General features: G+C 41.6%; 2 protein-coding genes across 2 annotated transcripts; both read right to left on the bottom strand.

Moving 5' to 3' along the window:
* Positions 1-3,523: 3,523 nt before the first annotated feature.
* jph3b (junctophilin 3b) lies at positions 3,524-63,772 on the bottom strand (the record flags this gene model as incomplete). The annotated part of the gene is made up of 6 exons (XM_083917127.1): positions 3,524-3,604; positions 17,971-18,947; positions 20,604-20,728; positions 38,956-39,321; positions 42,259-42,745; positions 63,391-63,772. 6 exons carry the CDS (start codon positions 63,770-63,772, stop codon positions 3,524-3,526), a joined length of 2,418 nt encoding a protein of 805 aa, XP_083773253.1.
* Positions 63,773-75,309: 11,537 nt separating this feature from the next.
* On the bottom strand, positions 75,310-101,365 carry klhdc4 (kelch domain containing 4). The gene is made up of 13 exons (XM_083917362.1): positions 101,174-101,365; positions 100,246-100,337; positions 88,480-88,558; positions 88,129-88,227; positions 85,943-86,079; positions 85,498-85,590; positions 82,084-82,246; positions 81,923-82,001; positions 81,597-81,805; positions 78,749-78,983; positions 78,421-78,603; positions 78,114-78,236; positions 75,310-77,122 (listed from the first exon to the last, which is right to left on the bottom strand). Exons 1-13 carry the CDS (start codon positions 101,270-101,272, stop codon positions 76,950-76,952), a joined length of 1,764 nt encoding a protein of 587 aa, XP_083773488.1. The 5' UTR covers positions 101,273-101,365; the 3' UTR covers positions 75,310-76,949.
* Between the last annotated feature and the right edge of the window lie 504 nt (positions 101,366-101,869).

Below are 101,869 nucleotides of genomic sequence, written 5' to 3'. Positions count from 1 at the left end.
ACTGATGCTGTATACTCTTTTAAATATGATCGTCTCACCGATAAGAAAGTTATGATCTTTATGTCCGACGACTTATTCAGTTATTAGCCTACTTTTACTAGTTTATTACTTTTTGAGTTTTAGAAGGAAGCTATCCTATTCAGATATGACAACAAATGTAGGCTGGGCTACTTTCAGTGAAATCAAAAAAGGGAATATTACAACTGACTATTATTACTATATATTCCACATAAACACACAACAGCAACACACAAACACACAGTAAGGACAGTTCAGAATGCCATGAATAGGAACAGTCAACCATAAAGACAGTGATTAGTATGAAATAGTAATATGTGCCTATATAGTTTTAGCAAAGTATTAATATCTAAGTATGTTTATAATGTAGCCTGTATGAATGAGATATTAAAAGCTTGAATTCATTCATACTTATTAATAGTATGAATCAATCAGTATATACTTGCTCCTAGAACATTTAGGCCTACGATTTCATTTGTGTTTTTTATGAGAAATATTATATTTGTAATTTCTCATGATATTCCTTGAGTTTGTGTATAGGTACAGCGTTATTTCTATGTTTTTATGCAGTGGACATGAACATCCCAACTCTATGTGAATTGGGTTGTAAAACAGAAAGAAGTGAATGAAAGAAAGAAAGCCACTACATTATAATACTTTATGTCTTACATGACAGCAACAATAGCCCATATTATATTAAATAGTAGGCTGTCTTAGTTCACTCCTTGGTGTGAAGCGAGGCCCCTGGTGCTGTTATTATGTAGTTCATATCTATGCCAGAAGATGGCGTCAGAGGTCCATGATGAGCCTGTTCACTTTCAAATGGAGGTGGTGTTGCATCCATCATGACACCTGGCTGTGCCTCGTCACAGATGATGAAAACGTCACACACCAGCATTATTTTTTAAATGTTAATTAAACACAGAAACAGTTACTTGATACAACTGTATTATCTGTTGTGTTCCTCCACACGCCCAGCCTCCACAGCCTCCATCCATCCTCACTCTCATTGAGAACATTGGTCTTGAGAGGTAAATCCCGCCCCTCCATTGACGGAAGAAAATTTGGTTAAGGTTGCTATAGTAACTACACCCCTCCCTCTTAACCAGTGCCACTCCCTCTCTGCATCAGGGATGATGCCTAACATACAATCACGAACACAGAAACTATAAAAACACAGAAGACATGTCATTTTCTTTCAAACACTTTCTTTATTTTCTCCACAAAACTCAAAAACAAAACAGAGTAATTCCCAGAAACAGAAAGAAAGAAAGAAAGAAAGAAAGAAAGAAAGAAAGAAAGAAAAAGAAAGTCAAACTATAGAAAGAGAGCTTGGCATGCTGTAGCATGCTGCGGACTAACAGGGTGACGCAGGGCATCGTCACCAGGCTGATGGCATACAGCAGAGCTTCTTGAACCTTTTTCAGTCTGGGAGCAAAATGAAATGAAAATACATTGTTCTGCCTCTCGGAGTGCAGGCACATTAGACCGTACTCTTGTAATAATGTGGGGGAACACCAGAAATGAGCCTACAGTTGAGTTTGAGTTCCAGTCCATAGTTTGAGAGATGCTGTCGGACAGAAAAACAACAGCGAACCTCCCTGCCCCCCTGGAAGTTGTTACCGATGGCAACCGACTCAGTCATCCCATCTCATCACGTGGAAGGAGAAGGATGCACACACATGTTCACACAGTCCAATGAGCATTCATGTGCACACATGCAAACAAACACAGGCTAGACTGCTGGATGGGTTCGAGACACATTCACACCCCAGTGACTATAAAAGATAGACAAATCATGACTGGTGTTTATGTCTGTTTGTCTGTCAGAGGTTTTGGATGGTTGGAAGCCAAGCTGAGGAATGGAGGCGGTGAAGCCTGACCGCAACCCTGGCCACTGCGTGCTACGACACTACAACAGACTCGCATGAGTTCACCTAAATCCTTCCACAAAGTTACTTTCTGTCAGGCTGTTTGGAGTATCACTTAGGTTACGTTTAACCCAGGAAAGATAAATGAAATATTTTTGACTCTGCTGTTACAAAATAAGCTTCTCTCCCCACACCGCTCCTGTCAAAACTTTGCATACCGCATGTGCTTCTGAAGTTGTTCTTTTTGCATTCAGATTCAATGCACAACTAAGATATTATAGTACGTATGCATGCATTGTTGTACTTTTATCAGTTTGCGCTACAAAAGCAAGGCAGGTGGCGACTAGTATTTATTTTCAGACATCTTGCAAGTATAGTATTATGGTTGTTTTCAGGTTATGTTTTGAGAGGAGCAGTGGGAGACACTGATTTATCAATATGATAGAGTCTTTAAAGCCATAATCCTGGTGTTACACATGCCTGCTTTGCTTCGGTGAATGCAGTATTTCTTCTAAAAAAAACCTCTGCTAGTGGTACAGTAGGTGCAGGGCTTGGCCAAGGGCAGTCTTGTCTTGAACTACCACCAACTCAGAGGAAGCTCCATTCTCTGACTGATGTGTGTGGAGGTGGGAGAGAGTAGGAGGGAGAGAGGGAGAGAGTGCAGCTGTCAGCTGATGCTAGTAGGCTAGATGTGGATGAGCAGTGATTGTGTGCTCATGAGATGTTCTTGTAAAGTTCATGAACAGCGTGAGAGGCCACTGGGCTACTTGGAGACCACACACACACACACATACACACACACACACACAGACACACACATACACACACACACACACACACACACACACACACACACACACACACACACACACACACGCACAGACACAGTAACATACACGCACATGCCTGCTTGATACAGTCGCGTACATACTCACATTCTGTACAAAAGCCTATTTAAACATATGTACACAGCAAACATACAGTATGCAGAGCCCGCACACACACACACACACACACACATTTTGAACCATCGGTAACAACAACCGGGCAGGCGGAGGAACCAAAAGGAAGGAGTTATATAAAGAGGGGTGAAGGGTTACAAAATAAAGAATATATCCATCAACATATTGTACATGAGAGAAAATGTAAGTAAATAAATTTAAAGTTACAAATCTGTTGAAAACTATGATTTGAAGATGTAAAAGTCCGTCTCGTCAGTCCTGTGTGCATGACAGTGGAGGCAGACATCTCGCTGTAATGCCAGCTACACCTCTGCATGGCCTGGGGATCAGACCAGTTTAGCCCATTTGAGTCTGTGTGAACTACTGACGCTCACTCAAGTCCAGTTTCTGGACTATGTTATCTCCCTGTAGTCCAGTAACCTGGAGTGGTTAAACCCTCTTTTGTCCGCTTCTTTGGACACTTCAGCATCTCTTTCAAGACAGCTGGAGCAAGCTTAGCCGAGGTTAGCCCGGGTTAGCAACCTTTAGCCCAAATATTGGTGGAGCCCTCCTTGGTCCTTGTCTTGCGAGTCCTCTCGCCAGGAGCGCGTAGGGGCAGCAGATTGGTCGTAATACTCGTGAATTTATAGTCGTTGTAGCATAGATAGGCTGACTCTGAAAGCAGTGCTGTCTTTAAATAAAAAAGTGGATAAATAAAATAGCCACTCCAATGTTGAGCAAAATCACCATGACAACCAGGATGGAGCTGTAGGTCTGTGTGGGAGAGAGAGAGAAGAAGAGTGTCAGTAATCAGGAAAACACACTCAACGCTCACACACAGGGTTGTTTTCATAACCTGCTTATAGATATTCGTTATTGTCACAATTGGTTATGAATATGTCAATTACATCGCAGTGCGGATTAAGGGGTTTACCTGATAAGAAAGTAAAGGGAACTATGTATTCTTATGAAATTGTTGGTGATTGATAGATTTTTTGTTGCGTTGAAATAATTTCACACTTTCAACATCACATTCATTGGACCGTGCATAACTGCATGCACATCAATCACCCCACTGCTGTGAGGGGAATGGTGGTAACTGTCACTTCCACTGGAGGAGGCTCTTTGACAGGTTCAGCCCTGAGGATTATAAAACTGTTAAAAAAAAGAATAAAGATTATCAGACATACATGGATGTCAAGTTAAATATAATGCTCTCACATTTTGAAGATGCAAAACAGCAGTATTGTCCTGTATTGAATGAATGTCCAATGCATTGCAACAGTCCAGACATGACAAGACAAAACAATGTAGTTTGCACTGTTTGAATGATAAAGGGGAAGAGCTTGATAATGTTTCCTGATGGGAAGTAACAGGACTGAATAACTAATTTAATATGTTTCTCAAAGTTTGACTGGGAATCAAAAATGACCTCTTAGAAAAGGTCTGATTCCAACACAAGAACTTTAATTTTGTGATTTAACAGCAGGAAACAATGAGACAATTCCCCTGGTTTCACAAATACATAAAAGGTTGAATATGTAGAATGTTTATTAAAAGCTTTATTTAAAAAAAAAACATCCACGGGGCATTTTGAGGGGTACAGAATGAAAGTATTGCTTTTCCATAAAAAAAATGTGGTCTGAATTCATTCATCCATTCATTCATCTTCAACCGCTTGTCCCTATCGGGGTCGTGGGGGGCTGGAGCCGATCCCAGCTGACATCGGGCGTGAGGCGGGGTCCACCCTGGACAGGACGCCAGTCTATCACAGGACACATAGAGACAAACAGAGACAGACAACCATTCACACCTACGGGCGATTTTTTAGAGTCATCAATTAACCTGAATTATTTTTGAAGGGTTTGACAATGACTTTCTGTCCCGTTCTGTTTGTTGCTGGTTGCCAGGGTTGTCTGTTGTTGGTTGCAGCTACTGTAGGCTGGCACTGGGTGAAATGGAGTTTGCCAATCCTGCAGCTGCTTATTTGTCCCAGCAGCTGAGTGAGCGGAGACAGGCAAAAACTAACTTTCATCTTTACTTAGCTGTAACGGCTAACGGTAACTGTCAATCAAACTCCTCTGCAATCCTTGTTTTTATGGTGTGATTTGCCAGAGGGGACGGGTTCAAACAGGCTCAAACAGACTCTGGTCTCCTGTAGGCTACTGGGCCGGGTCTGACAAACCTGGCAACCCGACTGCTGTAATAATTTTTTTGTTGTTGCGACTACGATCTTGACACACTAGATGGCGGTGTTCTGCTCATTCTCCATCCCTTAACTTTTAAGATGGATATCGTCTGCATAGCAATGAAAAGAGAAACACATTGACGGTTATATGCTATGAAGGAAGCATGTAAATGGAGAATAAGAGAAGTCCTAGGATTGAGCCTTGAGGAACTCCACAGATCGGAGGAACACAATTACACGTTGTCAGCGAAGGGTACAAAGAAGTGACAATTAAATAAACAGGAAGAAACCAGAGCTATACGAGATATGTCAACCCTCTTCCTGAGTATTATTACTAGATTAACTTTCCACTGTACCACTCTTCTTTAGTCCCTTCTAACACAAATGTCATAAAAAAAAGAACAAATCGTAATGCTGTTTAATATTTGCAGTGTCTTTCCGGTGCCTGGAGACAACTTAGCAGCAACGATGAGGCATATACGTTGTGTAATACGAAGGAGCATTTGCATCTTAGGACAAATAATACAATGCTGTGTTGATTCCACAGGGAGGCCCACCTTCTCTGACAGAGGGAGGCAAAAGGGCAAACTCAGCTGCAGAACAGCAGTCTGGAGCTGGCGGGGAGTCAGTGTCTTGCTCAATGACACTTAAGCAGATGCTTGCTGACAACCTGGGTCATGTGGGTGAAGGCCAGAGTCTGTGACCACCTGTCCACTCTGGATAAATATGTGAAAGTGAATCTAGTATATACACACTGACATTATCATTGATGCAGCAGTTTGTTCATTTGTTTGTTTTTTACTTCACGCACAATCCCTTACAAATAGTCTCCTTAAAAATGGAGCAGGGAACCAATGTGTCTAATAATTTCATCACTAGTTGCAGTGGGAGAGCAAAGTTTGTACTCTGAGAACACTGCAGTGATATCAAGCAGCATTAGTGCAACATTGTTGTAAACAAATTTGTCTGGGGCAGCTGCTAACAAGGTTTCTGCTGATCAATCCGGTGATAGGCTTATCACAGATCTGTGTCATAGATGATTACCAGACCGCGTAGATGAAATCCTATGATCATTAGCCTTTTCAACCCCCATATAGTGCTTTTCTTGTATCCATTTACTGTAGTACAATTCCTACATATTCATACCTAGCTATATTTAAAAGTGGTAAGTTGATTACTGAATAATGTGACTATTTGTCTAATTATTTCATTGGTGCTGAAGAAGCATAATCATTCACTATTACTATTTTCAATGAGTAAATCATGTGGAAACTCAGATCATAGTGACAGGATCTGCCTCTTGAAACAATGCAACGGACGATTAGCTTAGCTTGCAACTTGTCGAGGTCAGTCTCATTTTTTTGTATAAACAAAGAAGACATGTCGTGTTAATTACTGAGCCTTAAGATGCAGGTTGGTACTCCCCCAGGACTCAACTGAGAACATTTAGTTTGAGAGAAACATGCTCACTGAAGATCAGGGAAACGGGACACGGCTAGCTAGAAGATACCGGTGAAATTTACAGTTTCATCAACACACATTTCAAAAGTGGAAAATAAATCTGACTTTGGTTAAATCATCAGGATAAAACAATGAGAAGTAAGTGAGATGGCATGTCCCTTTTCACAGAAATGATTGCATGGCTCCTTCTTAATTAAATGTACGGAGGCGTAGCAGTTTACACTCAATTTTAAGGAAATCTTCACTGCCTTTTATACATATTATACATTATAATTGATCTCCAATGTGTTACTAGTTTACGGCTATGTATTTCTAAATCAATCTCTTTTACTCTCAGTGGCCCTCATTTATCAAACGAACGTACGGCAGAAAAACGTGTGTACGACCATTTCCTGGCAAACTTCGGTATTTATCAATTTGGACGTGAGCGGGAGCTACGATCAGATCTCATGTCAGGTCTGAGATCGTGTACGCAAATTTAAGCCTGTGTATTTGTGGTGCAGCTGAAAATAATGAACAAACCTCAGCTGTCATTAAGTATAAGCAGTCACATATTAAGAAAAGATCGAAACGGATTCTTAAAACAAATTAAAAAAAAAAAAAATTGTGGTTGGAGCAATTGATTGTACTCATGTGCGTCTGAAGGCACCATCCATGAATGATTACGCATTCATCAATCGCCAAAACTACCACTCGATAAATGTACAGGTGATTTGTGATGCCAAGCTATCGCTTTTAAACGTGGTGGCCAGGTGGTCAGGGGGGGGACACACGATTCTTTTATATTTCAAAAGCGGTTGAACATGAATGAATGAAAAGGAAAGCGCACTGCAAAGCCAAAGTCCTCTCCTCGGTTACTGGCTACCCTCGATAAATTGCATTAAATCAAACAAGGTATCAGATGATTAACATCTTGGTTTGGTTCTTCTAGGTGACAAAGGTTATCCTCTAACGGAATACCTAATAACCCCGCTGGCAAACCCCGCTACTGAGCAGGAGCCCAGGTTAAGCAATGCGCACACACGCACACGGGTCACAGTGGAGCGCTGCTTCGGGTTGACTGCCTCCGTTATTCTTTTCCATACAGCGTTTTTATGGGCCCCTTTTATTCCACTCTTAAGACTGACAAAAAGCACATCTTTATTTTGCTCCATCTCGGATGCCAGGATGCCGATTTCTGTGTCTTTTCTTCCCAGCGTTTCTCCTCTCCCTGTTTGACCCTAAGTGGGCGAGGCCTCGAATCAGGAATATTTAAGGGCGTAACATGTTATTGACGATCAAATTCAGCCGCTGCATTTATCAAGGCCCGCTCATTCGTACACTGAGATTGGTCAGATACGAATGTTTCATAAATCACACGTGTGTCCTGTCCTACGACCAATTCTGCACTCAGATCTGTGCCCATTTTCACGCAAGATTGATAAATGAGGGCCAGTGAGTGGTACAGCTCTCTGAAATCTGCATTTTCTACTGCAACTCAATTATTTCTTTAATCCCAAAGTATGACTTAATTTGCAGATTTGCCACCAACAGTACTGAACTCACAACCTAATTGTGTAATAACTACTATTTACTTTTCATAAACATATTAACAGAGCAGCTTTATTCTTAATCCTCCCAGTGTAAAATCATGAAAATGCACAGAGCACAAACCCTGTTCTCTTCAGGGATAACAAATATCAGTTTAAGTTTAATCACAGCACAAATAGTGTGAGGCCCCATTTGGCGTTCTTATCCCTTTGCTTGGAATTATTATGAACTACTTTGCTGTAGTTACTAGAGAAATGCAATTTATTCTCCCCACCAGCTCCCCTGACCCTACTAACCCCCTTTTATAACAGAATGCTGATTATCCTGAGGATGAAGTGCTGGCAAACAACTAATCACTTTTCAGCCTAATGGCATCCCCTGGCACTGGGCGCAGCCACTGTGAAGCACCTCTTAATGAAAAGTTTCCTGTGGGTCAATTTCAAACAATTATTCAGTAAAGACCTTTTTTTAAATGCTATATTTACCTTAATGCCTCACCAATCAATATTTTTATATTAATAACTGATTAAATAGCTGTGTAATGTGAAAATAGTTGCTTGCAGTGAGAACCCAAAACAAATCTTTCCAGGCTTTCTCTGCTCAACACTAACCTGACTCCGCCAGATGGATTGATTCTCATTTGGTCAGCATTTCCATTTGGGAACTCAGGTTTGGAGATCTTTTTGGAAGGGGTAAAAATACTGGTTGCTGATTGAATAAACCATCTATCACTGTCTATCACCAACAAACGGGCCAAATCAACCAATCAAATCAATGACGTATGACGTACTAACAGAGTCGAGGCAAAGCTCAGAAAGTAAACATGTGGGTAAAGGATATTTGCCGTTTGTGAAACGTGAATTTACAGATAAAAGACACAATTTCAGGAGCCCGCTCCATATTCTACAGAAGGATCACGGAGAAAAAAGCGTTAGTGAGCAGCTTTCTCCATAGCTGCGCTCAATTCCTCCATGGAAGCCTCCATGTTGTTCACACTGAACCATCACTTCTCGTTTCGTCACTTAAATCCCCCTCAAAACCAACGCTGATTGGTTGGGTCGCTTGGCAACCTCCAAATTTTTGTCCGGCACACGTTACCAGACTGATCTGTGAGGGAAAAAAATGCTACTTTTGATACATTTATAAATGCTATACTTGTTATTACAAAATTAAAAAAGTGTGAAACTCTATGGCTCAGTTTTTAATCGCCTTAAGTCAGCCTGCGTCTGCTCTCTTAGTGACCACTCTTCTGCTAATATTGAATCGGAGGATGCTTCGAGTCTCCGTTCTCGGACCACTGTTGTTCACACTTAAAATTCAACCATAGAACATACAGTATTATCAGTGAACAGAGAATTGATTTTAAGTGCCATACTATACCACTGCACTACCCCTGTCTCCTGGTGACACGCTACACCACCCCACTCTTTTTTGTGACAAACCTTCCTCCGATCACAGAAGGACGTTTAAATCACTTGCACAGGCTCAGAAACATAAGTTGTGCAGTGACTTGACACAAAACACCATGCTCCAAGCTAACTTGGTCTGCTTTTTCATCATCGTCTGAATTTTGAGGCTCACATGTAAAATATGCCTTTCATCATCTTAGGAATTACTGAAAAAGTAGCATCTCTCCCACACAGATACCAACAGAGCTATGCATGCCTTTATCTCCAGCAGTACTGTAGAGCCTTTTTTGTGGTCCACCTAAGAAAGCTTTACATAAACTGCACATATCCTTTTAAGGAAAGAACAACCTTAAATAAGTAAATAAAAATGTCATAAAAAGTTCTGGTATAGTACTTTTGTACATCATTAAAAATCCCAGCAGAACAGACTTACAGTGAGTGTTGAATTCACAGAGACGACCAGTGGAAGTGCTGTAGATGGTCATTCCTAATTGCATACAGCCTATAAAATGGTCAAAATGACATTAGTTGTGATGATACAGTGATGATCGTGTTAAAAGGAAGGTTTTCGTCCCCACTGTGCACAAGATTGCTGGATATATAAATATATAGATATTGCAACTTGCAGTTGCTCATGGAGGAATTGTTGGGTCTCTGTAAATCATAAATAAGTCTTATAGTGTGGTCTACAACTACTTTATATGTAAAGTGCCTTGAGATAGCCTTTGTTATGATTTGACACTATACATTTTGAATTGATGTAAATTGTGCATGCAACTTCCTACATCTTTTAATAGGCTATAAAATGAGACGAGGATTTTCTCTAAAATAAATTCAATTCTACTTGATTTGAACTGTTACTTATGGGCTGAGGCCAAATGAATGCTACTGAAGTAAATTCATCATTCAGGTCACTCGGGAGGACTTTCAAGATTATCCCAATAATGGAAATTCACCACGATTGACTTGAATAGTTCAATGTTAGGCTAGGTAGTGTTCAGGCATGAAAAAACAAACCCCTGAACAATAAAACTGCACTGAAACCCACTGAGCTGTGGGTGTGAGATTTTGGGTTTGGATTCAGCTCCTGGTTCCCTTAGCTTCTGTGCCACGGTCATGACATCACCAAGGAGTCCCAACCTCGCTGCACGAGCAACAGACTGTTTGTGTGTCCGCATACGAGGGTTGGCCTACTGTTAAATCCAACAGCTGCCCTGTCATTATCTGAGCTTGAAGAAACCCTGCTGAACGCACAAGACGGACTAAACACGGGTGAATCACTACCTGAAGCCATCTCAAGTGAAAGGCTTTTTTTTTGGGCAGAGATAGGATAATAATAGTGTCACTGCAAGCTTGTTGTGTAAATCTTACTGTAGGGCTATGATCAAGCCCGCCCCGAGCCTGAACGATGAAAAATCTGCATGAACCCGACCCGTTTCAAGCCAGAGGGAATTTTGAGAATTTACAGGCTAACCCGGCCCAAACCTGGGGTTCAGGCTGGGCCCAACCAGGGTCAAGCAGAGAATCAAAGCTCTACTGTACCGTGGTGCTTGCTCTTTGTTTCTGTGTGCTTAACAAGTCACATTGATTGTGTTGTCCCACGCCGTTGGGCCTCTGCTTGTATTAGTTTGTGACACCGCGGCCCGTGAAGCCAATAAGTTGTATTTTATTCGCTAAAAGCCCAGTGCCACAGCTGGGAACCCTGGGTTCACAGGCCAGTCCATGAGTGATAAAAGGGAGCTTCTGTTTCTTTGTCTTGAACACTTTTTACTCTCTCTCTCTCTCTCTCTCTCTCTCTCTCTCTCTCTCTCTCATGGCTTTACACACAGGTGGTAGCATACTCAAATTTGCTCCGCGTTATCTTGTTGAAAGACACACGTACTTCACATTCTCCATCTGTTAACTCTTGCGGTCCTACTACTGTTCTGTAATTCCATCTTGCCTTCTCTATTCTTCCTCTCCCCCTCAGTGAGTGTGAACAAGAGAATATTTAAATTAAGTTAAACATTCTTTTTGATGCTTTTAATGTTAAATTATTTCTGTACTTTAAGGGATTGTACTGTACATTTTGTTGTACTGGTACAATGACAATAAAAACAATTCAATTCAATTCAATTCAATTCAGAGGGCATTATTTTCTTTTGCAATGTGTACGTACAGTATGTAGATATTTTAAAGGAAATGTTTTAGGGTAATTTTAAATGCACCGTTTTTTGTGTACTTTTCAGATCTCTTTTTCATCATGTTATTTTGTTTTGTGGGCCATGAAGTCTGCAGACACATCTTACTGAGGTTCCTGTAAATATGAGCCTCTGGGATGCACAGAGGCTCGTTTGTGAGTGGACACATAGGGGCAGCACTAGTTTGGTACAGAGGTTTCACACTGGGTACAGTAAAAGTATGTGTAATGCTCTTTTATATTGCAATCTTGCATACAAAGTTTGTTTAAATGATGGACTGATTAATTCATTGATAAAAAAGAGGTCCTTTGTGTGTGTGTGTGTGTGTGTGTGTGTGTGTGTGTGTGTGTGTGTGTGTGTGTGTGTGTCTGAGCAGCCCCAGTGTTTCCATGGTGTTTGCAGCGTTCCCTGCCTGTATTTATCTGTGTATGCTGTGAACCTGTCTTACACAAATCTCACTTGCTTCTCTGCGGCTGCAAACACACAAACACACACACACACACACACACACACACACACAAACACACACACAAACACACCCTGTCACTGACACACGCCCACCGATTGGCCACCGTTGAAGCAAGGCATAAGCTGTTCCCTAGCAACAGAGCATTGGTTAACCAATAGGGAGCCTTCAGTGAGGAAGGGGCTAGTTCACCAGTCTGCTGTTACTAAGGTGCAGAGAGGACTGCTGGGGTTCTCTCTCCCCCTGTATATGTGTGTGTGTGTTTGTGTGTGTGTGTGTGTGTGTGCGTGCATGTGTGTGTGTGTGTGCGTGTGTGCGTGTGTGCGTGTGTGCGTGTGTGTGTGTGTGTGTGTGTGTGTGTGTGTGTGTGCGTGTGTGTGTGTGTGTTTTAGCAGGTAGCAGCAACCACTGAACTACTAAAGAACCAACTTTGTTCACTGTGCCAGACATAACACACTGCTGCAGACAAATTTGGATTAAAGTGAGCAAGTTGTGTGAGGAGTGTGGAACTGTATTTAACAGTTTACACACAAGTGGAGTGTGTGCGTGTGAGAGACACAGAGAGTGAGAGTGAGAAAGGGGAGCTTGTACAGTGTGAGGTTTTCGTTTGCAGCTGATATTCCTGTTGGTTTCATTAGCTAATGCTGCGGCCGTATTATCATTCAGGATTAGCGTGGATGGGACCGTCCCCCAGCCTGATTCAAGACGTAGCCAAAAAATTATATTAAAACGACGTAATCCCCCCTGCTTGCTCATGGTACAACAAAAAATCTTTCTTTATTTCACAAGGTTAAACCCTGTGCGTCTCCCCCAGGATTATGTTAATATGTGGGATAACATTGTGTTATGTCACTGGGGATGGAATGCATCCTCATGACAGTGGACAACAAATCCTTTTAGTGAAATCAATGTGTGGCAGTGACATGACAAATATGACAAATGTACCATACAGTTGCTGTCCAGGGTGATATTAAAGGGATAGTTGGCTATTCTGAGGTGTGGTTGTATGAGGTACTTCTCCACAGTTGGTGTGTTACCGACAGTGGATGACTGCCGCCACGCTGGCAGTTTAGAGAAGCGAACAAGAGTACTGATACAGAAGCAAAGAAAGGAACTGCAGTAAAACATATTTTAGAAACCTGAAAGGAACGCCCACCTTTAAAGAATCCATATCAGTTTAAGTGTACGCTTTACTTACAATATTTTCATCCCTTTACCTTGCTGTCAGACAGCCCTTTCTGACAGGGAAGTGTCAAACAATGTTGCTTTGTGTCTTTTCAAGTAAAGTTCAAGTGGCCCAACAATCAGTTCATGCCGGTTTAAGAAACTATAAGGACATGTATCCAAAGATGGGGACAGGGGAGTGAGTGTGTGTACCTTTGGTCTGGGGTTGTTATCATGTGTTCGGTCGTGTGTGCACGTGTACATGTGTGTGTTTGTGTTTCTGTCCGCAGCTAATCTCTCCCACTACTGGACCCATCAGACTATTGTTTCATGTGCACATGTATGACTGTCAGGGGTGCAGATCCTATGTCAGGATTGGGGGGGGGGCAAAAGTGTTTTCTGTTTTTTTCACTGCTTACTTAACTGTTATATTAGTAAATCATTATTTTAAGAGTCTCGGGTAGTGATGTCTTAATAAAGCTTCACGAACCCTTAGTTGTACTGAGCCCACTAGATGGATGCCTGACTCCACTCCTCCTAAGCGCACAATAGGACTGCAAGTGATCAGCAACAGCTGCAGTATCAAAATACATTTCTGTCAATCAGCTCGGCTAAAAACGAGCCTTAGTTCATCTGTTGCAGGACACTTTGGACCTTGTGTGGCTCGAAAACTGACATTCATAGAAAAGCTTGGTCTCATTTTAATTCCATACCTTATGATCCACTAAAGTTAGGCACCATACGAGGTGAACAAATCCCTGTTATTGTAAGCTTCCGCCATCTTGACTTTAGAGCTGCTACAGCAGGTGAGATGTACAAGCAGCAAGCAAGTGGGAGTGTTTTTTTCCAGGTCTGGCGAGGTCGGTAATAAGATAGTGGCCTGAAACGTTGCAGGATGGCGTGTTCCAAGTCCACGTTTGGCGGTGGTGTATTTTGGCCTTAACAGAGCCGGGATTGGACAATTGAGTGAGACACAACTCTTAATTGTTTGGTAGGGTGACCAGGTCAAGAACATCAGATTTTCACCCAGGAGACTAGAGTTCATGTGTGATATGAAACCAATAAAAGAGAGGGAAACAACCCTGGAGAAGATCTGCACTCTACTGAGCGCTGTTTTCTAATTTGTATGTATAAGTGTGTCGATTAGTTGACTAATCGCTCTAAATGACAACCACTGGTTGACCATGAAGATCCTCGGTCAGGGGCAGCCCTAGTATACATTACGACAGCAACAGTTTGCTGAAGGCTCTTGTTTCACCATGACAGTACCCCTGAGCAACAATATGGATTTCATATGTATTTGTTCGTATTCTTTTGGCCATATAGAATAGCCAGTTCTCTCGCTGCAGTTATTGAGGACATTTTCTGTTTATTAATCTTTCCTCTAGAACTATTTTTTACTGCTGTTTATGCCAGCCATTACGTAAGGTAATATAATAATTTACCCATCGGGTCAATTTGTGGAGTCATGTGGATGTGGAAGCTCTGCTAGACATCATTTTACAACAGTTCATTAGGCTTAGTGACACAAACAATCAGGCCAGTTTAACCGAATCATATTAACACTGAAAAATGAAGATAACCATTGACAATTTTTTCGCCCTAATGGACTGGACATAGAATGTACCAACCATGACGCAGGTTTGTAAAGTATTATCATAATCATCCTGAGTTTATTATTTTAGAACACAGAAACAGTAATTGTGTAGACACTGAGCCTTTAAATGTTGTGTTTTACTGAACCATGACAAATTAACAAACAGAGAAAATATGCTGTTGTTTGTCCCTATGTGTTACACACACTTTCAGCACAAGACTGAGTGCTACTTGATCTGGAAATCAAACGAACCGACGAATCTGCCATCATTTCAGTTTCATTTGTGCAGGCAGATAGATCCGACTCCCCTCGCAGGTTAAAGACGACAACTGATGATATCATATGACTAACACTGGTGACAAATATCTATATATCTATTTTTTAAAGGATATGTATGATATGGATATAAGGAAGACATGTGGCAAAGGGCCAGAGGTATCAGTCGAACCAGACTGCTGCGGAAAGGACTCTACAACGCACTACCTTTTTATTAAAGAGGGAAATTTGTATTTTTTGCAAGTTTTTTAAGTTTTTTAGTTTTCTGTAAACTTAATTTACACCGATTGAAAAGCTTTTAGTGAGGCATAGTTGTATCCTTAATGTTAAAACATTTTTACCTGTTCTGCTTTCAGAGAGTTTATGGCAGCAGCTTTAGCAGGGGACCCCAAACTTCCCTTTCCCGGGCCACATTAACCAGCTCTAACTGGGGGATCCTGAGGAGTTCCCAGGCCAGTGTGGAGACATAATCTCTCCACCTGGTCCTGGATCTTCCCCGAGGCCTCCTCCCAGCTGGACGTGCCTGGAACACCTCCCTAGGGAGGCGCCATGGGGGCATCCTTACTAGATGCCCGAACCACCTCAACTGGCTCCTTTCAACGCAAAGGAGCAGCGGCTCTACTCCGAGTTCCTCACGGATGTCTGAACTTCTTACCCTCTCTCTAAGGGAGACTCCAGCCACCCTCCTGAGAAAGGAGGGTGGCTGGAGGCCGCCTGTACCCGCGACCTCGTTCTTTCGGTCATGACCCAGCTTTCATGACCATAGGTGAGGGTAGGAACGAAGATTGACCGGTAGATCCAGAGCTTTGCCTTCCAGCTCAGCTCTCTTTTCGTCACAACGGTGCGGTAGAGCGACTGCAACACCGCCCCCGCTGCTCCGATTCTCCGGCCAAACTCTCGCTCCATTGTCCCCTCACTCGTGAACATGATTCCGAGGTACTTGAACTCCTCCACTTGGGGTAAGGACTCATTCCCTACCTGGAGTAACAATCCGCCGGTTTCCTGCTGAGAGACATGGCCTCAGATTTAGGTGCTGATCATCTTTTTTTTTTTACCTATATCTAATTTAGTTTCTATCTTTAACACGTCACTTCCTCTGTGTAACTAAGTGTGCCATTTTATTTGATAAACAATATTTTATGAACGAGCCTCATTGTTTTAAGTTAGTCCTCGTGTTTTTGACCCAAGCATATTTTTATTCCGGACAGAGAAATAAAGCTTCAGTCAACAGCACAAAATTACGATTACTAAGTTTATATCAAAGTCTGTATTTGCCGAGAGCTTTCAAAAAGAGCCCAACTGACTTATCCACCTAACTCTAAAAGCTGTCCCTGCTGAGGAATCCAGAAGGACTCTTTATGGCTAAAAGCTAAAGATTTGGTTACCCAGAATAAACATTAAAACTGTGGGAGCTGCACATCCTGTTGCCAAGGTTACTGCATCAGTGTCCCCACTCGAGAAACTTTTGAGGGCTTCTCTGTTGGACAGCCGGTCCACTGTTTGGTTCCTGACAAATCTGCGACGACCCAGTTCTGCTGCTAATTCATTTATTAACGCCTCTCCTCAGAGTATCAATCCCTCCTCTTGTCCTACGCAGTCTAAGTGGGGAGAGGGACCAAGAAACCGTTCGGTTTTTGTGAGCTAACGTGTCCACTTAAGTCTCCATCTCAGACTGATCAGAGGGTGCCTTGTGATGACAGTCCTCCTGAACATCATCCTCAGTCTCACACACTTTCTCCTCTGTGACAAAACCTCATGAGCAGAAAACCTTTTCATGGTTGTCATTTTCAACTGAGACTGTCAGGATCCAGGTCCTGCCAGTCTCTTCCCTCTTCCTTTTGTCTGTCTGTTTCTCCCTGCATGTGTCTTTCCCTTTGTGTTTTTTTGTCCGGAGCTGGTAGGCGTGGTTCCACCCCAGCTGTATCCAGTTCTGCTGATCACCTCCAGGAGTATAAGAAGCCGGATGTGACACATACGGCGTCGGACCATTGTTCTCATTTACGTGGTAACGTGTCGTCGGTTGGCTCCCGTTTCTTGTATGATTGTATTTTCGCTCCGTGTTGGTTTGTTTATTAATTATTGTTTCCTTGTTCTTTTTTCGTTTGTAGTTTCCAGAGATCCTGTTCCCTTGTCCACATCCCCGACTGTTTGTCTGTCACCCGTTCCTGTTACCCTCGTCCGTCTCGTCCGTGTTGTACTTTCCCCCTGTTATTGGTTCCCTTTTGTTTTTATTATCAAATTTGGGTCCGGTTCCATTGTGTTATTTCCCCGCACTGTTCATGACAGAGACATAGTGAGAGTATAGTGGGTAGGTAAGGAAAAAGGTTCAGAAGGCTGCAGAATAAACCTTTATGTTTGCCCCTCTCCCGTGTTCCACTATCAGTGGATCTCTTACTACTATCTATAGTTACGGCAGGTTAACTGTATGTGACACTGATCTCAATATCAGCCAAAACAACCTAAACAAATTTGTTTAAACTGTTCATATTTCTTGTATGTTTGTACAGCTAAAACAGCCCGGGGTCAAACTGACCCTGTGAAACTCAGGATATTGAAAATATATCATCATGTCAATATTTTGTTAGCTGGTAAATTATGTCAAGCTCTTTCTTTAGAGATGTCAAACACTGAACAGGGTCGAATTGACCCCCGAAGATAACAGCAGGGTTAGACGACAGAAACTACCTGATTATGGTTAGGAATATGTCATGGGTTGCCTTAAAAACAAGTTGGGATGGATATAAGCAGTTTAATGAAATGAAAAACTGAAAGGAAATGATAGAAATCTTGTTCAGCTTTAATCTCATCTTTCAAGTGTTGCTGCACCATGTACCAGAGTTGTGTCAGTGTGAGTCAGTATGAGTCTTACCGAGTTGCCTTTGCTCTGCGTGAGGCTGTGGTCCTGCTGATCTGGTGCGATGGGGGAGGACTTCAGAGGAGGGGAGAGGGTGAGGTCCCGACGTAGAGGCCCTGAATCCATCTTTTCCCCCGGCCTGTCCAGCTTGTGTACTGAGTCTTTACCCCCCTCCCTCACGTCTTTTCCCTCCCTCCCGTCACGGTTCTTATGCCTCTGTCGTTGCGCGGCGTGCGTGCGCCCCTCTCCCTGAGCCTGACTGTGCCCGGGCTTCTCTTCACCCTGGCTGTGGGGCTTGTGGGTAGTGGAGTCTCTGGGCTGTAAAGGCTTCATCTCCATCTCATAATTGCTCATTTTCTCCTCATCCTGCTCCAGCAGCCGGCCTCCCCTACCGTGCGCGCCCCTGTGCCCCGACGTCCAAGAGGCGGACGAGGACGACTCTGTCCACCTGTCCCCTCTGGTCTGTCTGTGGTTGGACGATCCATGCTCCCGGGACTTGTGATTGGAGGAGCTGTGTTTGTGTCCGTTGGTCCGGCTCGCTCCTCGTCCACTGAGCCCACCTCCTCCTTTTGACAACACCCCTCTCCTCTTGTCCTCGCTCCAGCTGTTGGCACGTGAGTACTCCCCCTTCCCTTCTCCTCCCCCACTCCCTCCCTCCGTCAAAACCTGGATTTCCGTCTGCCCTCCTCCCCCACCTTTCTCCCCCCTGTCTCCCCCGTCCTTCGCCTTGTCGCCGTGGTCCACTGCGGTCTGCCGGTGGAAACGGGCACTCTTGCTGCGCTGCTGTGTGGGCCGGGCGGGGGGAGGCGGGGTGTGTGGAGGTGAGGAAGAAGGGGGGCTGAGGTCAGGGGTGGCAGCGTCGTTGGAGGGGTCGTCAGAGCCCGCGCTCTTTATGTAGAGGTCCGGGCTGTCGGTGGTGCCGGCGCTACTCGACAACCCCTCACCCTCCACCTCGCTGGACACCTGACGTTTGGGACGCTGCACCTCCATGCCTGCAAAAGACAGATAGCATCAGGACGTTTTTTGAGGTGGTGTGAGGTGGATGATCGATAAAGCTATCTCCATGTTTGTTTAAATGACAGCACAATAAGTATTAGTACAGGCAACAATGAAGAGATGGTAACCCAAGATTTCCGAAAGTGGGGAAGAGATGCTTTAGGTTAGGCATTGACCTCAAATTGTTAGGTTTTTGCGTGAAACGGGGGGCAGGGGCAGGGGACTCGGCTGTCTTTTCTGTCCAATAGATGTTGTCAAATGGTAAGGGTAACTGTACGTGGGCGGAGAGAGTAGCGCTTGCCATTTTTCACAAATCTAGGGTTCAATAACCACACACTGTCTGCTTAAAGCTAGAAATCTTTAATAATAATACGACGTTCCAGTCTTTACGATCTTCATCAGCATAATGAGCAGCGTCAAAACATCTCTTTTTACGTACAATCGTGCTGACTTAAGGGAGGGCTATGGAGGTTGGTTTGACAAGTGATTCAATCATTTACATCACAAGTCATAAAATAAGCTAAAGAAACTAGAAAATACATTTGTACAATTTAATGATACTTAATGAATCTCAACATTTTATTTTCATCTATTGATCATTTAAATAACTTTACAACAAAAAAGGGGGACAAAAGTATAGAATCTAGGGTTACCATTTATACGCGACCTAAAACCTGCATATTATCTCAGACATGTTAGTGACTGTATGAAAACCATTAGGGTGGAGCGAGTGTTCTTTTTTATAGCCCACTCCAACATTATTAATATTTACTTTGAACCCCACCATGAACATAAAAACACAACATAATTCATGACAAACACAACAACATGATGAATATGTCCATCAATGAATACACAAAGCCTTAGTGGCACGGCCAGGCCTGTTGGAGAGATTTAATCAGACGCTGTTTGCAGCTTTAAACAATGTAAAGCCATCTGTGTCATGTAACTACATATTTAACATTTAAAAAGAGTTTTCACAGTAAATTCCCAAATGGAAGAAGGAATCTGGGATGAGAAAAAGTTGATGGTTTTTAAATGGCAATATAAATAGATGGTAGTTTTTGTACAGCCCCTAAGTTTTCATCTGCAAACAAATGTGGAGGAACCTGTAGGGCACACAATAATGTCCAGGATGAACGCATCAACACAAACATGTTGCAAAATGTCAGCACTGATGCCTGTTGACATAGATGTCCTCACAATAGAAACACACACTGCTGAGAGCACAATAGATGGCAAAATAACAATCACTGTCATCTCAGGTATCTGTGTGTGGCAGTGTACTGTACACGTCATAAAGTTAAAGTCTGTGTGCATGTGTGTGTGTGTGTGTGTGTGTGTGTGTGTGTGTGTGTGTGTGTAGGTGTGTGTGTGTGTGTGGGTTACTGCGCTGAGTAGCCTAGCGCATGTTCTTGTGGGTCGGCCACCTGCGGTGCTGTACAGGTGTGAGTGACAGAGGCGGAAACGCAAAGCTGGAGGGTGGTTTGCACTGACCTTTATCGCCATCCCACACACACATACAATCACATTGATATGTGTTTTGTTTGTTCACGCTTGTGTTATCGCATATATAGCTGCTTGGCTGGGTTTGTGGATTACGGATATGTGCAGCATATGAGTTTGTGTGTGTTTTGATTGTGTGTGCCCACCATTTCCCGGGTGCTGGAAGGAAGGAGAGAACTGCTTGGCGGTCACCCTCGCCATGCGACTCTCCTCCTGGGCTTTCTGAGCAGCTCCTATTGCTGCCTCCGCTTTACCCTGTGCATGAGACGTCCTGTAACAGGAGACAGGAAATAGAATGCATAGAGTACAAAAAAAACAACACATTTCAAGCATTCAGAATCATCAGCAGTGGTGTCCAAAATATATTACTTTAAAGTTGTACTCCATTTGATTTGAGATACCTTGTTTCTAGCGGCCTAAGTGGCGGTAATATGTAACTGCAGACGTAACCTGTTCTTTAAGACCATCCATCTTCATCTTCATGGTCACTATGTGTCTTGATAATTTTTAATTTTTTGCTATTTTGTAAAGCTTATTAAAACACATTCATCTCTATACTTCCAGTCTGTCCCCTATATGTTACCCTCTTAAATCCACACACACATGTTTCCATTATACTTCTGTCTTTACTACAAGCTTGACTCAGAGGTTGGAATATCCAATTTTTCGATTACAAGTGAACGCAGCATAGCCGTAGGTTATGATCTGGGCAGACAGACCAACCACTGTCAGCAGCGTCACTAACATGGTGTCTTATTTACATCCAGCCCGCAATTGTCTCCACAGACACGGATATTGTAAAACTCTGCAAAAAAGTGCGTTCATTAGTGGGTCATATGATCAATCACCATTGTTTTAACTCACTCTTTGATAGATGTTAACTTAAAAGACAATTAAATAGGTAGAAATCTTGCAGAGTACAACTTTAAGAAAAACTTTACTTAATAGTATACAGTAACTAACCTTTGGAATGGAAGTGCCAACAGTGCACCACAGTATTTAACTTTTGACTGATATAGGGCTATTTGTGGGTTTGGTCGTTAATTCAATACACACAAGACTCTCAGAGTGCAACCAGTTCACCTCCATTAACTTTGTATTGGATTATTCGGTTTGTAGCCCTATGGACTGATGGGATACCTCCCAATTCACACCCAATCCTCTAATTGTTGGAAGAAAAAGTTCAGGCACAAATTAAGTCATCTGTTTGTCCTCACAATTATTCCTAAAGTGATCTTTTTATCGTTGTTGGGACCAAAAACAAGTTGGTGACCTTAATTATCCGACCCACAACCAATTAACTGGACAGGGTGGACACAAGTAAGTACGGGCACACTAAGCAGGCTGAAGACAACTCCCCTTTTTCTCTACCTTTTGACCTTCGATCTGTCCACAAGAACCCATTACTTTTTTCAGCTGAGCGTTCTGAAATCACTATTTTAGTGGTCTGACAGAAGAGCAAAATATGCACATAAATAAGAGCAGCTACTGTACATCATCACAAAGAGCCGGAGGGGACCGAACAACTGGGTGAGTGAGCTGAGACTCAGAAGAGTAACCACGATGATGATGAGGTTTTGCATCATGTTTCAGGACATTTGGGTGTTTCAGTGCAGATGGATAATTAAATAAAATTAAAAAAAAAAAATTGAAAACAGTTTGTGTGCACATTATTTTCACGTGCACACTGTTAGCTGTTTTGGAGTGTATTTAGCCCCATAATCAAACTAAATTGCCATTGTTCTTCTTTAGAACTGATCACAAATCAGCAGCAAGCTAACCGGGCTGGTCAGAATGTTTGTTTCAAAGAACCATCTGAGAAGGCGCAATGAAAACTGATTGGGAAAGGGCAGGCGCTTAAAAAAACATACCTGGTAGGTGATTGGCTGAACCATCTGTCTGTCAAACTCTCACCAAAGTCAATATATTTACTTATATATAGTTATGGGAGGAATTATTACAGAGCTACAGTATGTTGAGGTATTGTTTTCATCTCTTTACAGCAGGGGTGCCCAATCCTGCTCCTGGAGGGCTACTGTCCTGCATGTATTAGGTTTCTCCCTGCTCTAACTTTTAACTTTTTTCTAAATTTTAATGATTATCAAACCTGTGACAAGTTTCAGCTGCTTGATAACGAGCACATCATTAAATTCAGATGTGTTGGAGCAGGGAGGAACCTAAAACAGGCAGGACGGTAGCCCTCCAGGAGCAGGATTGGGCACCCCTAGTTTACAGGCTCTGTAATCATTTGCTTGAAAATGCATTTACTATCACAAAACAATTCATCTCACTGCCTCTGCTTGTCAGGCTTTTCACATCTCCTTCATCTCTCTAATCACTTCTTTACAGCCTCCTTTTCATATCTCCCTCACTCTTCCTTTTATTTCATCTGTTGCTCCTTTCTGCCTCTTCTTAATTGCTCCTTCCTTCTTTATCATGATCCCCTATTCATCTCCCTCTTGTCCCAGTCCCTCTTTCTTCTCTCTGGTTATGTCAAATAGATCTTTTCTCTCAATTATAACCCTCCTTTCACCCTCGTCTCTCTCTTTCCATTCGCCTATCTTTCTCTGCCCTTCGAAGGGCTCTCGACTCATGTAAAATAACCTCTCCATCCCTGCCTCCCTCCCTCCCTTTTCTCTCTCTGGGCAGTAACAGTCTTGATGCAGTGTTGCATGTCGATGGCTATTGATTTTTTCCTCTCTGCCTCTCTGTTTCTCTTTGCCCCTCTCGGGACTCTCTGCCAGTGCTGCTTTGCCAGGCCCTACTCAACACCACCATGGGTGTGAATTGATGCCAGAGAGAGGAAGGTCTGTCTTACTGTGTCACATGACATGAAATTGTGACAAGTCTTATATTCACAAGGTTCAAATGTTGTGAATAAACTGCTTGCCATGCAGACACACTCTTGGCACAACCTGCTCGCATCTTGGTGCTCACACCACAACACAAAACACTCCCTCTGTCTCTCTCTCTCTCTCTCTCATCCTTTCCTCCACAATTTCCTGTCCCAGTCCTCCCCGGGAACAACCTGTTTCAGGATGAATCAACTGCCTGGAGTAAAAAAGAGAGGCCTGTTCAATGGGGGCTTGATGATACAACACAACATCCTGTCCAAAAGAAAAACGAGTTGCAGATGGAGGGGGAGAAAAGAGAAGAGGGAGGGAGGAGAGTGTGTGGCAAAGGAGAGGTACAGAGGGTAATGGAGAATGGCAACAGGAGAGACTGAAAAGGAAGAAAGAAAATGGAGTTAAAAGGTGTTACATATTCAATCACCACCAGATTAATTGTGAGACAGCGTAATTACAGCAGCGCCCGAAAGGCTGACAACCTCTACATTAAAGCAAAAGGGTAGGGGTGCGGGGCAGCAATGCACTCTTCATGACATGAAGAAACAAGGTTTATGAGAAATATGGTTTTAATGTCATTTTGAGAGCCTCAGTCACTGGCATTAGACAGGGCTGTCCATTGTCTCTGCTCTGGTTTCATATAGGGCTGTTTAGCAGGTATGTAATGCTTACCATGGTCACCATCTAACCATCATTTACAACTCATAGTGGCATTCAAGGAAAGTCAGGCATTCACCAAAGACATTAGACTTCATCCTCTGGAGACAATGAATGTACGTTTGAAATTTCATGGCAATTCATTTCAAAATTGTTGAGTGATTTCCATCTGGACCAAAGTGGTGGACAGTGGTTGTCATTGCCATCCCTAGAGAAAGACACGAAACCCAACCCTGTATACCAAGAATCACTCTTACTACAACTCTAATGCACACCACTTCAACATGTGGAGCGGTGTGCAAAGCCTGGGAGGTCTGCTGTGCTGTTGCTAAGCTATGATTGGATGATCACTAGCTAACAGCCAATTATACTAAGTATCATATACACTTTGACAAAGATATATTGATGTTTAAGGGCGCACTCACACTGTCCATTCATACCGTGCCCAAGCACGCTTCATGGTTAAAGTCTAGTTGGTTTGACCAGTGTGAGGACAACTGTACCGCCATTGAAAGAGGTGGGCTTTTGAAAAGCACGTATGCATATGTACGGGCACGAGCGTGCACACGTGTTTGAGCACGGGTGCGAGCATTGACTGCAGTCCTGATGCCTGTTTGTGTACGACTTTTCCCCCGTGACGGACATTTAAAAAGATGCCACCAAACGGTTTACTGCAGATTTGGTCAGATTAAATGTTCAAAAACAGTCAGACAAAACTAAATCTCCGAGGGGTGATGACGTATTAGCAAGAAGCAACTGAGCTGGGGCTCAGATAATTTCAAGTAATATGAGGGCGCACTCACACTGTCCTTCCGTACCGCGACCCGGGCTTTAGGGTACTTGTCCCCCCTCCCTCTCAGCCCCGCGCCCCAGCCCCGTTTGTACTCACACTGCCTGGGCCTCGGCCAATGCTTCTTGCTGTCCATACGACATCACGTCGTAACTTGTCACACGCATTGATCGCGTGTTTGTGGCTTTGGAGTTTTTGTGCGTCTTGTCGACTGTTTTTGAATCTTTTCATCGATCAAATCTGCAGTAAACACTCCACCTCCGTACCACACCAACGTGAACCTTTCACCGCCATTGTTGTTGTTGTTAAATGTCCGCGCATGGTCCGTCCTTCTATTTTCTATGTCCGAACAGGCGCACATATTGCTATCGCCGTAGGGCTCGTGCTCGTGCTCGTGGACGGCCCGCTGGCCGCAGTGATGCGCGGAACGGGTGCACTCACACTGCTTAAAGGTACTAGGCTTTAGCTGAAAAAACGGTTTTGGCCCGGGACAGAAGGACAGTGTGAGTGCGCCCTAAGTGCAAGGGGGCCTGGGCCACGGGGAAATCACCCTAAAGCACGGTGCACGGATCATCTAGGCCAAGTCGGAGGGCGCCCTAAAATGCAACGTTTAGCACCTTTAAGAGGACAGGGTGAATGAGTAGGGATAGCAAGGCCAAGGTGAACTGAAGCAAACAGAAGGTTTGTAGGAGATACACACAGAGATATACACAGAGGAAGACAAACACAGGCACACTGAGGTGAGGTGAGGCGAGGACTGGAGAGAGAAAGTCTAATCCAGGACACCGCTAAGCTCCTCCATCATCGCTGTCATTATTCTGAACCTGATGAGAACGAGGGTGATTCATACCTGAATATCTAACAGCCTTCCGGTTTGCATCACTGCTAATAGCGCATGTATGTGTGTATGCGTGTGTCAGTGTGCGCTGAGCTTTAGGCTTGCCGATGAAACGAGGTCACAGCATTGCAGTGAATGGCTCCGTCCTCAAAGCACAGTGAGTCACTGGTGTGTTTATCTGGTACCAACTAATCACACATAGCCTGATGCCACATCAGTTACATCAGCACATGTGATAACAGAGATCAGGGCACATCAACGGAGTTTCACACACACACACAAATCCAGGATTTACTGTAACATCAGGACCGTGGACAGCTGACAGAAATTCTTCAGCTCCGGGTTTTTTTTTGATTCGAACCTGACCTTTGACCTCTCTGCCTCCTGACACGGATCAACATTAAGAAGTTAGATGAGTGTTCATAAACAGCCTGTGGACATATTTAGAAACCCTTAAAAAAGAAAGTTGGACAAACATTTGCACCATCCTTGAACCAGATTGCAATTGTGCTTTCGTTTAGCTCCAAGAATATCTGCAGCAAGTATCCTGCGACTGTTTCACCTTCCAGGGTTTCTCCTGGTGTTCCACAAGGAAATACCCGCTGCTCCGTTCTGGGACACGGAGAGTGAGAGGCTGTCCTGTCCTATGCTGCTGACTGAATCTGGGTTAGACCTTTGTGTGAGTGTGTGTGTGTGTGTGTGTGTGTGTGTGTGTGTGTGTGTGTGTGTGTGTGTGTGTGTGTGTGTGTGTGTGTATATATATACCACAAAGAAAGAGCTGGTGTAAAGACCAGGCTACAACTGTACCGAACGTACAGTTTAGATCATAACACAGTGTCATGTCCTGCCACGCAACCTGCATCACCTCCCTGAACTGTCTGCAATGAAATTGGCAAATATTTAGAGCAACACCACTCATAGAATTGTATGTGTTACCTTTTGCTCTTGCTGACAAGATTCAGCAGTGTCGTGAGCGTCTATCTCACAGTGAAAAACGTGTTATGGCTTTTAAATAAATGGACTATTTCTAAATGTAGATGTTTCTATGGAGACAACATAAGTCTAGCTATGTTATCTAATGCAAAAATAAATAAATAGGTAAAGCGTGTAACAGGTGAAGCATACGTAGTCGTCAGTATGAAAGTCTACGTACATTTCACTTTTTTGGACTAGATCAGAGAATATTGAAAACTTATTCCTCTTGCATTCGCTCGCTTTGGAACATTTTAACAGTGGAGTGAGTCTTTTAGTACTGTACTGGATGGGTTGAGATGAAAGTGCAGACGTTGTCATGGTACCCATAGGATGAATCCAAACTCTGATGATCTGCTGACTTTTTCTCATTTTCCTCTCCAACAACAGGGCAACATTTTTGGCTTTATCTAAGATATCTAAACCACGGACTGTGAAGATGGACGACTATACAGCTACCCGAAAAAGAAGTCAAAACATATTGATCGCCCCCTGGTGGCTGGCTGCAGTACATGTCGTACACCCCGCCCCCTCAATGTCATGACATGGGTCCAACTATAACGCAAAGTACACGTCAAATTAAAATAAAGTGATGGTTTCTGTCTTTTTTGGTAGTTTTTATCACACTGATATTTATTCCTTTCAGATAAGTAAATATTTGATGCTATATAAACACGGTGAAACATCATGATTGACAGCTGTGATCAACTCTCAATTGGTCAGACGGCTGAATGAACAGGGATTCGATACCGCGGCTCACTGTCCCAATCCCTACTGCGCAGACTCTAGCTGCTAAATTATAAGATGCATCGCCCGTATCTAGGATATTTCGGCCTCACTTTTGTACAGTGGGAGGAAGTGGAGATGTGTCATCCATTTCAGAAATGAATGATCCCCTCAAGATGAATCGTAACTTCGGTGATCTCTTAACTCTCCTTAAGCGCCATCATCGGGTCAGGATCTAATATTATGTTTCATGACCAAATACCTGCTACACTAGCTTGTATGGCTTTCTGATCACAGCTCTGTACTCTGTGATAATGGTAACTAGGACATGTAACCATGCTCACACTAAATAAAAATGTGTTATTATTAAGCTGAAAGCCACTCAGCACTTTGAGGAGTGTACCTATGTTCCCCGGGTCCGGTTCCTGCTTAGTATGGGACATCAGACCATTTTTTTAAAAAAGGGTCCTATGTTCCCGGGTCTCTTATTTTTTTCCACAGCAAATAGGCTTATGTAGACCCTAAACCTACTCCCTAACCCAAAATGCCAATTTAAATCAGCAAAGGCTTATGCGACCGGGGAACATACATACAACACTGCTGTAGATACTGACTGCCCTCTTGAAATAGGGTTAGTTCAAATACTTTTTGTAGTGAGATCTTGGTATATTTGCTTCAAGCATACAAAAACTGGCACCCTACTTTAAACAAGGACACTCTGTCCCTCCCCAAAAATAACCCCCCCCCCCCCCCCCTGTGCATGAGCTCCTGCCCTCCAAATATCCAAGCACAATGCTACTCAGCACACATTAGCTGAGGCCCGATCCGACTGTGTATCTTTACACCTTTCCTTTTTTTAATGTCTTGGCCATTGACTGAATAACACATGGATGTATTCTCTGTGACGTCACTCGCTGGTTTCTGAAGAGCAAAAATGAAGTTTAAAGTGTGGAGCTCCAGTGGTTCTGGCTGTCACTATCTTAACAGTAACTGATGCCGTCTAACTCCGGACTAATCCAAAAATGAGCGGTGGAGGTGGAATGTGTATGGAACAGAGGTAAAACGAATGACGCCTATAGTCTATGCTAGCCATATGTGGCGGCACCCACCTTTCACTCAAAACAGCACGTCCTCAATTATGCAGAACGTTAAGCCTTGAAATAATTTTTTGATTAGTTTAATTTATCAGTTGAATCTAAATATACAGCGTACTCTTTTTTCGCACGGGTGATTATTACAGTCGCACAACGGGAACGCTGTAGACACCCAACGCCACATCCATTGGGATACATGCTGTTAAAAAGATATGATGGCGTGGATTACAAAGTGGAGTAAGAAAGAGAAAATTCTATTATCCCAATTTCCCTTTAGTTACCAGCTAACACTAGCACTTTACTTCTAAACAAACAGACTTATTTTTGCAACCAGTGGATTCATCCTAGCCTTGTGAGACCATCCTGATCTTGCAAGCTCCACTGTATTTTACTGGCAGTCAGATCAGTCTGATAATGTGTGACGGAGACAATGTGGAGCTGTTCGCCAAATGCACATCCAATCAGCGTTGGTTTTGAGGCAAGTTTGAGTGTGATGCCAACAGCAAACTCCTAGTCTAACAAGCAAGTGGAAGCAACGCGTACAAATCCGACCTGATCTAGACACATTTTCAGAGAGCAGCAGCCCTAATTCGGTTAGTTGCTCACTAAAGCTTTTTTCTCTTGGATCCTTCTGTTGAATATGGACCGGGCTCCTGAAATTGTGCCTTTTATACGTTCATTTGCGTTACACAGACAGCAAATATCCTTTACTGACACATTGTTTACTTTCTGAGCTTTGCCTCAACACTGTTACGTCATACACTTCCTTGGTCGGATTGGTTGATTTGGGACGTATGTTGGCGATAGACAGATGGTTTATCCAATCAGCAACCAGTATTTTTGCCCCTTCCCAAAAGATCTCCAAACCAGAGTTCCCACATGGAAATGCTGAGCAAATGTGAATCAATCCATCTGGTTAGAGTCACCCCTGTTGTAAAATAGAAAAAATGCAGGTTTAAGGCGCTTTTGCATTGGCTTCACTTTTCAGACCTGGAAGCTACGTTCATCTTCATTTTACAGTGTAAGGACCAAAAGTGCTTTTGTACCAGGCTGTAAACATGTTTATTTCTGCTGTAAAGATGGGTATTTTAACATGGGGGTCTATGGGTATTAGTCTGGCATATGGATGTACAGTGCAGATATTACACTGTCTCCAATACCTGTTTTTAAGGGGCACTGTTGCTGCATCTGGGGCTGTGATTGGGTTCAAGATAAGTTGCTGCTAGGTATTAACAAGTCCAGATACACATGTGGGTCCACATTGCTACTACTTGGATTCAGCCAAACATTGTTGAAACCCATAGAACTTTCAAACTTACTTTGAAACTAAATGGCTTTCAAGGAAAAACACTGGAGAAATATCATCAAAGACAGATGAACTGCTCTATGACAGGCACGCAAGGATTGTTGAAACAGAGAGAGATACAGCCACTGCATCAGTGACGAACACCAAGAGAGATAGATGTTGACCAAAAGATTGACAAAAACAGTTTAACAGGCAAGGACAACTGACAGCCATGTGAAATCAATGAATAATACAGTTTCATGAGTCCACACATCAATAAATCGCTGGTATGTTAATTTTGAGGCATCAGTATAATTACACAAAATGACTTCCCCACCAGAGATTATGGGAAAGTATCCTAAATAATTTGATGATTAAATATTGACAGTTAAAGTTAAATGCAATGGGTACCACCTTTAAAAGAACATGCTGTAGTTAGAAGTCACTTTATTGTTTTCTGTCATATCAAAAAAAAGGTCAATATCAATTTCATCTCTCTGTATCCAGTAATAGGTCGGAAATGAGTTTAGCCAAGCTTACTACAAACAGAAGAGAAAAGAAAGAGAGAGCGGAAATATACTCTACAACTCCAATATCGTCTCACTGACGCGTTTGAAACATGTCTGACGAATTCTGTACTAGTCACTGGGATGAACTTAAAATAATGTCCTCATCGACAAAAACAACTTACCAAGGGAGCTTAAGATGTGACAGAAATACAGTTTGTCAAAATGGATTTATCCTGAGAGGCTCATGAATGCACAACAACAAATCTGGTTCCTTCACTCTATATTTTCGTTCTCCGCAGCTGATACAGAACTCATGTGATCAGCTCTAAAAGGTCAGTGATCATAACAATCGTATGCAGATAAAAGTTTACCCAAAACCACGTAGAAACACCTTTTTATTTGTTCGTTGTTTGCTTGTTGTACTATACATGTGACAGAGTTTTGGCTCAGAATTTAGATAAGCTTGAGGTTTCACAACAGCGTTCTCTTTTCCTCAGAACTAACTTTACCACCAAGCCCCCACCACAGCGACTTCTTGTTTGATCCAATAAGGAAGTGCTAAAAACTGCAGTTCTTTCAGTGTCCACTAGGAGTATTTTGCACAATAGAGCAGTTTCTCATTGACTCCCATGTTAAACAGGCCGTTTTCACAGCATCATTAAACTTGTTTAAGACCTGGTACAAAAAACATTCTAGTCTGTATGTTTAAGTCATATCTCCATGACAACACTGAGGGGGGTGAATTTTTTTGTACCAGGCTATTTTTTATTTTATTGAAGGTTAAAGTTTATGAATAATTAGGGGCGTGGCCTCTTGAGTGACAGCTAGCCTCTGGCCCTCACTTCTCCTCGGAGGTAAACATCAGCCAGATGGACGTATCTCCCTCCCCCCAACGTCACATACATGCCCTTTTTTGGTAAGAGGAAATGAGGCGGAGTCAAAGTTTGGCAAGATGGAGACTCTCGTAGGCGAGGACGATTGGATCAAGTTGAGGGAACGGACCTCAACAGGTATGCTACGTCCTTTTTTTATACAGTCTGTGGTTGCCACTAACACAGGACATTCTGCAATTTTATATGAACAAGTTAATTGTTCAGTTGCATGTTCATGTATCGTTGGCCACATAGCTAGATATATATAGCAGAATACTGTCCAAAGCAGATAAACAACTGTAAAAACCCAAAATTGAACCAGAAGCCCTGATCTCAGTGCTCAGAGTGAAACACTTGCTAGCTCTCCCTCTTAGCCTTCTTTTTGTCATTGGTCAATGGGGCTCTTTTTTCTCTTTCCAAGTAGATTTTCCACACTTACTCTGGCTGTTCCACAGTCTGCCATTTACGCTACCTGATGAAACCTACTGTAAGCTATTTTGTTGAGTTGCCTCTTATTGTAAAAGGTAAGAACGGAAGAAATTAAGCTGTAATGTGCTGCTAAGGACGACATGTTATTATTTTATTTGCTTCATAAGTACATGCAAAACTTAAGCACTTTCCTCTGAAAATGACGCTTATAGGGAACCAGTCTGAACACAGATGATGTTTATAGCCAGCATTTACTTAATAAGGATAGTTCGAAACACTTGGCTTTTGCCACTTTAAAATGTAGAATCATGCAAGAGGAGAGAGATAAGATAAGATAAGATAGCCTTTATTGCTACTGCACAAGGTACAGTATGAAACGAAATCAAGGGTGCTCCCACAGATAGATAGGACGTGTAAAAGTGAAAAAGTGTTATGACAGTGTCATGGGAGACTGTCCGTGTGTGAGTGTGTGTGCCCATGTTTGTTTGCAGTGCGTATGGTCCAGGGGAAAGAGCTGTTCGTCAGTCTGCTGGTGAGTGACTAATTTGAACTTAAATTTGTCTACATTTCTTTCTTTCTTCTCCTGAGGGATTTATCAACAGTGGGAGATGAGTGAGGTGGGCAGCTGCATCAAGCTGTGGTCATACTGCCCTCAGCAGAAGACTGTCATCAGGACTAATAGGATCGGAACTTTACTGATTCAACTCATGTATCCTCTGTGTGTGTGTGTGTGTGTGTGTGTGTGTGTGTGTGTGTGTGTGTGTGTGTGTGTGTGTGTGTGTGTGTGTGTGTGTGTGTGTGTGTGTGTGTGTGTGTGTGTGTGTGTGTGTGTGTATGTGTGTGTGTGTCTGACAGAGAGCCTCTAGTTCAGCCTCTCCATTCTCTCAGGCTTCCTTCCATTGTTGGCATAATGCAGAAATCTCAATCTTTGTGTTTTACTGTCCTAACGTCTTTTTCTCACTAACGCTTTCCATGTTTTCTCTTTTCTACCTTTTCTCACACCATTTTTGGTCACACTCTTGTAGTTTCTCTGTGCCTTTAACAAGCTTAGTCTTGATATTTGTAGAAAACAGGTGTTCTACTCATGCAAACACGAGGATATACATTGTACACCATAAATACTTGATTAATTTTGAAATGTTGTTATTTTTTACTGTTCATAATTTGATAGAATATCCACTGTGCCTTTACCACTGCTGTACTAGCATGTTTTTTTAAATAACCAAGGCAAAAAGCTTTATTTAATTAAAAAGAAAGCAGTGAGTAAAATGAGAGAACCCTTTCAGATCCTCCCAGTTGTTGGTGTTAATCTGCACCTTGTGACATTGACTTCTTTGATAAACACTCCCTTTTTATCTGCAGCTCTCCTGGTTACTTTGCAAGATGGGAGCTGCTCTAAGGAGATGAAGGCCAAAGGGACGACCCTCTCAGCCCTCAGAGAGAGGTTGGGCGTTCACACTCTGTGATTTCAAGAATACTGAAACTTTACAAAGACACAGATTAATTTAAGTCCCTCAAAAAGACCGCTCGTCCAATGAAATGACCAGTCCAGTGTCTAAGGAACCCACTCCAGTTAGTGAACTGTGGAAGAGACTGAGTCAGAATGGACGCAGATCAAACCAGAGCAGTGTGAGAAACTAGTGATGTCCTGTGGGTGCAGATGTGCTGAAGTCATTCAAAGCTGTGGTCTCTACACTTCCTGTTCATTTTTCAATCCTACAGAAGAAAACATGGTTGAAATCTTCTCTTCTGACACAATGAACACTGTTCTCTCATTTTGATCACTGCTTGATCACTAAAGGTTTTCAGTTGAAGTACCTTGGTTATTTAAAAAACATGCCAGGATAGCAGTGGTATAGCCACAGTGGATATTATATCAAATTATGAACAATAAAAAATAACAGTATTTAGAATGAGTCTTTTTTTTTTCTCCAATTTTGATCTCCAGTGTATACTGTACACACATGTAAGTTACTGTTATTGACAATGGTGTCAGTGTGTTACATTATTGATCTGTTTCAAGGTCAGCTGCTAATCAGATAGTAAAGCTTATCCCTTTTCCGACAACCAGTTCATTCACAAACTGAGTGTGTTTGCAGGACTGGACATCCACCCAACACAAGAGAAATGTGTGCTTGCACTGTGAGGCTATGTGTCTTCTTACACACTTAAATGACGGTATCTGCTTCTTTTCCACTGAGCATTCAAATACTAGTCACATACTGTAGGTTGCATAAAGTGATACTGAGTGATGCTGATATTTTGTAGCAAAGATATATAAAAAAAAAAAGATATGATAAAACAAATCAGATCTCCTTTCCAAGCCAAAAGGGAATGCATCTTTTTTTACGTTAAAATATTTGTTTTGCCATTGCATCATGAGTCCTAATCAAAGCTTTAGTTTTGGAAGTGCATGTCAGAAGAGATTCCAAGTTTTCACTTGTTTAAATGAGGACATCACATGATGACAACCTTTCAAAACTGAATTTGACTGTAGCAATGACCAGCACCTGACATTTTGAGATATATGCATATTGCTTACAATACTTTCATATCTGTCACTTGAATATGAAGCTAAAGAGATGCTGAGCTAGACTGGAAGCCACGGCTAGCATTAAACATTTTTGTTTGATTAATAAACAAGGACACACCCTGGATAAGAGCTAATCATGAGCTTTGGCAGTGACAGAGCCAAGCTAGCTGTTTCCCCCTGCTTGCAGTCTTTAAAGTCACCCTCCAGACACATTGTAGCGGTGTCCCCGACTAAAAATGTTCATAGTCAAATCTGATTCTTCCCGTCTTGCCTATAGTCGTCTAATCGCTGAATCAGTTTGGGGTTTTTTTGCACATTAAAAACCCTCTGATCCGGGGTGGCTGCATTTCCTATAAGTCCTTCACAATAAAAGCCCCTGTTAGTTTGTTACTTAAATGCTTTTATTATGACGCAGCATAGTCAGAAAATGTTGGGTTTTCATCAGCAGTAACTGAACACGACTCTATACAGCTGAACATAAACATGAAGCAAAATAAAGCAGGAGGTCTTGCGCTCTGCTCTCCCGCACAGATCACATCGTTATTTTTATGTTCATAAAACGCACCCGAAATTCCAAACATACACACACAAATCGCAATTATTGGGAGAGAAAACTGTAGGCTGCTTCCTTCCCTTGTTACTGATGAATATATTTGTCCCCTTGAGTGTTTTTTTTGCTTTTCACAGCACTCTGTCCTTGAAGCTCAGGAGCTTGTCCACATTTCTTTTACCAAATGCTTTTTTCTTTGTTGTCCTACTTTTCCTCTACAATGGTCCCTTTCAGTCTCTATCTGATAGGGTCAAGATACAGCTTATCTCTAGAAATATCCACAACCTTCTGCTCAGAGTCGGCCCATATTTCACTCACCTTCTGGAATACCATCAATGATAAGGTTGTTGCAGCTGGATTTACCCTCAAGATAGCAAGAATCCACAGAGATGAGTCATTCAGCAGCTCCATCATGTCCTGATCAAACTATTTGCAATGTAAGAAGATCCTGCTGCATGACGTTTTAAATTGATCCACATCTATCTGTGTGTATTGATGGTGTATTTAATGTCCACTTCACCTTTTAAAATAAGTTTTGTACTGTTTTCACGTGGCAAAGATTCAGTGGCAAAGATTCACATGGCCACTGACACCTTCTAAGCAATAGCCCCTGCAGAAATGTCCCTCAGTCCAATCTTTGCAATATAGTGTACTTCCATCAGATCACAAATTAATCCCTACTATAATAAACATGAAAGCAACAGAAATCTGTCCCTGGTTTTTCGATGTAATCCAGTAGATCCGGAGCTTAAAGTCCCAGTCGGCAACATTTTTGTTTGCTAGTCTTTTTAAAGATTATTTTTTGGCAGTTTTCAAGCCTTTTATTAGATAGGACAGACAAGAAATGGGGTGAGAGAGAGAGAGACATGCAGCACAGGGCGGCAGGTCGGAGTCAAACCCACAGCCACTGCCTCAAGGACCATCAGCCTCTTTACATGGGAAGACTGCTCTAACCACTGTGCCACTAGCCGCCCCTGCAACACCTGTTTGATCATATTCACTGAAACCAACACTATGCTCTGATAGAACAACATAAAACATCCGTCTTAGAGGAAAATAGTGTGCCTCTATTCTCTATACGTGCATGTAGAGCTTGTAGGTTGTTTTTTGCTACAATTACTACTTTTTTTCACTCTCACATGGTGCTCCAACAGGTAAAAACTACAGTTTAGAAAATAAGAAAGATACATACTTCATTGTACCTGAGGGACATGTGAGGCAGCACAGCAACCTGTGTGTTTTACATTTCAAATGAAAATAAATCAATCAAAGTATTTATAATCCATGATCCTGTTGTTCAAACGATCCAGTGAATAAATTCAGTAGCAGTTAAAGTCGCAGTCGCCAACACTTGTTTGATCATATTCACTTAAGTCGACACTATGCTCCAATAGAACAACATAAATCATCCGGTCTTAGAAAAAAAATGTGCCTCTACGTGCACGTAGAGCCGGTTGTTTGTTTTGCAAAAATCCACTGCGCCCGTGTCATCCTGTCCACTCAGCACAGTTCACAGTTTGTGCACACACTACAGACCCCCCCCCCCCCCCCCCTTGTGCATGTTACAATATCACATGCACAAGCCTCATGCTACGCATACGCTAAATTATGTTAGCAGTTAGCGAGTCTACCTCTGTGTAGCGTGTACCCCAGGCTGTTTTTTTATGAGAGAAGACACAGGCGCGTTCACAGGAATTTGGTGCACGAGCACTGACGAGCACTTGATGAGAGGGAGCGGAGGAGCTCGATGGTAGAGGGGGAGGGGCGTGAGAGTTGTAAACATTCAACATTTGACTGTGTCAACTCAATTGGCCAGACTTGCCGACTGCAGCTTTAATATTAGCCTGGCATCACCAGACTAATTAAAAATACATATCAGTCTGGGCTCTCATTTATTTCATTTTTCGAATTCCAAGAAGTGTTATTAACAGTGTGTAGCCCCAGAGCTAACTTTAGCTCGGACTCACATATATGGACTGACCTTGAAGATGGACCAGCCTCATTTTTAGCAGTTCAGCTTGGAGTTTTTCTTACACAAATACCATAATATACCATACAGTGTATCCCATTGAAATGTCATGAAGGTATGAAGAATATAATAGATAATGTCCAAGCCCACTGCCACAGAACTACTGTATCCATGGCCCTATAACCTGGAAATAACACCCTTGAAATATGACTGGGACTGAAACGGCCATAGGATTACTTTCTTATTGGTCCCCACATGACAAGAGTATCGATATGCATCCATGACTACAGGTCCCAGGACAGCTAATTAATTTCAGAGACCTGAGCTGATAAACAAAAACTGTTGCTTTATAGTCCTGTCCAAAAGTTTCCAGCTGCTGTAAAGAAGGCTAAGGCACCCATTAACATCTTAACCCCGACTGTGCTCATTGTTTTAGTTCAGTGAGCAGGGTCATAGTGAGAGCAGCTTCTCATTTCCATTCAGCAGAGCAGCTTCATCAGAATCTGAACAGCTCCAGACTGTCTTGCTTTGCTTGCTGTTTCACTTGTCCATGACCTCCTTAACCCAATTTTCACCGTAACCTTAATCCTGTTCTTAATCTGCCATTGATCTCAATTGTAATGTGGAATGGTTGTGGACACGGTCAGCGGTACAATACAAAGATAAGAAACTGAGTGAGATGGAAGGTGAGGAAAGGAAGTAACAGGTGAAAATTACCAATCACTTTGTTGATTTAAATCATTTCAGGCAGTACACTATGCACACTCTAATAAAGTAATTTGCTTACTGGCTACAAATACAAATATCTCATATATTGATTTAGTTAGTTAGTTGCTTTTAAGTTACAAATATTATGTTGATGAGTTGTGTTGACATAATAACGTTGATAATTACATCAACTTAATATTGTATGTCATTTAAACTCAAACTTCTGTGTCAATTGACTTCAAACTAAATTCAAATTGCAGTAACTTAATTTAATTGCCTGGATTACTTAACTTTTCTCATCCTCAAGTTCAGGATTTCAAGTCCTCTCCCATGGTAACTTAACACCCCTGGACAAGTTCAGACGGCTAAAGTTAATTTCCGGTGTAAAATCCTCCCAGGGTCTTTTTAGGCAAATTCGGTCATCGAGACAATTTTTTTCACGTATGAACTATTAACGAATGTACGTCTGTGTGAATGAATGGAACCTGGACCCTTGAGTACTGAGAAAGGTGCTATATAAACCCAATCCAATCTATTCCATTCCTTTCCTTTTGGATTGCATTTTGTAGTCGACTTAAATGGACTTTACTAACGTTACGAGAAGCTGGTACCGGGGCCAGTAGGTAGGTCTTTCAAAATACTCTTTAATTACCCTCAGTGTTCACATACTACATTGTTGGTGCTTCGGTTTATGTGTAGGGACTCTTCTCATGCTACTGCAGAGGTTTGTGGTTATTTTGAGCAGTATTAGTGGTTAAAAAAGACGTTTTAATGTGTTCAACTGTCCACCCCGTGCTAATCAGTGTTAGCCATGGCAGGCTGTAAGCGTCTCTCCGGAAAATCTTCGTTCATACACGAAAAAAAATTGTCTCAATGGCTTACTTGATGACCGAATTTGCCTAAAAAGACCTACTTTCATTCACAGGGATAGCATCGTAGTTTCACTGTAGGCAAACTGCTGTTTGACCAAAATTAGTAGCCTTGCCTCAGGTGGTTGTTGAAAAAATGACCAAAACATTCTCTCTTCATAGGCAACAAATCATTTATGAAGCCTGCACAGGTATGTTTTTTTACTTTTACTTTTTTAAATGTGGTTGGTATTTGGTCCCAAGTGATTGTGAACATTGAGTATGCTACAGCTTCTTTAAGTGTATCACAGCTGAGCCGACAATAGCGCTCTCAGTCTTTTCACTAAAAGTAACCGATTCAGCCAATGACAATGGTGATTCGGTATAGTCAGTTCAGTTTGAAGATTCTGTGTGTTCATTGAATTCCAGTGTGTTCTGCCTCTGGAAAAATGCAGGTGATGAGGGGAGTATTTATTAGTGCCATTAGACAAACTTTTTGCCAGTCATAGCTGCAACAAGAAAGTTGTCAAAGATGCCAAGTTGCAAACACAAAAAAAGAGAATGAAAAGTTTGATTTATCAAAAATTCTGGAGTATCTATACAAAAGTAAAGAATGACCCAGACTCATGTTCACACGAACTGACAAGTATTTCTAAATCCCAATTGGTGTGCAGAAGTACATGACATGCTGTATCATGTACATGTTAATTGAGTAGATCAGTTTTCTGGGACTTTAATTTTTGGCTCATGCAACATTTAAGTTATGCACACAAACCACCTCCAGACTGGGGCGGCCGTTTACTTAAATCGAAGGATAGGAGGGAAATGACACAAGAAAGACACTCATTCACCAAACACCACAAAGCCACTACCTGGACAGAGCGATCTCAGCCTTCTGCCGGGCGATGTCTGCTGCTTTCAGTGCTCCCTCCACAGCTCGGTCCACTTTCTCTCTGATCTTACTGGCCCGGAGAGGGATCAGGTTCTTCCTTTTGCCGCTCACCAGGATGTTCTGTTTGTACTTCCCTTCCTCTTTTGTGCCATCAGGAAACGTGGTGCAGCCATAGCCGTGGCGTTTGTTGCTAAGCCACTCCCCCTCATACTGCAGCCCGTCGGACCGCCGACTCACACCGAATCCTGTCCGCTTGTCGTTCTTCCACTCCCCACAGTAGGTCTCTGTTGCCGTGGCATCCACATCATCATCTGCGACTGCCAACTCTGCATCAGCATCGCCAAGACTGGAAAGGTGAAAGGTTGCATTGGTTGAGTGTGTACAATTAATGATGCCTAGAGTTTTGGTTGGCAGGTCAGCTATGGAGCTATAGCTCTACCATAACATGACAGAAAGAGCATCCTATGCTGATGACATCGATTTCTACCTCATGTCTGTGCACTAAAGTTGGAACAACAACTTTTCAACTTTTCCTCCGGTAGCAGGAATTATTGTCGCTGTCCCAAAGACCACCCGATCACTTTCTGTTTTCCTCGGCACCAGCGCTGCCAACAACACAGGACACACTGCATTTGTTTCCAAATTGCACAACAGAGACGATAATAACATATTTTCTGTCCATTGTTTTAAATATGTACAAATAACGTTAGAACAATCTGGTCGGCCTGACTGCATCAATCAGTTACTCGTTCATATCGTTAGCAACATGACTACAGCTAGCAACCTGGCTACTGTCCAAAGCAAGAAACAACCACAAGAATCAGCCTGTAAATGTTCTCATTCGTCCAGGTCATCGTTATCCTCAAAGCAATTTCAGTCAAAAACAACTGGACTGGTTGTTTGTCTAGGAAGACGTTTCACCTCTCATCCAAGAGGCTTCATCAGTTCATGTACGCATCTGACCAGGCTGAGACTGGTCCAACTAACTGGTGTGGAGATCCAGGTATTTAACCTCTCACAAGGCCGATGATACTACCGATGATACCGATGATAACCACAAGAATCCCAATTTGAACTAGAAACCGATCACAGTGCTCTGATCAGAGTGATCAGAGCACTTAGTCATTACTAAGTTGACAGGTTTTGTTGTTTTGCTGTCCACATTTGCCACTACATGATGATAGCTACTGTAAGTCACCACTAGACTTCCAATGTCATCCGATCGCTGTGCTGTTAACACTACACAATTTGCTGACTTGTTTCACACTACCTGACTGACCCAGCAGCAGGGTGTTACACACTACAAGATCTTGTCTCCAAACTGTTCTATAACAAAAACACATGCAAGGACATGAGCATAAAGTTCTCACTGTTACAGGCGACCCCTCAACCCTAGTCTCACGCTCTCATTGGCTGAAGCAGACAAAGTCCCAGACAGGTCCAGATATTTAGACTGACAGATATCTGGAATGCGTTGAAGGCCCTGAACAGTCCACACAATGCAATCGAGCACTGACTTGTGAACACCAAATCGATGCCATGCTCCCTGTCTTTTCACGGGGAGCGTGGGAAATAAAGGCTAATGTCCTGTAGTAGGAACTAGCCATTAGCGGTTTGCTGTCTGATAAGCAGTGATGCAGTATAGACTGTAAGGCTTATTGTGAAAGGTAAGAACATAAGTAGTGAAGCTGTTATGTGCTACATCCTTTTTAAGAATATCTTATGAAGAACTTGCATCTCAAGAACTTACTTACAGACAATACAGTCACAACGCTTCACAGGTATTTCCCCCGATTAAACTTGACCCTGCCTATGATGCCAATCCTTGGTATACAACACTCCCTCATGGTCCTTTTGAAGTTGTTCTGGAATAACTTGTTTCACACAAGTTTGTTTTCATCTTGCTTCCTCTGGTCAATTGATCATATCTCTACTTCCCTTTAGTACACCAGTATAAGATTTATTGCTATATGTTCACATGATAAGAATATTAAAGATACCAGTAAATAATGTATTAATTGCAATACATTACATACAAATGAATAATAAATGTTGTATCTGATCTTGCATTCATCACATTAGCCCTCAGCTGCCTTTTTTGTACGTTTACAGCAGTAGCCCGGAAAAAAGGTTTCTCTCCTTGTCAGCTTCGCCAATAATAAATCAGACCTGAGAAGGTTTGCCAACAAACAGGGTTAAGAGTAGCTGACTCCTGTCATCGAGTAATTGCTGCCTTTAAAAATAAGTCACCTCAATTCAGCATACTTGGAATTCTACACCAAGTGTCTCCAATGACATGCAATTGCTTTAACACATTCAAGTAAAAGATGCTGCTGTTCTTTTAAGATAACACAATGAATTATTTCTATAAAGCCAGCTGTCCAACATACTGACCTGTTACCAATTCCACTTCATATTTACCACTACAATTGTTATTGTCATTCTCATGTTATCACCTTGGCTGTGCCTGTTTCTTGCTGTTCTGCTATATTAACTGCCATAACATGTAAGTCATATTTACGTTACTTTAACTATTATTATAGTTACTGTTACTTGTGTGGTTGCTTGCATTCCTGATATCGCGAGCTCCATTGTATTTTACTCACAGATCAGTTTGGTAACCTGCGGCAGAGAAAATTTGGAGAAGTTTGCCAAGCGCCCGAACCAATCAGGGTTGGTTTTGAGGCGGCTTGAAGTGTGACGCAATGAGAAGTGACTGTTCAGTGTAAAAAACATGGCGGCTTCCATGGATGAGCTGAGCGCAGCTATGGAGCTCACTAACTCTTTTTTCTCTTGGATCCTTCTGTTGGAATATGGACTGGACACCTGAAATTGTGTCTTTTATCCGTAAATTCACGTCACACAAACGGGAAATATCCTTTACTGAAATGTTGTTTACTTTGCCTGGACGCTCAGTTAGTACTTCATACGCTTCATTGATCTGATTGGTTGATTTGGCCTGTCTATCACCAACATAGGTGTTGATAAACAGATGATATGTCCAATCAGCAGCCAGTATTTCCCAAAAGATCTCTAACAGATAGTTCCCAGATGGATATGCTGAGCAAATGCCAATTATGCAAATCAATCCATCTGGAGGAGTCAAGTTAGTGAATATTGCCATTGGAAGTAAACTGTGAGGTGCTGAATCTATGGATGTATAGGGCACAGGGTTGCCTTTCATTGTATCCTTGTGATTCTCTTCAAAACCTCAACCTCTCTTACTAGTAGACCATACCTCTACCTAACCTGCAGTAGAGCCATCATCTTCTCCTGTTAGTACCTGATCGTAGAGTTGATATCAGATGCAGCAGAAGACACAGTACTCATCCCTGCCTCACTCCTGAATGAGCTCTGTTTAGACCTCTGGGAGGCCAAAGAGCTCCTGGACTCAGACTTCCTCAGCTTGAGCCCGGACAGGATGGATCTACGGAAGAGCCCGCCTTTTCTCTTCCCCTTCAGCAGCTCAGCCTCGCTGTGTGCCGTCAGCACAAAACCTCCACGAGACACAGCAGGGCTGCTGCCGCTGCTGCCCGTGCTGCACATGGAAACACTGGTTGTCAAAGTGCCAGGAACAGGAGGAGCACCAGGAACCACTGCCCCAGTCCGGTCCAGCAGAGCTGTACCATTGCTGTGCTCCGAACCGGAGCGAAGAGAGTTTATGGAGGTACGGAGCGGGGAGCGGATGACAGCCGCCATGCCATAGGGGACACTCTGGCGAACTCCATAGCCGTGCCTCATCCCGCCAACCCACTGGCCTTGAAATGTTCCTAAAGAAAGAAGAGAAAAAGGATCAATTCTCTATAAATATTTTCTCTGTAGGAGCCTCACTCTGATTATTTAACTTTATTTTACACAGAACAACAGAATTCTTAGATGAATAATAGTGCAACTACTCTTTGATGCAGGTCCGCGACCAGCTTTGAGCTTGGGGAAAGATAATATTTTAAAAGTTTTTTGAAACAATCACAAAAGTATGCCAATACTTCCACACAACCAGCTGAATTAAATATTGTTTATTAATCATTTCACAACTCCACTGATTGGATACTCAGCAATGCAAATGCAAACGGTTAAAATAGGGTGAGATAAACTGCTTTATGAAAGGTAAGGGCCGTGTCCCAGTTACTAATGTTAGCTTTGTGAGAGGTTAACTTTTAGATTGGCGTTCATTACATTACATATTTTTGAAAAGTGTTTTCTTGCCGGTGCTGCCTCCATCTGCTGCTAACGCTGCTAAACCGGGAGAAAAACATGTTAATTATTAATGCAGCTAAAGGCAAGTTTACCTTACAGGTTGATTGTTGATTCCAAAACATTAATGTTTCTGCGTTATTAGCTTTAACATTTAACCTGCGTTTGAGAGGCTGGAGGATTTTTATTTATTTCACAGAAAGAGCTGCTGACATTAAACAGAGTGTCCTGAGACAGACAGCAGCACGGCTGACGACGTTTCTGACAAACACAATGAGCAGCCAATACAAAATACATGACAATAATACAATAAAATATATCAAATAACAAGTGAAAACAGCAAATATATATGAAAATCTATCATGCAGAATATCTACAGCCAGGCGTGTCTGTCTCCAGGTTATTTCAAACTTCTTTCAAGTCCTCCAATGAGAGCAGGACCTGGAGTTTCAGGTGTGTCTGTAATTAGTTCAGGTAAAGGGAGCAGCAGACTTTCTTTATTTACACTTGATTAGAAAGTGTCATTAGTTGGGAACCTGTGTAATTATAATATACGGTTGCACTCCAACTCTATATTATTATTTCTTAAAACTATAAGAGACTTGATTCCGACTTGCTGCTTCCCTCAGAGACTTGAGACATGACTCTGACTTGCAAAATGTGACTTGTGACCATCTCTGAGTTGAACAAGCGATACAAAGGGGAGGACCTATGCTTGATCTGAAGTGTAAATGTATCTGTCTACGTCTTGTCACTGCCCCCTACAAAGTCTAAGCATATAGTTGACTTGTGCTACAATAAAAACTTCTTCATTCGTAATTTTTTACCATTAACTGAGGTAAAAAAAAGAAACTAAAAATATCAAGTATTTTAGCAGACAGCCAAAAACTAGTGTGCTTTCCAGTCCCCATGGTTTCCACTAACAACAATAGACATGCACAGGTAGCCAGATCTTCTATCAGGGCCAGCTGCAGCCACAGTTTGTTCTCATTAAGTGCACTGTAGTTAAACTAGCTGCTCATCTTTAGCAAATCAATCACACAAAATGTAAATCATACAGTTATCTCTTATTAGCTCTAACAGGAAGTGTTTTTTGAAATGTTTTTCGGTTTTACAACACAACAGATCTAAAGGATAAAGACTGTTTGGTTTGAGAAAGGAAAGTCTGGTTTACCTCCCTGCCTCCGTTAAAAAGCGAGAGTGATTGGTTTATTCTTTTCTCTTAATATAATGTGGGTGAGGCTAGTTTTTTTCTTGTATTTGACTTTAAATATATTGTGTGAGTGTGTGTGTTTTTGTGTGTTTGTGGGGGTCAATAAGAGCCAAACAGCATTTTTTTTTCACCCCTGAGCACCGTAACAGGGTCATTTGACAGAGTAATCAGTTGAGGAGTAGTACTGTACATGGGACTGACTTCCTCTTCTCTGTCCATCCACTCCCATTCAGTCACTCCGTGTGTCTGCACTACCAGCACTCGCTGCTGCATAATAGTCCTAACATCCCCATGTTTCTGAAAAGTAGGCCATCTGAGTGTGTGTTTCTATCATTTCTCTCTCTCTCTAACACACACACACTCAAACGGAAGTGTGTGTGTTCCAATAGGAGCGCAAGTGATCCATGCCGCCTGCCCGGTCCTCTGATGTAACAGCACTCTGATTCATTCTGTAGCAAGCGCACTTGTTTTAACCAAACTCCGTGACCATATAAGGACTGCAACCATGTTCTCTGTCTCTCTCGCAAACACACACACATACACACACACATACACACACACACACGCACGCACAAACATTTCCCTTGTGGGCTCAAGTGTCAGTGAAGTGGGAAGTGCTGAACGGAGCCAATCTTATAAGCCAATCATATTCTTGCTTACGTTCTAGGACACACTGACAGAGGCACAGTAAGCACATCCACAGTGCTGTTAAAAAGAGCTTGTGTGAGAAGTGGTGTTGTTTCTGAACCTGCCCTTGTCATTAGGACAATATGCTGCCTCTTATCCCTCACACACACCCACACAAAATCACACACACACAGAGCCGGTGTCATAGACATCTGGCCAGCACATCTGGCCAGGTCTTTGTAATCATGTCAGTAAACAGCTGGATGACCATACGACAGGCAGATCAAAGAACACACATACACACACGCACAAACACTCGTGCAACAGCGTGACAAGATTACCATTTCATTAAATGGCCGGCAGCATGCTTGAGCAGGAGAGTGAGACAGAGGACAACAAAGAACAGAGACAGTCCTAAGTATCCGGAGACACATCATCACCTGTGTTTCTTTGTGACAGTATTTTTGCTGACAGTGCAAAAATAGGTAGAATCAGTCAGAGGATGAAAAACCTCCCTGCTACAGGTTATTTTTCTCATTCTACAGTTACTAAAAAGTTGATGCTTATAATGAGAAAACGGATTGCTGTAGAAATCATTGAGCTTTACAACTGTTTCCTCTTCTTTCCAATCTTTATGCTTAGTAAAGCTAACTGCTTTCTGACTGTATATCATATATAAACAACTACAGCAAAATAGCCAATTATAACCATGAACAAATAAACGACATACATTTGTAAATAAATGTTCAAAAAGGAGTAGGAAGAACTGCTCGTCTAATCCTACCCCTATTCTTTACTAATCGAATTATTAAGTATCTGGGTCTTGCTATAACCTCAGATTTCACTCATCCCAATAAATATTTTGTCAAGGAAAAGATTAGACCTTTTATATAGTTTTAGCATTATAGTAAATAAACATCTCAATATAACACAAAACGGTTCAACATCAGCACAAATTACAGCCTACAAAATGACCATCAAGTTGAATGGACGCCTCTCTTCAATAGTTTTATCACAGGGCTGTTGTATCAGACTGAATTCGTTTAAGCTAGCTGTAATATTTCTCTCGTGGGCTGTTTCCATGTTCCAAAATGGTGGCTGGAAGTTAGCCGGAAGTGCAGACGAGGACAACACGAAAGATGCTCAGAGATGCTAGCTTGTGAGGACGCTGCTCAGACCACCACACATGTTCTAAGCATTCCAGCCCAGGATCATCTGCACTATTGTAATTGAGGATCTAACAACAACCTGCATGTTACTTATTCAACTTCTTCCCCGGAGTTGTTTATGCTTTTCCGTCTCTCAGGTCTCTGCTGATCGTGGTGGTGCCTGCTGCCGTGGTCCTGCATGACGCTTCCTGCTGCTATTATATTCTATAACCTTAGCTGTGCTTGTTTCTACTATTCTGCTGTTTCACAGTGAAACTGCCATAACATATAAGTCATATTCATATTACTATAGATATTATTATAGTTACTGGAAGTGTGTCTCTCTCTGTCCATCTGTCCGTCTTTTCTCTCTTTCTCTCTCCTTTTCTTCCTCCCCAACCGGTGCAGACAGATGTCCGTCTTCCACAGAGCTGGGTCTGTCTGACGTTCCTGCCTGTTATAGTGAAGGTATTCAACGCCACCGTACTCTACGGGGGAATTGTTGGGTCTATGTAAATCATAAATAATTCATAGAGTGTGGTCTTTACCTACTCTGTAAAGTGTCCTGAGATAACTTCTGTTATGATTTGGGCGGCTGTGGCTTGGTGACAGTGTGGGTCGTCCTCTGTTCGAGAGATTGGTGGTTCGATCCCCATCTCCCCCCGGTCGACATGTCGAAGTGTCCTTGGGCAAGACACTGAACCCTGAATTGCTCCCCGTGCTGCGCATGGGTGTGTAAATGTGGTGTGAATGGTTACATTAGATTAGATGGTATGTAGATGTCCACTGCCATCAGTGTGAATGTCTGTGTGAATGGGTGAATGTGACGGACACTGTGAAAGCGCCTTGAGTAGTCAGATGACTAGAAAGGCGCTATATAAGTACAAGTCCATTTACCATTTTTACCATTTGGCACTGTAAATAAAATTGAATTGAATCTAAACTGAACTGAAGTAGCAAGGAACGAGCTATGTGGCTAAGCTACCAAATGCCTGCTATCTGGGTGAGCTAACATACCTCAACCTACTCTCTCTTGTGTTTGGAAGCAAACAACTTATGTGTGTTTTCCTCTTGAACTTACTACAGGTTAGGACTAGTTAAGAGCCATAGCTCTAAAGCATTAGACCAAACTAGTTTATAACACAATGAAACTGGCAAGTGGCAACCTCCAGGTCTGAGAAAGTAAGCCAAGATGGAAGTGGCATAAACTGCAGTTAATTCGGTGGCCACTTCAGACCGGCTCCTAAACAGAGCAAATCCCCATAGAGGCCCATGTTAAAATGCTCAACATTACAGCAGCAAAAAACATGTTCCAGAAAACAGTTTTGTCTCTATTGCTAATTTTGATTTTTGATTAGCTGGGAGCAATTGGATTCAGGCACAGCCAAGTCTATGATGTAAAGCAGTGTGGGACATTTTAGCTTATTCATGATTCTTTGAAAGTATATACCATCCTCATCAGTAATGCCTGAGTAATTCAAATATTCAGTGGGGCACTCTGCTGCTTCTCCAATACGAGCATGTCGCTCTCCATGGTGCTGAAAGACCTCTGAGACTGTAGAGCAGGGGTGTCCTGGAGAGCCACTGTCCTGCATGTTTCAGGTTATTCTCTGCTCCAACACACCTGGTTATAATGGTGTGCTCTTTATCAAGCAGCTGAAGCTTGTCACAGGTTTGATAATCGTTAGACTGGATATGTTAAAGCAGGATCATTTTCTGTGTTGCGTTCTTCTACACCACCGGATAAAAGCGTCTACTATACTTTAACTTGTTGTTGTGGCATCCGTTCTACCACATGTCTCATCCCTCTGAGAGCTACGTCCAATCAGCAACCAGGCTTCTCTTAGGGGTTTGAGCCCCCGTTTTTTGGCCCTGCTCTCCCAGGGGAAAAAAATGGCCGCTTGAGTGACTCTAATGACCGTAAAGGAAATGCACCTTTGCAGGCCAGTGGCCCTCCAGGAGCAGGGTTGGACACCCCTACTGTACAGGCTGTTGGTGATGATTCCTTCTAAATGAAACCCATTTAAAGTGTTTAAGTGAAATCAGCGCATTACATGGAAACACTAGAATATACGAGCCTCTGTCAGACTAAGTTACACGCTTTATGACAAGAGCAGATTAAGTTGTCCTCCTCATCATTTTCAGTGTGAACCTGTCACAGTTGTATTGAAGAAAAGGACTTCTGTATATGTAAAGCCCTCAACCCCGGGCCTACAGTTGTAAGAAGAATCTGCTTCACAACTGGCATGCCACAATGATTTCAGTGACTCTGCCCGGAGGCCAAACAGGAAGCACTTTCAAATCATATGGGCCTGTAACCCAGGCCGAGGCTACCGCGGGCACGAGGCAACCACGGGCATGAGGCACGGAAAGAGTTTACATGGAGAGATCAAAGCTGCGGAAACATCACAGAGGCACAGCGTTTCTATCACGCGCTAACCCCCAGGCTGAATTCATAATAGTCTCTTTAACAAATGTGCACGACTGTTTGCTCTATTTCTAGGTTGAAAACCATCTGTCTGTTTTTCACTCTAAGGACACAACACTTCACAAAATCTGTAAATGCTGCATGTTTGTTTGACCTCTGCTATCTATATCCTTTCATCTATCCCTTCACTAGTTGCAGAGGATTCAAAGTAAATGTGTGTTCATATTATTGCACAGTAGCCTCTGTTACTACCTCACACCTCAATATAATGATTTGTGGAAGCCAGCAGTAAGAAAGAGAAAGCATGGGGCAAGAGGGACTGTGGAGAAGTTGAAATTGGTTATTTTATGAATTATTGATATATTGTTGTTCAACCATTTCAGCACTTGTGTGTTGGAGGAGTTTCTGTGTTTGTGATTGGCATGAGGAGAGAGAGTAATAATAATAATATTAATAATAATAATAATAATAAGGGAAGGTATGGAAATTACCGGTGTCAGAAGGGGGGAGGGGGGCCAGAACTGTATGTTTCACTTTTTTTAATGTTTTTTTTTTGCCCTTTATTTGATTTACAGAGAAAAAAGATAATACTCTGTCACAATTTCTCAAAACAATTTAACAAAATTAATACAACGCCCTATAATCTTAATATATTAATAAAATCATCATTTAATTATTTTTGAATTAATCTGTAGGAAGAATGAAATAAAACATAAAATTATGTTGAGAAAAATGAAAAGTCCCTCCGTCTCTCTGCTCTCCCTCCCAAAAACTGAGACTACCCTCAGCCGAATCCTCTGTTCTCACCCTTCTCCACTGTCATCAATTTTTCATACAGTCCCTAAGAATTAAGAGTTGTAGAGAAGTTGCAGCACCATGCAATCCCAAGTGCAGGGCACACTCCCTCATTAGTATGTCCAATCAGTATTGTATCAGCAGTGGTGCGGGGCAGGCTTCCAAGATAGATATTTAGAGTTTTCATTTTGAGACAGCAGCACTAATCCTCACTACAAACATCAAACCACTCCCATTACATAAGCTAAAGCCTGCAGTGGGGTTGTAGGGTTATGGTAGTAGAGGTACGTATTAGCAATGGCCCTGAAAAAAACAAAATAGCAGCAAAGCAGAATGCAAGTGTCACTTCGGAATACTTTTTCACAGTTGGGGCGCATCTGTGGGAAATCAAAATGCAATTTTTGACTACACCCTTTATGGATAGAGGTGACAGTTTCTGAACTGATGTGTGGATATAATGTGCAATGCTTCTGGGAGATATAAGTAAATCTGGTGCACTGCATAAGTACCCTTAAATGTAAATGCCAGTGGATTTATGTGGTGTATCACTTGCTATGAAGTGAAACATACTTGTACTGTACATACTTCTACTAGTGTAAGAAATACTAAAAACAAAAAGAGAGAAAGAAACCCATTTGTCAGGATAACCCATAAGATCAGGTAACCAAGCCCCGTCAGACAGACATATAGCAGATATGATGGTCAGGCGTGCAGACAGACAAGCTGAACTACAGTCAGATGAGTGAAAACTGAAAGCATGGGAAAAGGTCAAAGCTAAACCTCTCCCTGTGTAAATCACTGTGTCCATCACCATTATCCGTTTAAGAGATTTCGCTTAGGCCCTTTTTCTGTCTGAGTCTTTCAGATTCCCATTTGAGGATTATTTATCTGCTAAAAAATGTCATCAAAAAGACCCATGATAACATGGTGGTATGTGGTTTCCCTGCACATTTCAAAATGTCCACCCTTGTTTGTCATTTTATGACACATTTTGTTTTAATTAGCACACTGAATATTATTATAGACAAATAAAATATATTATAACCCACTGGACAGCACAGATAAAACTGTCTCCACTTGTACCTTTTTGTCTCTCCAAATCAATCTTATAGGATGGAAAACAACCTAAAAAGGCACCTTGTATATCAAGTGGCTGCAGGGGCGATTCTAAGAGGTGGCACCTGGGGGGACCCCACCCCAGTCAGAGACCCATGTGGTCGTCTTTAAGAGGCTTAAACAGGGTCTAGCTTAAAGCTAGAGAGCTACTGATGTCAAAATAAATTAAATGATCTAAGGAATCCATCAGTACCAACCACCTCATGCTAACCTTTCTGGAAGGAGGCTAAATAATGCTGCAAAGTTAAGCTAAATGTTGTCCAGGGGACACTGGCATGGCCATTTTCAAAGGGGTCCCTATCTGAATGAAAATGTGTTTTACTGGTATCCACAAGTCTCCCCTTTACAGACATGCCCACTTTATGATAATCCAGACAGTTTGGGGCAAAAAAGATGCAGTTTTTCTCATGAAGGAAGAATGTGTAATTTCTAAAATGGAGTACTTGAAATTTTATGCATACCGGGGTCCATAAATGTCATGAATGTCACAAATTGGGTCTGACTGTAAAGCTGAGACTCAACTGTATTTATGCGTGATGATGTTAGTCAAGATAGGAGCCATTTTATTGTTGTTAAAAATATATATATAATATGCTGATGATATCTTAAATATGGGGGTTTACATGCCTGAGTGGAGCGATGGCTGTCTCCTCTTAAATGTGTGTATGGGGGTTTGTTTTTATTATGGTGATAACAGATAATAGAGGCTTGGGCCCAGGGATCGCTCTCTGTCTATAACAGAGGAGGTTACTCATAAATGTGACGATGCAACATGCTGTACCAAGATGTTTCTCTGATCAGATCTGTCTATTAAACCATATATTCTTGTAAGGACGACTAAGGCTCTTCGGGTTATTTTCTCTATGCATCTTCTGGAATTATAAGAGATTAGCACAAGTCGTTTTCATCAATTGTAATGAGAGCATGTTTTGAAACTTGAGATCACTGTGTAATGATCTGTTGTGACCAGGATAATCACAGACTCATGAAACGTTACATCCACGAACTAGAGACCTAGGGCATTTAACAAACATCTTCACTCTAGATTTACAACCGGGCTCACTACAGCCTCTGAAAGACAAATAGTCGGTGGGCCAGTTGGAACGTTAAGAGTTTAATGTTATGAAAACGTGTGTGCTACATGCCACCCCTGCATAAGTCAATGCCCCTATTGGGGCACTCCAGTCAAAAAAGTCTGGACACGCCCTTAAATGGCTGGCAGAAACACCTGTAGTCCCCTAAATGGTGAACAGGTGGCAGAATCTATGAGATGTTTGCCTTCTGAAACCACCAAATCTTTCAGATGCTGTTGTCAGAGAGACGGCCCTGTTCTTGAAAAGTCACGGGTTTAATTCCTACACTCGCCAATATGTTCATCAACATCCCCACACTATGCTGAACCATCTTCGACCAAAACACAATTAAAGCAGCCGATTCGGCCGTTAACAGCGGATTGAATGGGCGTCAGTTGCTTATCACCATCATGAGGACCATAGCATCTGTTCTATTGGTAAGCTGGATCACCTATCTGCTTCGTTGTCAGTCAACCGTGACTTTTTAAGTTAACTTACATGACGCTTTCTAGTACTCTAACCCAAACTACGATCTTTTCCTAAACCTAAGCAGGCTGTTCTCCTTCACTGTTCAGACATACTGTATATCTACGGAAAAAAATACACTGTAATCTGTGTGTAATCCACATATTTATTACTGTAGAAATTACGTCCAGAGCAAAGATCGAAATTAGGTGACATAGTATATAACTAAGACACAGGACTGTCACCCGGGGACCGGCAGTGTTTATGTCCCAGAAGTGCTAAGCCAAACCGCAAGATTTTTTCTAATCCTAACCGTCGTTTGGATGCCTAACCCTCAGTGTCATCTTTTGTAGCCTAAACTGAACCACTGTGGTCCACTTCCAGTCGCTGGAATTGTGGTGCATAACTTTCCGGAAGATATAGAAACCTGTTGATGAGAGTAAATTGACCCATTGACTCGTAATTCCTAAACCTAACGCCATAAACATTTGTGTTTTAACACAAACCATGAGCTTTTCCTAACCCTAACCACATATCTTAGAAACAAGCATGCGCGAAGATGGCACTAGGGATGGGGTTGACATGACCCCCTTAGATTCACCAGCCAGACATTGAATTCATGCTATCTGCTTCTCACGTAAACAGTATTTACATGTTTTGTTGCACATTTGTGAGGCCGGGAAGCTCTGGGAGCACACAACTTTGGGGTTACGTTGTTCTGAGCTCTAAGTTCTGACTTTCATTGTAAATTGAACACACCATAAGACACGTCTTTCACTCACTCCAAGCAACTGTTGTGAAATTATAAGATTTAAAACGTTAACATTATCCTCCTGGCTTGCGGGATTCCTGATGACAGTAAATTTGTTTGGCTGCACTATAGGGAATTCCTAATAGTACAACTTCTGTCATTTAAAATGTGAATTTCATTTACAGTATACATACTTATTTTAATTTATGGAAATATGCTGTTGTTTACACTTCTGAGTTTATACACCAATGTTTAAATAAAACATATTTGGCATAGGGCATAAAGAAAACAAGAAAAAACAGTTTCATCATATATGGCTAGTGTTGATCAGGTCGGCCTTTGTTTACCAATGTTCATTGTTGTTTATCCATGATTTCAGATAATAATTCTCCAATGGCTTTTTTGTGCAAACCATTGGCCCATAGACTTTCACGAAAGTAACTATTTGAGTGCTAGTTAAAGCCCAAATTACACAAAAATAACTTATTGAGCTGACAGCTTGGTCCCCCCCAGTTCAGAAATATCACCTGCGCCCCGGTAACAAGTAATGTGGGTTTTGTTTGAATGCACAACAGGACTCCCACAGAGTTACAAAGGGATGCCGAGGCATACAAGCTGAAGGCCATATTTACCATGTCAATACGGTAGATAATAACGGCCTTCTGAACATACTCATAGGTGTAGCACGCTTCTTCTAACCGATATCCATGAGGAACAACTGATAACATCCATTAAACAGAGTCACAATGGGACCCTAAACAATGGACATACTGTATCCCCTCTACTAGAACAACCAGACAAATATTGAGGATGGATTTAAAGGTGCCCTGTGGATACCTGAAAAGGCAGCAGAACCTGCAAACACCCTTACTTTAACAGCACTGCAGGGATGTTCTATCCTCCCTTTCAGACCAGGATACAATATGAGCAACCTCCGCAACTGTGCAAACTATGGAGGGATCACATTCCTTCCCTATACCAGGCCAAGTGCTTAACAGGATCATCTTGAACAGAATAAAGGAATTAGTCAGTGTTCAGCTGCATTCGCCTACAGGAGCAGGACACTGGGTTTCACAGAGACAGATCCTGTACCGACCAAATCATAACTGTGTGTAGCGTGATGGAGCAATGATGCAATGTAGCTTTCTGCTCTATATCCCTGTAATTAAGGAATATTTGGTGGCACAGACAGGAAGACTGTGGAATATTCTTAAATATTGTGGTTCATCAGTCAAGTTTCTGATCAAAAACACATATGAGGCACTGACCTCTTATGAACTCACAACTGCGTCTGGATTAAGGACTCTCCCCTATTCTATCGCTGGCAACAGACAACAATCAAAGACATTCACAGAGCACAGGAATGTGGACATGAACTGAACATAACCCATCTACATGCATGTCTCCAGAAAAACATGTCTTCATTACAGGAAAACACAGTGATACTGTTAGCTGACGAGCTTCCTCCCACACACTAAAATAAGCTGCAGATATATTCTCTCACACAGTTTTTTACATGCACCTTTCCCAGAAGAAGCAGGGGTTTGACTTCATTCGGCCCACCTATCATATCTCAGTGTAGATAATAATTTATGTAGTTGCTGGGTGTATTAAAACATGAGATGTGAATTTATTATGTCAGCTTACATAACATGGCTAGAGCTGGAATAATTACTGCACTGATGGCGGCCTTTAGCAAGCTAACAAGATATGTTAATGTGGGATGATTATAATGTTGATGTAGTGTATTTGCCAACAGCTGGAGGACAGGAGGGAGGTTCCTCCTACTGAACTGGCACCAGCGTCGTTTAATGGAGCATCTGTGATTGGATGGGCCGCGATATAAATGCTGTCGCACCTTTTTCTTTTCTTTTCAGTATTTGGTGAAGTCTTCATGGAACTAGGGATAGTTGAGGGGGTTTCTGTGTGTCTGACACTGTGTGTGGTGTACTATATAGTCGGATAAAAGACCTACTGTAATCATGAGCTGTTACCACTGTTGAACACAGAGACAGTTGTAATCGCTGCCTCTCCCTTTGTGACTCACATCATTTCTCACTAAAACAATTACTGAAGCTGCCTTTTCATTTTTATTCATTTTTCACTTTATACTCTCTCTCTCTCTCTCCCTCTCTCTCTCTCTCTCTCTGTCTCTCTCTCTCTCTCCCTCTCCCTCTCTCTGTTTGTGTGCGTGGTTGGTAATCAGTCAGTTTAGCTCTTCATCTCAGTAAACACCATTAGCCCGGAAGGCCTATCCAGCCAATGACTGCCCAGTAGAGCTATCTGAACCGCCAATAGCAGGGAGGAACACTCAGTCCCTCGTGACACACTGACCTGCTGCATGTCGGTGAGCGTTGCTATGGAAACCCTACCGTTCAGGATGGCTGTGTGGATATGCAGTTGAGCGAGGGAGGAAAGAAAGAGGTGGGAGGAGAGGAGAGGAGAGGAGAGAGGAATGTTGGCAAACAGAGGAGAGGAACAAAAAGCCAAACAGCAGAGATGAGATGGAGGAGTGTTTCCTAGAAATGTGGCATCAGGTGTACTTGGAGGGGAGAGTGGGACTGGCAGTGAGCTTCGACCTGACTGTGGGAAATGTAGCTGGCTCTAAAGTGCACAGCGTGTTCCAAAAGTATGTAGGCAGCAGAGCATCTTTGAGTGTCTTGGCTCCTGACTCTTATTGCTTTTGACATGACGGAGCCCTGAGGTTTCCAAGATAGACTGTCAGCTTTAATCTGAGAGTAACCTGCGTTTGGCTGTATCAGAAGACCGTTTATTTCAGGGTGCCAAAGTTATTTGCACATATTAATAGTCATAGTCAACATTTTTGTCATTTTTATTACACAGATAAAATGTCTTAATATGTGATGATGATTATAGTCTCTATAATTTATGCATAGTTTAAGTCCACTTCACGAGGACGTCCATTAAATCACAAAATACTTTTGAGTCGTAACCATTTTGTTCATTACGGATAAATTAAGATATACTTTCTCTGGCATCGCTGTAATTCAAAGCAAAGGAAATATATTCCAGTTATATTATGTCAGAGTTCAGTGTAATAATATAGCTGCATTAATAAAATGGCTAATTATATTGCAAAATTAATGTTACTACTATAGGCTATTAGCTTGGGAACCAGACGAATCTGCCAAGCTCATGTATTAATTTTTCTGGCACATACATCTGGTCCCCTTCCCGTTCAGACAGATTTCTAAGGAAGCTAATCACTACTGTTTATCTCACGTCTCAAATGTAGTTGCCAAACAAATATGAGTTGAGATAATGTTTCTGTATTTACTATTTCTTGTTTAAAAAATTTTCAGAAATTTTTTAGTGTACTATTTTGCTGTACTTTAAGAAAGTTTGTGACCAAACCACTATTGTTTTCCTGCTTAAAAACAGACCAAGTACCACCTCAACTTGCATGTGTCGCTCAGCCCTTCATAATGGCTTTGCTGTGATTGGTTGCACACTTACTCACTCATCTTCAGCCTCTTATCCGGGGTGGGGTCGCGGGGGCAGCAGCTCTAGCAGGGGACCCCAAACTTCCCTTTCCTGGGCCACATTAACCAGCTCTAACTGGGGGATCCTGAGGCGTTCCCAGGCCAGTGTGGAGATATAATCTCTCCACCTAGTCCTGGGTCTTCCCCGAGGCCTCCTCCCAGCCGGACGTGCCTGGAACACCTCCCTAGGGAGGCGCCCAGGGGGCATCCTTACTAGATGATCCTGAACCACCTCAACTGGCTCCTTTCAACGCTAAGGAGCAGCGGCTCTACTCCGAGTTCCTCACGGATGGCTGAACTTCTCACCCTATCTCTAAGGGAGACTCCAGCCACCCTTTTAAAAAAACCCATTTCGGCGACCTCGTTCTTTTGGTCATGACCCAGCTTTCATGACCATAGGTGAGGGTAGGAACGAAGATTGACCGGTAGATTGAGATCTTTGACTTCCGGCTCAGCTCTCTTTTCGTCACAACGGTGCTGTAGAGCGACTGCAACACCGCCCCCGCTGCTCTGATTATCCGGACAAACTCACGCTCCATCGTCCCCTCACTCGTGAACATGATCCGGAGGTACTTGAACTCCTTCACTTGGGGAAAGGACTCATTCCCTACCTGGAGTAAGCAATTCACCGGTTTCCTGCTGAGAGCCATGGCCTCAGATTTAGAGGTGCTGATCCTCATCCCAGCTGTTTCACACTCGGCTGCGAACCAATCCAGTGAGTGCTGAAGGTCACTGACCGACGATGCCATCAGGATCACATCATCTGCAAAAAGCAGAGACGAGATCCTCAGCCCACCGAACTGCAACCCCTCCCCACCAAGTCGACGCCTCGATATCCTGTCCATGAAAATCACGAACAGGATTGGTGACAAAAAGCACCCCTGGCGGAGGCCAACCCCCACCGGGAACGAATCCGACTTACTGCCGAGGATCCGGACACAGCTCTCACTTTGGGTCACAGAGATTGGATGGCCCACAGAAGTGACCCCCTCACCCCATACTCCCGCAGCACCTCCCACAGTTTCTCCCGGGGGACCCGGTCATATGCCTTCTCCAGATCCACAAAGCACATGTAGACTGGATAGGCATACTCCAAGGCCTCCTCCAGAATCCTTGCAATAGTGAAGAGCTGGTCCGTTGTTCCACGTCCAGGACGGAATCCACATTGTTCCTCTTCAATCTAAGGTTCGACTCTAGGACAAACCCTCCTTTCCAGCACCTGATTGGTTGCAAGTCTTTCTAATTGCATCCAGGGGCATTTTGGTCTGCACCGCTGATAATGGCCCTTGGAAATCGAAAATGAACTGACAGGTTCCAGAGAAAAATACATTTGTGAATTAGTCTGACGATGCCAGGCTAATAGACTACTGTACTGCACTATTATTCAATATATTTTTTAATTGACACTGACTAGAATGACGATAAAAGTGAACTTATTACCTTCTTGTAGCTATTTGTTTTAGTCTAGTAGTAGCTTACATTCATTTTTTACATGTGTTTCTGTTCCGACAATCACTATATGCTAGCTGCTAGGGGTGACACTATTCTCCAAATCTGCATTTCAATTAGACCTTCAATTTTAAGGTCATAATGCAATTCAATTTTCAAATTTTTTTTTTTCAGCTCTGGCTGTTAGGCTACGCCATTGATAGGCTATGCAGTCTTGATTCATAAAGATCCTTGGATTTATGTGCTGACAATTGTCATTCATATTTTCTAATTCTTCTTTAAAAATATAGGCTACCTTGTATCAAGCGTGCTATAACCACAATCTTTTAGGGGGAATGTAACACACTAAGGCCATATGGCTAATGTGGGCGGCTCCCAGTGGCACCGACTGTTGCCATCTTGGCAGTGTCATGGCTCCACATGCTCCTGGTTAATCCAAAAATGGGCAAAGAGGGGGACCAGGCTGGCTCACCAGCTCCAATCTAGCAAAGGCTAACAAGCTAGGCTAACAATTGAGCAAGACGACTTTGTCCAAAAACTGGAGCACATATTTCTTCACTTTATAATGCACAGCATGTTATAAAGGACCAACACATCTGTACCCCCTTAATCACAGCCGTGTCAAGATGTTAACCCAAGATTTGCGAAAGTGAGATGATAAAGGTTAGACATTAACCTAGAATGGTTAAGGTTAGATGATAAAGGTTAGACGTTAACCTAGAATGGTTAAGGTTAGATGATAAAGGTTAGACGTTTACCTAGAATGGTTAAGGTTAGATGGTTAAGATTAGACATTAACCTAGAATGGTTAAGGTTAAATAGTTAAGGTTAGACATTAACCTAGAATGGTTAAGTTAGATAGTTAAGGTTAGACATTAACCTAGAATGGTTAAGTTAGATGGTTAAGATTAGACATTAACCTAGAATGGTTAAGGTTAGATGGTTAAGATTAGACATTAACCTAGAATGGTTAAGGTTAAATAGTTAAGGTTAGACATTAACCTAGAATGGTTAAGTTAGATAGTTAAGGTTAGACATTAACCTAGAATGGTTAAGTTAGATGGTTAAGATTAGACATTAACCTAGAATGGTTAAGGTTAGATGGTTAAGATTAGACATTAACCTAGAATGGTTAAGGTTAGATGGTTAAGATTAGACATTAACCTAGAATGGTTAAGGTTAAATAGTTAAGGTTAGACATTAACCTAGAATGGTTAAGGTTAGATGGTTAAGATTAGACATTAACCTAGAATGGTTAAGGTTAAATAGTTAAGGTTAGACATTAACCTAGAATGGTTAAGTTAGATAGTTAAGGTTAGACATTAACCTAGAATGGTTAAGTTAGATGGTTAAGATTAGACATTAACCTAGAATGGTTAAGGTTAGATGGTTAAGATTAGACATTAACCTAGAATGGTTAAGGTTAAATAGTTAAGGTTAGACATTAACCTAGAATGGTTAAGTTAGATAGTTAAGGTTAGACATTAACCTAGAATGGTTAAGTTAGATAGTTAAGGTTAGACATTAACCTAGAATGGTTAAGGTTAAATAGTTAAGGTTAGACATTAACCTAGAATGGTTAAGGTTAGATGATAAAGGTTAGACATTAACCTAGAATGGTTAAGGTTAGATGGTTACAGTTAGACATTAACCTAGAATGGTTAAGGTTAGATGGTTACAGTTAGACATTAACCTAGAATGGTTAAGGTTAGATGGTTACGGTTAGACATTAACCTAGAATGGTTAAGGTTAGATGGTTAAGGTTAGACATTAACCTAGAATGGTTAAGGTTAGATAGTTAAGGTTAGACATTAACCTAGAATGGTTAAGTTAGATAGTTAAGGTTAGACATTAACCTAGAATGGTTAAGTTAGATAGTTAAGGTTAGACATTAACCTAGAATGGTTAAGTTAGATGGTTAAGATTAGACATTAACCTAGAATGGTTAAGGTTAGATGGTTAAGGTTAGACATTAACCTAGAATGGTTAAGGTTAGATGGTTAAGGTTAGACATTAACCTAGAATGGTTAAGGTTAGATGGTTAAGGTTAGACATTAACCTAGAATGGTTAAGGTTAGATGGTTACAGTTAGACATTAACCTAGAATGGTTAAGGTTAGATGGTTACGGTTAGACATTAACCTAGAATGGTTAAGGTTAGATGATAAAGGGTATACATTAACCTAGAATGGTTAAGGTTAGATGGTTAAGGTTAGACATTAACCTAGAATGGTTAAGGTTAGATGATAAAGGGTATACATTAACCTAGAATGGTTAAGGTTAGATGGTTACGGTTAGACATTAACCTAGAATGGTTAAGGTTAGATGATAAAGGGTATACATTAACCTAGAATGGTTAAGGTTAGATGGTTAAGATTAGACATTAACCTAGAATGGTTAAGGTTAGATGGTTAAGATTAGACATCATGTCTAAAGTCAAGTCAAGTCCTGAGTCTTTCACTTCCAAGTCCAAATTGAGTCTCAAGTCTTTTTTTTTCTCTCAAGTCAAGTTGTAAGTCATCAAGACTGTGATTTGAGCCGCCTCAAGTCCACAACTCTATTCTTTGTCTTTACCTCCTCTATGTGAACACCTGAGAGACAACTCTTGTTGTGTTGTGTTGTGTTGTGTTGTGTTATAGTGTCATAGTGAGTAAAGTTAGTCAGCCATAGCAAGATAAGGTTAATCCTGGCAATACATGAAATGGATTATCATGGGACAAAATAGATTCCCCTCTTTGGAAACTTGAGTATGTATCAATTTCTTTCTGTTACATGATATGGTGTTGTGCTCCGGCTTGATCAATTTCTCTCCCTCAATCATAAACATTTTGTTTTACCTCATAGATTTATATGTATGCTAAGGACAAATGTATGCTGTTATAACAAGGACACCGTGTACCGTTGGAGCAAGATAAACACTCATAACTAGGCCAATCTCTGCTGCATTTACAGTATGTGGGTTCAAATACCTTACAGAGCTACAGTGTCTCTCTAACACTTTCCTCTCTCAGAGGTTTTCCTATCATTATTTCTAAGTTGTCCATTTTTGTCTTTCCCTTTATTTCTTTAACGATCTCACTCTTCCCTTGATTAGAGTGTATCTGTAATCATAATAACCACCCATTAATCCATCAGCCATAGTTTGATTATCTGTTCATTATTTGACTTATTAATCTATCTATCAATCTGTACATCTGTCCATCCATCTTTCCCTGCATCCAACCAATCCATCCGTCCCATCTGTCTAGTTATCTGTCAATTCAACTCCTTTTTCCTGATTCAGCCCCTCAAACCAGTCTGGTCTGCAGATTCTATCAGGTTGCTCAGGACTGTGTGTGTGTGTGTGTGTGTGTGTGTGTGTGTGTGTGTGTGTGTGTGTGTGTGTGTGTGTGTGTGTGTGTGTGTGTGTGTGTGTGTGTGTGTGTGTGTGTGTGTGTGTGTGTGTGTGTGTGTGTGTGTGTGTGTGTGTGTGTCTGTGTGTGTGTGTCTGTGTATGCGTGTGCGTGTGTGTGGCCAAGGCTGGGGTTGTAAAACGACTTGCTAGTTGTAGAGTTATGTAACAAAGCTTTAACTGCATGCTACTGTCAGCTCTGTTGCTCAACTCACACCCCCAGATTTCTAGTGTGTGCATCTTTGCACGCAGAATGTGTATGCATGTGTGTGTCTATTTTTAGGCAGGAATCCATATGGTGTGTGGTGTTTCGTTAACAGTGACTGACCTGAGTCTCGGCTGAAGGAGTCAAAGTGCAATGATGACATTGTTTTCTATTTCAGGACAGATCTGATGCTTCAAAAGATATTCTACAAATTAAAGGTGTTTTAAAATACGTTTACATATTTACATTGTAGATCATAAATGAAAATAATTTTACTGTCATAATTAATATTTCTTTTTACTGCACTGATATGATGAAAAAAAAAATCACGGATATATTACATGAGTTAAAGTGGCCAACACTTGAAGCAATTCTTGCCTTTTTGGTATTTTTACACTTTTCTTTTTCAAATCTTAAAATAATGTTTTTCTGTGTTTGACTTTCTGTCTATATGTTGAGAAGAGATATAGAACGTTATGATCCAATCTTTAAAGGATGCATTCATGATGTTGCTGAATCACTGGTACAGAAAGTGAGGGGAGCAAGTGGACGTGGGGAAGGTGAGGTGACAGGTCGTACCTGTTGAAACCTATGAAACCTGGATCATAGACAAGAACGACGATGGTTTGTCCAAACTCCTGCAGAAGGTATAATGGCCTTTCATGGCTCTTTCATGCACTTTGGATGGTGTAGCCCATAGACTGTACATAATGGTGGATGATGCATCTCCACTTCCTCCCACTGTACAAATATGAAGTCTGCGCAGTAGTGATCAGATTCACGCTATCAAAGTGACGTCCATTCACCCACCTGACCAATTGCAAGTTGATCACAGCTGTCAATTATGACATTCCACGCCCTTTCTATAGCACCAAATAACTAATTAAAACCAAATGTACAAGAACAACGAACATTTGGACAAACATCGGCCTGATCAGAAGTACCTAGACCGACAGACACCATCTTTGGGAAAAATGTATTTGAGGTCTTTTCTGGTCCATCATTATATCTTTGGTGTTGTCTAAGAATTAAAAATAAGAGAAATAAGAGAAGTAAAAATTCAATATGTGGGCTAATTAGCTAAAGTTAGCATGCTAACATACTATACTGAGATAGTAAATATGGTAGAAATGATACCAGCTTGGCATTAGAATGTTAGGCACAGTGAGCATGTTATCATGTTGTTACCTTTTAACTTCACAGAGCCACTAATGACTCTGTTTTTGCAGACAGGGAATAAATAAAACCATGACGAATTACATCTCATATAGCCTATACAGCCACTGAAGTGTGAATCTCATGTTCTGAGACGTATTTGATAAGATATTTTACAAGAAACATGGATGATGAAGAAATGCCCTCTCACGCTGTAATCTGTTTTCTTAAACACTATGTTTTCTTGGGACTTGTTACTTGGTATACTGCTGTCCTCCTCTGTGCCTTCAACCTTTTATTCATCCCTTAAGACTGCATGACCTGAATTTAAGGCCTCCGAATACACAGTTTGTCCTCGTGCAGATGAAGTGAGGGGTGAGGCTTGGGAGAAAAGATGGGGGGAGAAAATTAGAAAATTAGCCTAGAGACTGAAAATCATTTTCATAGGCTGTCCTGATGCAACCCCCTGCCTCTGCAAGTGTGTGTGTGTGTATGTGTGAGTGTGTGTGTGTGTGTGTGTGTGTGTGTGTGTGTGTGTGTGTGTGTGTGTGTGTGTGTGTGTGTGTGTGTGTGTGTGTGTGTGTGTGTGTGTGTGTGTGTGTGTGTGTGTGTGTGTGTGTGTGTGTGTTTGTGTGTGTGTGTGTGTTTGTTATCAATGCACAACAGAATGAACCGAGAAGACCTCAGGACAAACTCCTCCTGTTGTACATCCGTCACCTCAGAAACTGTCATCAGCTTGTCAATCATTCTCCGGTAACAATTCATTTCCACAGACGACAGTTGTCAGTCAATCACAGATATCGCTCAATGACAGGCACTGTTTGGTTCACACATCCCCACATACACACACTCAAACCCACCCCCAAAATGCATCTGCCTGTGTTTCTTTCCTCCCCCTCTTACCTCCGTCAGAGTATGTCTCTGTCCCGTATCCGTCCTGAAGTCCATTGTTCCAAGTCCCCTCGTACTTCCCGCTCGTCCCCGTGCTCTCCCGTACACCGTAGCGTCCCTTAAAACCGTGCGTCCACTCGCCTTTGTACACCCAGCGACCTTTATTCTCAACTCCCACGCCGTGTCTCTTGCCCTGAGCCCAGGTGCCCTGGTAGGTGTTTCCACTGGGCCAAGTGTAAACGCCCAACAGCTCGAAGCCATGGGCCCAGGAACCACAGTACTCGCCCTGGCCCTTGGGTCCCGTGCAGATCCCGTGGCCGTGCGCCTTGCCCTCCTCCCACCCTCCGCAGTATGACCCCCCATCGTCAAAGTTGAACCTGCCGCCAGTGGACATGCATGAAACAGGTCTTGGCAATTCCACTGAAGCCTCGACAAAAAGAAAAAGAAAAGAAAGGGAGATAAAAGAAGGACAGGTTGGTGCTAAAACCAATCCATGGCTCTGAGTTTGGAGGTTGGTTAGGTCAGGGGTGAGGAGGAGAGGGAAAGAACTCCCGCACGAGTCAAGCAACGCCACCCCTTGTTTTCAGCTGGTTTGGAGTACAGGAAGGAGAAACGGGGTGAACAACGAAGTGTGGCCCCTCACAGGAGTGTCAGGGGTCTCCCGGTGTGGTAGGAAAGGGTGACGCTGTTCACACCATCATCTTGGTGGACTCGTTGTTGTATTGGCTAGCACTTTCCAGCTCGTCTGTGGCAGATACAGGTGAGAGAGGAGGAGAGTGGGCCCAGAGCTGCCATAATCCTCTCTCAGCAGGAGTTAAACCATCGGACAGCTCCACCGGCCATCATCCGGCCTACACGGTGTACGACACCCACACACACACACACACACAACTCTTCCTCCTACTCCTTTCCTGCTCTCCTCTCAGACCCCTGCGTTCAGCCGCCTCCTACCTGATGATGCCTCCACCTCTCTAGGGTGAGGAGCTGAGAAGTCTCCCTGGTGGCAGCCCTTCAAACTGCCAAGCCTCTAGCATAGAAGCCACGCTTGTGCTCTCTGATCAGCACGGGTGCACTAACTCCAGCTGTGTCATGTTTTGTGATGAAGAAAGAAAGAAAGAAAAAGAGAGAAATAGTTTTTTCTTCTTTACGCCCGCTTCCAGTGATCAGAAGAAAAAAAAGATCATTTAAAGTCAGACTCCAGGCTTCACCATCTTCTTCTTATTCTCAGCCTTCACACACACACACACGCACACACACACAGACACTGTGTCTGGTCACAAAGTGAAGGAGCACACACACGCATAGAGAGAGGGAGAGACAGAACGTGGGGAAAACACAAGGTAATCTGCTTGGCTGCCTTTTTTGTGTCTTTCCTGTGGTGCTGGAGAGCAGCAATGCAGTCTCCTGCCTTATGCAGGCTCACACTCCACGCATGCACACACACAATCTTTCCGACAGCAAGTGCGCACACACAGACTGAAAATAAACAACTGAATTGATTAATTTCTCTTCCTCTATTCCCCCTCTCCCTCTCTCTCTCAGTCTGTCTGTAGGTTTAATCCACTGCGTCCATAAGTGGTTTATGCTCTGCGGGGGTTGCCTTCAGGTTGCCTGCTTGATGAAGTAACATCCATCTATGTGATCCTGTTATTTGTTCTGTCCTCTTCAGCATCTCCTGCTTGTCTCCATGTCTCCCTACGGAGTGCCGGCTGACGCACAGCCCGCCTTCCTCCCTGCTGTCTTGGTATTACAATCTCCTCTCCCACGGCTGGATCTCTGTCTCTCTCTCTGTCTGTCTCTCTCTCTCTCTCTCCTGATCTGTGTGTGCATGTGTGTATGTCTCTCTCTCAGAAAATCTGCTCATTAAAGAGGACTGTTCCAATGCAGCCAACCAACCCCCCCTCCTCCTGTTCAATAGCACAGTCCAGCTCTTAAAGAGACACACTCAGCACAGAGACAAGCTTCTCACTTCCTCTCTCACCTGTAGCTTTTCTTCATTTGCTCACTCTTTGTCGTTCTTTCTTTGCCTCAGTTGCTTCACACATGGCTTGCTTGATCTGAGAGTCTAAAATGGCTGTAGTAATACATATTTTCCATCAGCAAACAGGTGAAATTTAAGGGAATAACTTGCATTTTGTGGAAGGGAGCGTACCTATGTTCCCCGGGTCCTAAATTCCCCGCTGTGTATGTGACTGGGGAACATCAGACCCTTTATTAAGAAAAGGGTCCGATGTTCCTATGTCACCTACTATCAGTGCAGAATTCCCCGACATATAGGCTTATGTAGACCATAACCCTACCCCCTTACCCTGGTCCTAACCGTAAACCCTAACCCTAACAAAATGCTGAATTAAATCAGAGAAGGCAGAGGCTCATGTTACCGGGAAACATAGGGATCACCCCTTGTACTATTAAATGCTTTCTCGCTAAGCTTAGCTGATCAGATCGGGGGGAACAGTCTCATATAAATAGTCGTCAGGGCACCTTTTATGCTCGATCATGTGCAATCATGTCGTGCCGAAGCCCACCTCTCTAAGAAGCCAAGAAGCGTGCTAAGATGCTTGTTTTTGACACAGGCCAGCTCAGATTGCTACTATGAGTGTCTGACTGTATTGTTGAAAGACGGTGAAGTACTGAAATCTCCTTCTGAAATCCTACAGGATTTTACCAGAAGACATCAGAGTGGAACTTTATCTAAAATATTTTTGATAAAAAATAAAGGTTTGTTTTAACCAAATTGTGCAAACCATATTTGAAGCTCCACTTGTCACAGCTTTCATAGACTACCGTTCCCTCTGAATGCAGACAGGCTGAAGCTGTGGTTAGTTGTGCTACAAATGGATCCTAATAACTCCGGATACACTGCACCTCACTGACCTCAGGTCTGCAGTTTGATCTGGACACTACTGTTAGACACAGAGGAGAAGACGTCCTACCAAAGAACATTTTACTGAAGAAGAAGCTGTTCCAAGAGTGGAGCACTGTCTAGCATTCAGATAACGTCTGTTAGGGGTCGACTGCATCTACAACAACGGTAGCTAGTGCTTTCATAGAAGATGGAGACCCAGGAGGACATGCGTTGACTCACTGCTCTCCATGTAAGATGAGGACGCTTCAGGTTGTTGCCCCTAGTGCCATCGGGGCGACTGTATTGATTAAAAGCAAAGCACATCTGTTCTGCCTGACAGTGACTGAAAAATGCAGCTGATATATGGAGCCGTAGTTGGTTTAGTGTGCCAGGGTTGTTTTTTTATGCCTGAGAATTGAAAAGTTATAGATTAAATGTTACACTAAATAATCCACAGAGAAATTGTTTCTAGACAGAAAAGATGAAGGGCAAACAGTGTGTCATACTTGCTACTGCCTGCGTTTACAAAAACAGGAAATCCTTGAAACCCAATTTCCTAGATGCCAATACAGTTTGACGGATTAATCACTGTAGATAAAAAGTTTTCTGCCATGAGATATTTTTACTTGTCAGTACATATTGCATATGCCGTAATTGAGTCTGAGATTAAAGACTGCATCCAGAAGTTCCTGTTTCATTATAACCATTGAAGAGTAGAGGGCTATTTGAGGAAACCAGGTTGTGTGTATGCAGCTGCCACTCTGAAGGAGAAACAGCACTATACGTCCTTGTACTGACAGAAATATGATGCTTGAGGGAAATCCAAGCTTGTGTGGGAAATGGAATTATTTACTTACAGCACATGGTTACAAAGATTTTAAAATATAATAATATTGACTGATTGCACCAGCATTATGGCCCCCGTCACGCCTCAGTCCCATAAAGTTGAGCGATAAAGGGGCTCGATATTCAGAACCTTTATGTAGCTGCAAACATATTTTCTATGTAAAGATATCATTCAATTCAATTCAATTCAATTTTATTTATAGTGCCAAATCATAACAAAAGTTATCTCAGGGCACTTTATAGAGTAGGTAAAGACCACACTCTATGACATAGTTTTGATTTACAGAGACCCAACAATTCCCCCGTAGAGTACGTTGGCGTTGAAAACCTTCCCTATAACAGACAGGAACGTCAGACAGACCCAGCTCTGTGGAGGACGGACATCTGTCTGCACCGGTTGGGGAAGAAGAAGAGAAAGAGAGAAAAGACGGACAGATGGACAGAGACATACTCCATAGATATAGTGGAGTAGTGTTTTCCTGAGGAGAGAATGAAGTCCCTCTCCCTCTGCGTGTGTCCTAATCTGAGTATCTCTGTTTGTTGTGATAGACCATCCAGCAGCACGTTGGTATTTCATGTATTAGGATGAGAGCCGTGTGGAGGCAATCCCAGCCCACTTTTTACAGTATTTTGGGAAAGCTTCTTTAAAGGGCAAATAATTACATCACTGCTCACGTTAAAGGTTTTTTTTACACTTTAACAGCCGAAACATGATTCAATTTAAAAAGCAATATGGTTCAATGGTTCGCTACAGCGCTGCTATTCAACAGCAGAGAAAAGCAAAGCTGAGGGCCGGGTGTATTTTTCATATCAATTGAAAGCCGTTTACAGGTGACAGCAATCTCAGAACCCACCAGATCGGCTGAGAGACGATGTTTTATCAGAAGTAGGCTAGCAAGTTTACACCCACAGTTAAAAGTGACTGTTTTGTTTAAAGCGCCCCTCCAGACACGTTCCGCCCCTTCTCTTCTCCATACGGATATGAAACCCAAGCCTTCTCAATGGTGATTGGTCAATACTTCTCAGGCTTCAAATGGAAACCAGGACGCTTGTGATGCCATAATGTAAAATCTTGTTCCATTGCCTACAGATTCTGCAGATCTAAGAATTAGGTCGACACTGACTTGCAGTTTGCGCTGCGTTTCAGTTGCAAATGTCTCCACAAAGAGGCTGGCCATGGGTGTTTTAAGAAAACTGGATACTGTGTTCCCAGATGGCGCCCCATTAGCACCAATGTAAGTGGCTTACAGTGTGTATATGCTGTGTTTCAGGGTCCCTCAGGCTTCCATGCTTTGAGCCAATAGAGCATACACGTTCAAGTCCTTCCTGCTGGCTGCCTGCACATATGAATGGATCAAAAATAACTTGTGAAATATGCATTTGACTGCGTTCTTCACTGCATGTTTTTGTGTTTTCTCGTGAGCATTGTGTCGGGTGGGTTTAGAGCAGCATTTTTCTGCCCCATATGATTCACAGTGCAAGTGCCTTGCTCAAGGGCATCTCAGTGGTGTTCGAGGGAGGAGGAGTGACATAACACCCCTTCGACCGTGGAACTCCTTTTTGAGTTTTGTGCCACTTAACTGTTGAGATCTCAGTGTGGGTAGAGAGTGGGTTTAGTGAAAACTCAGAGTTTGTAAAGACTGATATGACGTCAACGCTGAGGTTTCAGTTCCAGAGAGAAAGAGAGTTCAACTTTGTGAACCACCCTGAGTTTCCCTCCGTCTCCTCCCTCTGACAGGGCCAGTTTCATCTCCTCCTTCACTCAGTCTGTATCGACGCATACGGAAGGTTTACTCTATGTCACAATCAAAATCTTGGTTGGATATTAGTTACTCAGGACTATCTAAAGTTAACTTTTGTGGCCTTTCAGTCATTTCTTTCAACAATCAAAAATTAAGTAAAATGAGTAAAAACTCTGCATATCCTTCTCTTTTACAACACTGTGACTCTGTGCAGACACTCCGAGAGCACATAGAGAAGCTCCACTAAAAAGGTTTATAGCACTTAATGTATAATGAATAATAATGTTAAAAAAACGTTTGATATCTCAGTCATTATGTGATCGTTTGCACTGATGCAACATAATTCCTATGAGTGAGCAGGATCGTGGTGCAGCTGCAGAATGGACCGTAGATAGAAAATGTGTTTTTTTTAAAAAGTCTGCGACGGAACGTTTAACAGCACGTAGCATGTACATTTTTCGAAGCAGCTGAAATAAACACACTGACACTGAATGCTGTTGTTTAACATTTAAATCTACTGTATTTTAACCTAACCTGCAAATCACTAAACACATTATTGCTGGATCAGATCATGAACTTACAATCGTGACTCTGTGTCTATGATTCATGTGTTTTCTTCAACTATATTTTTCATCTTCAGCTGCTGGCCCCTTTTATTTTCCTCCGTCAGATTAAGTCTTATTTATTTAAAATGTAATGTAGCCTATAGTCTAATACGCAGGCAGATTACTCAACTTTATTATCAATTAGGGAAATGTAAATTTGGTAACACTGAATAAAAACTTGATTGTGTTGACTTATTGACACTTTTCCCTGGTCAGACACCCGTTCTTCTCTTTAAAGATAAATGCGCACAGTTCTCACATACATGCATCAATATCTCCATATCCACTGGATTAAAATGTACCTGTTGCCATGGTGATTCGTAGTTTCGGAGCTCTATTCATGATGGCTTTTTATGTTCAGGTTCAACCTACTCAGAGTTGATTGAACTGACTGATGAGCTGTTCTGGAGTTTCCATCTCAGGATTAGTCAACTCAGAGTTCAGGGTTAGAGTCAGACTTTGTTAAACCAGATGGTACTAATGTTACTAAACTCATTTTAGATTAAGTCCCCTTAGATGACTCTTTTTTCACTCTGTCGCCCCCTACCTCTCCCTGACTGTACTTAAACCCTTCCTTCCTCAGATCAGTCTCTTCCCCTCTTACACTTGTTCCCATGTCGTCCTTTTCCTCGTTCAACTCCTCCCTGCAGCTGTCCTTTTGCTATTGTTGTCCTTGTCCTTCTATCTGCCAGTGAATGGGAGAGCTAAGCCAATTCCAGCCCAGATTACAGTAATAAAATCACTGTGAGGCTGGGGATTAAGGATTAGGACTCTAAACACACTGGTAGTAGAGAGAAAGATAGAGGGGGGGGGGGGGGGGGGTTGAGGAGGCTGACAGAGAGGGTTGAGCAGGTGATTGAGAGGGCAGGCGGGTTGACGCAATGTTAGTGTGATTTCCCGACCACAACAAAGGGATTAAGATTAAGAGAAATCAGCAGTCTGCGCACACAAATCCATGACATCATTACATACATCTAAACAGAAGCAATAAGAGCAAAGAAGGCATTGACACAATCATGAACAAGGGTAATTGGAGGTTTTATCACATACAAGGCATTTTCGGACCAAAGGAACTTTTGTCATAGTAATAAGAACTCCCTTTTTATTGAGTCTACACACAAAGAACTTGGAACGATGGTAGTTGTTAGAACAACATCCTAAGGAACCTTTTTAGCTCCTACTTCAGACTACTCTCCCAGCACAAGAGGAACCTTTTGTCGATGAATGTTCGAATATACACTCACCAGACACTTTATTAGGCATACTAATAATAAAGTGTCAGTGTGGTCTTCTGCTGCTGTTCACTCTCTGTAGAAAGTAGGTGGTGGTGTGCGTTTACAGATGCTCTCCTGCATTCCTCTGTTGGAACCAGTGGATATTTGAGTTCCTGTTGTCTTTCTATCAGCTCCAACCAGTCTGGCCATTTTCCTCTGACCTCTGGCTAAAACGAGGCAGAACTGCCGCTCACTGGACATTTTCTCTTTTTGGGACCATCCTCTGTAAACCCTAGAGATGGTTGTGTGTGAAAATCCCAGTAGATCAGCAGTTTGTGAAATCCTCAGAGCAGCCCGTCTGGAACCAACAACCACGCCACGTTCAAAGTCACTTCAATCACCTTTCTTCCCTGTTCTGATGCTGCTTTGAACTGCAGCACATCCTCTTCACCATGTCTACATGCCTGAATGCACTGAGTTGCTGCCATGTGATTGGCTGATTAGAAATTTGCGTTAAAGAGCAGTTGGACAGGTGCACCTAATAAAGTGGCCGGTGAGTGTATGAGCCAAAGCAACACAGGCAACCACCATTTATTTTTTTATTATATGTTTATGGATTTTCCATAAAGAAGAGAAGTGAGAGAAGAAAAAAAAGTGAAAAAATATATAGTAAAGAACACAGCAGATCAAGCAACAACAATACGTCATGATCATAAAATTGGCGTAAACAAATGACAGATTATAAGAGCACAGAAAACAATAGTTAAATAGTTTGGTAGACTTATACAAGATCATGTTCTTGTTCGCACTGTGAGGCTTTGTACAGTAGCCAGTGCCTATGAGCTCACATTTTTAAGGTAGTTCAGTACTGCGTCCCATGGTTTATCAAAAATATCCTCTCTGTCTTCACTGTAGAATCTCAGTCTCTCCAGATGTTAAGTGTTTGATCATTCTCCCAACCATAAGTAGGCACAGAATCCGTTTTCCACACACGTAAAATCAGCTTTTTAGCGACCACCATCCCAAACTTTACTGCTCTTCTTTCAAATGTATTGACAGAAGAAAGGACACATGTGGCCCCTACAATGGCGACCAGAGGGTTGGGTGCCAGATTTTTACCAAAAGCCTTAGAAAAACTCTGAAAAATACATTTCCAAAATAAATGAAGTTTACTACATGCCCAGAATGAATGTGCTAGAGTACCTATCGAGGACAATGGTTACATATTGGTAGGACATCCAGGTAAAATGTATGTCGCTTTTCTTGTGAGTAATGGAGTCTGTGGAGCACTTTATACTGTATTAGGTTGTGCCTGGTGTTAACTGAACACTTTTGTACATTTCGCAGAAATTCTTCCCAAATCTCATCAGTCACTTCCATATTCAACTCATCTTTCAATGCTTTTTTAGAAGTTTGGCAACCACCATTTTTATCAGCCTACTAACTAGCCAGCTGCTAAATTGGTAAATTATTCGTCCACACACATCTCACAGTGTAGAAAGAACATTGCTATTGCCAGGTGAGTGACAACTTTGTTGAGCTCATTTTCTGAAACCAGTGTAGCAATAAAGCATGGCGGAATTAGCAAGCTAGTGTTAGCAAATGAGCCAGCCATCCAGTAGTCAGCTAGCTAGCTGCTGGGTCTAGAGGGCCGTCAGATTCACTCCCTGTGGCTAGAAAAGTCAGTACTTTGCCGTGAGGAGAGAGGACGTCAGCTAGACAGCTAACTAACTAGCACGCTCTGGAGAAGGACAAGCTAGCTAACTAACGGTAGTCCGCCAGCTGCAGGGATTGATGTAGAGGGACTGGCTGGCTTGTGTCACTTCAGCTTTCCTAATACAATACACACCCTTGAAGGTATGTAGATCTCAGGGGAGCTCCCCAGGGCGGAATTCCTTTCCTTACTGTTCCGATGTCCAGAAAATGCAGAGCATGAGTGAAATTAAGATATATATGATGATGGGGGCCGTATAGGTCTCAATTCAACATTTAACTTACACACAAAAGTTAAGTTTGAGACAAAATATTGCTCCGCCGGGTGGTCAATAATCACGTACGTGAACCTTAGGTATATTGTAAAAGTCTAAATAACCTAGACTGTGGTTTCCATCCTATGGTTAAAGGGGGACTCCACCTTATCCTGATGATTTCCTCTCAGCAAAAAGTCACTGTGTTTTTCTATATATAGACTTTATTAATACTTTATATAAGTCTGAAAAATCATTCTCACAAAGATACGCCAAGTTTAGAAAAAGCAAGAAATATCCCCCTTCCTTGACCTGACATACCTGTACTCAACAAGTTTCTCTCACACACTCACGACTGACATATCTGTGACGATTAGATGCTACGTGCCCCCGCGTCAGCAGCGCGCCCCAAAAAATGTCTTCTCTTTAGTTATTTATACAATCTTTTCTTCCTCAGAGTTAAAATAGGAAGACGGGGGAGAAAAGAGGGTTGCAGGGAAAAGAGAGAAAAGGGGCTGTGAAGGAGGGAGGAGTGAATGGGAGGAAAGCAGCCTTATTCTCATCCATCTCTCCCTCTCCTCTATTATTCATCAGCCACTTCTCATCCCTCGCTCAACATGCTGATGGAGGATAAAATAGGTCAGAGGGATAGGCTGGTGCTCGTACAGTGACTGATGTCTTCCCGAACACGTCGTGCAGTCGTCCCCTCCTCCTTTCCTGTGTCCTCGCTCCTCCTCCTCTCCCTTGTCTTCCCTGCTGCCGCCACCGTCTTGTCATCCCATCTTTATCAGCTCTACCTTCTCCTATCTCCACTTCCCCTTCTCTCCATCCCCTCACATCCCTCTCATCATTGGATCATTCCTGAATACTCATCTGCTCAGCTCACCTTCCTCTCTTCTCTTCCTATTCCCCCTCTTGTTTGTTTTAGAGGACTAGAACTCAGACAAAGGACATGTGTTGCTGCTAGCTGTCTGCAGCTTGAATGATGAAAAAGATGACCAGAGTAAAGCAGGAGAGTTCAATCAGAGGGAACAAGTGAAACACCAGATCAGTTTGATTTTAGCTATACTTCTTGGAGTACCTCCAACATGGCATTTCAGAATGTTTGTTAACAACGGGCGTCCAGATCTGACCTGACTCTCGCCAGATGAATTTCGTTCCGCCTTAGTGGATCTAGGGGGAACGAAATTCATCAGGTTAGTCTAGATCCTTCCGGGGGGCAGACTGCGAGCAGCTTCCACTGACCTGAAGCGATCCAGCTGCTACTGAAAACAGTGTTACACAGTTAAAAATGAAAATGTGTTGTGTTTGGGGTTGAGCCGCCTGATATACAGCAAAAGGTGTAGGGTTTTATCGATTTCCTTCAGAAAATACTAAATGTATCCAGGTGAACCTGTGGGTGAGGAGGTTAAAGTGAGTGGACGTGGTCAAAAGTGCTACAGAGAAGAGCGTAAGACTGAGGAGGAGGAGGAGCCTCTTCTAACGGGGCAGACTGGGAACAAACCTCCATCATCGTGTTTGTGGAGAACACATCTGTGTCTCCAGACGGACAGTTTTTGTTTAAATTCTATCAAACTTTCTGTTGAACATACAAATATAAGTTATGTTAATGTTTAGAGTTAATTTGATGGTGTTCAACTAAAGCCTAACTTCTTCTCTTTGTAACCAAATATAAATGATGTTAATGTTTAGAGTTAATTTAATGGTGTTAAACTAAAGTCTAACTTCTTCTCTTTGTAACCAAATATAAATGATGTTAATGTTTAGAGTTAATTTAATGGTGTTAAACTAAAGCCTAACTTCTTCTCTTTGTAACCAAATATAAATGATGTTAATGTTTAGAGTTAATTTAATGGTGTTAAACTAAAGTCTAACTTCTTCTCTTTGTAACCAAATATAAATGATGGTGTAATGTTTAGAGTTATTTAATGGTGTTAAACTAAAGTCTAACTTCTTCTCTTTGTAACCAAATATAAATGATGGTGTAATGTTTAGAGTTAATTTAATGGTGTTAAACTAAAGTCGAACTTCTTCTCTTTGTAACCAAATATCGTTATAACAGCCTGATTTATCTTTGTGTTAACATGAGGGGTCAAAAGGACGCTTACAGCGGTGAATTAGCCCTGTGCTCCTCTCTACTCGGACACCTCGATCTCCTCCCCGTAAACACTGGGAGCTCATCCACATTAACATCAATGCTGTCAAAACATCCAGGACCATACTTCAGTCCTTCACAATAAAAGGACATGCTTTAACAGCTCCAAAATATACCGTAAAGTCTTCTTGATTTACTCTCTGGTCAAATGACACAGAAGGGTTTGTTTACTAGTTGTGCCACTGGAGAACGCTTCGACTTTTGCCACCCGGAAGAACAAATATTATTGTTGTGACGTCATGGTGAATAGTCCTCACCACAATAGGATCATGTTTACTGTCAGTTGAGAAACAGTGTCCTCTTGCAGCAGGAAACAACAACTTACAGATGCACAGGAACATAAACAAGATATGTTTAATCATTAATGAGCCTTAAATCTAGCCTGCCCTCGATCCTCTCAGTTCATATCAATTTTTGAGGGGCGTTAAAAATGAAACAACGCAGCACTGAGGCCTCACCCGACCCATGGAGGTCAGGGCGGGTCTTGGTCCGTTTTTAAGCAGGAAAACAATGGTTTGGTCCCAACCAAATTACAGCTAAACACTACACCAAAATGTGATTCCGAATAAATTTGAGGCGAGAGACAGGCAATACAGTAAGAGAATCTTTATTTATATTTAATCAGTGCTGCTTAGTTAGTTTGATCCGAGTTTCCTGGTCAGAGAGTGGCAGTTAGCTTAATTTATTACTTTTGTGAACTACATTCTGGGATGACGCTTCTCTCAGTAATCGTCTCCAACTTGTCCCACATCAAAATAAACGGTTGTGATTGGTCCGCACAGGGCGAGGTCAGCTGAAAATCTGTCTGAATGGAAGAGGGGCCAGACGTACCTGCCTGAGCAAATGAACCATGAGCTCGGCAGATCTGTCTGGTTTCCAGGCTGCCTTAAAGCTGCCCTAATCAATATCATCATACTTACAATGCATCAAGTGGCTGTTGCAAACACAAGTATCACCAACTCAGCTCTACACAACATTTTGGTGTCTTTCAGCCCATTGTTTGGGTTTTAGGGCCCACAACTTAGTAGCAGTAAGCAGCTGTTTTCATAAAATAAAATAAAAACTGATAAAACCACTTTATACCCCAGCACCAAACTGCAGCTAAAGTTAGTTACTATAAATATCTGATAATGCAGTAGACAGCTCTGTTTACATTAAAGGGAGAGTGAATACTGGACCTGCATTTGTCAGGTGGCCAGAGACATGACTCCAAATGAATGCTAATGTTGCTCAGTATCTGCTGAGTGCGTGAATAGGCAGCTGTTTTCCAACACATTCACCATATCAACGTCACAAGATGATATGCCTGTATTGTGTTTACAGCTTGTTGTGCTGCCCCCAAGTGGGAAAAACTAATATAAAGTAGGTTAAAGTGTAGACGAGATAGAGTCCAGGCACTTTTGAGGCTTTGCTGCACAGCTCTGTGAACTTAAACCGAACTGAAACCTGTGCGTAAAACACCCACGGTGACATCACTGATTTGTTCTTTTAACAGTAAGAGAAAAGCAACAGAAACGTTGGACAGATTGTACAAATGTATAACCTCCAACTTCCCTGCCCTCACAAAACCAAAACTACATGCAATTTAATTTGGCTCCAAGTATTTAAAAGGCACAAAATCACAATGTATGGACACAAATAATCCACCTCAATCATCACTTATGACCCATGTGGTGGTGTCTGTATCTGCATTTTTTTCACTCTACTGTGTGCGGGACATTTCTGGGCGTATGAAAACATATGACCAGCTGCCAGAACATAAGCATCCCAGAGTGAATCAGTTGTTGTCTTCTGGCAGGCACCGTAACCCTTAAACACTAATGTCTGCTTGACTTTCCTTCACCACACTGGTCTCTAAACTGACAGCAGCATTATAGTTAATCATGTTTACATTGGATATTATCTAGTGAAGTTACAGAAAAGAGAGAATTTATTGAACATGAATTAATCTGCTAAACAAACCATAATCTCCCATCTGATGCTATATTCTCAAAAGGAAAATAGCCCATATATTCAATTTGACTTTGATCAGTGGGAGAAACAAAGTTTGTTTGTTTTCTATTTTAAATTTCAATTTGTGTTACTGAATTATTACAGTTCAAATGTTTTTATAAAAAGCTAATTACAAAAAATATCACACGCATGCACGCACGCACACGCACACAAAGTCCCTCATAGAGTTTGGTGTATGCCACTATTGGTCTTCAAAGAAGACTTTAGCCATGGCGAGGGCAACCTTGGCGACCTTCTTGTCTTTGGCGTCGGGACCCATGTTGGCACGTGCCTGTCCTATCCAGTACTGCTCTGTACGGGTCTGGTAATCCGTCACCGTCTCTCCCTCCTGCACTGCTGGGTGCTCCTCTTCATCTGCAAACACACAGGTAGAGAGGTTGAAATTGCTGGTCACTAGGCCTGTCACATTAACAAATTTTGCTGGGCGATAATATTGCCCTTTTGAGACCATTTTCGACTGATACAATAATAATGGCATAATAATGTAAGTATACCCTTTCAAAGATCAATAAATGTTTATTTCTAAAAAATATTTAACACTAGTACTGGAAAACATTTTAAATATATCCAAAATAAATCTATAAGTCTATTTTAGCACATATGCGTTTAGTTGCTGCTGTTTTAAAACAAATGCGACACACTGGCTCGCTCAGGTGAAGTTGTTCACCACGTCATTGGGCTTGAACCCAAAGTGCTCCCACACAGCAGCTGCGGCATTTGTCTTTGAAACAAACTCCATCTTTGTTTTTATACCTTCAAATCTCAACTAGCCTCTACTGTACTCTAACTTGCTCCTCACAGGGCTCTTCTGCTGCACTCTGGTCAACACCAGAGGTCCGCCTCTCCACAGAGATCATGCGGCTGACAAGTGACTGACAGGACAGGTGAGGAGGGTTAACTCCTCATTAAGCTAAGGGAGAGAAAGGACTCAGTGGAAACCGATGCACCGGAAAACTCTTGTCCTCCAGTCTTTTTGATAGAACACCAGTAAAACACAGGAAAAATGGAAAAATGGAAATTATTGCGGATGGCAAAGTTATCGAGCTCATTAACAGTTGAAAAAAAAATCATAATCAAACTAGTATAGTACTGTACATAGTCAAAGTACTGAAAAAAACAGCGTAAAAGCTGGTTTCCTGCTAAATGAAAAATCAAACATCACCTTTAAAAAGAAGTGTATCTGCTCCAAATCTCCAAACATATATATGTGATTAGTCTGGATCCCAGGTGCACAGTACGGGTATAAAGCCCCTTCTACATTCTATATGCATGAGGCTCATTAGGAATTACATTAAAATGGTAAAATAGAAAAGAAAGATAGTGAAGAGGCAGAATAATCCCTTGCCTTCCTCATCCTCGCTTTCCTCTTCAGACTCCTCCTCCCCTTCTGCTCCTTTCCCCTCCCCCTCCTCCTCCTCCTCCTCCTCATCTTCCTCTGACTCAGACTCGTCCAGCCACTCCTGTGTCTCTGTGGGGAAAAAAAGAATCATAAATTTAATTAAAACCTTACACACTTCTCGCCCATCTTATCACCATCCAACTCCTCTTCTGCATCACCAGATATTCAAAGACAAATCAGTGGCTGTGTTTCATATCATCTTTGTCTACGTGTTACTTTGCTTTTGCATTCTTGACGTGTCTTTTTCACTCACTTGGATCCATTTCAACCAGAACCTCCCATTGGTCCATCTTGTTGAGGTCCAGAGAGTAGAAGTCGCTCAGGGTGAACTGGCGGTCGCCAACCTCGAACATCCCTCCGTATAGGAAGAGTTTGCCCTGACGCACTGTTGCCATGGCGCTGGACCTTGCGCAGGGCTCCACCAGGGGGGCCGAAGCTGAACCCGAAGAGATAAAGAACATGGGGTTGTCCAACCTGTCTATATTTTTGCTATTTTTGACAACTTAATTTAGTGTGTGTGTGTGTGTGTGTGTGTGTGTGTGTGTGTGTGTGTGTGTGTCTGTGTCTGTGTGTAATCTTGCCATCATCCTCCTCCTCCTCCTCTTCCTCCTCCTCCTCCTCTTCCTCCTCCTGAGCTCCAGGGACCACTTCCTTGATGGTCATCACTGTACCGTCCTCAGTGACAATTTCCTTGATGACCTCAGTGGGTCCTTGAGGTGTCCCATCCTCCTCCTCCTCCCCCTTCTTCTCTGTCCCCTCCCCCTCGGCTCCACCCTTCTTTCCCCTTCTTCGTTTCTTCTTCTCTGACTTGTTTCCCTGGACAGACAACAAACAATAACAATCAAGAATCGCAGACATCTGTGGAAGCACCAATACCCTGCAGTTGTCTGGCAGCTCCCTTGAGAGGTGCTGGTTCCAACCTTCTCGAACATTTATAGAGGTTATTAGTAAATAGTCAAAATTGTTGCTGTTGTTTTTTGTGTCGTTCCAGACCGTGTTCAGAACCGAGCCCTGCATGACGAGTGCTAACCTGACTCTGGCCAGATGAATTTCAGTCCGCCTTGCTTCACTCATTCATCTAGAATTCTCCATATGATTGGATAAACCACTTGTCGGTCATCTTTATTGCTGTGCTACTTCAACCAATCACATCGAAACCCACCTGTGACACTGATGAGAGCAACGCAGTTAAAACCAAAACAGAACAGCCGGCATGGTTTCCACCACCAAAAGCCTTCAGAGCCGTTCTCTGGTGTTCTTTTTAAGAAGAAATATTCTCTAGATTGGAAAACACAGATGAAACAGCAGCATCGATATTGACGCCTGCTTCCTCAATGCGTTGTCTGAATCACAACAGTCGCTTCTCCGCTACGTCACATCTATAAAAAACCTGCCCGGCGGCCCTAATTGACTCGACCACCTGAAATCACTTCCCTATGGAGCGATCCCAGATGGTTGAGTGGAGCTAGGCGGAGTCGAGACGGAAGCAAGGCGGAACGAAATTCATCTGCCGATAGTCAGGTTAGAGAAGTGCAGCCCTCTCATTCATTTAAATGAAGCCAGTCCAGCAGCGCAGCAGGGATGCCAACGGAGGAAACTCCAACATCCAGAGGAAAAAGTTCAACTGGGCTTAATTTTGCAATGCAACATCATTCGACAGACAGGCCCTGTTTTGGCCAATCAAGTGAACATTCCTTGCAGATTACTTTGTAACTTGAACTCTGTATTTCTACTGTTTACTTTGTGACCACCGCATCGAAAAAAAATATGCTGACTTAACTTTCCAGAGTTAAAAAATCCTGTTTCAGCTTTAAAGAGTAACTTAAAGTGTAATTCCAGCGCAAAATCATCCCATGCTCTTTTTCGGCAAAGCACCAATGGGCTTCTTCCTTTGGGATTGACTTTGCTAATCTACTTGAATGGACTTTACTATGAGAGGAGCTGGTACAGGGGCCAGTGGGTAAGTCTTTTAATAAACTCTGGGTTCACTAACTACGTTGTTGGCGCACAACATCAACTTATGTTCAAGTAACATGAAAGAAAACACTCCACCTTAAAAATTTGAGGCGCTGTAAAAGTGTTTGTTGACAGACAGGCTGTCACCCCACTGCAGTACGGTGTGTGTGTGTGTGTATGCATTGTTTAAATGGGAGAGAGAGAGATAGGGAGCATGCAGCAAAGGACCACAGGTTAGAATCCTCACTGCTGCAAGCCTGTGCAAAGTTATCGTGCACAGAGGGTTTTCTGCGCTGTGTTCTTCAACACCACTGGATAAAAGTGTCTACTCTACCCCGCCATGTTGTTATGGCATCTGTATGACCACACGTCACATCCCGCTGAGAGCTACATCCAATCAGCAAACGGGCTTCTCCCAGGGGACAAAAGAGGCCCTGCTCAGTCAAACGGCCTCCTAAATGACTCACAGTCAAATTAGAGACGTTTTTGGCGAGATAGACGCGCCTCATTCAGGATAGTCGACCATAGTGGAAACGCACCTATTCACGTTTCTGTTCTCTCCTCACCTGGGGCTGGGTGCGCAGCAGGGAGCTGCTAACAGTCTGCTAACGTGTTGCTCTCTCAACCAATATTAGGATATTAGGTTTACTTAAAGAATGTTAAAGACTATGTAGAATCTTTATTAAAAGCTGTATTCTTTTTTTAAATGTATTTTTATTACAATATTTAATATTTCACAGGCTGTTTTGAGGGGTACAGAATGAAAGTATTGTTTTTCCATAAAAAAATTAATTTAGTCTGATTTAATATTTAAAACATTTTTGACGCGTTTGACAATGGCTTTCTGTCCGGTTCTGTTTCCGTGGTAGCAGCCAATAGCGCTGGGCATTGCTGGTTGCCAGGGTTGTCTGTTGTTGGGTGCAGCTACTGTAGGCTGGCACTGGGTGAAATGGAGTTTGCCAATCCTGCAGCTGCTTATTTGTCCCAACAGCTGAGTGAGCGGAGACGGGCAAAAACCAGAGTCAGTATAGGACAAGCATTCACTCCATGGACTGAGAGAAAGGATCGCTAACATCACCTTTATCTTTACTTAGCTGGAACGGCTAACGCTAACTGTCAATCAAACTCCTCTAATTCTTGTTTTTATGGTGAGATTTGCCGCAGGGGATGGGTTCAAACAGACTCAAACTGACTCTGGTCTCCTGTAGGCTACTGGGCAACAAACCTGGCAACCCGACTGCTGGAATTATTTTTTGTTGTTGAAACTACAATCTTGAGACACTAGATGGTGGTGTTCTGCTCCTTCTCCATATTCAACCTTTAAGCTCTAAAAACATGCATGCAGTTTAAAATTCAGTTGCAAAACAGCACAGCATACAAATTAGCATTTGTCTTATAAAACTACTTGGTAGCTCATCCTTTCATCCAAACACACACTCATTCATTTAGCAGGTTCATGGCCTTGTGGCGTACCCTGAGCACGCCGGGGAACCAGCGGTTCTTCGCTGTGTCGTAGAGGTAGAGGTCGTTGTAGAAGTCGCCCTCCAGTGACTCCTCCTCCTCCTCATCACAAACCCCACCAAACAGCACCGCTCGGCCTGCTGGGCCCACCGCCATGGAAAAACCAGAGCGAGGAGGGGGCTTATTCCCAGAGGGGCTCACCCTGGACCACGACCACTTCTCTGGAGGACAGAGAAACAGTCCGGATGTCACAAACAATAACAACAGGGACAGTAGTTGGATGTGTTCTATTAATGTCCAGTTTTTATATTGCCTTTCATAACCTCTGTGTTTTGTACCTTGGCCATCTTTACCCTCTCGCTTGAGAAGGAACATGTCAGAATGGATGGTCCCCTTCTCTACGTCCTTCTTTACTCTCTAGACGCACACACGCACACACAATGAGGCAGGCCACATAATGATGTGATTATCAATACAGGAGAGGCGCACACACACTTACCACTTTAGAGTATCCCCCATAGATGACGATGCCCATGCCATCCGGCGTGGAGGTCATCTGACAGGCGGAGCGTGGTGAGGGGGCGGAGCCTGACGGAGTGAGGCGTGACCAGGAGAAGGTGTCCAGGGAAAAGGAGTGGATGTCATTGTAGTAGATGAAATCTCTGCAGGGAGAGGAGGGGGAGGAAAAAGAAGAAAGGGCTGAAAACTGAACCACAAACTGAAAACAAAAGGATTTGATACCTTTAGGAGCTTCAGCAGAGTCAACTTTATGAGATGACAGTTTCATTTGTAAAGCTGCATTAACTCTATAACAAGCTGACTATCAATTTCTTATATTTTCCTGATTAATTGATTAGTTGTTGTCAAAATAACTTAAAATGTTGATCGATGTTTACCAAAGACGACACCCTCATATATTTTGTTCTGCCCACAATTCAAAGATATTCAGTCATAGCCTCCTGACTACCAGTAGTTCAAATTTGTCCTCTGTGGAGGACATTTGTAAACCTGACTATCTCTCACCCGCTGCATACTACTGCATTAACTCCCTTTGCTATCTAGCGAGGGCATTTAGGGCTTTTCAATGATACCAAATGTGAAGGGGTGGGGCTTTGGTACCTTTAACTACCACATTAAGGAAAATGGCGTCCGTCAGTCCAAGCACATTTTACAGGGAAAGGAAAAGTAAGTGCATAATACTTTTTATTGAGCAAATTTTGGCTTAAAATGTTGTTGGCATATTTTATATGAGTCTCTTAAGAACACATTAAAACATTTTCTGAATTATTTTAGGTCTATTTTAGCATAGTATTTAAGTATTTAAAAAATGTCCTCCGTGGTGGACATTTGTAGTTATTTCCTCCATTTTGTTCTGTTTTATTTCAAATGAAAGAAAGGGAGTCATTCTCAGAAGCAGAGAGAATTTTACTGCAAATTGTTGATAGAAACTCAGATATTAAGTTGTCTGAAGAAGATCAAGATGCAGTGTTTGAGCCAGAAGCAGGGGAGGGTGATTCAGAGAACTCTGGGGATGAAACACAGGCAGGGCAAGCAGAGGCTGAGGCATCAGGTGAGGCAGAACAGTCTACATCTATGTCTAATCGGCGTCCACTGTGGTGCAAGAATTCATAGTACTGTTTCAGACTCAGGCCCCTCTTGACCAAAGTAAGGAAAGGATGTCTAAGTCAGCCTAGAACAGGAAAATTGTGCATTGATGAGCGAATGGTTCCATTTACTGGTCGATGCCAAGTGCACCAGTATATACCGGGCAAACCACACCCAACTGGATTGAAGGTGTTTGTCTTGGCCGCACCCACTGGTCTGGTATTAGACTTTGTGGTCTACCAAGGAAAGACTACCTTTAAAGTTACAGAAGGAAAGGATATTGGAGAGCAAGCTGTTCTTCATCTGACAGAGTCTGTTCCCCAAGGAACCTACCTGTTATTTGACAGGTTCTTTACAACGATCAACCTCCTCGACACCCTGATGGCAAAAGGGATGACAGGGACTTGAACCCTCATGAAAAGAAGAGTTCCAAAGGACTGCAAGATTATAGGGGATAAACCCTTAATGGGGCATCAGAGATGGTAGTCAGATGGAGCCCTCCTGAACTTGCTGTCATAAAGTGGTTGGACAACAAGCCAGTTGCCATGACATCCTCTGCCTATGGCATTGAACCTCAGGACACAAGCAGTAGATGGTCCAAGAAAGACAAAAGGTTTGTCGAGGTGTCAAGGCCACAGGCAAATGCTGAGTACAACACCAACATGGGTGGTGTGGACTTGATTGACCGAATGTTGAGTTTCAACAGGATGGCCTTTCACACTCGGATATGGACAGTGCATGCAGTTTTCCACTTCTTTGACCTGGCAATCACCAACTCATGGCTTCAGTGACTAGCAGTCTCTGGGGAAGAAACCACTGAAGTTCCTTGACTTTAAACTGCTCCCTGGTGAAGACCTGATTACTCTGGCCCAAGCAGGAGTCGAAAGTGACAGTGAAGATGATTACACTCCGCCACATCAAAAGTGGAAACCACAGCCAAATGCAGCTGTGAGACACTATGGCGCCATCCATCTTCCAGAAATGGTGGATGAAACACATGCATCAAGGTGTCGCAGATCCGGCTGCACGAGCAAAACCTATGTGATGCGCACAAAGTGCAAGGTATTCCTTTGTGTTTCCAAGAAGGGGAATTGCTTTTTGAAGGATCATACCAAATGAGCACAACAAAGCAAAACACAACAAAAGTGATGATGGACAGTTATGTGGATGTTAAACTCCATCTCATGTTGACTTATTGGTATTTTCATAGGGACTGACTAGTTGCCATCAAGGTTCAGTTTCACATGTATGGTGTTCTGAAGTCCACTGTAGTGGACACATGATATCTTAAAAATTTAAAATTAATTTTTTTTTTTTAAATGTTTGCAGTATTCTAATTACCTTACAAAGATTGGGGGATTTAAAAAAAATGTGATTGGACAATTTTTTCCCCCTGGTAGTCAGGAGGATAGAGGAGAAAAGAAACCAATATTCAATATAGCTCCACACACATTTGTGGCTATCCTTATAGATACAAATATCTGTCTCTTCAGCTGCTTAATGCTCCACTAGTTCACCAACATGGTGTGTCTGTGTGTCAGAGCTTGTCACTGAAAACTGCTGTCTGCTGCTGCCTGAAACAAGGCCGATGAGAGTAATGAGATGAACCAAGCAGGAAAGCTGTAAAAGCAAAACAACGAGCTGAAAAACACTGAAATATTGATGATTGTTGCCTGTGACTTTGTCTCTACAGGTAACCCCCTTCCTGGTTCACACTGTAATTCTACCCACTGTTAGTATAAAAATATTAGTTAGTGCAGCTTTAAATTTCAGATATAAGTAGCTAAAGAAGTAATGGCTTTCCCACTTTAGATAGATGGATAAGATGTGTGTGTATATATATATATATATATATATATATATATATATATATATATATATATATATATATATATATATATATACACACATCTTATCCATACACACAAAACTAAAACGGAAAAAATAAATATACATAAATTAATAAAATAAATATGTGTATGTGTATATATACAGTATATATATATATATATATATATATATATATATATATCTTATATATATATATATATATAAGATATATATATATATTCAAATCCTAAACTTAAAGAGTGAGTCTTGGTATGCCCCTGTGAATAAATCCTACTTATATCGTTTGGGTTTGTTTGGTTTCTTGTCAAATGTAAATTGACCAGGATATGAAATAAGCCATCTCCCTACACCCACTGTGGGTATGAAGGGAAGTAATGATGTAATCAAACATGTTAGTCGGCCAGCATCCATCACAGACGTATTGATCCAATCTTTTACTCAGTCACATTCTGCCTACCTCGTGCTTTCATGGAAACCTCCAAACACCAGCAGCTGCTTCTTGCTGAGGACCATCCGATGGCCGCTGCGACCTGGAGGACCCCCAGGTGCCCTGGAAAAATATTTGGGATCACTGATGTGGATATTTAGTTTGAATTTCTAATGCTCATTTTACACACAACACCACCGTGGATCTGGGGGACTTGTTTTTCTTCATCAAGCAGTGATTTTATGTAGCTGTAATTTTCTGTAATTACTGAAGCAATTCAACTTATCTACTGATTCTGCTTACATTAGAGGAAAGAATAAACTGATTAAGATGTCCTCGTAAATTCATTATATTTGAAATAATATTTCCGGCCACCCTCAGACCCCTGAATATACGCATTCAATCTGCCCATCATTACGTCCGTTTGAGGCCTCCGTTCATCATTACGTTTGTTTTTATGACCCTCTGTACATACTTGATGTTCTCCCACGTGTGCGTCGCCAGGTGCAGCACCCAAAGGTCCTTGTAGTGGTAGAACTGTTCCCCGTTTGGAGAGGCAAACTCTCCACCAAACACCCAGAGCTGACCCCCACCCTGGGGAACTACCACCGCCTGAGGGGGAGGAAGGGAGTAGGAGGGAGGGGAGGAAGAAAGGAAGGGAGGGAGAGAGCTGAATAAACAGTGAGATAAGGAGGTTCGATGTCCTCATATGTAATTGGGTTTCTTGCAACAGGCCATCAGCTGCGATGACATTGCAGATAAGCTCCAAAGTTTCCTCTGTCTGGCGCTACAGCGGCCTGCCCCCTTGTGGTTCAAATGAAGAATCACATACTTATCAGGGAGCAAACTGATATTCCAAAGGTGGCACTAGCAGGGTCTAATAAATATAGCCGTGTAGGTATTATGAACACCTGTCTTCTGATCAAGTCTTTGCTTACTTGGAAGTGGTACATATGGGACAACAAATTTCATCTCATCTTCAAGGTCGCGGGGGCAGCAGCTTTAGCAGGGGACCCCAAACTTCCCTTTCCCGGGCCACATTAACCAGCTCTAACTGGGGGATCCTGAGGCGTTCCCAGGCCAGTTTGAAGATATAATCTCTCCACCTGGTCCTGGGTCTTCCCCGAGGCCTCCTCCCAGCTGGACGTGCCTGGAACACCTCCCTAGGGAGGCGCCCAGGGTTCATCCTTACTAGATGATCCTGAACCACCTCAACTGGCTCCTTTCAACGCTAAGGAGCAGCGGCTCTACTCTGAGTTCCTCACGGATGCTGAACTTCTCCCCCTCTCTCTAAGGGAGACTCCAGACCCCCTCCTGAGGAAACACATTTTGGCCGCTTGTACCCGCAACCTCGTTCTTTCGGTCATGACCCAGCTTTCATGTCACCATTAATCTGGCCATAATAAGTGTGATTTGTGATATTATCGTAGCAATGATCAAAACTCACACTGGAATCACTTTACCTTACATTTTGTTAAGAAACTAATATTTTGACCGAATCACCGATAGGACACATCTTTCTGAGTAAACATCCTTTTTAATTCAACTCAATTATATTTATAGTCAAATCTCAGGACAGTTTTATTGTATTTCAAACAATCTTAAATAAGGTTCTCATAAATCATAAGGTCCCCCTGATTAAAATGTCATAATAGTCATAGTGTATTATGTCATAAAAAAGAGCAGCTGATCAGAATTGCAGCAATCAGAGAGAGCCTATTAACTGATCAAACATCATTTGTTGTTATTGTGCTTGATAAATATACAGCCATGTTAATTGTACATACAGTTTACAAGTTCTTCTTTTAATAGGCTATATCAAATGAGAAGGTCATTTTCTGTATAATAAAATAACTTCTACTTGAGTTTAACTGTAACTTATGGGCTGTGGCCAAATTAAAGGTTGAATATGTAGAATCTTTATTAAAAGCTATCTATTTTATATTTTTAAATACACCCAGAGGGCGTTTTGAGGGGTACAGAATGAAAGTATTGTTTTTCCATAAAAATATATATTAAGTCTGATTTAATATTTAAAAAATGTTTTGAGGGGTTTGACAATGACTTTCTGTCACGTTCTGTCCCAGCAGCTGAGTGACTGGAGACGGGCAAAAACCAGAGTCAGTATAGGCCAAGCATTCACTCCATGGACTGAGAGAAAGGAGAGAAACGGCATTAAAACACACGCCCACATAGCTACAGTTCTCCTTGATCGCTAACATCACTTTCATCTTTACTTAGCTGTAACGGCTAACGCTAACGGCTAACGCTAACTGTCAGTCAAACTCCTCTGCAATACTTGTTTTTATGGTGTAATCTGCCGGCGGGGACGGGTTCAAACAGGATCAGACAAACTCTGGTCTCCTGTAGACTACTGGGCAACAAACCTGGCAACCTGACTGCTGGAATTATTTTTTGTTGTTGAGACTTCTTGAGACACTAGATGACGGTGTTCTGCTCATTCTCCATATTCAACCTTTAATTTTACTGTTAATGTAACTATCCCCAATATCAAAATCCACCAAGATTAACTTAGTGTTTTTATCGCAGTCCGCAATAAAAAGCTATTATTGTCCCATTCTTAGTAAGTAAAACGGTTGCTGAGAATCAAATCAAATCTGAGAACTTACACTGGCAGAGGGACAGACAGTGTGGGCCTACCTGGTGAGAGCAGCGTGGGGGAGGAGGGTTCGGGATCTCTGACTTAACCCAGCTGTTCTTCTTGATGTTGTAGAAAAACAAATCGTTGTACAGGTACGTCTGCAAAAGAGGCAAAGAATGTATTCAGAGGAATTTCTGCCGTAACATTTTGACAAAACTGGGAAAAAGAGGAGAACACAGGCATCAAAGCACATGATCTTCATAAACAGTTTGCAAGTCTCACTTGATCAACTGACATAATAGGAATGAAGATGGCTTCCACTTTAAGGAAGTTTCTGTTAGTACTGCAAAGCCTGTGGCTGTGAGCTGGTGGACACAGATGACTAAATGTCACCACATATTTTCCACTACCTTCTTTCCGTTGAAGAATTCTCCTCCAAACAGGATGAGTTCATCTTTTTCAGGATGGGCAGAGAGAGACGCACTCAATCTGAAAAACATGAAAAGACATCAGACACCTACACACACCCTCCTTCCGTGGTTGACAGGCATGATTCATGCCTAATGTTACAATCTCCCCTGAAGCTGCTTCTTAGCCAATAGCACCAACTCTCTGGGGATTCATTTTGGAAGAATGACACCACAGCTCAATCTGAACAGCCCAGCAGCCACTGCAACTGCCTTTTATTGATAAACTAGATCGGGTTGTGTGTGTGGAAAAATCACGATACTCTTCTACAACTCCATGGCAGAGTCAGTCATTGCATTTTATAATGTTACTTGAGTTGGTACTGTGATCTCTCCAAATATAGTCTTGCATTGCCAGTCTCCACAGCGCCGGACGAGTTAACATTTTGGTTTAGGGGGAAAAAACCTTCTGGCTTGTTTGAGTTTTTATTTAACTGTAATTCCGGCGCAAATTCATCCCATGGTCTTTTTCTGCACTTTCACACCAACATCCAGCAGAAAAAGTTCAACTGGGCTTAATTTTGCAATGCAACATCATTCGGCATCCAGGCCCTGTTTTGGCCAATCAAGTGAACATTCCTTGCAGATTACTTTGTAACTTGAACTCTGTATTTCAACTGTTTACTTTGTGACCATCGCATCGAAAAAAAATATGCTGACTTAACTTTCCAGAGTTAAAAAATCCTGTTAAGAGTAACTTAAAGAGTAATTACGGCGCAAAATCACCCCATGGTCTTTTTCGGCACTCACACACATCAAATAAGACATCCAAACAGTTTTTTTCAGAGTATGAACTATTAACAGCGAAATCCAATAGAGTCGCTAACAGCCGGACGTGGCTAACACTGATTAGCTCGAGGCAGTACGGTGAAGGCATTAAAAGGTCTTTTTTAACCACTAATACTGCTCAAAATAACACAGAACCTCTGCAGCAGCATGACAAGAGTCCTTACACAGAAAACAAAGCACCAACAACGTAGTTAGTGAAATTGGGCTGATGAACATGCAATTGTGACGTAGTTTGGAAATTAAAGGAAAGACCAATGGTCATGTGTGACTCCTGTCGGGGCAGGTCTACTGAAGAGGTTAATGTTTAGGTCAACACAGACCCCAGCAGCCAGAATGAGACATGAGAACAGCCTACAGCCTCAGAAACACTGTCATGCACCGACCCGATGTCAAGTGGACCGGGCTGAATCCACTGCAGGTCTCCTGAAACTGCAAACTAGACGCCATCACTGCTCTGACGGACGTTTTCTCACGACCGGTGTTTAACGAGTGACCCGATGCGCCACCAGCCACCTACCTGTCACCTTGGTGGAGTAAAACTAAAACAGATCTCCTTTGTATACAGTCTATGGGTATCTCTCTTAAACACACAATCCTGTTATCATCATCTGCAACCGCAAAGGCAGTCAGTTGAAAGTCTCCGATTAACAGGGTCTGTTAAACCCAAACCCGTCACTCAGTCTGCTTTAAGTTTGATTCTGAAGTTATCAAGTCAGTCTGCTTTAAGTTTGACTCTGAAGTTATCAAGTCAGTCTGCTTTAAGTTATCAAGTCAGTCTGCTTTAAGTGTGATTCTGAAGTTATCAAGTCAGTCTGCTTTAAGTTTGACTCTGAAGTTATCAAGTCAGTCTGCTTTAAGTTTGATTCTGAAGTTATCAAGTCAGTCTGCTTTAAGTTTGATTCTGAAGTTATCAAGTCAGTCTGCTTTAAGTTTGATTCTGAAGTTATCAAGTCAGTATGCTTTAAGTGTGATTCTGAAGTTATCAAGTCAGTTTGCTTTAAGTGTGATTCTGAAGTTATCAAGTCAGTCTGCTTTAAGTTATCAAGTCAGTCTGCTTCAAGTTTGATTATGAAGTTATCAAGTCAGTCTGCTTTAAGTTATCAAGTCAGTCTGCTTTAAGTTTGATTCTGAAGTTATCAAGTCAGTCTGCTTTAAGTTTGATTCTGAAGTTATCAAGTCAGTTTGCTTTAAGTGTGATTCTGAAGTTATCAAGTCAGTCTGCTTTAAGTTATCAAGTCAGTCTGCTTCAAGTTTGATTATGAAGTTATCAAGTCAGTCTGCTTTAAGTTATCAAGTCAGTCTGCTTTAAGTTTGATTATGAAGTTATCAAGTCAGTCTGCTTTAAGTTTGTTTCTGAAGTTATCAAGTCAGTCTACTTTAAGTTTGATTCTGAAGTTATCAAGTCAGTCTGCTTTAAGTTTGATTATGAAGTTATCAAGTCAGTCTGCTTTAAGTTTGTTTCTGAAGTTATCAAGTCAGTCTACTTTAAGTTTGATTCTGAAGTTATCAAGTCAGTCTGCTTTAAGTTTGATTCTGAAGTTATCAAGTCAGTCTGCTTTAAGTTTGACTCTGAAGTTATCAAGTCAGTCTGCTTTAAGTTTGACTCTGAAGTTATCAAGTCAGTCTGCTTTAAGTTATCAAGTCAGTCTGCTTTAAGTGTGATTCTGAAGTTATCAAGTCAGTTTGCTTTAAGTGTGTTTCTGAAGTTATCAAGTCAGTCTGCTTTAAGTTTGACTCTGAAGTTATCAAGTCAGTCTGCTTTAAGTTTGATTCTGAAGTTATCAAGTCAGTCTGCTTTAAGTCTGAATCTGAAGTTATCAAGTCAGTTTGCTTTAAGTGTGATTCTGAAGTTATTAAGTCAGTCTGCTTTAAGTGTGATTCTGAAGTTATCAAGTCAGTTTGCTTTAAGTGTGATTCTGAAGTTATCAAGTCAGTCTGCTTTAAGTTTGATTCTGAAGTTATCAAGTCAGTGTGCTTTAAGTGTGATTCTGAAGTTATCAAGTCAGTCTGCTTTAAGTTTGATTCTGAAGTTATCAAGTCAGTCTGCTTTAAGTTATCATGTCAGTCTGCTTTAAGTTATCAAGTCAGTCTGCTTTAAGTTTGATTATGAAGTTATCAAGTCAGTCTGCTTTAAGTGTGATTCTGAGGTTATCAGGTCAGTCTGCTTTAAGTTTGATTCTGAAGTTATCAAGTCAGTCTGCTTTAAGTTTGATTCTGAAGTTATCAAGTCAGTTTGCTTTAAGTGTGATTCTGAAGTTATCAAATCAGTCTGCTTTAAGTTATCAAGTCAGTCTGCTTTAAGTTATCAAGTCAGTCTGCTTTAAGTTTGATTATAAAGTTATCAAGTCAGTCTGCTTTAAGTTATCAAGTCAGTATGCTTTAAGTTTGATTATGAAGTTATCAAGTCAGTCTGCTTTAAGTTTGTTTCTGAAGTTATCAAGTCAGTCTACTTTAAGTTTGATTCTGAAGTTATCAAGTCGTCTGCTTTAAGTTTGATTCTGAAGTTATCAAGTCAGTCTGCTTTAAGTTTGACTCTGAAGTTATCAAGTCAGTCTGCTTTAAGTTTGACTCTGAAGTTATCAAGTCAGTCTGCTTTAAGTTATCAAGTCAGTCTTCTTTAAGTGTGTTTCTGAAGTTATCAAGTCAGTCTGCTTTAAGTTTGACTCTGAAGTTATCAAGTCAGTCTGTTTTAAGTTTGACTCTGAAGTTATCAAGTCAGTCTGCTTTAAGTTTGACTCTGAAGTTATCAAGTCAGTCTGCTTTAAGTTTGATTCTGAAGTTATCAAGTCAGTCTGCTTTAAGTCTGAATCTGAAGTTATCAAGTCAGTTTGCTTTAAGTTTGATTCTGAAGTTATCAAGTCAGTCTGCTTTAAGTGTGATTCTGAAGTTATCAAGTCAGTTTGCTTTAAGTGTGATTCTGAAGTTATCAAGTCAGTCTGCTTTAAGTTTGATTCTGAAGTTATCAAGTCAGTCTGCTTTAAGTCTGAATCTGAAGTTATCAAGTCAGTTTGCTTTAAGTGTGATTCTGAAGTTATCAAGTCAGTCTGCTTTAAGTGTGATTCTGAAGTTATCAAGTCAGTTTGCTTTAAGTGTGATTCTGAAGTTATCAAGTCAGTCTGCTTTAAGTTTGATTCTGAAGTTATCAAGTCAGTCTGCTTTAAGTGTGATTCTGAAGTTATCAAGTCACTCTGCTTTAAGTTTGATTCTGAAGTTATCAAGTCAGTGTGCTTTAAGTGTGATTCTGAAGTTATCAAGTCAGTCTGCTTTAAGTTTGATTCTGAAGTTATCAAGTCAGTCTGCTTTAAGTTATCATGTCAGTCTGCTTTAAGTTATCAAGTCAGTCTGCTTTAAGTTTGATTATGAAGTTATCAAGTCAGTCTGCTTTAAGTGTGATTCTGAGGTTATCAGGTCAGTCTGCTTTAAGTTTGATTCTGAAGTTATCAAGTCAGTCTGCTTTAAGTTTGATTCTGAAGTTATCAAGTCAGTTTGCTTTAAGTGTGATTCTGAAGTTATCAAATCAGTCTGCTTTAAGTTATCAAGTCAGTCTGCTTTAAGTTATCAAGTCAGTCTGCTTTAAGTTTGATTATAAAGTTATCAAGTCAGTCTGCTTTAAGTTATCAAGTCAGTATGCTTTAAGTTTGATTATGAAGTTATCAAGTCAGTCTGCTTTAAGTTTGTTTCTGAAGTTATCAAGTCAGTCTACTTTAAGTTTGATTCTGAAGTTATCAAGTCAGTCTGCTTTAAGTTTGATTCTGAAGTTATCAAGTCAGTCTGCTTTAAGTTTGACTCTGAAGTTATCAAGTCAGTCTGCTTTAAGTTTGACTCTGAAGTTATCAAGTCAGTCTGCTTTAAGTTATCAAGTCAGTCTTCTTTAAGTGTGATTCTGAAGTTATCAAGTCAGTTTGCTTTAAGTGTGTTTCTGAAGTTATCAAGTCAGTCTGCTTTAAGTTTGACTCTGAAGTTATCAAGTCAGTCTGTTTTAAGTTTGACTCTGAAGTTATCAAGTCAGTCTGCTTTAAGTTTGACTCTGAAGTTATCAAGTCAGTCTGCTTTAAGTTTGATTCTGAAGTTATCAAGTCAGTCTGCTTTAAGTCTGAATCTGAAGTTATCAAGTCAGTTTGCTTTAAGTGTGATTCTGAAGTTATCAAGTCAGTCTGCTTTAAGTGTGATTCTGAAGTTATCAAGTCAGTTTGCTTTAAGTGTGATTCTGAAGTTATCAAGTCAGTCTGCTTTAAGTTTGATTCTGAAGTTATCAAGTCAGTCTGCTTTAAGTCTGAATCTGAAGTTATCAAGTCAGTTTGCTTTAAGTGTGATTCTGAAGTTATCAAGTCAGTCTGCTTTAAGTGTGATTCTGAAGTTATCAAGTCAGTTTGCTTTAAGTGTGATTCTGAAGTTATCAAGTCAGTCTGCTTTAAGTTTGATTCTGAAGTTATCAAGTCAGTTTGCTTTAAGTGTGATTCTGAAGTTATCAAGTCAGTCTGCTTTAAGTGTGATTCTGAAGTTATCAAGTCAGTCTGCTTTAAGTTATCAAGTCAGTCTGCTTTAAGTTATCAAGTCAGTCTGCTTTAAGTTTGATTATGAAGTTATCTAGTCAGTCTGCTTTAAGTTATCAAGTCAGTCTGCTTTAAGTTTGATTATGAAGTTATCAAGTCTGTCTGCTTTAAGTGTGATTCTGAAGTTATCAAGTCAGTCTGCTTTAATTTTGATTCTGAAGTTATCAAGTCAGTCTGCTTTAGTTTGATTCTGAAGTTATCAAGTCAGTCTGCTTTAGTGTGATTCTGAAGTTATCAAGCCAGTCTGCTTTAAGTTTGATTCTGAAGTTATCAAGTCAGTCTGCTTTAAGTTTGATTCTGACGTTATCAAGTCAGTCTGCTTTAAGTTTGATTCTGAAGTTATCAAGTCAGTCTGCTTTAAGTTTGACTCTGAAGTTATCAAGTCAGTCTGCTTTAAGTTTGATTCTGAAGTTATCAAGTCAGTCTGCTTTAAGTTTGACTCTGAAGTTATCAAGTCAGTCTGCTTTAAGTTTGATTCTAAAGTTATCAAGTCAGTCTGCTTTAAGTTTGACTCCGAAGTTATCAAGTCAGTCTGCTTTAAGTTGGACTCAAGTCAGTCTGCTTTAAGTTTCATTCTGAAGTTATCAAGTCAGTCTGCTTTAAGTTTGATTCTGTTATCAAGTCAGTCTGCTTTAAGTTTGATTCTGTAGTTATCAAGTCAGTCTGCTTTAAGTTTGATTCTGTTATCAAGTCAGTCTGCTTTAAGTTGGATTCAAGTCAGTCTACTTTAAGTTTCATTCTGAAGTTATCAAGTCAGTCTGCTTTAAGTTTGATTCTGAAGTTATCAAGTCAGTCTGCTTTAAGTTTGATTCTGAAGTTATCAAGTCAGTCTGCTTTAAGTTTGATTCTGAAGTTATCAAGTCAGTCTGCTTTAAGTTTGATTCTGAATTTATCAAGTCAGTCTGCTTTAAGTTTGATTCTGAAGTTATCAAGTCAGTCTGCTTTAAGTTTGATTCTGAAGTTATCAAATCAGTCTGCTTTAAGTTTGATTCTGAAGTTATCAAGTCAGTCTGCTTTAAGTTTGATTCTGAAGTTATCAAGTCAGTCTGCTTTAAGTTTGATTCTGAAGTTATCAAGTCAGTCTGCTTTGAGTTTGATTCTGAAGTTATCAAGTCAGTCTGCTTTAAGTTTGATTCTGAAGTTATCAAGTCAGTCTGCTTTAAGTTTAATTCTGAAGTTATCAAGTCAGTCTGCTTTAAGTTTGATTCTGAAGTTATCAAGTCAGTCTGCTTTAAGTTTGATTCAAGTCAGTCTGCTTTAAGTTTGATTCTGAAGTTATCAAGTCAGTCTGCTTTAAGTTTGATTCTGAAGTTATCAAGTCAGTCTGCTTTAAGTTTGACTCTGAAGTTATCAAGTCAGTCTGCTTTAAGTTATCAAGTCAGTCTTCTTTAAGTGTGATTCTGAAGTTATCAAGTCAGTTTGCTTTAAGTGTGTTTCTGAAGTTATCAAGTCAGTCTACTTTAAGTTTGACTATGAAGTTATCAAGTCAGTCTGTTTTAAGTTTGACTCTGAAGTTATCAAGTCAGTCTGCTTTAAGTTTGACTCTGAAGTTATCAAGTCAGTCTGCTTTAAGTGTGATTCTGAAGTTATCAAGTCAGTCTGCTTTAAGTTTGATTCTGAAGTTATCAAGTCAGTCTGCTTTAAGTCTGAATCTGAAGTTATCAAGTCAGTTTGCTTTAAGTGTGATTCTGAAGTTATCAAGTCAGTCTGCTTTAAGTGTGATTCTGAAGTTATCAAGTCAGTTTGCTTTAAGTGTGATTCTGAAGTTATCAAGTCAGTCTGCTTTAAGTTTGATTCTGAAGTTATCAAGTCAGTTTGCTTTAAGTGTGATTCTGAAGTTATCAAGTCAGTCTGCTTTAAGTGTGATTCTGAAGTTATCAAGTCAGTCTGCTTTAAGTTATCAAGTCAGTCTGCTTTAAGTTATCAAGTCAGTCTGCTTTAAGTTTGATTATGAAGTTATCAAGTCAGTCTGCTTTAAGTTATCAAGTCAGTCTGCTTTAGGTTTGATTATGAAGTTATCAAGTCAGTCTGCTTTAAGTGTGATTCTGAAGTTATCAAGTCAGTCTGCTTTAATTTTGATTCTGAAGTTATCAAGTCAGTCTGCTTTAGTTTGATTCTGAAGTTATCAAGTCAGTCTGCTTTAAGTGTGATTCTGAAGTTATCAAGTCAGTTTGCTTCAAGTGTGATTCTGAAGTTATCAAGCCAGTCTGCTTTAAGTTTGATTGTGAAGTTATCAAGTCAGTCTGCTTTAAGTTTGATTCTGACGTTATCAAGTCAGTCTGCTTTAAGTGTGATTCTGAAGTTATCAAGTCAGTCTGCTTTAAGTTTGATTCTGAAGTTATCAAGTCAGTCTGCTTTAAGTTTGATTCTGAAGTTATCAAGTCAGTCTGCTTTAAGTTTGACTCTGAAGTTATCAAGTCAGTCTGCTTTAAGTTTGATTCTGAAGTTATCAAGTCAGTCTGCTTTAAGTTTGACTCTGAAGTTATCAAGTCAGTCTGCTTTAAGTTTGATTCTAAAGTTATCAAGTCAGTCTGCTTTAAGTTTGACTCCGAAGTTATCAAGTCAGTCTGCTTTAAGTTTGACTCCGAAGTTATCAAGTCAGTCTGCTTTAAGTTGGACTCAAGTCAGTCTGCTTTAAGTTTCATTCTGAAGTTATCAAGTCAGTCTGCTTTAAGTTTGATTCTGTTATCAAGTCAGTCTGCTTTAAGTTTGATTCTGTAGTTATCAAGTCAGTCTGCTTTAAGTTTGATTCTGTTATCAAGTCAGTCTGCTTTAAGTTGGATTCAAGTCAGTCTGCTTTAAGTTTGATTCTGAAGTTATCAAGTCAGTCTGCTTTAAGTTTGATTCTAAAGTTATCAAGTCAGTCTGCTTTAAGTTTGATTCTGAAGTTATCAAGTCAGTCTGCTTTAAGTTTGATTCTGAAGTTATCAAGTCAGTCTGCTTTAAGTTTGATTCTGAAGTTATCAAGTCAGTCTGCTTTAAGTTTGATTCTGAAGTTATCAAGTCAGTCTGCTTTAAGTTTGATTCTGAAGTTATCAAATCAGTCTGCTTTAAGTTTGATTCTGAAGTTATCAAGTCAGTCTGCTTTAAGTTTGATTCTGAAGTTATCAAGTCAGTCTGCTTTAAGTTTGATTCTGAAGTTATCAAGTCAGTCTGCTTTGAGTTTGATTCTGAAGTTATCAAGTCAGTCTGCTTTAAGTTTGATTCTGAAGTTATCAAGTCAGTCTGCTTTAAGTTTGATTCTGAAGTTATCAAGTCAGTCTGCTTTAAGTTTGATTCTGAAGTTATCAAGTCAGTCTGCTTTAAGTTTGATTCTGTTATCAAGTCAGTCTGCTTTAAGTTGGATTCAAGTCAGTCTGCTTTAAGTTTGATTCTGAAGTTATCAAGTCAGTCTGCTTTAAGTTTGATTCTGAAGTTATCAAGTCAGTCTGCTTTAAGTGTGATTCTGAAGTTATCAAGTCAGTCTGCTTTAAGTTTGATTCTGAAGTTATCAAGTCAGTCTGCTTTAAGTTTGATTCTGAAGTTATCAAGTCAGTCTGCTTTAAGTTTGATTCTGAAGTTATCAAGTCAGTCTGCTTTAAGTTTGATTCTGAAGTTATCAAATCAGTCTGCTTTAAGTTTGATTCTGAAGTTATCAAGTCAGTCTGCTTTAAGTTTGATTCTGAAGTTATCAAGTCAGTCTGCTTTAAGTTTGATTCTGAAGTTATCAAGTCAGTCTGCTTTGAGTTTGATTCTGAAGTTATCAAGTCAGTCTGCTTTAAGTTTGATTCTGAAGTTATCAAGTCAGTCTGCTTTAAGTTTGATTCTGAAGTTATCAAGTCAGTCTGCTTTAAGTTTGATTCTGAAGTTATCAAGTCAGTCTGCTTTAAGTTTGATTCAAGTCAGTCTGCTTTAAGTTTGATTCTGAAGTTATCAAGTCAGTCTGCTTTAAGTTTGATTCTGAAGTTATCAAGTCAGTCTGCTTTAAGTTTGATTCAAGTCAGTCTGCTCTAAGTTTTATTCTGAAGTTATCAAGTCAGTCTGCTTGAAGGTTGATTCTGAAGTTATCAAGTCAGTCTGCTTTAAGTTTGATTCTGAAGTTATCAAGTCAGTCTGCTTTAAGTTTGATTCTGAAGTTATCAAGTCAGTTTGCTTTAAGTGTGATTCTGAAGTTATCAAGTCAGCCTGCTTTAAGTTTGATTCTGAAGTTATCAAGTCAGTCTGCTTTAAGTTTGATTCTGAAGTTATCAAGTCAGTCTGCTTTAAGTTTGATTCTGAAGTTATCAAGTCAGTCTGCTTTAAGTGTGATTCTGAAGTTATCAAGTCAGTCTGCTTTAAGTTTGATTCTGAAGTTATCAAGTCAGTCTGCTTTAAGTTTGATTCTGAAGTTATCAAGTCATTCTGCTTTAAGTTTGATTCTGAAGTTATCAAGTCAGTCTGCTTTAAGTTTGATTCTGAAGTTATCAAGTCAGTCTGCTTTAAGTTTGATTCTGAAGTTATCAAGTCAGTCTGCTTTAAGTCTGAATCTGAAGTTATCAAGTTAGTCTGCTTTAAGTTTGATTCTGAAGTTATCAAGTCAGTCTGCTTTAAGTTTGATTCTGAAGTTATCAAGTCAGTCTGCTTTAAGTTTAATTCTGAAGTTATCAAGTCAGTCTGCTTTAAGTTTGATTCTGAAGTTATCAAGTCAGTCTGCTTTAAGTGTGATTCTGAAGTTATCAAGTCAGTCTACTTTAAGTTTGATTCTGAAGTTATCAAGTCAGTCTGCTTTAAGTTTGATTCTGAAGTTATCAAGTCAGTCTGCTTTAAGTTTGATTCAAGTCAGTCTGCTTTAAGTTTGATTCTGAAGTTATCAAGTCAGTCTGCTTTAAGTTTGATTCTGAAGTTATTAAGTCAGTCTGCTTTAAGTGTGATTCTGAAGTTATCAAGTCAGTCTGCTTTAAGTTTGATTCTGAAGTTATCAAGTCAGTCTGCTTTAAGTTTGATTCTGAAGTTATCAAGTCATTCTGCTTTAAGTTTGATTCTGAAGTTATCAAGTCAGTCTGCTTTAAGTTTGATTCTGTAGTTATCAAGTCAGTCTGCTTTAAGTTTGATTCTGTAGTTATCAAGTCAGTCTGCTTTAAGTGTGATTCTGAAGTTATCAAGTCAGTCTGCTTTAAGTTTGATTCTGAAGTTATCAAGTCAGTCTGCTTTAAGTGTGATTCTGAAGTTATCAAGTCAGTCTGCTTTAAGTTTGATTCTGAAGTTATCAAGTCAGTCTGCTTTAAGTTTGATTCTGAAGTTATCAAGTCAGTCTGCTTTAAGTTTGATTCTGAAGTTATCAAGTCAGTCTGCTTTAAGTGTGATTCTGAAGTTATCAAGTCAGTCTACTTTAAGTTTGATTCTGAAGTTATCAAGTCAGTCTGCTTTAAGTTTGATTCTGAAGTTATCAAGTCAGTCTGCTTTAAGTTTGATTCTGAAGTTATCAAGTCAGTCTGCTTTAAGTTTGATTCAAGTCAGTCTGCTTTAAGTTTGATTCTGAAGTTATCATGTCAGTCTGCTTTAAGTTTGATTCTGAAGTTATCAAGTCAGTCTGCTTTAAGTTTGACTCTGAAGTTATCAAGTCAGTCTGCTTCAAGTTCGACTCTGAAGTTATCAAGTCAGTCTGCTTTAAGTTTGACTCTGAAGTTATCAAGTCAGTCTGCTTTAAGTTTGACTCTGAAGTTATCACTTGTCAGTGTGTGGACACGTCAGAATTTTGCGTTTTTTCACTGCTACAATGTTGCATCTGTGGCTGCTGCTAATGAAACCACATAAAAGTCTACTGTGCTGGGCTTTTTTTTATCATCATTATGTTTTGTTTTCTTAATTTATCATACAGCACAGAGGTCCGGGATATTTCCAAGAGATCTTGGGCTTTAGCTCTGAATGCCCAGGGCTAACGACGCGCCTGGTTGTTACATAAAGAAGACTGTCTCTGTCTTATTTGATGTATGTAAGTGCCGAAAAAAGACCATGGGATGATTTTACGCCGGAATGACACTTTAAACCAATCACAATCACCCTGGATGGCACTTAACCCTGGATGCAACCACAGAAGCAGAGATAGCGAAATGGACTTTATCAGGGCTGCCCAACCCTGCTCCTGGAGAGCCACTGCCCTGCATGTTTTAGGTTTCTCCCTGGTCCAACACACCTGAGTCTAATGATGTGCTCTTAATCAAACTGCTGAAGCTTGTCACAGGTTTGATAATCGTTAGACTCAGGTGTGTTAGAGCAGGGAGAAACCTAAAACATGCAGGACAGTTCGCCCTCCAGGAGCAGGATTGGACACCCTTGGTCTATATCCTGTGAGTCAGAGTACTCAACAGGTGAAAGTCTGTATATACATGATAACAATGAAGTATTTCACCTGGCTGATGGAGGTGGACATGTTGTCTCTACAACTTGGGTCTTCTTTGAATCCAGATTCTGAAACTCAGCAATCAGAGCCTCCAGGTCCTCCTAGAGTCAGAGAAGAAGAAGCACACAGCCGGGAGAATTGAAACGGCTTTCAAATCAAAGTTGTTCCGATTTACCAGTATCGGAAATGCCTCCCATATTGCGGAAAATGCTGGCATTGGTATCGGCGAGTACTGGAGTCCAGGCACTGAGCCGATACCACGTAATCTATTAGACATAGGAATCTATACTGGTCAGCTCTGACACGGTTCTTCATACTCTTTAATTAATCAGTTTACTAATTCTTAGTAGTTCTTGTTAATAATTCTTCCTATATTTATTTAGTTAAGTTGCTGTTTTATACTGTTCTATTTGCTGCGTTCATTCATGTTTTACAAAGGGTTTAACCTGAGCCAGGCCTTACCACAATGATAATCACATCACAGTCATGCAGGTGTAAGATTTTTTAGAAACACACTGGTCTCTGTGTCGGTCCTCGGTATGGGTCGATACTCACAGCACGAGTATCCCAATCGGTATGGAGAGGGGGAATGGTTTTAGAGCATCTCCATTTGAAAGTGGGGTGTATAACTACTCTGTAAAGTGTCCCAAGATGACTTATGTTATGATTTGGCACTGTAAATAAAAGTGAATTGAAATATTAGCCAATGATGTGGGGCCTAGCACTTATCCTAAGTTTTGTGACCTGGCATTCATTTAATTTGAGAGTAGACATTTAGTGAGCATCTGTAGTAAACAGTGACTCCAGACCAACAGCAAGCTAAATATAAAGTCCATACATTAACGGCCATTTACTAAACGCTACAAAGCTGTTGTGTGAATGCCTGTGTCGTGTGAATGTAAAACATTGAGGTGTGGGCTGAACAGTTCAGTGGTACCTCCTCTCGTTTGGACCTCTTTGAAACTTTCTTCTCCATCTTGGCGGCTGTCTTCTCCGCCCCCTTCACCTTCTTCTCTTTCTTGCCCTTTTTGCCCATGGCTGCTGTGCCGCACTGACGGATAACGCTCAATTCACGAGGGTGTGTTAGTTCAAATCAAGTCGCTGTCACATGGAAATGCAAACACACACACTCGCATGCCGAAGCCTTTCCTCCGACAAGGGACGTTTACTTCCTGCAACAAACGTGACGTGAGCGCAGTGTCGCAGCCTAACAGCGCCCTCTGGCGGCCCGGAGGACCCACAGACACATGCTCTAAACGGGACTTTCTCATTCTTTTCCATAATGTAATGTTAAAAATTAAACTTTCATATATTTCAGATTCATTGCACACCAACTGAAATATTTCAGGTCTTTTATTGTTTTAACACTGATGATTTTGGCATACAGCTCATGAAAACCCAAAATTCCCGACTCAAAAAATTAGCATATCATGGAAAGGTTCTCTAAACGAGCTATTAGCCTAATCATCTGAATCAACTAATTAACTCTAAACACCTGCAAAAGATTCCTGAGGCTTTTAAAAACTCCCAGCTTGGTTCATTACTCAAAACTGCAATCATGGGTAAGACTGCCGACCTGACTGCTCTCCAGAAGGCCATCATTGACACCCTCAAGCAAGAGGGTAAGGCTGTT

This window comes from Echiichthys vipera (assembly GCF_963691815.1).
Source record: "Echiichthys vipera genome assembly, chromosome: 7".
NCBI lineage: Eukaryota > Metazoa > Chordata > Actinopteri > Perciformes > Trachinidae > Echiichthys > Echiichthys vipera.
This window is presented reverse-complemented; position numbering and strand designations above follow the sequence as displayed.

What these genes read in the sequence shown, in the direction of transcription:
- klhdc4 (XM_083917362.1), bottom strand. Translation starts at nt 101,272, where the DNA reads ATGGGCAAAAAGGGCAAGAAAGAGAAGAAGGTGAAGGGGGCGGAGAAG. An exon ending in AGAGGTCCAAACGAGAGGAG is followed by an intron (nt 100,338 to 101,173) that starts GTACCACTGAAC and finishes CTCTGACTCTAG; the next exon opens with GAGGACCTGGAGGCTCTGAT. An exon ending in TCTGGTTGAAATGGATCCAA is followed by an intron (nt 78,237 to 78,420) that starts GTGAGTGAAAAA and finishes TTTTCCCCACAG; the next exon opens with AGACACAGGAGTGGCTGGAC.